Here is a 106,979-nt window from a genome sequence, read left to right as displayed (position 1 = left end):
TGAGCATAAATCCAGCTGTTATGTGAAGGACTCAGAGGTTTGTTGCAGGATATTAGTGAACAAAAGCATTGTCAAGACCAAGGAACTCATGAGGCAGGTGGCTGAAGCCTGGATTAGAATTTGATTAGAAAGTAATATCCCAATCCTTCAACATCTCATAGATGACTGCTCAATTCGACATCTGAAAAATCGAGAGTTTGGTAACTGAGCACACATGCAAATCCACTCTGACAAAGCTACTGTCTTCCTGTGCGATTCTCATCTCCCTTCAGCGCTCGGTCTGATTTCTCCCATTGAGCTGGATTTGTCAGGATGAATCTTGTTCAGCTTGGCACTTCTCTCTTTGCAGTGGGGGATGGTTGTTTACAGCACACACAACTTCCGGTAAGCTTCATCGAGCTGCCGCATTACATACATTCTCGCCAAATATTAGAAATTCGGTAAAGTTAGATCCAATTGTTTAAAGCTTCAACAGAGTGCAAGCCTTCAGCTGACAATCTTTTCTCAATAGTGGAGGGTCCAGACCCTCTGCTGAAGCAAAGCATAGAACAAGAGGCTGGTTTTACCAGGTTATGCCACTCATTAAACTGACAGGCCTGGCATGAAGAGTATTAAACATAGAAGAAGCCAAAATCACCATGTTAACTGGAGGAGCTACAGATATCCACAGATCAGGTGGGAGAATCTCTCGACAGGATAATTAATGATTATGGAAGTTTGCAAACATGGCCTTAATGGAAGATTGGTAAAAAGAAAGTCAGTCTTTAAAGAAGCGCAAAAGAAGTCATGAAATTTAATGTGTGTCATGAGCCATGTTGGCAAATACATGCAACCACATTTCTGGCAAGATAAGACCAAAATGTACGCCTCTCGTCTACCTCAGAACTGCACGACATTGAAAAAGCTTGTAATTGTGTTATCAGTTTGGATAGATTTTTTTCTGAACATTTTTTCTCTAAAGTAAACATTGATGGATTTCAAAATTGAACAAGTTAAAGGGAGCTTATATTTTGCTCCCATTGATTAAAGTATTCAAAATTCCTATTTCCAGTACAGTATAATGTGCACAGAACGATTATTTTATGGCTTTTAGCTACATTTTACAGCCAAGTCTCTTTGTGTGAATTGCCTACTCTTAAATAAATTAATAAAGTATGCAATGTCTACAAATTTAGCTTCAGATGACAGATAACTGCATCTGTATTGTTTAAAATACACACATTTCCTTCCAAGGTATAAAGATCACACAGTGGAAAGAAAGAGACTACAGTGAGAATGCCTCTGAATGTTTTCTCCATGATTTGGATCACTGAGCAGCACATAAAGTGTTTAACCTCTCCCCGCTTTGTAAAGCTGAATTAATTTTTCTAGCACTGTGCCTGAATTCAATTTGTGCCAAGTTGCAGAGAGAGATTTATGCATAAAATCCCTCTCAGAGCTTCTTTTCACTCTTTCTTTGCTCTGTAATCCCTCTGCACTGCCACCTTGTGTGATTTAGTTATATCGTTATTGATTTATGACAAGTGGACACTGTTTTGATTAGAGTTTTGTGATTTGCAAAGGATTTGGGCAGAGTGAGTACATGATAAAGTGGCACGTACATTAAAATTTATGTCAGGAGGGGCATTTCTTGATTAAAAATAGTTTTAAAGCTTGAAATCAAAAGGGAGTTTGACATAATTGACCTGGGTGAATATCATTGCTAAGCTTCAACAATAAAACAGCTTTCTTAGCAGAACTCCAAAACCTCCTCTTGCTTTGTAATTCAATTTCTCTGCCTATTGTTTATTTCATGGCTCCCCCATGAAGCATCAAAATCTGATATTCTGTCAGCTTCTAGCTGTCGTGTATGTTTGTCATTCACAGCTCTAGTTAGAGAGGGAGGAGGAGGGGGGAAAAAAATAAAAGAGGGAATCGGACTCTCCCTTTTTCTGCATGTGAGTATTCCCAGAAGTGGAATTATTCTATTTAGATGGAAACTTTTTGTCACTTTCCTGTCCAAATTGGCAGATCTGGCTCTCTCTTCTGAAACTAATAAACTGCAAACCTGGATGTATCTGTCAGTCAAGCTCAAATTGAGTGCAGCATGCCAGATGACAAAGGCATCCCACATATAAATAAATAAATACATAAATACATAATTATGTAAACTTGCTGTATGAAAAGGAGATCTCATTGGCTGTAATCGACACCTGTCTCGGTTTTAACCCGTCAAACATAAAAAAGATGCTTTTCTGTTGAAGGAAATTGAATATTGATCTTTAAAACCAAAAAAAAGTTTGATTTAGCAGAAGATTAAATAGAGAATTTAAAAAAACAAAAAAACAAAATAGTAATCATCTTAATGCACAAGTGTAGAACTCTTGATTCATTGCTTACTTTAGATAAGAAGTTTTAATTTATTTGAAAGAAATGTTTGGTTTTTTTTTACTTTCCTGCTTCATCTAACTATGTCCACATTTCTTTAAAGCCCCAGAGCTAACAGAGATTAATGCTTTACTTCTAAGCTGATTCGCGGTAATTGCATTTATGAGTGGACCCCATTCTACATATTGCTTCTGAAGTAATTGAATCATTAGGTCTAAAAGTTGCACCACATGAAAACTCTTACATTTGGCAGGATCTTAAAAATGTGCATCATGCAAAAGCAAATAAGTATTTTGAAGAAAACATTAGTATAGATTTTTTACACTAAATATTTATTTTTTTTCCAACAAGTAAAACAAAATGTTCCTTTATCTTTTGCACCTTTTGTCACTTTGCAAGATACAGTGATTATACAATGCAAAATATGCACAAGTAATGCTTGGTTAGTAATTGCAAGGAAGATGACTCATTGTTTTTCAAATGTAATGCAAATAAAAATCTGAAAAGTGTGGTGTGCACATGCACAATACTCTGTAGAACCACCTCTAGCTGTAATTTTTGAGTCTCTACCAGCTTCACTCATCCGTAGACCTCTTATGAAATTCATGCCTGCTTTTCTTGCCCACTTAATTGACGTAGGCCTAGACTTCAACTATCCCATTCCAACAACTGAATATGCTTTAATCTCAAAAATTATATTTTAGCTCTGGCTCGCTGTATGATCAGCGTCCTGATGTAAATAAATGTAAAATGTAAAATAAAATTCTGCTCCAGTCTCAAATCTCTGCACTCTGTAACAGGTTATCTCCTAGAAGTGCGATATTTAGCTCCACCATTCTCACAATCAACTCTGACCAGCTTCCCTTTTCTCTGCTTAAGAAAAGTATCTCCACTGCACAACAACACACTCACCATGTTTCACCACAGAGATGATATGCAGTGTGAGTTTTCCATGTGTTAGATGCGCAGTCAGTGTTCTATATGTAGATGAGGAAGTTGTTTTGTTTTGTTTCTTCCCACCAACATGACTTTAGGTAAACGGCAAACAGGACGTCTTGCAGCTTTATTTCAACAACAGCTTTTTTTAAAAATCTACTCTTACTATACTTGTGGAGTTTAGCGTTATCTTTCCACAGCTTCTTCCACCTTAGCCATGGCTCTCTGCCGCGGCTTTAGTGATGCCACGGATATTGTCTGATTTTCTGATAAATGTGTTGCTTGTAAATTGCAGATTAGCCTTGGTACGTTTGGAGTTGTCAATTGCTTCCAAGATGTTTAAATACCAAGTTTAAAATGATTAGTTAAAAATTTACCTACCCTGACCACCTGTAGGTATCTTTTTGAAGCTAACCAGATAAAAAAATGGCTGAATCTCTAATCACATATGTTTAAGTATAGTTTTGGCAGTAATTAGAAGACCCCAGGTATCCTAACTGAGAAGCTCTTCATGCATAACATCAAACCACACCTTTTATCTGACTGCTGACCTTTTGTGCCGCTCCGCACTAACACTGAGAGCTCTTTCTGTGTGATTTATACAGTGATTCTGCAAATACGCCGACTGCAGCTGAATTATAATTTGGTTACTGGTGTGTCAAATGTACAATAAATCCTCAGGATGTTATCATTTGTCCAGACACCCAAAGTAGACGTTGGAAAAGAGAGAGAGAGAGGAGAGAGAATATGAAAATGCATTTCACGTCTTCATATTATCTGAGTGTCATCTGAGCTGCGGTTTGTGAATAGAGGGAATGGATCTGCTGCTTTATGTGCTGTATCTAATTGGATGTGGCAATATATAATATGATTCCTCCAGTATCCATCAATTCCTGTGTTAGACCTGTTTGTATGGCCGTGTCAGAGGGGCAGCCTAGCTTGTTATGATGCCTGAGCAGCAATTATGAGGTAATTTTTGACTCTTGCTGCATGAGGCCATCCAGAGGATACTCGGAGGGAGGTTCCTAATGAGTGAGCATTGATTGATTGGACATAATCGGTGCCCTGATTGACTGAAGGTGAGCGAGGGAAAACCGGAGAGGGGTTTGGATGGAGGGTGCGTTTCCAAATGAACCAAATTAGCAGCTATTAGATCTGTATAGGTGAGCGCCACACCTCTGCCAAAACTGTGCTGGCTCAGCCTTGTGCCAGCCCTCATTTACACTTCACCAGTAAATAATTACCCTAATGGCTATTGTGTGATACATGAAGCAATTAAAAGCCTCGTACAGTGCACCTTGCTCAGTGATCCTGTCAGGTTCCACATACTGTAACAGGCACTGGTGGTCCTGGGCTGATAGTTCCTCGCTACCTGACTGGTCGGTAATGGGGATACCCTCCAAAGCAGACGGAGGAACTCGCTAATCGGCTGGAGCTGTCAGGCAGACCTGTTTGTTTGGGAAATATTCAGAGAACGAGTGAGAAATTCAATGCAGACTGTGGCTAGATAATAGATGGAGAACCATCAACCCCCATCCTTCTATTTTCCCCCTTCTGTAACCCCAGCTTCTCCTGTAGCTTCCCTCCCCCCCCCCCACCCTGCACCTCCGCCTCCACACTCCCAACACCCCAGTCACTGTCAGGCCAAACACATGATGAATTGCCCTGTCAACAGAATTCATTCAGGGACCAATTAATTCAGCAGAAATGAACTAGAGCCATCAGTCGCTGAAAAACTCAGAGCAAAGAGAGCAAAGTAGCTCGCCGCTGCAGAAGGGGAGACAGTGTGAGGGTGAGGAGGAGGAGGAAGAGGAGAGAGACGGGGAGAATGAGGGAGAGGGTGCCAGGGGAGTGCAGTGGAAGTTAGCCTGACAGGAATTGGTCATTTAATGCTTTAGCGCACTGGAGACAGCCCCTGTCATAGAGGAAGCCATGACAGGACTCCCCTGGTACTTTATTTATTAATTATCCAGAGCAGCGAGGGGCATTTAACTGTCTCACTCCAGGCCTGTCAACTTGACTTCTTGTCATTTTCTTTTCCACAAACAGGTCCTTTTAGAAACAATCAAAGCAGAAGGAAATGTAATTATTCACAGAGCAGATAAATATTTTTTCTGCAACAGCTGTTGGAGTCAAATAAACATTCAATTATCTACCTGTGCGTTGTTCAAAACGTGTTACTCTGTTTGACAATGAAACAATTGATTGTCAGTGAGCAACAGTGAAACAATTTTTTTTATTTTTTAACTAAATAACGGTTTCATAAACGTTTGCTGTTTCGAGCATTATTTTAAGTTTTCCCACATTTATTATGTTCTTATTTTTGATGGATTCATCGTAAATCCAGAACTATGGAGTCTTACTAACGGTGGTGGTTGTTGGATGAATTGTGCTGTGGGCAAGCCCTTCCTTTTTTTTTTTTTGCCAAACCATTCTAAAGCAAACAGTCACATTTACAGTCAAAATATGCTCAGATCATAAAACAAGACACTAAATAATACTGAGTTCATGAGAATGAAGCAAAAAAAGAAAAAATACATTTAAAAATACATATTTTTTCCTTAAAATTTTAAGAAGTTTAGATTTAGTTACACAGTAAAGAGATCTGAGGCTAAGGAAAATCTTCCTGTAGACCATATCAACGATATCCAAAAGAAAATGTAGTTTGGGATGCTGAAATACCTTGGCAAAATGCTACTTGACATGCTACTGGTTGGCATTTACCAAACAGCCGATCCAGGAGCACCATTAATTTTCCTTGCTGCTGACTGAGTAGCAGTAAGGAAGACTGTAGATGATAGCACATTTTACATATTAATGTAAAATTGCTTATTAATGCATTATAATGGTATATTTTGCATCTGAAGCTGGTCTCAAGTATTTGCAGATTTTAGCTTTTCGCATTCAGTTTTAGTCCCTAATGTGCTTCAATACTGGGGTCCTCTGTATATTATTTGTCAACGCGTTCTCTGTGCACAAAACAGGGAGGCATCCTCTGTCATTTGCCAATGGAAACCTTGTTCAAGGTGCACATATAATACCCACAGTGGAATGCCACTATGGCCAGTCAGCCAGATCACCCATATCAAAACCAAGAGCTATTACAAAATAAAGAAGAGAAATTTTCTAAAAAAAAAAAAAACTTTAAACACTGCAATTAATTATTAATCAATCCATCAAGTAAGTTTATTGGTGTACCACATTCCAGCAAAAAGGCAGTTCAAAGTACTTTACATCATAAGAACACAAGAATAAGAAGCCATAAAAACAACAGTAATTAACACCAAGCCACCAGCTTTAACAAAAATTATGTTACATAAAAAGAAAAAGAGAAAAGTGAGTTAACTAGAAAAAGAAGAAGTATTTTTACAAAATGTGTGTGTCCTGAATTTCCAAACTGTGGGATGATATAATTCTATTCAATTCTATTCTATTCTAAATATTTTTGAGTCTCAGCTAAATGTTAATGTAAAAATTGTAATGAATAAACTTGTTAATCTAATTGTTACAAAGCACTTCTAACTCACTCAACATGTTGAGGAGTGGCTTTCTGTTTCTACTCTTAAAAAGGTCAACCTGTCAGAAAGTAGCATTTGTAGCAACATCACTCCTGGTTCCAACAAGTGCAATTACCAGAAAGCCATCAAATATATTAAAAAACTAGAAACTCTTGAAAAATAATAAAAGAAAAAAAAAACCTGTTGCAGTTTCTGTAGCACAAGAGCTACTATTGCCAGACTGCTGGTGCAGTTCTGTTTTCTGTGCTTGAAACCCAATAAGTCTGTGGTTGACCGCTGCAGTCAAAGGTTTGATCTCTCCCTATTGTGTTGTGTTGATCAACTTTTAAATATTTGATGAAACCTTTTCTTCAGCTCATCATACGTTCCAGTGTAAGAAGAGGATTAAGTAGCAGCTGGGAAGCTGCTGACGCTATCAGATATTCCTTCATGAGATCAAACAACAACCAAAAGCAAAAACAATGTCAATCTCCCCAAAGGCTATTACGAAGCACTTTAATGATGCAGAAAATGCACAGAAACTTCACGAAGAGACATAATAAATGGTATGCTGAGGGAGTTACAAACCTGAGACACCTATTTCACTGGCCTCACACGAAAGTCCCAGTGCTTACTGAACAGCAACACCCAACTGAGAACTGACGTTCCCTCAAGTTTGAAACAAAGCCGACACAATCCGGAGGAAGCCAAAAGTAAGGCGATGTGCCGCAGAATATAATTAATTAAATGAGACTAATTAGGAACATGAGAGCAGGTGCCAGGCTATGGGCTGACAGCATAGACAGCCAGACAACAGAAAGGGAGGAAGGAAAAAAAACTATGGGTAAGGGGTGTAACGTGACAAGAGGAGGGACAAAGCAACTTTCTGTGTTTTGTCACATGAAACCTCTGAGGAATATATGTGACAGAAATTGTAGACCCAGACACCATGGGGGTCTCTTCCTTTGTTTAAGACAGGTTTTCATTTCACCAAATTGAGGTTGATGCAAGCAGGAGATTTTCCTCCTCATTATGCCTGCATGTTGGTTTTAAAAAAATGGAACCAAATCACTGGCACATGAAGAAGTGCGGAAGCTTACAAGAAACAGCACTGAAATGTCACATTTTGACAAATGCTGGTGAATGCTCTGTTTAGACTATCGTAGAATAAGCACATTTCGGGTTAGTTCAAGGCATCTACAGAAAAAGATACATAGGCATTCAATAGATCTTTTTCTGAAGGATTTTGAGCTTTAACCATAATCTTCAACAGTATCTTCTTGCAAAGAAAAAGACTGGAAACTGATGGTTCACTTCATTGTGAGGCATTCACTTCTTTCGTAAGAATGTGATTTCATAAACACAAATACCGATGGCCTAAAATGTCAGTTTTTTGTTTGTTTGTTTGTTTTATTAAAACTTGCACTCACAAAGCCGAACCTTTTATTTTAAACCAGTACATCAAAACATAAAAATCTTTACATATATGTATGGCAATAAATCTTAAGATTCTTGTAGGACTCTTTATATATTTAGTCGATTTGACATGCCATGTTTGATTGTCATAGTTTCTCTGCAACACTTAAATTAACCCCTCTGCCCTGACCAATATGTTTTCTAAAGTTATAAGGACATCAGGTGATGTGATTAGCTCTGAAGACATGTTCCTCCAACTATATTTGGCATATTTTAACTAACGAGCCACTTTGCCAACTGAAGGATGCAATGATGCATCCAGGTCATGAGAGAAACAAATACATTTACCTTAATATGCATTAATATGCACAGTGAAAACCTTCTTAGCACTAGCGTAGAAGCTAACATCTGTGGTCTTTCATATCTTCATATCTTGGTGGTACGGCCAATCAGAACCAAGGAAAATAAATAGTGCTCCTGGATTGTGTAGAGTATCATTTCATATTTCAGCTTTCAAAGATACATTTTTTTCAATCATTTTAAAAATGCTATATGAAAAAGTCTGCAAATAGATTTTCTACAAATTATTTAGAGTTACGTTCCACAGAGAAATCCATAAGTAGGTGAAACCGGGAACGCTGAACCGCACATGGGTGCTAGTATATTGTAGAATGGTTGGTTTGACTAGAAAGGTGCTATATAAATTCAGTCCATTTACCATTTAAAAATAATGAAGTTTTCTTCAACATTATTGTATCTAAGAACTGTCAGCTTGTTAGCCAAGTATTTCCAGCTTTCTGGCTTCTGCTGGAATCTCTCCATAGTTGCTATGCCATTTGTTAAACAAAAAGTAGATGATATTAAAAAAAAAAGAAATCTGAATTTCTCCAACGAAAGAACCCTTCTCCTTTTTCTCCTAAACAAACATTATAGAAAGTCCAGCTTGATCAGCCTGAGAAGCTCAAAGGGGGCATCGGTCTATTTTATCACAATTTGCTCGCTAAGCAGTTACAAATGTGGCATGTGATGACAATAATGAGGCTTGATGTCACTTAGCCTTTGGGTTGTGTGCACAGAATAGTAAAGCAGAAAGCTGCGTCGCTGCAGGTTCTTCACTCCAACACCGAAAGGCCTTCTGCAAGCGAGGTGACAGACACCTCGGTTAGAGTCTGAGCTGCCTCTCTAACAGCATTATAAATTACTGTAGATCCTATTTGTGTCAGTGGAGGCAAGTGAGGGGAAAATTCAGCATCAGCCTATTTATTCATTTACTTATTCCCTGGCTCGATCAGGCTCACCATCTCAGAGGAAGAGCTCTGCAGAGCCATTCTGCCTGAGAACAAATGTAACATGTTTACTGGGGGATTTATGGGCATATCATTTTAAAACCCCAGTAATGTTGGAGGCACTAAGGCCAGAGAGGGAAAAGCTTTGAAGTACAACTGCATTTTAATACTCGATGCTACATTTTTAAACCCCTGCTAGTTTAAGTTTAGAGAGATACTTTTAAGGTTAAAAAAGAGAAAAGGTTTACATCCATTTGGTATGTTAACCATGTGAGCCATTAGGAGCCATAGATTTTGAAGTGGTAGGAGTTATGAACATACTGTTGGAAAATGTTAATGAAATGATGGATTTAGCTTTATGAAAAAATGAAAATAAAATTAGATGAAAGAACTTCAGGGCTGCACAGTGGTGCAGTTGGTAGAGCTGTTGCCTTGCAGCAAGAAGGTCCTGGGTTCGATTCCCGGCCCGGGGTCTTTCTGCATGGAGTTTGCATGTTCTCCCTGTGCATGCGTGGGTTCTCTCCGGGTTCTCCGGCTTCCTCCCACAGTCCAAAAACATGACTGTCAGGTTAATTGCTCTCTCTAAATTCTCCCTAGGTGTGAGTGTGTGTGTGAATGGTTGTGTGTCCTGTATGTCTCTGTGTTGCCCTGCGACAGACTGGCGACCTGTCCAGGGTGACCCCGCCTCTTGCCTGGAACGTTAGCTGGAGATAGGCACCTGCAACCCTCCTGACCCCATTAGGGACAAGGGTGTTAGAAAATGGATGGATGGATGGATGGATGGAAGTTACAGCCATGTTAATCAAAATCCAAATGACATACGCAGCATTTTATGAATATAATAATATACATGGACATAATGAAGGAGTTCCATTTCTGACTTTTGGGAATATAAAACAGGTGCTAGAGAAGGGTTCTAAAACAATAAGTCTTGATTTGAAAAGACAAATGACTGCAGCTCCATCTTTCTCTATGCAGATTTGTTAATTTATACAACAGGCATACAAAAAACCAAGCACAGAGAAAGACACGTAACTTTAGTTTAATTATCAAGGGATGGCTTGGACTGTGCATCATCATTAGTTTGACTAAATAGCACTGGTCAGTGATTCAAGTGGTGGTAAATGGCACAATTAGCATGCTGAGCAAGGAGAGGTATATTCAATTTGAAAGCCTTCTTTCTTAATCCATCTCCTGTGATCATGAGAACTGCTGAGCTATGGGGTTTTATGCTCGGTGACATTAATCAGGTTAATTCCAAGTAAAATGTCAACATTGTAATCAAGAATTAACACACTCCAGCAAAACATAAATGCCTGTGGATGCTACATTTAAACGCTCAAGAGTTTTAATCTTCTCAGATTGATTTTAGCATACATTTCCTTGTTAAAGTATTCATAACTTTTTTGTACATCTTATGTTGCCATAACATTTTTAAACATTTTTGTTTGCAAAGAGAAATTGGAAATCTGTGGCATGCCCCATTTACTCTCTAAATAAAATAAAATCTAAATAAAATCCAGTGCAACTAACTCTTTTAAAAAATTTGTATTTTATTTATTTACAATTTAATTGATGGAGAAGATTAGTGTGAAAATCACCATGACAACAGTGAAACAAGGTGATGGCAGGATGATACTATGGGCCTGGGACATTTGATAGATGAACCTCTTAAGGAGCTGCTCTACAAATATGAATTTATTTGTTTTATGGCTTAAAATTCCAAATAAAACACATTCACAATTCTGGTAAAACATGAACATGTGAAAAAGTCCTCTGGACCTTTACCACATTCAATCTGTTTGCAAATTTTCTCTTTGGCTGGACATATTTGATTAAAAGCTTAAATAGGATGTGGTTAGGTTACGTTTGAAAACCTTCGTTACCAGTGTTAGCAGTGAATGACTTAGGCACAGTTGCCCACTGGGGAGGTGTTGACATGCTTCTTTAACATGGAGCTGTTGTTCCTTGTTCTACTTTTCCCAGTGCCCCGGTGCCCTGGTGCTTAATCCCCTTGGTGCACTTGCTCTGTAGCCCCAGCAGGTGCATTGAGAATCCATAAACACAGCTGGTCCGTCTCAACATTCAAAAATCCTCAGATGTACCCTCACCTCATCCTTCACCCCACCAAAGAGAGAGTGGGGAAAAAAACTCAATTTACCCCAAATACCAGACATTGCATAACCTTAGGATATTAGCCAATTCCTTTCTCCAGACCGAAGTGCAGGCAAGGCTTGGTGTTACTAAATAATGAATATTGTGTTTGAGTATTGAGTAAAATGCAGAGCAACATAGTTTGATTAGATGTTCTGTTTTGTAATTTGAAAATACATCATATAAAATAGTGTTGTCAGATGAGATTTGACTTAGTAACAGTAAAGTTTCATGCAGAAGTAAATCTCAAAGTCTCCAGAGAAAGTGCTCAGATTTGTTGTCGCAAATTTGGAGTCAAATTACATTAAAATCTTTACATTCTGTTTGGCATTATAGTCTGCAGCATGCTTGATTTTAGTAGAAAATGCTTCTGGTCAGAGTTGATGATGCTGAACACAGCTGCGCAACAAATGTGAAAGTGAACAATGTGGTTGTAATCCAATTACATTTAACATATTTCATGCTTGTTAAAGGAAATCACATTTAAAAAGATCCAACTCATGAGAAAATTAAAAAAAATGTTTGCACTAAAATATATAACATGTCTGTTTTGTGTAAAATAATTTAAAAAAATGGTATCTTATTTACCCTGCGACAGACGGGCGACCTGTCCAGGGTGAACCCCGCCTCTCGCCCAGAATGTAGCTGGAGAAGGGCACCAGCAACCCTCCCGACCCCACTAAGGGACAAGGGTGAACAGAAAATGGATGGATGGATGGTGTCTTATTTGCACTGATTTAAAACTCTACTTGGCTTTGCATATGTGTTTGTTAAAAGGTGGTAGTCTGCGCCTGCCAGGAAACGTTAGTCCTGATTGCTTTGGAAATTCACTGCTGCCATCCTGTGATGAAAGTGGACAGAGGTTAAAACAGCTCAATGGAAGAGATAACCAGTCTTTGATCCAAACAGCCATGCAGAACCTACAGGCAATTGCATCAAAAAGTGTACTGTCAGGAATTTTGGATTTTAAATTACACCTAGTTAACCTGAAGTGAAGAGGAGGGAGAGTTTGTTGGGTTTGGACAGCAGTCACGTGTTCATGATACCTGTCAGGTTTCATAAAGTCTGCAGGAAAGCTCAAAGCCTGGGGACAAACTTGCTGAACATCACTTACCAAATACAACTGTAAAAGCTCTTATTTAGGATGGGTTTTATTTCATGCACCTGTCATTCACTTTCATCTTCTGAGCTGCAGGAGTGTGAAAACAGCCTTTCCTGATCAAGATCAGTGAACAGTCTCATGGCTGCAGATGTTTGCTATGTCTACAATACACATCAGACTGCTGCCTGGAGACGTGCTTTTACAACAAAGTTTGGACACATTTGGTTATAAGACATACTGTAAGTAGAATGTGCATACAGTTTAGTTTACTCTTTCTAAAGCCTCTAGAAAAGCTTTGATTCATAAATTTTTCTGGCAAATAATCAGAGTAGGACTAAATATCAGGAAACCCAGTTTCTGGCTAACTTTAATATATGTAGTCTGTTAGCAAGTCCCAAGCATCCCATTTGAGACCACCTGATCCAAATGAATAAAAAATTTTGGTTTTGTCTCTGTGATTACATCTATTGACATGACATGACATGACGTTAATCTTCTTAATTAAATCAGTTGTTGTTTTTTTATTAAATCATATTTTCGATTATTTATTGAAAACAGTAAATTGATTCTAGATATTGTTTCAAATCCCTCAGCTCTTAAAACATTCATAAGGGTCAGCTAAGAAGAGCATGATCAAACAGAGTTGCCACCCTTTCATAGGCTGACACTGCCTCTCAAAACACCTAAGGGGGGGAAATTACTTCCTCATTGCCAGGCTAATGGTATTCATTTCTGTTAATCTATAGCCCAGTGTTTTCCAATTTGGAGGGAGTATCCCCTCCACTGTCTATTATGCTCCAGGGCCATAGCGGCTACTTTCTCCCCCATCTTGTGGCACTTGAATTAAATAGAAGCAAGTTGATAGCTGAGAAGCACGGACGCTAAGTGAAAGCAATTAGGACACTCCAATTCTTTGCCAGAAGATGGAGACGCAACGGCTCAGGAGAGAATTAATTTGTGTATAATGAAAGCCTTTTTTATTCACGTTTTGTTTCATGGCTCTTCTGGGCTCCTTTGTGTGAAAAGAGCTCTCCTCCTTTTAGGATGTCAGTGGGATGAAAACAAATCTGTGCTTAATAGGTCCACTGAGGAGAGAAGAGCTCTATTATGGGGACGGATGTGAAGGCTGGCTAAAGAGAGCATAAGAAAAGATTTGGAACTTGAGCAAAGAATGGTCACTTCATTCCTTGTCTCCGCGGAGGTTCTAGTACTGTAATTAGAAATTAAATGTTATAATAGTTCTGATCATTACCAATTGTTTATGTAGATGGTCACTCCTTAAATGATCAGTTTATCCATGCAGGCTCATCTAACATTTTAAGACATAGGGAATGAAAAGGAAAAGGTTGGTATTTGGTTTCTGATGCCAGAACTACTTAACATGAGACACTGCAGTTTGTTTTAGTATGCAGTAGTAATTTTTTTCTTTTTGCTTACATAAAATCAATTATTTAACCAACCCAGACTGGAAGATCAACGTCCTATAAAGAGAGTGAGAGTCACAATTTTGAAAATTTGCACTTTTGTCTATTTTGTGTACAATATTTTCCAGTACAAAATATAGCTCGGGATGTCTTGTATTAGCCTCCTTGTAAATTAATATATTTTGGTTTTCTATCTGTGGTGTTAAATAGTAGGGAAAAAGATAATTGCAACCTCACAATGACCTTACTTTGACTAACCTTATAGACCAGTATTTTGTGAAAACAAGTATAAGGTCTGATGGGAACCAGCAGATCCATCAACATAGAACCAGAACAAATATGATTTGAAGGCACTTGAATATGACACAGCACAAACAGAAGCTTTTAAGTATATTAGATAATACAAAAAAAGCCCATGTTGATATCAAACGGACCTTAATCTAAAAATAAAACCAGGTCTCCCAATTTAATCGCCACTCCAAGCAATCAGTATTTTGAAATAAATTAACCTCCATTAGTGTAAAGTGTCTACATAGCATGGCATGAGATTAAATATGGCATGTCAGTAAAACACAAAACGTCCATGGTCATGGTACAGTTGTATGGGCTCTCTTCAGTTATGAAGTATTGGTATTTTTGAGATGTTCAAAAGTATCAGTATGGCTTGGCTTGAGATTACATCTTGTATTTGATAGTATCATAGAAATCATAGAGCATTAATACTGAAGCATTATTTGCTTAAAACCACGTGTCTACTTAAGGCGTTAAATGAGATGATGGAAAACTAGACAAAGGTAAAATTGGTAAAATGTTCAAAGTGCTGCAAATGACATCATATTTGTGATGTAGAGACCACAGGAGTAACAATGTTTGCTTTTCGATCATTTGGGTTTGCCTTTTAGATGTAATGCTTTATTTTATCATTCTTACTATGCACACAAGGCTGTAACTGGAGTATTGTTCAATGAGGGGAAAAAGAAGTGGAAGAGTGGTGATCATTTTCTAATCACAAGTGTGATGGCTTTTAGACACTAAATGTTTGAGAGCAAACAATTTTCTCTCCAGCTGGTCTCTTTATAGATCATGAAAATATACTACTTAAATCAATGGGAGACATCCCACACACAATGGCAGCCCTGCTGTTCAATGATGGCTTTTGTACTGGGGATAATCTACAAAGGTCATCAATCATGTGATACGTCCTCCTCAAAACACACACACACACACATTGCTATGTACTGGATGAAAATAAGATGAGTTGCTGCTTCTTCACAAAAACGAAAATGGGAGGGACCTTTTGAGATATATGTCAGAAAAAAAGAGCACGCTATCAAAACACTAAGGGAATACACCAGTCTAAGCTCCAAGGGAGTCAATAAGGCAAATTGTTCCAAATTCATTGTCGGGCATGTGGTGAGACAGGCATTTTCACAGCAAAAAAACTCCCTGTTTGAGCTGGAAATGTACAATTGACCCTGTCTGCCTTTTCAAAATGGTGCAACATTATAACCTGGGGGAATGTGTTGTCATCCAAATGAGATAAGTTTATTTTCTGCAGTGTAGCATTTGTTCCATCAGGCAGGGAGGCTATAAAGCTAGAAGGATCAGTGGGGAGTCGAACTCGGCACATGTGGCGCGAACGAGGAGCCCGTTGAAAAGGTTTGGCCACCGCCCAAATCTCTCCTTCTGCCTTCTGTGCGGGCCCAGCCTTGGAAAGCAGGAGGCCACAATATTGTGAAACAAATTTCCTCTAATCTGAACGTGCTGGTCCAGGGACTCCGGTGGGAAAGCTGCTCTCATGTGCCCTTCGCCGCCTGTCCCACAGATCGGACTGGTTTATCCTTCGCTGTGCCAACACACGGCATGACGAATGAGATGTCGGCAGGAGGGGGTGGTTGGAGCGGTTGGGATCTCAGCCTCAGTCCTCGCATAGGCCGCTCATGTGTGTTCTCAGCAGGCTAGCGCTTTGCCCCGAGGAAGGGCTGGCACAAGATTGTCCAGATCCCACCTGCATTCTCTCCGTCAACACTGATACAACTTTAATAACTTTTATTCTCTTCATTAGCACAAGAGCAGATCAAGCTACACTAAACACTTATATTCCTCCTTGTAAAATGCTTGAGTTATAGCAAAATGGCTACAGATTTTATTAACCGATCAAACAGATTTCCACTGCTGGCCATGTCTCCTTGCACTCCTGGTAAAAATTTGTTCTCTTTCATTTTGGAAACAGAATCAGCTCATGAAAATTTTAGAAACTATTCCACCCTCGAAAGAGAACACTTTCATAGTATGGATAAAAATTAATACTGATTTTTATTCAAAGCAGTGATTGTAAGAACAGAATACTGGAAGAGTTGATGAGTCTTGCTCTACCAGATTATTATTTATGGTAACTATTCTTTAAAACTTCTCCTATTTCAGTAAGTTCCTGTTTGAACATAAACTTTGCTTCTGAAGCAAGTTTTTCTTGAAGGCTTTGAGAACCAATAAACATTGGGATTGAGAACTTCTTTCTAGAGAATACTTTGTGTAAATTTAAAGTACTGATGATTCTAATAACACCCATTAAGCAGAACTTGCTTAAGAACTCTCCAAACAACTAAAGGTACAAGGATACAAAATGGAAAATGTGAAAGCTGCTTGAAAAGTCACATGTACATGTTTTGACCATGTTGGATTTCCATACCACCAATCCACAAGACAATAACTAAAGCTGGCTGTTCTGAGAACTTCCTGCTGGTTCAAACTACTTTCTCACCAAACAAAAACCTGAGCCACCATATTGGCTAGTGGCTATATTAACCTTTAAGAATTTCTTTACTTTTGTTTTCTTTTTCTGTTTTACAAGTTAGAAACACTTTGAAGTACATCTCCGTCTCTACCCGGCTTTCAGGAAAGCCGTGTTCTCTCTGAAAAAGTCAACATGAGCACTGTTCAACACAAAAATGCACCCTAAGAAATTTTCCACTTACAGCAAAGCTAGTTTGAAACAAGGCGGAACAACAGAAAAGTTGACTTGTTAACACAGAGGGAAGGAGGAGGACTTGTATGGTTTCAAATGAGCAGTCTGGGGCATTTTCATGCACATTCGCGGGTGGACAGGCCCAGAGGAGGAGGTGGGGGAAGAGGGGTGATTTCCATAGTAACAGTCAAGTCCCCAGCTGTCATGTTTGGGCTGAGATAGGTGCTGTGAGCATAGGGACCACTTAACCCCAGCCACACTTCAACTTAGGAAGTTAAAATGCTGCTGGGTGTCTGTGCTGGGCCTCACTTAAAATGCAAACTCTATACCCCTGGGAAGACAAGGGAATGTTTCTGAATTAACCCGGGGAAACAAGGGCTATGCAGAAAGCCTCCTCAGAAATAATTAACCATCAATGTTTTGGATGTCACCTAGAGATTTGTGTTTAGAACAAAAACCAGAACAAAGAAAAACAGACAGGCAGTATTTCTAACCAGGCACAAAAGTGAAAATTTTCATTTCACCAATGTTTTAAATGCTTAAAATATGTTCACTGGAACTGAAGAAAGTAATCTGCCAAATAAATAGTCCTATGTGTAAAACAAAATGGTTTTACATATATAAAACTCAAAATGTGCAAAGAACATAAAGTATGAAAGACGTCTGTCATTAAGAGAAAAATTATATTTAAAAAAAAAGATAATTGTTTATATTATTGGTTTGACTATTTGTGTAATAATTATTACAGAACATATCTTCAAAGTTACAATAATTTAAAAGTTATTTAGTCAGAGTTATAGTCAAATAAAAATCTGAGATGTTTTGTTTAGCAAAATAGTTTAAGTCAGATTTGCTTTAAAGAGTATGTGACATGCAATTTTCAAGTCTTGCAATATCTTTTAATTAATAAAATATATTTTTTTGACTAACTAGGCCCTTGAACCTCAGTCTATGCTTTGGATTTCCAGAGCTTCTCCAGATGGATGGGTCTCGGGGCTGCTTCTCTGATTAATCGTCTTCTTCTCTGCTATGTCAGTTTAGTTGAATGTCCATTGGAGTTGTACTCTTTCCTTTCCTGGATGACTGATTGACAGAGGTCTGGAATAGTCAAAGGTTAGGATACTGCTTTATAACCTAACTCTGCTTTAAACATCTCCACAACAGCATCCCTGACTTGCTTGCTGTGCTCCTTGGTCTCCATGATGCTGTTTGCTCACTAATGTTCTCTAAAAAAATACCTCTTAGGCCTTCACAGAAGCACTGGATTTATACTGAGGATAAATGACACACAGATAGACTATTTACTAATTAAGGGATTTCTGAAGGCAACTTGTTGCAATGCATTTCATTTTAAAGTGTCAGAGTAAATGGAGCCAAATTCAAATATATGTTAAGCTTTTCAGATTTTTTTTTCTCTAAAGCAAATCACCAAGTCAAGTTTTTCCAACTGCTTTGCAAGAATAGTTGCAAAATACTGGAACAGGAACAGGATGTGGAACATGTTTTGATGTACTTTGTGGGAGTTCTGTCTATTAAGCTTAACATCACAACTTTTCTCAAAAATACACATTTCCGTTAAGTTGTGAAATTTGTGAAAGTCCTCCAAATCCAGAGGAAATTATCTTTGTGTTTAAACAGAAGTGACTGAGCTCTTTCAAGCAGCTTTCCTCAGCATAACAAATATTTCTTGCGACAGGCCAGATAAAATGTCCCAGTTGTTCTGCGAGGGAAAATGTAGCATTGTCCCCTTCTGGGTGTGAATGGCCATCTAATCAAGCTCTCCCTTTCACTGCAGCTGGTTTACAGCGAGCAGCGCGCTGACCTCTGAGGGGCCCACCTCCCTCCCTCCCCGTCCTCTGGGACCCTTCAACAAGCTTTAGAGGCCAAATGAGGTGTAAGTCTATTAAAAGGGAGTTTGTGTGTAGATCACAGTCCCTCTGGGGATAGGAGCCTTTTGCCTTGTCATTCAGGTGCAGCTAATTTCCTTCTGCTCCACACGTAGACATGAGGTCCGCCCGTGGTCCTCATCGCAGTCAGACAAGATCTGCTGCTAGAATTTCAAATGACTGCTGCTTGCGAAGGCACCGGGTGATTTATTGAAATAGAGCAGTGAAACAAAGAGAGAACGCTTTCTCGTCGTAGATTTTACTGCTAATAAAATTCTGCACGACAGTTCTGTGTTGGAAATCCATTGTGCTGTGAATTTCTACAATAGGGAAAGCTGACTTTTTTTTTTGGACATATTCAGAATAAGTTTGAATGAAATTTTTTGCTGACGCAGTCTAAACATATATGTTTGATATTGTTCATTTCTTCTAATGGAATTACCTCTGAAGTAGGTTGGCAGCGGACCAAAAGGAAAAAGAAAAATAAGGCCACAGGTGACGTCTAAACCAATCTGATTTAGGAATTGTGGCATAATTTAATTCTAGCCTAGGCTTGTAACAGAACATCATGTTCTACCATTCGGGATGCTGTAGAGAGATTCTTTTATTTATAATTTTATTCATGGAGAGTCACTGAGGAAGGCCCAGTCACATCACAGTTCAAATGTAAGTCACTGATTATGTCTGTTTTATTAAACAATTAGAGCTTGTCTTATGTGTAATCTTTTTCAAGGTCATGTTGGAGCAAAATACTTTTCATCTTATCTGACTTTGGAATGGCTCCACTAGCCCAGACATTGAAGAAATAATTATCTTACTCTGGTACTCAATTAAATCTGTGGAATAGGCATGTCAAAGGATTGTTTGCCTTGCAATAGTATTCATTCCTCCTTGAACTTTTTCACATTTGTTATGTTACAGTTAAAAGTGTCAATGTATTTTTTTATTTTTTGGCTTTAATATGAATTACAAACACAAAGCAGGGCTTAACTGTGAAACAGAATAACAGTGCTACTGTTTAATTTTCTGCAAAATAGTCTGAAAAGTGTGTCCCTAAAACAGACACTGAACACACCATACCCACTGTGAAACACGGTGACTCTAAAACACGCACAGCAGAAAATTTAAATTCCTTAGATCATGGACTCTCCATGTTTTAGGATGGCATAGTTAAAGTCCAGACCTAAATTCATCTGAGAATTGGCGGCAAGATTGATGTTCACAGATGTTCTCCTTCCACTCTGACTGAAGTAAAGCTATTTTACAAAGATGAATGGACAAAAACCTTAGTCTCTAGATGTGCAAAGCTGGTAGAAACATACCCCAAATCAGTGGCACGTGAAACTGCAGCTAAACCCAAGATGATACCTGCCTAATTTTTCCAATTTATATAAAGTTTAAAAACCATGTATCCTTTTTCTTGGGCTTAACAATTCTGCATTAGTTTGTGTTTTTTTAAGTCAGCCATTGACAGCGCTCATGGCGGGGGCTTGGGGTCAGCTGAGCAGCATTAACCTCTGGAAGAGCATCTCAGTGAAAGGCATTAGTCATGTAGAGAAGGAGGAGGGATGTCCTTTAATAGATTATTGACCAGTAGGCAGCAGCCTGCTTCTCGCCATGTGGTCCTCGCCAGCTCCTGACCTCTTCATCAGTGATGAAGCAGCCCACCTGCAGTCCAAAAAAAATACCCACATAAATATACAGTATCCCTACAAACTAATAATATTCAAAAGGTATTAACCATTTAGTTGCAAAGCAGCTTGCAGGTAAAGGGACCTGAAGCTTTGTTCATTCACAGAGATGAAACTGGAGTCTGGGGTTTATCAAATTGAACGTGTTAGGGGAAACAACAATTGTTTCCATGAACTTGGACTATCTAATTAAAGGCAGGTTTCTCTCAGAGAGTCACGCTCGGGATCTTTAATTGAAACTAGAATGAAAACAGCAGGAACACAGGATGGAGTGGGAACAGAAATTTCCCCTCATCACAGATCTTGCTGTCATTTTAACCATTTTTAAAATTATTTTCTGAGAAACAACTTTTGAAATCAACTTTTTTTTTTTTTTTTTTTTACCCCTTTTACATCAGCAGACACAACAGATCTATATAACCCAGAAAACAGACTTCCCTTCCAACAATTGTTGCCAGTATCATCTGTGCTCTGTTTCCCTTTGGCTCTGCCTCACTTTTTTTTTAATTGTTTGATAATTCATCTCCAAGCTCTAATTTACCCCCCGTTGTCAGCCCTGTATGTTCGACCATCGTGTGAGACGTTCAGCTGAATTTCAAATGAGCTTGTAGCGTACGAAGTCCTTCTTGCAGGGAGAGCACCTATTTATGGACGTGTTTGTTTGCTTTTCATCAACATTAACCCTTTAGGCAAGCAATGTCCGTATGCCATCTTTTCCAGAGCACTCCCAGGAACGTCCTTGGGCAGCAAGTCCCACTGTTTTAGTCTGGATTCTTGCTGACTTCTGGTAGAACTCACAAGATAAGATTTGTTTCTCTAACGGCAGTGTGTGTCACTTTTGGGGTAGTTTGTTGCTCTTAAATCTTTATCCACACATTCAGAGAATAATCTGCAATGTAGTATATGGTGTAAAATCATTATATTTTACAATATTTCCTTAGAGTTTCAAGGATTCCCTGTAGTTTTTAAAATTCTATTTATTTTGATTCCTATTGTAATTTTATTAATCTAATGTATTTTTCTGTCTCTGATCCTACTAGTACTACATAAATGTGGGTATTATTCTGCAACATGAGAAGGCAAGTTTTTTGTAGAACACAATCGATACATACAGTTTTTCAAAATGCTTCACAAGAAAACAAAATAACAGATTTAAGATACTTAAACAAAAATTCAATACACCTTTTTTCAATTCTACAAACACATTTCAAAGGCAGTATCCTGCTCCCACTGATGATGTTTTAAGCACAAAAGCAAATGCAAGGCGAATGCTAGAATGTTAGCTCTTTATTTTTATATATTTAGTTGATTTATTTTATTTTTTTTTAACAGAAGCAGTTGTCTTAAAGAGTGAACGGAGTATATATTTTTTTTGCAGCGGTTAAAGTTGTTTTGTGTCAGTGACACAAAAGTGTTTTCAGTGATCTGCTCTTCTTCCCTGTTGATCCCTGACTGCTGTTCTTGAAGATGCTTCCACATCTAGTCTCAGTTTGTCACTTGATTTTTTTCACCTTAATAGTTTTCAGATAAAATAATCCCCGAGACTGTGGCCAAACCATCCAAAGACAGCACAATTCACTCCTTTAACTCCGAGTTGGCTCCTTGAAAACCATGAAATATTTTTGTACAAACTTCAAATTAAAAGCAGTCGAATATGATGAAAAACTTTTGACGTATTCCTACAACATTCATCCCTCTAAAACACCGTAAATGTTTTATTTTACTGAATTCTCAGCAGCAAACATAAACGTCCACGTGAACAAACACCCACACACTCACGCGGGACTGGGAATATGAGGCCATCAGAGCTCCCCACATTACATTGACTGGTGGAGGTCTTCACTGTTTAAGTGGAGCTGCCTGCTGAGGTTTTCCTCGCCGGCAGCAGGCCTATAAGAGTGGTAAGTGGCGGTGATGAGACACTGTCCCCTGTGCCTCCTTCAGCTGCCATTCCCCTTAAATTGAAACAGAGTCCTGCAAATAAATGCGACATTCTGAGCAGGGAGAATGCCTGAAAGTTGCATTTTATATAAGCACCCGTTGGGGAATTGGCCCCCAGCACGGTCTGCTTTATTCATCCTCCTTTTTTGTTATTTATATGATGAAGGAACAGGGCCACATCAGGGTCATTCAGTGTTCATTTATCTTTTTATGTTGTTTTGTTGGGCTGGCGACTAGAGACAGGCGACCTATAGCTGTGAATCTGCACAACACAACTCCCCTCCCATGGCTCTGAGCATTACAGACAATCTGACGTTTTCACCTCTTGATATCAATATGCATTAGTTTTACCCCCTGTTCATTAGCTTCAAATGGTATCTCTTTTTAAGATTAATTGTGGCTGGGATAAAAGACGATGGCTCCCAAGAGCGGGTTACTGTTTGTTATTCATGTTGCCCCGAAAACGGCAACAGTAAATCCTCCAAGTTGTTGTTAAGCTGGCTGTATTACCATATGTGTGCCATTTCCATGAAGTGACAGACCCCCCCACACCTCCTTTCACCCCTCTGGATCAAATGGGGACTATTGATCCTGCAGCACTCCATTTCAAGTTAATTGTGCTTGAAATGAGGTGCACACGCTCAAGCATACCTGCATTGGGAAGGCTTTATTTATTTATATTCGTGAGGGAACACGTGTCAGATGAACAGCAAATATTCAATTCGCGTCTGATTCAATTTTGCTCAAAAAGCTGCTCTCTGCTGAAGTATGCTTTGACAGGGGTTGAACCAGATTCAAACAGACTTCTGCTACTTTTTTAGTTTGCAGGGAAGCATGTTTTGCCAAAGCAATGCAAAGATATCAGCAGTGATTTCACCTCATTGCTAAAAGAAACCTGTCACTAATGTCTGACAACTCCTCCACTTTCAACTCAAGCCCTGCCAAATTTAGAGGCTCGTTTTTTTTTTCAGATTGGAGACACATCTAAACCTGGCTGAAATATTTCAGCAGGGGTCAGGTGAAATCTGGCCTCTCCCTGACCCATATTCCCTCTGATACTAACAAAGCAGGCTCCGAGCTAACCAGGCATAAAAAACATAGCAGGAGTAAAAGAGGCAGGAGTAGCTTAACAGACAACAGGCTCAACTTTAAATGTGGCTGACTGCCAGATTATGAATATGAGTTCACATTGCAGCGTAAAAATCACATTTCTAGACAAGAGAGGATTGTTTCTCAGTGGTCCAAAGTCCTTATCTCAAATGAAAGTAAAGTTTGCATTTCATTTGGAAATCAAGGTCCCAGAGTCTGAGTGGGAAGATTCCACACTCAAAGATCATTTTGAAAGCCATGTGACGGCTGATGTTGGTCCAAAGTCACACTGCCAAAAGTACCATTAGCTGCTTTAGTGGCCATGATATCCCTGTTGTTTATTGAGTACCAAACTGGCCCAACCAATGTTTCTCTGAGAATCTATTGATGTAGTCTCAAGAAGATGCTACGAGACATTCAGAGAAGAGCTGAAGGCTGCTAATAAAACAATTTTTCTTAACACCTCATGTCACGTTGCCTTGATACAATAATTCCTCCAAAACACAAACTCCAGCCAAGTATGAGTAATGGAAAGCATATGCCATATTGTATATTGTATATGGACATACTTTTCCATAGATTGGAATTTTTGTAAAGTTGTTTCTTAATGGTTTGATGTACTACTCAAAATTTTTTGACATAAACAACTCAATTAATAGAAATCAACATTTTAAGTGTATCATACTGTTTGATGAGTCTATATCATATCTTCGTTTATCTTTCTGTACTGAATTACTGAAATAAAATACGTTTTCCATAATATTCTAATTCACTTAGATGAGCTCACTCAAAGCAGCGCAGGCTTGAACAAAAAGTAAAAACAAACTAATGCTTAAATTAGACTGATCCTTCACAGTTTATAGTAGTTTTTGGTGTAATTTCTTATTTCTTACTCCAGTGGCAGGTCCAGGGATTCAGAGGGAAATAGCTCAGCACCATTTATAGAGCAAACCCCTCCCTCACTTTGTTTATAAGCTTACTCCCTTATATTAGTATATATAAATAAGCGAAACTGTGTAATGGATAACATTAAACAGGCAGGCATATTGAGGCAGGATTTAATTTGCATGCCAGATTAGCCTGCTATTGGCTGGGGCAGTGCCGTAGGGCAGCCTTTTCATTAATAGGATCTAGTCTCTTTTAATCCATTAAGTCAATTGAACTCATACATAATCTGATTTCAGTGGCACCATGTTAATGCTGGAGCTGGTTTGCTTGTCTTAGGGCTCGTCTTGGCTGGCACTCACTTAAATACGGTGCTGTGTTAGTATTTGCAGCGCCATCAGTCCGGAGATCTTTAATCTAAATTCTCCCACATGACAAAGGGGGTGGATTCTGTATCCACGGACAGAAAGTAGATCTGCCAGTAAATCTCTTTTTGGTTCTGTCTGTGACTGAAAGAGAGCAACCTTAATGTTAGCAAACAGCTTTTCTTGAACAGGAAGAGTTAATAAAACCATTTGTTTTGTTTTTCAAACACATACACTGTCTGTGATTATTTGCAGAGTGTATAGCAAAAATGACACATTTGCTTTATGGTTGTTCCTTCCAAAAAAAAAATATTCATACCGCTCTTTCACACGTTGGGCTTTGCTGTGATAGCCCTACATACATTTGCGCATTATTGTCAAGTGGAAGGAATTCCACTTTAAATTTTAGTACAAATACAGCTGCTTTGTGAAAGACCCTGAGACTTGTTAGAGAATTTTATTGAAGAAACAGAATCAGGAAGACCAAGACACACAGCAGATGAGAGAAGGAGAAAGTAGGATTAGGTTTTAAAACAATAAACCAGGTTTTGAATTTCCCACTGTACTCTATTCAGTTTAAAGAGCATAGCACAACTGCAAACTTACTAAAACATTGTAGTTCACCTAAACTAACAGGCCAGGCAATGAAGGGATTATTCAGAGAAATAATCAAGAGAAGATGAAAACTTGCTGGAGCCATGTTCTGTTGTTAAAAGGGAGTTTTTCCTCTCCACTGTCACTACATGCATTCTCAGTGTGAGGGATCATTGCAACTCACTGACTTGATGCTTTCTTCTGGGTTTTGTTAGATGAAAACATTTTAAACCAATTTTAATAATAAACTGAACTTGATGCAGCGTTTGATAACTGGGATTAATTGGTGCGAACTGAAGTGAATCAAATTGAACAAAAGTTGCAGAGATCCTTTGTTCAGATGGGTGAATACTGCAGGACAACCAGCCTCAAAAATAGTGAATCTTACAAACAGTGCTAAATATGTATACATATATGTAAATATAAATATGATTGTAACATGGAGACATTACATTTTAAAGCATTCAAGGGGTACTTCTACTACAAATCATCAGAAGCAGTGACTCTCAGCCACAGTTTTGAACTCGCTGGCAATGCAGAGGGGTGGGGAAGGAGGGCAGGGGAACTGAGATGGCCTAAATCCTTGTTTGTGAGGCTCGTCGGTCAGATCTGAAGCAGGAAGCGCTGCTGGAGGCATTCACAAGACAAGGGATGACATAGTCCAGGTCATGCCTGAACAACCCAACTAGCCCCAGATTTACACACTGTACACACCCCGGCATCTGGGCCAACAGGGAGCCACAGACTTGCACGCCCAAACACACATGTGCCCTCGCACACGCACGCTGTACATGTGTAGAGAGGACTGGGACTCACCATTGGGAAATCTATACAGTTTATAATTGGGAAAAGGAAGAAGAGAACCATAACAAATCTACACAAGGGTGCATGAGGCTAAATAGAGCTGAATGTCTTAGAGAAGACAGAAATTTTTACTTTAAGGTGTAGGATTTTAAATATAAAGGGGAGAAACAAATATTATAAAGAAATTTGAATGTTCCAAATTTCCCATTTATTTTGATACACAGCTTTACATTTCATAATACTGTTTTTCTTTGTGTTTTCACAAATTCTACTTCTTTTTTAATGTGAAGCTGTATTCTAGTCTGGAAAACTAGGCTACTAGACTTAAAACAACAGTAATTGGATGTTTACAAGTAAATGCTTTAAATTTGACTTTATAATCATTTAAAGGCATCAGTGTGGTCTTTGTGTCCAAGGATTTGTCACTGCTCCTGTGAGGTCCTTCTGCTGTTGCAAAAAAATAAAACACAATGGGGGGAAAAAATTAAATCCCTGGAGGAGGATTTGGACACTTATATAACTCCCCCAATTATAAGTTTTTTCCTCAAGAAGCCTCAGTGGCCTCCCTTCTGTTTATATGACTCACAAATATCTAATACTGAAGTGTGTATAATGCCGGCATGCCCACATGACTGCAGAGAGGGCTCCTTTTGCTTTCTGCCCGACTGAGTCAGGCATAATGGGAGGTTCGAAAAGCTGCGAGCTTAAACCAGCACACTCTTGACAAAGCCTTGGTGGCTTGCTGGGAGAGTGTGCATTCAAGGAAGTTGCCAAAAAACTAATTTTCAAGAGCACTCAGCATGCTCTTAAATCTGTGTGATGGAACCACACCCATAGGCCAGTGGACATTAAATACCTCATGCCTGTGAGGGATGCTTTTTGACAGTGGCTGTTAACATTTCCTGGGGCAGGGGTGGGTGCTGAGCGGGTGGACAAAAGCAAATCAAATTTTGTCTTGATCAAAAACAAAATATTTACCAGCACTATCAAAACATCAGACACACTTTTCTAGGCCAAAAAAGATACCCATGAGCAAGAGTTACTTCAGCTAGCCAAAGCAACTTAAATTTTTCTTTTATGAATGCATAAAAGAAACATTATGCATATACCCACCCTAAAATTGATGGGTGGGGAAGGACACATCTTCAAGGGCTTTCCCACATAAAGAGTTTATCTTTAATCCCCAATAATCCTTTAATTTATAGCTTTTTATTTGTCTTTTTTGTTTTCTTTGATTTTTGCATATGGCTGCTTCAAACATATAGAATTTGAGAATGTTGTGCATTTTGGCATCAACCTGCTTCCCTCTGTTGAGACACTACAATTCAAAATGCTTACTGTTGCAATTTAATTAGGTTTGAGTTTTTATACTATTTGTTTGTATTGAAATACCTTCAAAAATGTAATGTTTTCTCATCTTGCACTGGGTGAAGAAAGAACCGGCACTTCTTTCTTAATCATGATGTCGTCACATATTTCAAAGAAAAAAATTACATTTATTGTACTTAATAGAATTCATACTAAGCTATATTCCTGAACAAAATAACAGAAAGGGATTAACACTAACTTTACAAATGATTCCAATAAGGAAAACTTTTCTGAATACAAATTGAAAGTTGAAAATATTATTATATTAATTTAAGTAATTAATTATTATTATTATTAATAAAGCCCAACTTTTATTCAAAGTTTACAAGTCTTTCTCTGAAGTTTAAGTGAAAAACAATTTGTGGCCTAATTTTGAATTATAATACATAAAGTTACTGTGGGGTTTAAAGTTTGATGGTTTAAGGGAAAGTAATTCAAAGGAGAAACCTGAGCATGTTTGCTTCAAAACAGAGATAGAACTGAGAATAGTACTTTACGGTGGGTGAGACAATCCTGTTCACTTTGGCCTCAGAACTGACTTATTAATAGCACGTTCTGGATAAACTAAAGCTTGTTCTCCCACTTAAGTGGGAGAGTAAAAATGTTTTGCAAGAATTTATAGTGTAAGACAAACAGGTGTGGAAATCTGTTGATAGGACAAGTAATAGTCACACACTACGATGCTGCAGTTATGGAAAAGCGGTGGAAAAGTGACACTGCACACAAAGATGGTGGCAGAATCATGTTTCTTCATAGCGACAAGGAAACTGGTTAGAGATGATGGAAATATAAATGGTGATAAATAAAGGTGGCTTGTTAGAGGAGACAAAATACTTGAAATTAGAGTGGAGGTTCACCTTCCAGCAGAACAACAACCCTAAATGTGAAAGGCCCAAACAAAGTCCAATTCTCTTGCACCTACCTGACTGCATATACTGCATGTGTGTGTGAATGAAGGCAAAACGACAAAGCAAATTAGTTAAGTCAATATAACCAAGTCATGATTAACATTATGTTTTCACTTGACATTCGAAGTTAGTACATCAATAGGTAAAAAATGTGTAACTCACACAAAGTTTAGGGATGAAGAAAAGTACTAAAATGACAAATCTTCCTATAAAAATATTAAATGTAAGCTAAAGTCATTTGAATTCAGATATGTTGGAAAAATAACACATTCCTTTTCTTCTTACTTTATTTGTGGACACACATTTTGTTGAACCACGCTGACGGCCTGTGAGATTCCCACTCCTACCTGAACCCCCACCCAGCAGTGGGTCTCAGACCTCTTCTCTTTCTTCTTATGTTTCACCCCACCTTGATATTTACCTGTCTGTGGGTGGTCCGGCAGGTACTAAAATCAAATCCCCTACCCTCCAAACAGGCATATTGAGAAATGGAGTGCGTGTTTATCCGATTTCGCAGCTAAAGCTTCCTACTTCTTTTGCAGTTTATGTCTTTTGTATTATGGTGAAGGGAAAAGATAAAGGGTTGGCTACATGGAAGCAATAGATCATTCAGGGAAACAGCCCCTCATCCAGGCCTCAGGACCACCTAACCTGTGGCTTTGATTCCTGACCTCATAATGTGTGTGTAGGAGGAGGTGGGGTATTACCTTTTTTGCCGACAGCGCTTCCCCATATTCCCTGACCCCACAAAGAAATTACAGTGGGCAAACATAAAGCGGCGCTTCATGAAGCCCGAGCTTATCTGCGCCCTGAAAGTATGTGAGACATGCCTGGGAACAAAAAGCCGTCTCTCAGCCTGGGAGTGGGGCCAAGGAGATCTCTTTCAGCAGCCACAGATTGCCCTGTGTTTTCTTAATTGACAGACCCCGGCCACATTTGATAGAAATGACATGCAGCTGGCGGGGAGCCCCGGCCTTCCAGGTAGACCACCTGTCAGCAAGAAAATTGTCTTCAATCTAGTTCATAAAAAAACATTCTCAGGTCTCTCAGACTGCGTCACATACTGAGCCGCCGTGGATTCACCTTTCTCTGGGTTACACCTGTGTGGGAAAAGTTGGTCATCCCAGAAAGTGGGAGTAACTTTCTCTCTCCATCATCCATGGCAAAATAAAAAAAAACATTAAATGTTTTCTGTAAAAAACAAGGAACTTTGACAGGTAGGGTATTATATTCAAATGCAGTAAACCTTCCTACCATTTATTCTTTCAACTGAACTTTTTCAAGCCACATCAAGACTTGTTCAACTATTTAAGTTCAAGGTATTATTTCAGCTCTATCAGGTACCTGCACTAACATTGAAACATTTCTTGATGCATTTTTATTACCTATTTTTCAACTTTCTTTAAATAAGCATGGTACAATAATTACATTTTAACATTGATATCTATTGTTGTATTGTGACAAATTGTTACAAAAGTTTAAAGGCATTGACACTTCTGCAAAACACTGTATGTCTCTTTTGCATTGTGAGGAAAGCATGTCCTCCACTGGCCAAATAAAGTAGTGCACCCAGCGCGAGTTGATGGGTGGACTACAGAGAGGGAGAGAGTAAGAAAGAAAGAAAAAACTAGAATGACAAGATATTATTTTCTATACACACGTGCTATTACCCACAACAGACATATTCACATTCATTTCTTATTTTATTGTTACTTCCTAGACACTGAAAATTATTTATCTGAATGAACTAATATGAGCACCATTTGAGAAGAAATTAGCATTGCTCAAAGCAAAAATACTTATCTGTGCACTTCTAACTATTTTCTGTTTATATGTTTAATTTTTTGTTTTATGAGTTTTTTCCCTCCCAACCCCACTACTGTGTACAGAAAATGGATCACTGAATGGATGGACTTTTTTATTATTTTGGTGCCAATTAAAAGCAAGAATAATTAGTACTGAACATTTAAAAGTATTTCTCAATACATATATCACATTGGTCTATTGGCATTGGCAAATTCACACAAGATGCCTGTAAATACATAAATAATAAACACACTCAAAAAAATCAAAACAAATTGCCAGGGATTACTGTAGTAGTGTGTTTTTCACAATAACAACACTCACTCGCCACACAAGACTCCACTGTTAAAGAAGATTTTCAGGAGTGCTGCAAAACAATGGGAGAAGCCAATAAAAACCTTGGTGGATATAGGTTGGGCCACAACAAAGCAAACTTAAACTTTTTGGATGTCATTGGACACAAAGTGTTTGAATACAGATTAACACTGCACATCACCCTTAAGAAACACCATGCAGTGTGAGGTCTGCATTATGGTGTGGGGCTCTTTTCAGCATATACTCATGGCAGATTCTTACTTGTACACTTACTGAGGCATGCCAGTCAGACAAGTCTGAAGCAAAGTTGGATTCTTCAGCAAAACACACAGCTAGGGAACCTCTCAACAACACTGCTAGTATCACCAATTCAATCACTTAATCATCTGAAAATCTGTGGAAAGTACTGAAAATCCCAAAGATCATAGTGCAAAAATAAGGGGAACAACATTATATATATATACATATATATATAAAGTCATATTACCAAAGAACATATAGTTTTTTTCTCATCTTCCTATAACATTTATAACATCTTTAACAATACAAAAATGTTCTGCAATATTTCACATTATAGAAAACAACTTGAAAATTCTCTGCCCTTGCTAAAAACTGCAACTGAATCAAAGTGATATGTCTGTAATGACAAATAACATGAAATACCAAAATGCATCTGTCAAAGAGGCGCATGTGCATTTAGAGGCCAAGAATCCCAAAGGCACCAACTCCACAGAGAATACAAAATAGGCCATATGGCATCCACGTCTCAGGCCCCCATCCACGATTCCACCCAAGCTGACTTCCCCATGCGGTGAAGAAAAAACTGATTTCAGGGTGCCAAACAGTGCCGGTCTCCTGAGGATATTAGCGGGGCATAAAAGATAAGGAACAACCCATCCCAGACAGCCAGTTTCAACAGATAAGTGCACAGAACCCCCAAACCCCCATACATGATATGAATCTCTACATGTCTACTGCAGGCTTGGGATCTCACATCCCTTTATGAAGCAGCCACTGTGTTAACATATTTATGTTTTCATTCATTTCAGATTATTTCCTGTTTTTTTTTTTTTTTTATTTATGAACAAAAGACTAATACAAACCTAAATTTGGATTTTACATAACAGCTCAACACGGTACAGTGTATGCAACCTTTTTGCGTTAGTCTTTTGAAGTACCTTTGTCTCTATCAGCTTTTTATGACTGATATTTCCAAATCCAAACAAATTGCAAAAAGAGGGCTTGTGTACATCAGCTTTCAAATCTTGTCTCAGATTATCAACTGGATTTAGGTCTGGGCTTTGACTAGGCCATTTTAAAACAAGAATATGTTTTCATCTAAATCCACTGTTATTAGCTCTGGCTGTATTAAGGTCATTGTCTTGTTTGCAACTGTGCCACAGTTTCTATTTTTGGAAACAGTGAGAGGTTTCTAGCTTGTGGTGGTTCAAGACTAACCCTGTCTAATGTGTTTCTTTGTTTTCATGTTGTTTGTTCACTAATGCTATCTTATAGCCCTCAGAGGCATTCACAGAACAGCTGTATTTACACTTGAAACAGGCAGAGTTGACCTCTATTTACTAATTGGCTGACTTATGAAGGCAATCGATTAAACCTGTCTTCATCCAGGGGTATTCAAGTATAAAAGGGGTTGAACAAAAATGCACATTTTCACTTCTAGAATTAATTGTAAGCCATGCATCATTCTCCAATGCACTACTTTATGATTAATCAAACAATCTCTCATTTAAGAACACTTTGAAGTTTGTGGATGTTACATGATGAAACGTGAAAAAGTTTAATAGGTGTGACTACTGTTTCGACACACTGTACAATTACTCCGTGAGACGTTAAAGTTTAAAACACACTTCTATTTGTATCATTGCTCACTTTAACAGTGATATAGTTTGACACTGAAGGACACTGGGGAGATGATCCTGTGTTGTAAGTGATTTATACCGTGGTCTATGAGGTATTGTTTTTTGTGTCAGCAGTCTGCATCAGTATCATTTTACTGAAAGCTTACACATCAGTAAAACGACTCCGGCCTCAACTGAACAAGTGTTAGCTCCTTTACAAACCTCAGCATCAGCAGAAACCAGATTTAAGAATACCAGACATTTATGTATTTCATTTATGTTTGGTTTTATTACAACAGAAATAAGTACAATTCAAAATTTCCATCAGCATAGATACTATTTTGTTTACTTCTTTTGGAAATAATCAACAACAATGCTAATTGCACATAAATCGGTCAAAAGGGATCTGTCATTAAAGTGTGTACATTCACAATTAACAACTGGTGAATATATATGTAGTACAACAAGTTTATGTTATATTTTAAATAGTTAGCAGCATGAAAATCTATTTTTGTTGCAGAGGAGAGTTAGTCAGTAATGTTCAAATCCTAGAGATCCCTGGTCTTTATGACATTATTTAAAGGTTTTTGGATAAGAACTGTCACAAGTTCAGATTTTAATCACTTTTCATACATTTAAATGTAACACAGTGCCTTAAAATGATAGGAATGAAGGAACAAGGAGACACTTAACACTTCAAAATTCCCTCAGAAAAGGTCAAACCAGGTAAAATATTTAGTATTATAACTATAAATTGTATTGTCACTACCTAGATTTTCAACTGTATGTTGACCACTGGTTTTAAAGAAAGTGAGGTACGCAGAGCTTTATGTTCTGGATTCTTTCGTGACTTTCTGGATAATGTGTCGGCGCAAACTTGGAATAACTTGGTATGACTGGGAAGATCCACCACTGCTCCATGTTTTTTAAAAATTTGTAGAAAATTATTCTTCTTGTGGTGTGTGGGAGTCTCAAAGTTGTACACATGCCTTTGTAACCCTTTTTTGACTGAGATGTTAATGTCTTTCTGGTCTTTATTTAGATCTAAGAGTGAGTAGCAAAGTTAAACCCAGCTTTTCAAAAAACCACAGTTAATCACAGTTTAATAAGGATTGTAATTACTAATAAGTCACCACTTTTAACTATGGACATTTCTGGCTTAAAAGAAAAATGAAATACTATATGTATCACACTGATATTTGTATTTAATCACACATTCCTTTGAACATTGTTTTAAACCCTGAGGATCTTTCCACACATTTGTTACTAATTGGTCTTTCTACTTTATGGGCTGGGATTTTGAAAATGCTTTAAAAAAAGGAACAGACAAATAAAAATCCTAGCTCCACCACATTGGCATTATACTCAAGGTTATTTCACAATCAAGATTCACAGCAACGTGAAATTCCTTGTGCCCTTTCACTGCTCCTCTCCCAGCTCTCCTTTCTCCCACATGCCTAATAAAGGCATTTCTGGCCAAAACATTGGTCACAACTCCCCCTTCCTCTGCTCTATAGATGCTGGTCGGTTAATGAAGTAACAACAAATTGGGCCGCAGACTAATTTGGAGTGGCGTTTCTTGGCCCCTCTTGGCCCGTAGAGATGTGTTTCATTTTCTCTTATCAGCGATTCAGTCATGTGGATTTACGCATGGACGCCTCTGTCTCCCCTGATCGTTGTGCTAATGGAAACTTCGTTAATGTCATTAATCTGTGGGCTGAGACTTGTAGCAAACACATATTTTGCTGTTTGTGCTCCATTTGTTAGATAACACTGAGAGCTTCCTTTATGCGAGTCTTTATAGAGAATAGTAAATATGAGACGGCATGATTAGAACATGTAGAAGTTGAAATTGTGTTCCAGACTGTGTGGGTTGACAAGCATAACTTCTAATATACAGCACAGAAATCTAAATCTATGCAGATGGTCTGTCATTATAGATATAAATGGTAGAAATAAAGTTCAAGCACCTAACTACTCAGGAGGGAAATCTCGCCTCCTCTTAATTGTGATTTTTGTCTCCATCCAAAGTAAAATATGAGACATCCGTGCATCTTAAAGCATCCACCAAGCATAACAAGATGTGATCTGTAATTAAACCAGAACACTGAACTCTGATCTCTGTTGCCTGGACGACACAGATTCAACACAGTTACTCGTAGTTTAGCAGCCCAGATTAGTAAGAGGGCAAAATGCTCCTGCCAAGATGAATCCTCATCATATTTATACTAAATACATATTCTCTATTAGAATATTGGTGTGTTTATATAAGGTAGGTGCTCAGAGTCAGGCTCAGATAGGTGTGGGAGGATGAAGGTCACTCGCTTTAAGATTGGGACTAAAATACAAGGCAGGGTCTACGTTTAACACCTGAAGCCCTCGTAAATGTTCTGATATGGAGGAGATATGGATGCTTTGCATGACAAAATATGTTCTTAGTATTTGTGAGTACAGATTGGCTATCACCCAGCGAAGTAATCAAATGTTTTAAAATCTTTACAACATAACTTTTTGGCACTTTTATCAAATTATTATGATACTGATTAATTTGTAGACTTCATAATGTAATGTTTATTCTCACTTTTTATGCAACCTCTTGTTTATTCTATATTCATGATGTTTAGCCGTGTCCCTTTTTTTGTTCTTCAAAAAACAGCCATTCGTTTGTTCTCTTTGAAGCCTTGCGCATGTGCTGTTAGAAATCCAACTGAGTGGCATGTTGAGACAAACACAATCCAGCCATGAGGAGCAGGAAAGCGGGTCTCATTTTAAGAGGTTCTCGTGTCATGAGTGCTCATTACTTTCAAGAAAATATGCTTCCATCTACTATATAAAGCAAGAAAAGGTTTACATTAAATTAATAAACATTCTAACAATGATACCAATAAAGTTTCCTTAGATCAGGTTTTGGTGGATGAACACAGTAGCGCCCTCACAAGTTGAAACTAGCTTTGTTTTCCTGGCTCTGTATTAATTTAGGACAAATGTCACAAAAGTCTCAAATGTCACAAATGTCACAATGATTAACACTTTCATTGTTTTTATATTCTCTCTGGTTATTTGTGTCATTGTGTTTATTTATTTAATCTTTTTTTTATGGACAGCATTGTCATTTCTCTTTATTATTGTTAATTTCTTTATTCATCTATTAATATTATTGCTTGTTTATTTATTAATGTATTATTATTATTATTATTATTATTATTATTATTATTATTATTATTATTATTATTATTATTATTATTATTATTATTATTAAGTTAATCTCAGCACATGCTTCCTGTACCATGCTCTGGAGCTCGTAATTACAAAATGTTGCTGAAACTTCCAGGTATTTTGCATCGTCAGTCTCTCCGCTCTGAGGTTATGCCTGACTTTAAGTATAGGCCCGGGCAATTAAGAAAATCTGTTAAACCCTTACATCAGTGACAACCATAAAAACCTTTAAGAGGTCCATTATCTTCCACAAGAAGTATATCTCCACCTCCAAAATCTGTCTAAATTGAGCCTCACAGATTTTTAAACATCCATGTTTAATCATGCAGATTTTTTTTTTTAAATCCAACATTATTTCTTGCTTGGTTGATCGACACTTTGATGCCTGCGCTCACAAAGGCACTGTAATGTTGCCATTAGTTATGCTTCTCTGGTGGCTAAAAGATGGATCCTTAAGTCCCGGGATCCAATAAGTTTGTATGTGAATGGTTGGAGGAGATAAACTACATCACATAAATGAAATAACTGATGGAAGACGAAGGGGGGAAAGCCTCTTAATTAAAAATATGAAAATGAACAAAATCTCTGACTCAAATTTTAGGCCCACCTGAACAGCTACAGTAATTCTCTCTTCGCCTTAAATAAAGTTCATTTCAAAAACAGAGGAGACAGTGAGCTGAGAAAAAAAATCCATTTATTCAATTTCTGATTATTGTCCCTAAGCAAGACTTTACAGATGCTGCCTGAGTCCTCTAAGAAATTCAAATGATAGGTTTCTCTGATTTTACTTTTTTTATCAACTACTGACAACATGTCTCAGAAATTCCAAGCAAAAAGTTTATATTTATTAGCAGAAAATGAAAACTGGTCAAAATAACAAAAAAGATGCAGCGCTTTCAGACCTCAAATAATGCAAAGAAAACAAGCTCATATTTATTTAGAAACAACAATACTAATGGAATAACCATGAGGTTTTCAATGGGGTCGAGTGCAGTGGTCTAATTTCTTCCAGAGCTGTATATATAAATAAAGAGTTCTCATCTTGTAGTCCATCCTTGTTTGTGTAAAAGAAGAAATTAAATGCCACAAAGTCGTTGGTTTTATTCTCAGTTTAATAGTGTCTCCCCTATGCTACAGAGCGCAATAGGCCAGGTGCAAACAGAAAGGTTGATTGTATAAGAAAATCACCCCACTCGCCCCATTTCCCCCTCCAAAAAATAAAATCTAACATACAATGCACTCATGCAATCATTGTACCTGTTGTCAGAACATTCAATCTTTTCTATTTCATTCAAATGAAATTAATAAAATAGAAACTTTTCATTTACAATTTCTGTTTCTATTACCCTGAATGCAACTTTCTTCATCTCTCCATCAGATTTGACCAGCTTCCCAATCCCTGCTGAAGAGAAAACATCTCCCCAGCATGACACTGCCCTTCTCATGTTTCACCTTTGCAGTAATATATTCAGTAGTTAGTTTTCTACTCCACAAAATGCTTTGCTAGTAAGTCAAAAGCTGCTAACAGGGCTTTTTTTTTCCCCTCAGAGTTTTATTGCCAAGAAATATCAGACTCCCACGTATCATTTTGATTTCAATTATAATTATGCACCATACTTTGTTGGTCATTGAGTTGTCATTATAATTTGATGAGGTGTAAAAGAAATAAATTAAGTTTGCATCATTTTTCAAGAGCATATACCTGAAATTGATTTCCTCATCCTGTTGAATCCAAATAAAAATGACTCAAACATACAGAATTACCAAAGAATCAAAACATTGATAATCTTATTAGTATTTTCTAATATGAACAGAATGATGAAAGTCTTCTTTTATTCTTGTTATGTGACTCAGCAACAACAAGAATCATAAACATACCCTCCAGATCTCTGGACATCTTCAGTGTCAGTAAGGACTTTATATGCAGTCAGAGAATAAACTTAGATTTAGTCATTGCTTTAATGAGTACCATATATTACACAGTGCCTGGAGCTAAAACTGCTTCATGAACGGAATGGACCAACTTCATTGCTGAGCCTTCGTATAAAATGATCAGCTGCTATTGATCAATAATTTAGACAAGTGCCAGATTATTGACAGGAAGACAAAATATGTTTGCCTGGCTGTGTTTGAGAAATCCCCCCCATACACTCAATCACTGGAACAGAAATTGCTCCATGGAATATCATATTGCGGCAATGTTTCTTTTCCCTCCTGCAGATCAATGCTAATTGAGGTCCTAGATGATGAATGTAGCCTGAAATGTTTTTTTTAACCCACCGAGCGCTGCTCAGCAACAAAAACTGGGGCCTTTTGGGTCGCTACAGAGTGACTTTTAGAGGCACAGAGGTTGCATAAAAGAGAATCAAAAAATTTTTTCTATATATTGATTGAAAAATATTAAATAAGTATGACTAAGTTGATTTGGATATCCTTAAATGTGTATATTAAAAGCAACCAGCAACTGAACAGGCTAAAATTTTATGTTTTCTAACTAAGAGCACCATACACCCTCCTCTGAGGGACAGTAGTAAATTATGAAGATCAACACAGCCAACAGAAGGATGCTGCTCGATCCCTGAAGCCCTACAAACACAACCAACGCGGACAGCACGCAGCAGATGGGGTAAACCATGCCATCATGTGGAAAATAGACCTGTTGTGTTGTCGCAGAGACTAGACTCGGCATAGTCTGCCAAGTGGACCACCAGAGGAAACTGCAAGAAGCTGTGACAACAAGGGGAAAGCTTTAATTCTTGTTGTGCATTCGCTCCGTCAGACAATAACAAGGCCTTTAAAGCTGATGTTAGTTGTCACAGCCCGCTAAACAAGTCAGTTACAAGATTTTTGCTTCCAAATCCCTGAAAAGTGCAACATTTTATGAACTATTGGTGATGTATCTGTGCTATAAAACTGTAATATTTCTGTCATCAATTGGAGTTTGAACAAGTGGAGGCTCTCAAACAGAACTAAAGACAAATATCCTGACTCGTTGCTGCCATCTTGTGTCTCTGTATGTTTTAAAAAAGAACTCTTGAGAAAGTTGAGGAAATAATGTATTGTAGTTTTTGCATTCTTTTCAGGTCAACATGCCTGACATCTTTAGCTTCAAATTTAATTAAATTCAACTGAAAGCACTTAATTTACAAAATTTACAAAGGAATGCCCTTTCAAGGTACTATGAAATAAACAGAGCCAGTTTATATTCAGAAACATATAAACAAATCAAGAGAGGGCAGTTAAATCATGTAGAGTTGTAGTACACTGCAGTCAGTTCATATTTTAATTTAAGAAAATTGCTAAATTTTTTGAAACATTTTAATAAATTATGTCCAAAATCAAATGTGGCACCACTAATGGTATTCACAAGTCAGTAAATCAACAAATGCACTCAATTTGTATTGGATTTGATCTCAGTAAACAGTTGATCTGTGAAGGCCTCAAAGATTTGTTAGGTAACATCAGTGAACAAACAATTAGGGTTTGGATGTAAAACAATACTCCAAGGTTTTTATATCTAACAGAGCATTGTTCAAACCATTATTTGAAAATAATAATAAAAAAAAAACAGAACACCCTCAGATATACCAATACATTGCTGTCCACTGAATGAGAATTTGATACAGAATTTTCACTATTTTCATCTGGAACAAGGAATGGAGAAGTAGGTAATTTTCTTTGCAGTTTTACACTTCAACATTAAGAGATTAGATTACTAAAGAAAAAAAAAATCACCCCAAAAAAGGCAATACAAATTTTAAATTACCGGTAATTGGCATTTTATTGCATGAAATACATATTTGATTACCTACCAACCAGGAACCTATTTGAACTCCTCACCTGTACAACAAACACCTGTCCACTAGTGACAGCAAGACAAGGCTTTGAAGCACTGAAACTTTCTTTCCAATTGGTCCATTCATGAGCCAAAGCTTCATAATGCTTCATTTGCTCCACTATGCCACCAAGTGGACAATAAATGTAAAACATGGCTATTACAGTGATTTTACTTCAGTGTTTGAAGCTTTAAATTGGACTGACAAATGTGTGTGATGTCAACACATTAATTCTGAATATGGTGTGAACATGGTCTCAATCTGTCTTTATGATACAATGTCTGGATCAAAAGGGAAAGTGGAAACAAGTAGAGGAGGATCCCTTCAAAAATTAAAAAACAGTCATTCCCACAGTTTTTAGACTACTGATTTAAAAAAAAAAAAAAAAAAAAAAAAAAAAAAAAAAGGCAGCATACATAAAAAAGTTTTGCTTTACAAATTACAGCAAATTAATACACAATTTTTTGGGTGGTATTTCCCCATTTAACTGCTTACATAATTCATGTGCCGTGTCACAAGAACAATAGCTGCTTAACAAGTTCTTATAAAATCTACTCAGACTTAATGGGGGGAAAGTCTGAATAAATTCTTGCGTTTTAAACCAGTGCTGAGGCTGTATATTTACAACAATATAATTTTAAGGGTCACTCCAATAACATCACAACATATACTGATTCAGTTATTTCTAAATGCTTCTGGTCTGGCAAAGTGTGAAACAGCAGATAAAACCTAAGCTTTTTAAGAAAACATGTCAGTGGGAATACAAACACGGCATTCACCACAGTAGAGATATTAAATCTTAAATAAATTAAAACAAATATCTAGTTTTGCAGTGACAGCTTTGGGAATGCGTTTGTGTGCCCTGGATGTAATGACCCTTCCTGCAAGTAAACTCAAGCGAATCAAAATGTTTAATTAAACTCAAACATTGTAAATGTTTCTAAATGAAACATAAAACTATTTGTAGCTTTGCATTTTGTTTGGAACAAACAACAAAAAAATACATTATGCTTTTGGTTAGGAATGAAATCTTGCAACATTAAGTGAAAAAAAAGTGCAGTAATCTATTTTGAACAAGAGGCAGCAAGGCTAAAAACATACATGGCTTTCTTCTTTGAATGTTAAATTCAAACTTATTTTCAGTTAAATTCTAACTTTGCAGCGTTGACCACATTCCAGTGAGGTTCTCTTTTTGTTTTTTTATTCCATATCCATACTTTTCTGAAAAGTCGAATCATTTCTCCATCACGTGATATGGGTTTAAGTGACAGCTGTCAGTCGCCTGCAACAAAAGCAAGAGGAGTCTGTAAACCACCATGTCAATGTAACTGGCGAAAAAAGCTCAACAACTGCTGTTCTTACCTCACTTTGCGAACTCGTTCTTAAGTTTCTCCCTGTGGCTAGATCTGCAGATTGATAAAGGGAGCAAAACCCAGCATATCCTGAAGAAGCACCAGAGCCCGCGGTAAAGGCGGCTCAACATCAATCACTACGTTGCGCTTTCGAAGAGGATCGAGGCTCGACTCGGTCACGTTGTGACAGTGATTCACCCTCAGGGACTGCAGCTTTGGGCAATACTCTGCTAGAGTTCTTTGGGGCACAGGAGTAACAGGGAAACTTATGAACGGATGATCAAATCAGACGCTTTAAAAAAAAAACTTTTTATATGTATAGCTGTATATGAAATTAATGCAATAAACAATAATGTTGTTTTGAGACCACTTTCAAGTAATATATTGATAATCAGCTACGTTCACCTTATTAAAAACTAATAAACTTTCATTTTGTAAAGAACACTTTACACTGGAACTGGGAGATATCTTAAATATTCAAAATAAAACACAATAACCGAAACAATAAATAAAATGGAAATTAAAAAAAACACACACAACTAAAACCAAAAATCAAATGATAAAAGACAAAAATATGATCGGAAATGAAAATTATCGAGCTCATTTTAATCATGTAATTAACTGCTTACTGTTAATTACATAGTAATTCACAATTACTATGTATTAACCATAATATAACAAAACTTGGAAAATCCTCAAGGAGTATGAAAACTTTTGAAAGGCACTATAACTAGGCATGTTCTATTGTTCAAACTACTGCCCTGTCAAAGGGCTAATTTGGACTAAAATGTCAAACATTGTTGCCTGGAGGAAGGTTAAATGTGTTGTCTTTTCTCTATTCATCTGTATGTCTGCATAAAAGGCATACACTTTTATCCAAAGTGACTTACAAATGAGGATATAACAATGCAGTTTGCATCAACGCTAACAATAAGCTGCTTATGTCATTGTTTCCTCTTGTAGAATCAATACATTACAAACCTGATGGACTGGTTCCGGACTCGCAGACAACCTGTCAGATCCAGCTGTTCCAGACCCCTGCAGTTCTTGGCCACCTCTTCCACCGACTCGTCTGTAATGTTGGCATTGACCGCCAACGACAGTGTCTTCAGCTCAGAACACTTTTTGGCCAGGTAGCAGATGGCGTCATCCTTCAGCTGGCGGCAGGCGGTGAGATCGATCGACCGAAGCCCTCCACAGTGGTCAGCCAGGCTGCGCAGAGACAGGCAGTCCACCCAGTCGCAGTGAGCCAGGCCGAGATGCTGGAGATGCGTGCAGCTCAAGGACACGGCCACCAAGGAGTGGCGGGTAAGGGAGGCACAACCACTCATGTCTACCCTGTGCAGATGCTGGTTCTGGCCGATAACAGGAAGCAACTCCTTGTCTGTGACCCAGTCTGAACAGTTTTGAAGGGACAGGTTCTGGAGAACTTTATTGTCTTTTAACATTGTGCAAAATGCTTCCTTGGGGATGCATGGTCCAATCTGCAAATATTAAAACGGAACATGGAGCTGAAATATTTTGCTAACCAATACACTCCCCCTTGATTATTTAACCTACAATGTTAATACATTTTTATATATTACAATGCAAATCTATGTGACAGATCAACACAGAGTAGTGCAAATAGAAGAACAATGATAAATATATTTTGATAAAAAATATTTTTTAAATAGAAGTCTGAATGGAGAGACAAGGAATTGTATTCCCGTAAACTTGACTAAAAGTTTCCCCGATATTCTGTGAAAAGTAGATGGGGTTGTAATCAGGATGATGTAGTGATTTGCAAAAAATCTATTGGCTCTCCTGCAACTAAAGCACTTTCTTCCACTTGTTTACTGTGTCATCAACACAGCTTGTGGCCAAAAGTAAACAGGGCTTCTTATGGCTTTATTCAACAACTGACTTTCTCCTAGTCAGTCTTCAATAAAAGAGAACACAACTTATAGTAGTTACATATAAAGATCCCCCCCCCTGTAGGCTGTTGATCTCTGCATCTCCTCCAGAGTAACCACTAGCCTCTTAACTTGGACCGGTCATGTCTTGTTTGGTCACTAATGATCTCTAAGAAAGCTTTACAATGCTTAGAATCTGTATTTATACTGAGATAAGGTTACACAGAGACGACTATATGAACTAATTAGGTTTCATCTGGTGGGCTGCACAGTGGCGCAGTTGGTAGAGCTGTTGCCTTGCAGCAAGAAGGTCCTGGGTTCGATTCCCGGCCGGGGATCTTTCTGCATGGAGTTTGCATGTTCTCCCTGTGCATGCGTGGGTTCTCTCCGGGTTCTCCGGCTTCCTCCCACAGTCCAAAAACATGACTGTCAGGTTAATTGGTTTCTCTAAATTCTCCCTAGGTGTGAGTGTGTGTGTGCATGGTTGTTTGTCTTGTATGTCTTTGTGTTGCCCTGCGACAGACTGGCGACCTGTCCAGGGTGAACCCCGCCTCTCGCCCGGGACGCAGCTGGAGATAGACACCAGCAACCCTCCCGACCCCATTTAGGGAAGAAGGGTGTAAAGAAAATGGATGGATGGATGGATGGATGGAGGTTTCATCTGAAGGCAACTGGTTGCACTTGGTTTTATTTAGGCCATTGGTCTGCTAGTGGCTCTTTGAATCTTTCACAATCATTTTTAATGACTTTGGCTAAAAATTATTAACCAACTGATGTTTTTAAATGAGGGTTTTAGCAATACATTATTGCTTACATAATTTTCCACAAATATCAACATCCCAAAATTTTATCTATTCTGTTTTTGCTATTATGTTTTTTGTTTAGCCTATTCTAATTTCTGAAAATGTACATAAAATGCTGTTTCTTTAAAAATTACAATGCATTTCTTATAGGAGACATTTATTAGGAATTATGTTGTTTATTTTCAAAATATAATGGAACAGTTTAGCCTCTATATGACCTGGACTGAGGGCAAAAATGGTTCTTTGGATTCCAAATTCAATTCAGTTTATTTGTATAGCAAAGTCATCTCAAGGCACTTTACAAGAAAAAGTCATTTCAATTTAATGAAATATTCGTTCCAGTTAATTCTAATTGTCAAACATAGCAAGTTGCAATTTGGGAATGTCAGAGTGAAGGGGGATGAACACATCTGCACCTTTAAGAATTCTACTTGGTACAACTTTGAAAAACATGTATTCATTTCCCTCACATTTACAAACTACTAGAATGCACTGCTCCTTATTAAAAAATATGTACTTTATCATTACTTACGGTGGAAAAATTAAAAGTCCTGCAGTTGGTCAGGTATATCTGGACGAGGCTGTGGAACTGCTTGCTCACCCTCTGCAAGCTGACAATGTGCTGCAACGGCAAGTAGGACAAAATGTGTGGAACGAGAACATCCTCCCAAGGCAGGTCCAGGAGATGACACCTGCAGGAAAACAAACTGTGTTACAGCTGAACTTTGACTCTGCAAACGCTTAAACAAAAACTAACAAACGAATACGAGTAAACACACAATGGGGTAATTTAATGCATTAGCAGTGAGTTCTGTTACGTTTGCCCTGGCGCTGCTGTATACAGTTCCAATTAATTCCAGCTATAAATAAATGGCACGAGCTGCATTTCAGTGACTGTTAGTTAATATTCGTACGCTTCCGATGTTAGCCGAAGAGCTAGTCTGCCGGGGCCACCAACTCAGCAGTTTTTAAGAGATATAAATTCGTTTTAAAAGCCACTTACGTCTGCCATTTGCCTTCTTCATCCATTGTGAGCCAGCTGATGAATGAGCTGTTTTTCAGGACGAGCTGTTCTTTACATTGTCACCTAAGGAGCGTATTTTGCCTTAGCATCTTGGAAAGCGTTTGAGGCGTAACCTAAACCAGAAGCTGCATTCACTGACTGTCGGAACAATTATTGTCAACAAAGAAAAATACGCAAATCGTCTCACAGAAGATTACGGAACTTTGTAAAATTGTCAGATTGCATACTGCCACTAAAAAACACAACATACTGGGTACCTGATTAGACTGAGTTGCAATTTAGTTAGTAAATCATGTAGCCAGAAAAGCAAATGCACCTAAATTCTACACTTTTCCAAAAATAACGTGCTAAACCTTTCTGATGGAGTAATTTTTAAATTTATTTATAGTCAAATGCAGATAATTTTTTTGTTGTGTTTTAAAATAGTAACCCGGGAAATACATCACTGGTCATAACATTTACGATGAACACTTGAATGCGTCATGACTGATTTTTTGTGTTTTAGTAATGAGGGGATTATAAATAGACAGATTTGTTACAGCTGTCTTTAAAAAAAAAAAGCCACCTGATATTATGCTCATTTCCCAAATCAGAATGTTAAATATTATTTCTTCCTTTTAAAATCCCCCCAAACATATTTTATTCTACCCATCAAAATTAGGTGTTTCCAGAGAAACTTATATGTCCCTTTAGTGCTTTGAACATCAACAACTCAAACACAACTGGCACAAAGAAGCATCTTAAAAAGCACACACACACAATTATAGAAAGAAAAACAGCTAGAATGTGTTTTATAAAAAAAATAGTAAAAACTAAATTTGAGTTCTTTACACAATATCTTCAAAAGCAAGTAGTTATTTACATTTTTTAGTAATGTGAAAGCATAGGCACTGACTATGTAACTACAATAAAATTATGCATTTTTCAATGTACCCACATTTGTTGATAATAACTAAATATTTTTGAATCTCATATAACTCAAAATCACAATTCAAATAATATGTCAAAATATAGCAAAAGAAATAACTGTTCTCTTGATCCCCCAGTTGCAAAGAGCTGTTTAAGTTCAACAATTAGCTACTCAACCAGCTCACCTCTGTCCAGAGGAACAATGAAGTCAATCATGCAGAACAACTGCTGACCCAGAAGTTATGTTTCAGTGAATGAGAGCAGCCAGCAGAGTAGCTGAGTGAATGCTCACTCCTCAGTAAACATAGTCCATAAACAAGCAATAGAACAAGAATGGCGTACAAGTCGATATATGATTTTTCCGCAGAGACATTGGAAGGAGAGGAAGTCCCACTGAGCATTTACAAAGGAAAGGTGCTGCTCATTGTCAACGTTGCCACCTTCTGAGGGTCAACGATTGAGGAGGTGATTCTTCAAGAACATTGACTGCATAATGTTCTACATATTGTACCTATGTAGCCTTACTGAAACCATTATTTTCCATGTTCTCTCAGTACCACCGAATGAATGCACTAATGGAAATGTTTGGCAACCTGAATTTCACTGTGTTAGGTTTCCCCTGCAACCAGTTTGGTCTTCAGTCACCTGGTAAGTTTATTTTCTTATTTAATAAAGCTAATATTGCTTTCTTTATATCTTATTATATTCACCAGGCAAAGATCAATGGACTTATAGGGAAAAGTTATTTGCTTGCATTGTGTGTATACTGAACAACTGTTTTACTGATAGGTCCCTCATGATAATAAAAAGCCCTTGTTCAAAAGTAGACTGAAAGTATATAAAAGGTGATTTATTATCTAATTATTTTGTCTTTTGAAGTGATATATTGAAATTGTACGTCTTGATGATTAAACAGCATGCAATTTTTAGAACTAATAAAGAAAGAGAATCAAATGCATAGGTGTAAATTTATCAGTTATTCTCTAATTTACACAAGTTTTAAATTAAATCAGATATTTAATTAAAGGCAGAGTCTTAGGAAGCAAACCAACCAATTTAAATTAACTCTACTAATTCAAAGGTTCATTAAACATCTAGCCAGGACCTCCCTGACAACTGCAAAGTGTGGCTTCTCTGCATTTTGTTATGGGGAAATTAATCAAATTTTAGTGGGTGCATATGTATTTATTTGAACCTGCATATAAGATTTATAACCTTAGTGGATCAGAGAAAATTGAATTCAAACTTGTGAATCCATTTTAGATTTTAAAAATGTGTTGAAGTTGTTTGTGGTATTATTGTTACACTCTGTAAAAAGAACAATTCAAATGCAACTATAAAAGCCCTAAAAGTAACATAACATTTATGAGAATGAGAAGTGAATGGAAACTTCTGACTGGAACAAACATTTTAAGTGCATTTCCTGAGAGACAGTTGACTTCTTCCAAATGTAACACTCAGCACTTTTTGTAAGTCTATGATTAATGCCACTTAAAAAGAGTTTTTATTTGTGACATGTGCTAACATAGAAATAAACAAAATGCATACTTAATTTTACATGCATCTGTTTTTAGAGGTGAATGAAGAAATGCTCAATGTACTGAAGTATGTGAGACCTGGTGGTGGGTTTGTACCAAAGTTTCCTGTCTTTGCCAAGATTGAGGTGAATGGGTTGAATGAAGAACCTCTTTTTACATATCTAAAGGTATACCGCATTCTACAAAGATTTAAGATGTAAACATTCAAAATTGTACCTGTTAGCACAGCTGTACCGTCTCTTCTTGTTCTTCACAGGACTCTCTGCCATTTGTTAATCCTCTTATTGGAGATATAAAGAAGCTCTACTGGTCCCCAATATGTGTCAATGACATTAGATGGAATTTTGAGAAGTTTCTTATTAATTCAGATGGCAACCCTTTCAAAAGGTAAAGATCACATCCAAAACCTTCAGGTAATTTAAGGCTGTTTTTTCTGTTACATGCTTTCTTCCTTGTTGTGCAGGTATGAACTTCACTGCCCCATTGAAATGGTGGAGAAAGACATAGCAGACCTTCTCTGATGGACATTGGGGAATCACTCCCTGATGGCAGAGTGATGATCACTCAGTAAATGCATGTGTGCACCTGAGCTGAATCTGATTGGAAGAGGAACATGTGTAGGAGCTTCAGTGCATTCTCTCTGAGAACAAGTTCCCTTTCAGCCACTCAAGGAGTTTCCATGTCACTGTCATGCTTCTTGGAAATGGACTTGGAACTGCCAGTCAGAATCTAAATTAAAATAAAACATGAGATTTAGAATCGTGTTTTTATTGACATTATTGATTAACCCTAGCTTAAGACCTAGCTAGGGCTAAATTTTCCCTTAAAACATAGCTTATCATTATATAAATTTGAATTGAAAGAAAAATCAAAAATGGGTTTGAAAGTTTAAATAAAATTCTTAAAGTGTAGTTTGTATTTAGTCCCATGAGTCAGTTTTTTATACAAGACCGCGCCTCTCTGGCTGCAATGCGCACTCCCGACACAGGGGGAACAAATTTTCACAGGGGAACAGAATTTCGCACAAGACCTTTTTCCTTTATGGAGCAAACCGAATAAAGCAAATACAAGCTTGCTCTCTAGCGAGAGAAACGAATACTGCAGGGTGAACCATGTTAACGCATCCGAATCCAAAATATCCCAAAGATTTGTATCTAACAGGTTTCGTCGAGTTCATATCTTATGATTCTTTAATTTTCTAATGTATTTTTTCCAGCTGCTTTTTGTGTTGTGTTCCGTAAACATGTTACCAGACATAAAAAAAACATCTTTAGATGTACAAAGCATCAGATTTCAGAGCTATATTAGAGAGAAAACATTACTATCTAAAAACATTTCTTGAAATGAGACAAATTTCTTCTTGTTCTAAATCTTTATTGAAATTCAAAACAAAAGAAGGTACACATTGTACAACAGCTGAAAATCAGCAGAATTTAACTTACACAATAACATACGAAATTAATAACTGCTTGTTTTGTGGTTATGTCCAGCGCAGTCATCAATTTAGGTGAAGTCAATTATTGTATGAAAAAAAATTATGTGATATAACTCATAAGAGATAGCGACACAAACTGAGCAGTAGCCCACTTTGGTTTGTTTTGGAGCAAGACAGGGGGTGAGAAAGCGGAAGCTATAGTTCTGTTTTTGCGCATGCGTACTTCTCATTCTGTCAGACCAGCCAGTAAACATGGCTGGTGTTGGCTTCCATCGTTTGGTCAAGGCTCTCGCTAAGGGTAAAGGCTCTGGCCTCTCAGTCCTTGTATCGGGATGTAGAGCAGGTAAGTCGTGTTTTAATCTAGTAGTATGAAAGCTTTCTTTACACATATTTGTCAAGGTTTTTAGTTTGAAGCTTCTCATGGACGTAACCTTGACTAGCGAACATTAGCTCGAGCTAGCAGAGAGTCAGTGGCTGTTCTGAATCAGTGGAGCGAGTCTTTTAAGTTGGGTTGTGTATACGTTTATTATTGCTTTCAGAAATGCATTTTATTGCTGTTTCAGCGTCTGGTGCGACAAAGGGCACTCTGCCTGGTCCATTCCCAAAGACCCCAGAGGAGAGAGCTGCTGCTGCAAAGAAATACAATATGAGGGTTGAGGACTATGAGCCGTATCCGGATAAAGGAGAGGGGTGAGCCTCTTTTCGAATACCTTTTAGCTTATCTCGCATTCCGGTATAATTTTATAGGCATTCCTCATTTAGAAGGAGTCAAATGAATGAACAATCATGGACATTCGGAACTAACACTTTAATTTTATTGTTTCCATAGCTTCGGTGATTACCCAAAACTACCAGACAGGTCCCAACACGAGAGAGACCCCTGGTACCAATGGGACCACCCTGACTTGAGGAGGAACTGGGGAGAGCCGGTAAGACAAGAATGAAATTCCCTTCTAAAAGCCATTATTTTATTGTATATATATTATTATTTCTTATTAATTGAGATACATACTGGCAATTTAAGGCTTTTGTTATTTATGTGTTTTAGTTTCTTTAAAAAAATACAAAGTCCAATACTATACAATTTTACAGTTCGTATGGTTGGACATCCATGAAGAAGTATTCATACGTTGACAACTTTGTACTTTCTTTTTTTCACCTTATAATAACCAGCGTCAGTGTTTTTATTATAGGAATGAACTACACAAAATAATGTTTAACTGAAGTGGAAGTTAAAAGATATTCTTAAAACTGAACTTTGTTGTTTTGCAGTGTGGTAATTTTCTCCTTGCACTTTCTTCTTATGGAACATTTCTTACTCTGTTGTTTTTAGAACATTTTGGATCAAATAACTTGGATTTTTTTTTTCTTGTTCAAATATCACAATGGCTTTTAAATTAGTTTAAACAGAGCTGCATATTAATGTTACAATGGCACTGTCAAAATACAAAACTAAATCCATTTAGCATTCTTTGGGAAGACATGAACACCAATGCTCTCCACATAATGTAACATTGGTTGAGCTACTTTGCAAAGAAGAATTGTGACCAAAAATTTCTGTCTTTATGCAAATGAATGCTTAAAACATATCTAGAGTCATCAGATTAATAGGTTGTTCTGTTGTGTCGATATTCTAGATGCACTGGGATTTTGACATGTACATCAGAAACCGAGTGGACACATCTCCAACCCCTGTGCAGTGGTCATCGATGCGTAAACAACTGTTTGGTTTCATCGGGTTCATGTTGATCATGTTCTACATAGGGGAGAAATTACCATCCTATCAACCTGCTGTAAGTACACACCCAATTTCAGTGCATAAAATTACAGTAGATGGACTCAAGTAATGTGTATTCTTTTATGCCATTCTATGGGCTTTTCTATGTTTAGTAATGCTTCACAATACTTTACTGATGGAATTGCAGTAAGGATTGGACACATACTGTAGTGATGGTTGCTTTAAAAAGAGATTATACATCTCAAAATGCTGGTATACAATTTGACTAAATCAAACCAATTTGGTACATATGCAGAGCTGATAGGAAAAGCTAACCTGTAAGAAATTCCCCACAGCTTATCAGAGACGAGGTTAAAGCACAATCATCTAAAATGAAATTCCCTGACTGCTCTCTTCCCCAATGTGATTTTAAGACCTGGTTTGAATATCTCATTGTGAGATGTGGATTAAGAATCATTAATGCACATCTCATTTTGGCATTATAAGATGGCAAAATCACCAAAACAAGCTTTCTTTGAAGACTGTTTTGGTGCCTCTTCCATAAATGATAAGCTCCTGGCCTGTAATCCTTAAGATAACCCAAGGCACATACTGCAGACAACTCATTTTGGCACATTGCATTACCCTGCAGTGAGCATCGGCCGATTTGAGATTATCAAGTTATGAAAACCCTTGGTTAAAATATTGTAGCTTCACTGTGTCACAGTAATAAAGGTTAAAAAATTTGCTAAAGTTTTCAATTGTATAAATTGAATGGAGTACATTTGTGGTATCACAGATTCTCGTTTAGGTATTTTCTTTGACAAGGGAATTCTAACACACACACATATCTTTCATCTTTTAATATGGTCCATAATAACTGAGCTTTGGGCCACTTAGTCTGTTCTCTGATAAATACTCTTATTCCCTGGCTAGTAGAAATACAAATGTTAAATAACGTTAATAATTGTATAGTATGTTATTATGTTGTAAACACTTTTGTGTTCTGTTTTTATGGAATTTTTTCACCTTAGTTTGAGTATTCATGCTTGAATTTACTTTGAACTTTCTGATAGTACACTCAAACCTTCCCACTCTGCAACAATAAAGAAAATTTCTATTCTAGTATAATTTATATAAGTGTGTACCTTTGAGTCAGCTATGGGATTATTTTCATTATTATAAATGTTTCTTTTTAATTGTTGATTGTCTGTTAATTTGTTGATAGATAAATTAGATCACTTGAAGAGAAATAAAAGATCATTCTTTTTGCGCTTCACAACAAACACTGGGGTGGTGGGGGGGGAAACATATTTCTTGAAGTGTTAAAGATCTGGTCTATACAAAAGTATGTAGCAGCCTTGTACAATAATCATTTTCCATATTTTCTTTGATCAAACAGCAGAGTAGGTTGCACTGGTTTATTTTGCTGTGTCACTATTTAGTAGCCAACTGAGCTGATTAACATTTTCTTGTGTTAATTTGTACCACAGTAGAGCAGAGTGTGGTGTGATTTGGAAATTTACAGCAAGGATGCAAATGAGTATGCTTTATAATTACATATTTGTAGTATCGATTATTTAGCTATATTCATTATTTTGACAACCATAGTAAATGGACTTAAACATGGTTATGGTTACAGGATGTTAAGACGAGACATACACACCCTTATAACTTTGGGTACTTTTCCTTTTTCTGCTTCGGATTGCCTTATTTTTGCATTTATATTTTTAGTAATACACTCATTTATTTCTCTTGTTTCAGGCCCCAAAGCAATATCCCTACAACAACCTGTACTTGGAGAAAGGAGGAGATCCTACAAAGGCACCAGAAGAAGTTAAAAATTATAAAATCTAAACCTAAAATACAATTTTGCTCTTGTATATATCTCTGGCAAAAATAAAGACTTATGTTAATGTCTAAAATATCTGTGTGGAATTGTATTTTGTTCTATGTAAAGACTAGATTTGTTTCATGAAATAAAAACAGCACTTGATGTTTTTAAATATTCAGATGAAAATTATTTCTGACAATTGTACTATCCAAGATATGGTTCCGATGAATTCAGGGCGTTAGTTCAGCTGAAATTTGAGGCTATATGTAAAATGTCCCTGTGGGCGATCCGTAGCTTAGTGACAACACGGCAGTAGCACTTTGGTCTGGGCTGCTAGCTTCGCTGATAAGTAGCACTGGAGCGCGTAGACGCAAATTGTCAAGCTGTGTAACACAGTTTACGTAAGTTGCTCTTAAGAAACACATTTCACTAACCAGGAGATTTAAATGGAGTCTTTTTATCCTATGTTTTATTTGCATTTGATGAACTGCAATTGGGGTGGTGGCTAACGGCTAGCTAGCTAGCAACAGCAGCATCGGCTGGGAGTATAAAATGGAAAACTTAAGATATGGGGTTTTCATAGATTGGTTGAATATATAACATTTTAACCCTAACGCTAAATAGTTAATAATAGATTTTGTTTGCAATGTGAAATTTAATGAAGGCTACGTTCGAGGTGTGCTTGCGAAATGCTAACTCGCTAGCTACCTGGGAGAAAAACAGAAAAATCTAATTTGGTAGTAGTCTGGCAACTTGACGATTATAGTATTATTATAATGAGCTATAATTATTGTGTGATAATTTTTGTTATTCCATTTACTGCTGTGTGAAGTAGGTTGAATTTAAAGGCATTTCATATGGCAGGTAACAGTCAGAAATAATCTGAACGGATGTTGCTGTTCTTCAGCAACATGGGAAAGAAGGAATATAACCAAATCGCCTGCTACAGATGATTTGGGGAGCGCTGTCGTCTTCTGGTGTGGGTCCAATGTCCACCCATCCATTTTCTGTACACCCTTCTCGCTAGAGGAGTCGGTAGGGGTGCTGGTGTCTATCTCCACCGAACGTTTCGGGCGAGAGGCGAGGAACACCCTCGACAGGTTGCCAGTCTGTCGCAGGGCAACACAGAGACAGACAAGACAGACAACCATGTATACACACACGCACACACACACACACTCACTCCTAGGGAGAATTTAGAGAGACCATTTAACTTGACAGTCATGTTTTTTGACTGTGGGAGTACCCGGAGAGAACCCACATGCACAGGGAGAACATGCAAACTGTCGGTCCAATGTGTTTTATCAAATCCAGAATCAGAAAATCTTGTCGATGTATGCATTTATTTTTCTACTAAGAACATCATATTCTATTCATCTGTATTAGTTATGTTAACCTGTGCAGGAAAAAATGCATATAATAAAATAATATAGTGGTGGTCTCACCTTCCTAGGCTTTGAAACTTGAACCTCTGTAGGGGAAGATGAGGCTGAAGGAAATTCAGAGGACTGCCCACCAGGCATGGAGTCCTGCTGGACACCATCCGATCTACCTGGCCTTAGGAACATCAGCACAACAGCTTGATGCTTCTTTCAACACCACAGCTGCCATAGAGATATTTGAGATGGATTTTGCTGACCCCTCTCTGGAGATGGAGCTCAAGGGTTCATTACCCACCACAAACAGGTACTCTATCATACATTTACACATTTTAATGTGCAAATCCTGCAGTCTCCATCAGTCAGTACATAGAACTCGCATTGTTTTTCAAGTTTTGATTTTGCTTTCCACTTTGGTGGATGATGCTGCATTTTTATCACAGGCCAGAGCTGTTTACTATTGTTGTAAATGGTGTATATTTTTGAATTATTTTATTTGAGAAATTGCAACTATAGTGCATTGTAAAACTATTCACACCCTTGGAACATTTTTACACTTTTGTCACAAGCTTTGATGTATTTTGCTAGCATTTTATGCGCTAAACTGACACAAAGTAGCACATAATTTTCAAGTGGAGTGAAATATTGGGTGTATTACGTTTTTGTTTTATTTACAAGCAAACTGAAATGGTAGTGTGCAATTGTTTTTAGGAATGTCTTAATCTTCTTTGCACATGAAGAGGCTGACCTTTTAGTTTTTACAAGCTTTGGGGGTAATACAGTAATGCCTGTTTTGCTCTCATAGGTTGCACAGCATTGTATGGGTAAATTTCGGGACGGCGGAATATGGAATTGGAGGGAGACTCGTTGGCGGAAGCGAAAATGGCACATTGACTGTATATAACCCAGAGGCTATCATAAGTTCTGGAGCAGAGGCAGTTGTTGGGGAGTCTGACAAACACACAGGACCAGTCCGTGCACTTGATTTCAACCCGTTCCAGGTAAATACATTGAGATTATAGACAGTCTATCCAAAGGCACATCTCATATAATTCATAATTTTCTATCTGTGATCTTTTCTTATGCAGAGTAATCTTCTTGCCTCTGGAGCGAATGACTCTGAGATCTACATCTGGGATCTAAATAACTTCAGCAGTCCAATGACTCCAGGAGCAAAAACACAGGTAAGTACTGGATTTAGAAAAGTCACAGATTTTATGTACATATAAACGTATTTACAGCTGAAACCACAGTCACTTTCAAATAAAATTTTCTATTTTTGTAGTTTGAAACCTGAGTAAGAGTGGAACCTCTTTTGTTTGTAGTGTCTGCTTTGCTCTATTTGCAAAACTTGCCTGCTTTTTTCAGGAGTTGTCAAAGTGCTCTATAACAGTCTGACATTAATCATCTGATTTGTATTTGACAAGCAGCTGTGTTCTCTTGTTTCAGCCCGTTGAAGACATCAGTGTTGTGTCGTGGAACAGGCAGGTTCAGCACATCCTGGCTTCTGCTAACCCCAGTGGGAAAGCAGTTGTTTGGGACTTGAGGAAGAATGAGCCCATCATAAAGATCAGTGATCACAGCAACAGGGTTGGTTGTTTTTTTTTCTTTTTTCTATTTATAATAGATAATACAGATTTGCCTGTTGTCCATCAGGGCAAGTAATAAAGGCTCCCTTACTAATTTATTTTAAGCAATTTTTTGTCCATTTGTAATACATTTTAAATAATATAATGTCTGGTAACTGTTTCTTCTAGTACATAGAAATCAGATTATACTGTTCCCTAACTTTCTCAAGTATATCCATGTAATTTAAAATATAATCAAAAAGGCAATAGTATTTCACTTAAGAAAAGGCTTTATGTTTTTATTTATTTAACTTTTTTACTTGAACAACTGAAATAAAGTCCTTTATTAAGTTTAATTTTATTCAGATCTGAAATTTATTTGAAATAAAAGGTGCAGCCCTGTAAATAAAAATATAATTGAAAAGACTTTGATGGTAAATTGGTCTTGTTATTTTTTGAATTCTACCTTATTATGTGACTGAAGATGCACTGTTCGGGAATGCTGTGGCACCCTGATGTGGCCACCCAGCTGGTGTTGGCCTCAGAAGATGACCGACAGCCAGTCATCCAGATTTGGGATCTTCGCTTTGCTACGTCACCCCTTAAAGTGCTGGAAAATCACAAACGGTACAGTTTTATTGATTTATCTCTCATTAGCATAAATTCGATGGAATATTTATTAGATTGTTCTGAATTTTGTTCCGCTTGTGTCTTCCAGAGGAATTCTGTCCATTTCATGGAGCCAGGCTGATTCAGAGCTCCTCCTGAGTAGCGCTAAAGACAATAGGATCCTCTGCTGGAATCCAAACACTGGAGAGGTATTTCAGATTTTTATTTACCTGTATGTAGTTCTGAAATTAGCTCTCTTGGCAACATTGATCTTCAGTGGTGTCTTGTTTTGTATTTTAGGTCATTTATGAGCTTCCAACTACAAACCAGTGGTGCTTTGATGTCCAGTGGTGCCCCAGGAATCCGGCCCTTCTTTCAGCAGCGTCGTTTGATGGGAGAATCACAGTTTATTCTGTGATGGGAGGGAGCTTGAAGGCTCAGCAACAAAGCACAGCTGACATGGTGAATACTAGTTCAAAGTTTAGATGTTAAAAGTTTTGAACATTTAGTTGTCTGTCCACAAGATGGTGCTCTTGTAAAGAAAATCACACTGACTAATAACTAAATTTGAAAGAGGAAACAAAGACTTCCTAGAGAACTGGTGTTTCTCCTGACAAACATCCATAGCAACAGTTTATTATGAGGGAAGTACTAAAAAGAAAGAGTTGATGCAAATATTTAAACATATGAAAGTTTTTCTGTGTTTGTATTTTTTTGGAAATGAAAAAGAGATATTCTGTTCTACAAATAACTGAATTAATTTAGCATGCAGTTAATTAAACAAATCATGTTCTTTATAATTTACCAGATATCCTCTTCATTTGATACCATGGATCCCTTTGGTACGGGGCAAGTGCTGCCTCCTCTACAAGTTCCTCAGCCCAGTGTGCAGGAAACTATTATTCCTCCTCTGAAGAAGCCACCTAAATGGGTGCGCAGGCCAGTGGGAGCTTCCTTTGGGGTAAGTGTGATATTAGAATATTTTATGCTGTGTTTGGTTGCCTTGGATTTTATTTAAGAGTATCCAAACAAAGGGGTTTGATTACATATGCACGTCTGGCTTTATAGTTTCTTTTATTTATTTATTTTTATTATTATTTTAAGTTTGAAAACCAAACCATATATTTTTTACCTTCCTTTCCATCATTATGAACTACTGTGATCCCAGTAAAATACATTTAAATTTGTGGTTGCAAAAACTTTTTTTTTTAAAAAGTGAAAATATTCATGGCAGATGAATTCTTTTTGGATTTAGATACACACCATGTTTTTTCATAGTATTGAACTTGTTTTTCTTCTGGGTTTTTTTTTTTCAGTTTGGTGGAAAGCTGATAACCTTTGAGAACACAAAGCTTCCTCCGGTGCAAAGCCCCCAGCCTGTCCCCAGACAAGTGTTTATGAGCCAGGTTACCACGGAGACAGAGTTCCTCCAGCGCTCCAGGGAACTTCAGGCGGCGCTGCAGTCGGGTTCTTTCAACAACTACTGCCAGGCCAAGATTCAGAACGCCAAGTCAGATGCAGAACAGGACATATGGAAATTCCTTCTGGTATGAGTCTCCTCATGTTTAGACCCAAGCTAAATCTCTCACTCAGTCTGGGTTTATGATGTGTCACATTCCTCGGTTTACAGGTCAACTTTGAGGACGAGGCCCGTATTAAATTCCTTAAACTTTTGGGTTTTAGCAAAGATGAATTGGAGAGAAAGGTATTTAGCTTTTTTAAAATAGTTTCTTACCTTTTCTTTGAGTCATGCCATGTCTTAGCTGTAAAAACATTATCTTGATATAGATTTCAAAATGTCTGGGGAAGAATTTTCAATCCAACGGCCATGGAGTTGATGCCAAAGATCTTGCAGAGAAGATGCAACGTCTGACAACTGAGGTCAGAAGTTCTCCACAGTTGTGCGTTTTGAAATCATAACTACTGGAAGAATTAAATCTCCTTTTTTTTCTCTCCAGAGATCAGATGAAGCTGCAGCTGATGCTAGAACCTCAGGGTCCATTTCACCAGCAGACTTCTTCAGTCATACTCCAAAGGACAATTCCACCTTCCAAATCCCTGTATCATGTGGTAAAAACCTTTCTTTAATAAATACAACAAGAATAACTTTCATCTCATTGCTGTTTGTTTTTACTGTAATCAAGGCAGTTTCTGTTAGTCATCTGATTCACAATGCCAATCATTTCTGCAGACACTGACGGTTTGATAAGCCAGGCGCTGCTAGTTGGAAACTTTGAGGGAGCCGTGGATTTGTGTCTCAATGATGGTCGCTATGCTGAGGCCATTTTGCTATCCATCAGCGGTGGAGAGGATCTTCTCAAGAAGACACAGCAGAAATACCTAAGCAAGCAAAAAAGCAGCATATCAATGGTAAGATTGTGATGCAGATGTATCTCAGTAAACTGGAATATCATTGACAAGTTAAATCATTTCATCAGTTCAAGTCAAAAAGTTGAACTTGCACCTTATATGGATTCATTACATCCAGTGTGTTATATATATATATATATATTATATATATATATATATTAAGAGGTTATTTTTGCTGATGATCGTGGGATACTGCAAAAAAAAAACAAAAAAAAACTTTTTCAGAAAATTTGAATCTTACAGATGAACCTAAGGATTTTCAATAGAAATGTTATACTGGATAATAAGGTAATACATATTCTCTATTACACCTATTTGTTCCTCTCAACTTTTCTTTAGTGTGCAATGGATACAGTACTCTGTGAACAGCCAATTTCTGTAGCAGTGACTATTTAAATATATATGCATGAAGTAGCCTGTATATATCTGTGTGTAATCAGCCTATATAACTTTATATAACATAATGTTTTGCTAACTCATAATTTATTTCCCACAAACTCCAGCTTATATCATCAGTGGTGACCCAGAACTGGAGGGACATCGTGCAGAACTGTGAGCTGGACAACTGGAAGGAAGCTCTTGCTGCTCTGCTGACTTACGCTCACCCTGAAGACTTTGCTAGTTTTTGTGGTAAGTTAAACATTTATTGGCATGCAACTCAAATCCTGACATGTCTTGCTTCTGGGGGAATTGTAAAATTGCAGTTCAGTGTTTGACTTTCTCACTAACACCAGCCTAGGCTTGCTCCACTTCCAGTCGTTCTTCTATCTTTAATATTTGGGAGTTTTGCCTTTTGTCCCGCCAGATACCCTGGGAAATCGGCTAGAGCACGAGGGCACAGAGAAGCGCTGCCTGCAGGCCTGTTTGTGTTACATCTGCTCTGGGAACATTGAAAAGCTGGTGGAGTGTTGGGCCTTGCACAGAGACTGCTCTTCCCCTCTTGGGCTAGAGGTACAGTCTCAGTATGGATGTGTGCATCGGTATAAAAGCAACTTTAAAATTTCTCTAGATCTTTAAGAAATTACCAAAATGTTAAAAATATATTTTATTATTTATTATGTTTATTTTCCTCATAAGAAGTAGTTTTTCTAGTTGATTGTTTTTGGAGTTAATCTGTGATGGTACAGATTCATACACTCATAAAAACTACGTAAAAAAAAAAAAAAGTTATTTAATCTGGTGTGATGGCAAGCAAAACTTTGAACTTCTGTTCTTATGAATTTGTACAAACTAAATGTCGGTTTCACAAAACAAAAAGTGGGTTGTGCTTTGTTTTAAAACGGAGTGATCCAGCTCAGAAGTGTTTTAGTCTTTGAAATGGATTTAATCCGTGTTGGTCCAGTTTGGAACGAAAATTCATTTTCTGACTATTTGTTAGAAATCTGAGACTTTAAAAGAAAGGAGTAGGAAGCCTGTGTTAAACTATGCATGGATTTATGTCTTGTTTTTTTTTGTTTTTTTGTAGGATCTGGTTGAAAAAGTAATGATGCTACGGAAGTCGATTGAGCGCCTCCGCAACAGTGAGGTGGCCGTGCAGAGCCCTGTGCTGGCTGAGAAGCTGACCTGCTATGCTGGCATCCTGGCTGCAGAGGGCAGTCTAGCTACTGCCATGGCATACCTGCCTGACAGCTCAGACCAAGTAAAAAATAAAAAAAAGAGCTTATTTTAAAGCCTCTAGTTTGACTTTTTGTAAATTTTCACAAGTACAAACTTCAGTGTATTTGAGTGTGAATTAACCAAATATTGGTTTTCGTACAACCTTTTTCTCATCAGCCTGGAATCAGGATGCTGAGAGACCGGCTGTACCATGCTCAGGGAGAGGCTGCTGCCCAACAGCAACCTCCAAACTCCTTCAACAGGGTCGGCGTGCCAACAGCTAATCCCACTCCTGCAGCTCAGCCTCCTGCACCAAAAGCACCAATCATGGTAAAGATGGCTTAGCCATAATTTCAGTCATAATACCTCAAAGCATTTTGTTTAAATTGCTCAACAACCTCTTTTTTGTTTTCTTTTAACCTTAGAGTCAGTTCCAGCCATCTGCTCCACCACAGGTTCCATCACAACAGCAGGCTCCAATGCCATCAATATTTACTCCTCAAGCTCCGCTTCCCAACCCAGGCCCAGGTCTGCCATCATCCACTCATACACATCCGCCCAGTTCCACCCGCCCAGTTGTAAGGCCTTCCTATCCGCAACATCCTGCTCCAGCTCCAGGTTTGGCAGCTTGAAAATTAGCTTAGCTTAAAGAATCTGTCTTGCAAAATTTATGATATCTTCCTGTGAATTTTATTATATTTCTTCACGTAATAACCACAGACTTCAGTGTATTTGAGTGGAACGTCTTGGGATAAGCTTGCAAAAATTGGCATATAATTGAGAAATGAAAAGGGCAAATAGTAAAAAAAAAAAAAAAAAAAAAAAACTAAAAAGTTTGGCATTTAGTGCCTTTTGATCCGATTCTCTGAAATTAAATCCAGTGCAATCAGTTTCCTTCAGAAGCCACGCAGTTAGCATCATGAAGGCAAAGAAAAGACAGCAGACAAAGTTGTGGAGAATTTTAAATCAAGGTGAGATTATAAAGCAATATACCCCATTGCCCAAACATCTCCCAAATCGCAGCTACAGTGCTACCAGCACATGTCTGCACACTTAAATAAACCTATTGAAGGCCATTGAGGCCTCACTGCGTGAATGTAGAAAAAATTGTTTTTGTCTGAGAAGACAAAAATTGACCTTTGTGGTTTACAGACAAAACTTTTGTGAAGTGAAACTAACACGCCACCCCCACTGTGCAAAACGGTTGCAGCATCTAGCTGTGAGGGAGCGTTTCATCAGCACAACAACAGAGTGGATGGGGAGATGGATTGATCCTGAAAGTGTAAAAGATTCCCACCTGAATGCTTGCATACACACTCACATTCACTCTCTCATACACGTGCTCATAAGCATAAAATAAAAATTCATTTATCAGTAGCATAACAGTCGCCTTGTTCTTTCAGCAAGGTCATACAAACTTGCTCTTACTTGGGCAAAGAGTTGATAAGGGTGGTGGTTTTTTTTGGTGTTTGTTTGTGGGAATTCTTTTTCTCTTTCTGAAAACTCTGATGTTCGTCAAAGCTTTTTCTTTTTAAATCTTCAGGACCACACTTCTTTTGAGAAGCATGCTACTTGTAAACTCATTAAAAGAGAATTAATTTGCTCCTAAATCACCGCTCAGAGACGGATGCATTAAATTCTTAGCTTGGGTTTTATGCAGTGTTTGATTGACTGTGCTGCATCTGCTCTTTAGCAGACATTATGAGAATAGAGCTAAAAATATGATTTAGTTAATACTATGCACTTATTGTTTTTTTTTAATTTAATATAAATTCATAAACATGGGACCGATAGATTAATGTATAAACCCAGGCCAGAACATTATGAAGTTAAAGTTTACCTGTTCCTTCTGGCCATCTTAGCGTTTTGGAGGGTTTTGTTAAATGTGCAACACTTGGCAACATTCTCTTTGACTTAAAAGTCAAGCTCCTACTAGAGCATGTTAAAAAAATAAAGTTTATTCATATGTTACAATGATCATTTTCTAGACTTTGTATTTTAAGTAAATGTTTCCTATTTCTGTCCATTTCCAGCTTTCTCTTCTCATCAGCCATTCCAGCCTCAGCCCGTTTCCAGTGGTGGTCCCTTCTCTCCCACTGGCCCATCAATGCCAGCTGCAAGCCTAGCAGGGCCTCCACTGCCACCATCCTCCTCCACCCCTGGAGGAATGCCCCCCTCTCCCAGCCCTGGGGTGCCTCCTATGGGATTTGTACTGTCTACCTCTTTACCCTCAGGCATGACGCCGCCCAGCTCGCAACCAGGAGCACCAGGTCCAATATACCCTGGCAGCTTCCACAGCCAAGGCCCAGCACCCCCCATGGCATCTAGTTCCTTCCCTCCTATTGGAGCTGGATATCCCCAAGGAGGCCCTGGAGCTCCTGCAGCAAAGCCCTTCCCAGCCCCTGTAGTTGCTCCTCCTCCTACAGGTACACATGGGATCAATTATGTTCCAGTCAGAAGTGAAATTCCTTTAATCTGGTTACATTTTTATTTTTATTTTTTTTTACCAAATAAGGACATTATCTACAGGGTGATACTGATGAGAAAACACCTGTATTCAGATGTCACACCGTTTTTAATTTGCAGGAAATTTTCCCTGGCTGAATTTCGAGTGTGATCATCAAGGTGACGCATCGAGTGCTTGATATAGAAAATAGAACAGCGTGAACAGAAAAGCAGAAACATGTAGACTAAGATGCACCTGCATAGCTGAAACAAGTTTCCTTTCTGCTTTTGAATTGCTTCTGCTTGCCTGTTGCTTGTATCACCCAAAATCTGAAGATTTCAAAGATTTTGATGATTGAAATTAGTTATTATATTTTAAAACAATCTAACTAAAATGTATTTCTTATCAAGTTAGAAGTATTCAATGATCCTAATTTTGTGGTCGATTTCTAGCTTTTATACACCACTGACTTAGCCTATTTCTATTTATTTTCAAAAATACAGCATATAACAGCAATATTCAGAACATTGTTCACTTTTTAAGCCATCATTAGCACCTTGTCTTAGTGATTAGCATAGTTAGCATTGCTAACAAAGCACTCTTAGAGAACGTAGATGTTTACCTTAACTATCTCTGTGACAGAACTATAAGTTCAAAAAGATAAAAGATAGGAGCTGTGCTATATCCCCTCAAGCTTTCTTGTTATTTCCTGAAAGTCCTGATCGTACAAACATCTCCTGGTGTCATAGAATACACCTCTGTGCTTTCTCTGACTGATACTGAAAGTAGGTCACGTTGGCTCGTCTGTCTGTAACAGTGCTGTTGTTACTGATCGTGCTTAGATATTATGCAATCACCTGTCAGAAAAAAAAAATAATTGACTTTATTTGGTTTCTGCCAATCACCATTCAAAACCTGCTCAATATGATTTATTATTAAATAAAAGTGTAGGTGTTATATGTCACCACATTTTTTTCTAGCTATTTATTAACCTAAACTGAATGTATTTCTTGTAGTTTTACTTGTTATTTATGAGAACTTCATATAGAAAGCTTCCCATATATTTTGGCTCATTTAGCTGTTTGAATTTGCTCAAACCCTTAAAAGTGGTTGAAAAAATGTTTTAACTTGCAGTTTGTTGCTATGCAGACTAACAGAGAACATTTCTGCCATGCTAAAATTCAGGAGTTGATATGCCAGCTACAGTACCTTTGAAAATGTATTCATACCCCTTGACTTTTTCCTCATGTAGTCACATTACAGCTACAAGTTTCCAGAGCTGGGAGTTATAAGTCAGCATGGTGATGGCAGCATCATGCTGTGGGGATTTGTTGCTTTGGCAAGAACAGGGAGGCTTGGTGGGGAGTTGAGTGGATCTCAATCCAGATGAGTCCTGGAAGAAAACCACACACCAATGTAGACTGCACTTTTTGTAATTACTTGGAAAAACTTTCGGAAGCCGTGAATCACTTTCTTCCTGTGCACAATTACGTGCGTGATTTGTGTTGGTCTGTCACATAAAACCTGATAATGTACGTTAACTTGACAATTTTGGAAAAATTCAAGGGATGTAATAGCTTTGCAAAACACTGCATGAGTTTTGCACCTCAGCAGCAGACGGATCTGTGGCCAAGCAGTGAGCTGCACAAGTAAACACAAGTCTCGTCTGACTGGTTTTGTCTGCAGTGATCTCATAACACTGTTTGTACATGTTATCAATAGCATGTATGAAAGCAGCTTTCTACTTCCATTCTTGGTCATCTGTTGGCTTTTTTTTTTTTTTTACGTTAAAACTAACTATAATATTTTTTATGTAGGACCACATGACGGCTGGAATGATCCACCAGCAGTACGCACTGGACCCAGGAAGAAGAAGGTATCTATTCATTCATTGCTTGATGATGGAAAAAAAGAAGTTAACCATTTAAGGTTAATGTTTATAGTAGGGATGCATATTAGCATCAGCATTGGCCAATGTAGTCACTTTTTAACATACGAGTATGTTAGAAAACACTACTGTGGCTCCTAAGGCCAAATCTTATTAAATAAATGACATAAAGTGTCAGTTTGGTTTTTCTGTGGTAGTATTTACTGTGAATCTAAAATGAGTAAATACTCCTGTTAAAATGTCATGTTTCAATACGACAAAATAAAAAACATGATGAACAGTTTCAAAGCTTTTCTGATGTTTTTACTAAAAAACATACGAATGTGTTAGTTTTCAGTTTTCTTTTCAGTTTTTCTTTTGTTTTCTTGTCTTTCTTTCATCGTATTATGTTTTGAGATATTTTTTATCCATCCTGTCCTGCAAAAATTCTTCTATTCCATCAGATGTCTGGACACCGCTTGTTCATGTCCTACTTCAGGAAACTCCTGAGATCTTGATTTTTGACACTTTAATTCATTCAAAGTGATACTGAAAAAATGAAATCCCTATTCATCTTCAGTTTCTCAGTGGATTCCTGAAGGTTTTGTGTCAACACTGATTGTAACAGTTCACATTTTTCCTACTGAACAGAAACCTTCAGCTCCATCTGAAGTTAAGGCTTCATGTTAAGAAAACAGTAGTGCAGCAACTCAGAAGTTCATAAGACCTTTTATCTTCTACCAGCTTCTTTTTAACAAATTGTGTTCAATTGGCGTGCCTATTTCTTATTTTTTTCAGTTTTTCATTCTTCATAGTCTGTTCAAAGTAAATAAATAAATACTCTGAGGAAAAACCAGCCCCACTACCAGTTTTACATTTCACTTTTTGCAGCTGAGGAAAATAAATTAAAAGGTATCAAATGTATCAAATTTAAACGTTGACCTTGTGCCTTGCTCAACAACCATGTTGAAACTTTCTGTGTGCACAGTTCCCTGATAACTACACTCCACCAGCCCCCATCACTGCTCCTGTGATGGGTTTCCCAGTGGAGGCCCCACAGCCACACAACCACGCCCAAGTCCCACCTGGAGCCCCTCAGGAGCCAAACGTACAGGTTTGTTTCCAACGAAGCGGCGGTTACTCGAATCCTCAGCAGTGATGCGCTCATCAGAAATGGCATCAGCTTTTTTTTTTTTTTTTTCCACTTGTGCGTGTTTGTTGCTCAGCTCCTCCAGCAGCTGCCAGCAGAGAGAGTGGAGCAGAAAGAAATCCCAGCGGAGCACATGGTCCTCAAAACCACCTTTGACAGTTTGGTGCAGCGTTGCCAGCTCGCCGCAGGAGATCCTGTAAGTCCACATGTTTTCATTCTACTGTGGGTTTTGTTGCCATTTCACAGCCTGTTTCATCTGCAGAGGAAAGTATGTGGTTAGATAAAACATGTAAATCTTTTTCAGCAAACAAAAAGGAAGCTTGATGATGCTGGAAAGCGTTTGGGACACTTGTATGACAAGCTGAGAGAGCAGTCGGTAAGGATTGTTTTGTGTTCAAGCAGAATAATTCATGTCTTGAGTCAAACAGGAGCAGGGAGGGTTTGTTTTGGTAGCAGCAGACGTCTCATAGTCAGCATGCAGGCTGCGTGGTGATCAATATGTTCTCAGAGTCGTGATGTCAACTAACTGAAGCTGATTAAAGTGTCTCCATGACGACAGTGCTAAATAAAAACGTCAGAGGTTTCTTGTCTACAGCATGTTTGTTTTTGTTTTTTTTACTGATACTCTAACTTGTAGATCAGAACCCAGAACTTTTTTTTCTGGTAACAAAAACGTAATGAAAATAAATTGGGGAAAAAATTAATTTTCATAAGCAGTTCAAGAAAGTCTTAGAGTTATACTCTTAAAAAATAAAAAACATGAACGGTAAAGCAAATTGATTGTAATTGATTTATTGGCTTAAACCCAAAAATATGTGATGTTCCTTCCAGTAGACCGGGGATTTTAGGGGTTAAACTTAAGATTAAGTTCCCTGCTTATTTGAGAGAAACATACAAGAATTGAATAATCTGGAAAACATAACTATGGCATAACAACTTATCAAAGGCTGCTTCTTTGATTTTTATTTTTTTTTTAGCTTTCTCACAACATCCTGAGTGGACTCCATGAGATCAGCCGCTGCGTGGCGAGCCAGAACTACCAGCGGGGCCTGGAGATCCACACTCAGGTGGTCAGCAGCAGCAACTTCAGCGAGATCTCTGCCTTCATGCCCATCCTCAAAGTGCTCATGACCATCGCCAACAAGCTGGGCGTCTAACACCCCGAAGACAACAGCGACCACTCTTCAGTGTTACCATGTTGTTGTATACATATTTATTTCCTTAAAGAGCTGATGATGTGTCACCGATGCGAATAATGGCTTATAGCGTTACGGAACCCGCTTCCTCCCAGAGGACGCCGCGGCTGTTTGAGCCAATGAGGTGGAGTTTTTGTAGATGTCTGTTGATGTTGCTGTGCTAATTTTTACAAAAAGATGAATGTATTCAGAAAGTGGCTGAGTATATGAATTGAAAATAGTGATGTAATACATAAAACCGGTTGATGCAAAGCAGGTGTATTTCTATAAAACGCGTTACATCGTACTGCAGTGTGTATTTTTCCTTTATGGCGCTCGTGAATTTTGGGGCGGGAGGAAAAGTGTAATAAAATGCATGCAGCACTCCAGCTGCCAAAACAACACATCCAGGGCTCACACTTTCATAAATCATGAGAATAAAATCTGGGTCATCCTTACAATCCACTCCCGTCTGTGTACTCTGTGTGAGGGAGGCACAGACGGACACAACTGTGTGAACCATTTTGTAAAAACAAACGGCATCGAAAGCATTCGAACAAGCACTTCTGATTGTTCCAAGGATTTATTTCTTGCTATGACGGTGTGGGGGGTCTTTGGACCAAAGCACTGAAGAAGAATGTTCCGTCAAATGTTTTATTTTCTATTACATTGAACCTTGATAGCTTGTGTGAATGATTTAACCCCTTTTTACTTCCATATTTGCATTAATGTGCATGCTTTCCTCTATTTATCCTAAGATGAATTCAAACAGTAGCTTTTGGAACAAAACTTAAAATAATTTCTGTTGAACCATAAAGAAATTAGTCACTCTCTGTTTAAGGTCCACCTTTCATTCAGACAGCAGTGTTCTATTTTGTAACATCTGTTTTAAAAATGGTCTTGGATGTAATGATCAAGTATTAACAAATTGGTAGATTACAGATGATCATAGTTTTGTAGCTACTTATCATAAATAAATAAAAAACCTGGGTTTGTTTTGAGGCGGCGGAGGGCAGGAAAGTGCCTCACTGTGCCTGTTTTGGTTGCACAGGTATTTATACAATCCATGTTGCTTACTTTACTCATTTCGGTATCTTTTTGAAATAAAGTTCCACTTACAATATTTGAAGTCTTCAAACATAAAATGGCTCTTTGATTCACTGAGTGCAAGAGCCCCTTTTAGCCACAGGTTGCATTTATCCGTGAGAATCAGACTTTGTTTTTTTTTTTCAATTGATTAAGACCCATCAAACTCCCCAAATGCAATTTGGGTAAAATAATTTCCCCAGCTGCATTTACCTTTTTGAGGATACTAAATATCAGATAATGGTGAGGGACACATTTGTATGCATAAATGGTGATAGTCTAGCAAAGCATTGTCTAGTGTAATTTAGAAAGGGACATATGTTTGTAGATTTGAGTAATATCAAGTAAAAGTCTTCAAGCAAGAATTAAGGATTTTGACATTTTCAGTGAAGCATTCAGATGTCTTAACAGCATTACTCAAGAAAATATGGACCAACTCTTTATTAAGACCAACTGTAACAAAACAAGCACCAGTCTTTCTGTATCTGTTTAGTACATTTTAAAGAATCTTTAAAATGTTTGCGTTGGGAAAACTCTCTCTGTTGAACTAGACATTTTTGGAAATTTTTCAGCACATTGCGATTACAGACATAATTTCGCACATCACATCAAGTTTTAAATAAACTTGGACAGGTAATCTCTCTGTATGCTTTCAATGGAGGTCTGCCACAGCAACCGCTCATTTCAGTTCCTACCCTGAGTCAGGGCACATGAATGCACCAGACTAATTCAGGAACCTTCCACGGCCTCATGTTAATTGTTAAAGTAATTAATCCCTCGCCCCGTGGGCCACTAATGTTCCTAATAAATTTTAAGTCATTCCAGCTGTTTCTCACGCCCTGCTTCGATTGGTCCAGGGGAATCAGAAGTGGCAACCTGAGTGCTGATTGGCCGCTTTCAGTCGCATGCCGCGAGCTGCGAGCTGCGATTATGTCCACGTGATGGGTTTTTTTGGGGGGGAGGTTGAACTTTAGTGAACTTTGTCGCCTCTTTAGAGGCTCATAGAAAGCTGATGAAACATCTCCACACATCACACCACGATGCGTTCCGGATCGTGCCAATCAGGGATCAGGGTTGACTCGGTTTATCATGTGGGAGAAATGTGCTGACGGGACTGAACAAATCTCTGCAGTTCTGGTAAGTTTGTGGAGTCATGGTCCTGCGAAATCACTCAGCTGGGACAACTGTGGACATGCAGGGCACCTTTATTCATAGAAAGATTTTTTTATATATTTGCATAATACAATTAAGTTAAAAAAAAGTTTTAAAAAAATCCATCTTTACTTTTAAAGAGTACCGAGTAACTGATCAAATCATTTAATATTTAAAAATCCCATCATCAGAGGGATCAAGAATAAAAAGTTAAATGGAAATGTTGGTTTTTTTAAGAACGAAAAATAACATTAATTTATATGAGAAACAAAAAATAACAAAATCAAACAAAATAATTTCTTTATAAATCAGTTTGTTTCAATATAAAACTTGTGAAACTTTAACAAAACCTGTAGTTGTGTCTCTTTGGTGAATTTTTAGTTAAAACATGTTTGTTTTGCATTCAGTGAAGTCTTACTTGAGTAAGATTTTACTCTTACTTGAGTAAAATCCAGAAATTTTACTCAAGTAAGAGTAGCGATACTTCATGAAAACCAACTCAAGTAAAAGTAAACAGCGTAGTAAAAATACTACTGAAAGTACATTTCAGAAAAGTTTCTCAAGTAATTGAGTAAATATAACTTGTTACTTCTCAGCTTTGCTCATGGTCAATTCCACATCATGCTTACTGCTGCTGAGTTATATAGAGATGCTTAATGTGGCGCTAACTCATACTGTGAAACATACACCTCCTCTTTTTTTAGTTTTGTGACTTCAACATCTATATCAAATTACAGTTTTGAAAAATGTTTTGGAAGAAGGGATATAATAAACCTGATGGCTGCACATGTCAGTTAAGATATTCTTACAATATAATGTAATATAATGTAGTTATTGTGCAATGTTTACTTTAATATTTGCACAATAACTCAATGATGAAAAAAAATACAAAAAGCTGCAAAAAAAAAGGAAATCACATCTTTAGCATAAATTTAGTCAAATCAAGTTTATTTGCGTAGCCCATTTCAGCAGTTTGAAGTGCTTAACATCATAAAAACACGACACACGTAGCAAAACACGTAGCAGGAAATTATAACAGCTAAAAATAAATGATTTAACTTTTATGACGGGAAACCAAAGTAGTCCTGGCCTGGCAACCTGATGTGAACTGGTCTCACACCAGCATGCTGGTCTTGCATTCCTTCCCGTTCTGTGTGAAGCCAGCCAGTCCGTTTTAAACAGCAAGGTTTTATTTCACAGGGACTTGAAATAAAACCTTGCTGTTTCTCCTGTGGATCATTGGGCGAATTCTTAACCACAAAATCGTCTTACAGAACCAAAAATCCTGTACAGGACTCCAGATTAACGTCACATAAACATTAGTGGCATATATGAGTATTATTAACCTCCAAAATGCAAGTTACAAATGCAACATGGATGGTTGTTATCAAAGTCTGACCTATTTCCCTTACTACTCTTCCCTGGTTTTCTGCAATTTTTCACAAAGGTCCTCCACTTGGCTTCTGGTGGTACTTTCTAAAACTTTCTTCTTGGCAATTTTGAATAAAGGTCAAATTTGTGCAAATCGTAACTAATAATTATCCTTTCAAAAGATTGGTTGTCCTGGATTTTATTTGTGGGTTTAAGAGGCTGAGCGTAAGTTTTGTATTTTTTCATAATAATGCAGTCCTCTGTGTTAGTCTTTACCTTCTGGGTGTCTGATCAGACCAGTAGAGCTGAATTCAAGAAGTATATATAATATATATATATATATATATATATATATATATATTATAATAAATATAATAACTGTTGAAATTACTACTTTTGTCCTTGCAGGGCAAAACCAAACTGTTTTATTTTTGACATTTATACTGCTAAACTAAAAATATTCTACTTGAACCAGGTGAAGATAAAGGAGGCCAATCTGGAGTGAAGCGTTTATAATACAATAGAAACACGCACAAAAAGAAGCAACAACCAACATATTAGATTCGAAGTGTATTGAAAATATTGTAATTTTTATTTCAGAATAGGAAACAGTTGAAATCTGACAAACTGGAAACCCTTTCAATCCCTCCTGAAGCTATGAAAACGCTTACTTTTGTACTTTTGGAGAACTGCACGGCTGAGTGACACTATTGGCTTGTGATGACATTTCTCAAGACAACATGACGTCTCTGCTCCTGTCCTCTACCAGGACCCTTATTTTACAAGTTAAAACTCCCGAATTAACATTTGCACCAGTGAAAGTTTTTTCCAACATAAAAGCTACCTTTCACTTGCCAGTTGTCATCCAAAGAGTTGTCAAATGGAAGTAAAACTGTCTTGCCTTGTATTTCAACCTGCAAGCTATTTTCTTTTAGTATTTGAACCTCGGAGCTGCTGGAATGTGAAGTAATGGATTCATGTCATGAGGCATTAGGAGGCACAGTACCTTGAAAAATATTAATATGCCAAGAAATTTCACAATTTGTCACGTTTCAAGCCTGAACTCTTTTTATTATTATTATTTTATTTTATTAGGATGTTAATTTCTCCAAAATATCATTTTGAAGTAAAAGGAAAATAGAACACTATCTCAAAAGTGTGGTGTACATCTACGCTCTGGAGGAACAGCTGAAATCCAGGATTTAGATCAAATTAAAATGCGTGTCTACGTCACAATTTGAGTTCACTTTAGCTGGTTTCTAAAGAAAACATAAAATTAAAATAACTGGCAGAGGGCCACTGATTTATGGCAGTTAATATTACCACAAAGTATCAGGTTTCTTCTACTTTGTAATTATGTAAAGCTTTGTGCTGGTTTATCTCAAAATCCCAATAAGATTCACAAACTTTTGTAACTGTAACATCACAAAATAGCAAAAGGAAGTTGTGAATATTTTTGCACGGTAGTGAAGTCTGACTGCTGGCAAAGAAGAAAAGCCGGTGCTGCAGTTTGATAATATTTCACATATATGAGACAAGACTTGGCCAAATCAAGGAATGCAAAAACCATTAAGTTAAGTTAAGAATATTTCAAGTCAAACAAGGGAGAAATATTTCTCATACATAAATAATTAAAGCATTCCATAGACCAGAATCTGAGATAAACACTAACATTAAAGCATGTACAAATTGAAAATGGCAGTCCCTTTTATCAGACCGTCTCAGAGAATCGCCATGACAATAGAACTGAAGATATAGCGGCAACAAAATGCAGTTCTGCCATGACAGTCACTGACACATCATATCAGCACAACACCTACTGCAGCATATGGCCATACAACAGGAGTGGGATGTTTTTTTTTCCTAATAGATCTGTCACATGACTGGCTGCTGCGCTGACCAATGAGAACCTGGCCTTCACAGTCATGTGATGTGAGAAAGAAACTATAGATTTTACCATTAAAGCAGCTGATTGGAACACTATCTGCAAAATTGTGCAAAACTGAACAGGAAATATTTTGAACTTTATCGAAAACATATTATCACTGTAACTAATTACTGAATAAATGCAGCAAAACTGAACATTTTAATCGAGAACTTCAAGTTTTGCTTTAAATTTGGTTTCGTTTCTCTGCACAAGGCAACTGTAATAAACATCAACGCAAGCTGCACGACTCGGTTTTCAAATTTCAATAAAGTCAACGAGTATCAACTAAAGTTTTTTTTTTAAATCTTAAAAAGTCATAAAGTTAATCTATAGAATCCGTGCTATACACGGAAATAAAGTCAAGCTTCTAATCAGCGTTAAATTAACATTAATGAAACACATAAAAATTATCAGCTACATTGTTGAGTGCTGATGAAGACTGAACAACGGCAAAGAATAGTTCACTTTTAAAACTCAACAAAGAAAAAGCTGAAACAACTGAGCATTGGGTCTGAATCTACATCACAAATCTCAAAATCGGAAAACATTCATTTGAACTTCAACATTTTGTGTTGCTACAGCTACAAAAAACCCCCCACCAAAAAGAAGCAAACTATGGTAAAGGCCCTCATGAAGCTGAATTTTACCCTCAGAAGATGAGCAAATGAGCAGCTGTCAGAGCGCTGTTAGTCATCTTCTCTTGAAATGGACATTGTCTGTTCTGTGTTTTATCCTTCCTATTTTTATTTTTTTAGCCACTGCGGTGGCTTCCGTCTCCAGTGCGCTGTATCCGGGACAGGACCACCTCACGGGACACCCTCTTGCGGTCCTTGGCCAGGCCCAGGAAGCACATAAAGTCGATGAAGCAGGTAGTGAGGTTCAGCTTGCAGCCGTACTCACTGGTGGCGTAGTCGTAAGGGAACGTATGGTGGTAGTTGTGAAATCCCTCGCCTGGATTTAAAACAAGAGTTTGAAAAGGAGGTATTATAACATTTGTATTTCAATGTCGGAACTTCAATAAAATCTTTAAACTGTTTGCACTTATGCAAACTAAAAAATGCTTTCAGTTTTTTTTCTTTTTTGACAGTTTAACCTGGAAGGGATTTTATCAGTGAATTTTGTCAGCTTCCTTTAGGCCTACTTGACTTCCTCTTGTCATTCCAGATTCGGCCACACCCGTCCTGTCAGATTTTTCCACCTCACCATCCTTCTGCTCTTCACTTAATTCAATCCGGATCATTAACTGGCCCGCTTGCCATGTTTGTGCCGCGCTCTATGCACCCCCCACACAGGAAGTCGAAACTGGGCGTCACTTTTGACCTCCTCGCGTATGACGGATGATACGACAGCGCGGGGCAGGGAGAAAAAGAACATGGTTGCCTCAGATTTTTTCCGCTTTGCAACAACAAATCCAGTCACATGTGCATGCCTATGTGAGGAGAGTGGGTGAACAGCGTGGAAACTGGAAATACAAAATAAATCTCATAGGCTTACAGGTTCAGATGTATTGCATTATTAAAACATCCTAGAATGTCAAGAATACAACGTTTAGAAGAAGTTCATGCCTCTTGAAGTGGATGGAAAATAATCCATTACAAAATGTGCTTTACACATAAAATATCTGAAAAGTGTGGCATGCTTTTGTGCTTCAGTGTTGCAGAAGCTTCTTTTGATGCAACTACAGCTGTAAGTCTTTAAGGACTGTCTCTCCTTAGATTAACAGGCTTAGGTTTTTTACCTAAGCCTGTAAGTAAACATCTACAGGCTTAAGTGCTTACCTATTCTTCTGCTAGCATCAATTTTCTAATATTTAGGTTCAATAACTTTTATTCAACACTGAAATACACTTAAACAGGATTAAACTAATCCCTGACTTGGTCTATTAAAGCTGTAACTTGAATTATGTATAAATTAAAGTTAAAACAAGTGTTAGGGGTGTTTTTGTATACCTATGGCACTGAAAGTGACAAATCTGTTCTCCCTCGGGTTGATGTTCTGGTCGTACGGCCGGTTCCCCCACATGTGCGCCGCGCTGTTCACCAGCCAGGTGGCGTTCAGCACCAAGGTGTACCTCAGCAGAGCAGGGACGAAGTACGCCACCCACAGGGACTCGTCCCAGAAGTACCAAGGCACGAATGTCGGGATAAAGAAGCACATCAGCAGCACCGAGAGGTTGTAGTGCCTGGTGGAGAGACAAACAGGAAGCAGAAACCAGCAAATTAAGAAATACAGATAAGTATTCCGTTCTCTTCAAGACACTTTTAGTTGAACTTTAAGTTACTCTGCAGGTCTTGAACCATATTTTGCTCTCTACAGCACCTCTTCAAAATATTCATAACCCTTCATTTTTTTTGGAGTTTTTCATGGAAAATTTTCTATGTATTTTAATTGGACTTTATTTGTTAGAGCAGCATAAAGTAATGTGTGATTGTATGCGGAAGGAAAAAAGGATACAAGATTTGACAAATAAAAATCTGAAAAGGAGGTATGCACGCATCCATTTTTCTCTGATGCCCCTTAAATCAACCTTGAGCAACTCGTCGGGGTCAATTTGATATCTGTACGAAAGCCTCACAGGTATATGGATATTTTTAAAGAAAGAAAAAAAGCTGCAGGAGGTTCTGGATGCTCTACACTGTCTGCACTCAAGAATGCTAAAAACAAACCCTTCCACTTCATAATTATGGGCAAATTTATGTTGAGCTAACACACAAAATTCAGATACAATGCATTAAGGTTCATAGCTGTGCCATGACCAAATGTGAGGATGAATACTTTTAATAGGGATCATATTTGACCTCCTTCTTCAAGACTCAACACAAACATATTTATGTAAATTAGCTTACCTCCTCTGAAACATTACAACTTTGTCGCCTAGAAGGTCGCTCAGCTCCAGCTTGCCCCCCTTCTCGATGACATCGGGATGTTTGCGCACCAGCAGCCAGCCGATGTGAGAGAAGAAGAAGCCCCTTTTGGCATTGTGGGGGTCTGCGTCTGTCTCCGAGTATTTGTGATGAACCCGGTGGTCTCGAGCCCATTCGAATATATCGTTCTAGGGGTTTGAGTTGAAACAATGTTTGCACCAACTGAGATATTAACCACAGGGTGTAACTTTTTTTATTTTTTACACACCTGAAAAGCCATGGAATTACTAACAGCGAGGAAGATCCTCAGAGGTACTGAAGCTTTGTAGGACCTGTGGCTCCACAAGCGGTGAGCCCCTGCAGTGATTCCTAAAGCACTTAGCAGAAAGCAGGTCAAAGCTGTGGAGAGACAAAACAAATACACAGGGAAAGAAATAAAGCTAAAATATGAGAAGGTCTTAAGGCTAGATTTGATTATAGACTTATCAGAAAATAGCCCAGGGATATTTACTTGCACATACCCTTGAGTTTGAGATTGTAAACAAAACAAGACAAGTTGGTGCCGGATGTTGGAATACACAAAGACACACAGTCATCTTCCCTTAATGCACTCAAACTTTCACCTAAATGGCAATTGTTTATATGAAACTACTTTCTGTTCCTCAAGCAACGCTGTGATGTACAAATCAACCAATAAACCAAATGCATGTTTAGAAGCCCATAAACACAGATGTTTGTGTATAAACATCTGCCATGTTTTTTTAGTTGCACAAAAGCACACCATTTGAATCAATGAAATGCAGTGGGGTTACTTTTGTTTCTTTGTGGCACCAAAAGTTACATAACCTTGTGATCAAACTCACCCCGCCATTACTGATAATGGAAAAGGGATTTAATTATTTAATGTGAATATAATAATATGTATTTTTCCAACTAGCCTACATTTATTTGCTTTCACATTATGATGTTACTTGATTAAAGATCTAACACTGTGAATCTTTAAAGAGTATTTACTTTCTTTCCTGGCACTCGTCCATCTCAGCTATAAACATACACTGCCTTGAAGAAGTACTCATACCCCATAAACTTTTATTTTTTATGACAGGAAACTTTAACATATTTCACAGGGATTTTATATTATAGGCCAATACAAGGCAGCAACTAATTGTGAACTTTGACTGGGCCGTTCTCACATAGCTGATATAAACTATGCTGTTGTAATGTTGGCTTTACATTTAAGGGTGCCAGCCCTGATAGAGATCAACTTCAACCTCAGTCCCAGATCCTGTGCTCCAACCATCTTTTATTCAACTCTGTAAAGTATCCGCATCTCTATCCGCTAAAGAAAAACATCCCCAAAGTTGCCACCGTGCTTCACTGGATGTTGTATTCAGGGTGATGTCGTGTCATTTTTCCATAAAACATAGTGCTCTTTATCTACATGTACATGAAATTATTGTATATTAGTCCTAACTGACCAGAGCACATTCTTCCACATTCCAGATTTTAGGTGTAAAACATTTCAAAAGCCATTTATCCGTTTCCTTCCACTTCACAGGTGTCCACTAATATATGTTGACATATTACATCAAATAAAATGAGTGTTGTGGTTGTAAGAATGTGAACAAGTTCGAGGGGAATGAATACTTTTTCATAGCTTTGTTAACAGCATAAGGAGAAGATTCTCTGGGAGAAACTGAGTCAAAATGCTACTTTAACAGCTGATAATTTGGTGTAATATGATCCTCAATAAAAAAAACAAACTATGTGCAAACATGCTCTGACATGTAGGTTTTCTCACCAGTTCCTTTAGTTTGATTTTACTTACACCAAAGCAACGTAGAAGGAGACGCAGAAGGGATGAGGAATAAGCCGTAAACTGCTCCTAAATGCAACACAGTCATGAGGATGATATTTCTCCAGACAAGGATCTTAGACGGTTTCGGGCCTTCCTTCTCCTCGTAGGTGTGATCAAACGCATCATCTCCGGCTGCCTCTGAGCAAACGTTCCCGTTGACCGACTTATGTTGTTGCTGCTTTTCAAACGGCTCTGTCCCCGTCATGTTGGCTTCGGATGAGTGATGCTCTAAAGGAAACAATTATATATATACAAAACGAAGCAGCGACACAGAAGGTTTAAAAAATGCTGCGTACTGAGAACATGCTAATTACTGTTTTAGCTAACAAGACTGCCAAGTTGCTAGTTGGAGCTGGTGAAGAAAAAAACGAATTGTCATGTAACGAAAATGCGCGCAATGGCAAAGTTACGTAACACTGGCTTAATATTTAATAGCAATAAATTATAAACATAACTCACAACTCACCAAGTAAAGAAAGGTAAATGGAATATTTCTTGGGCTATAAAAGGAGTCAAAATCGAAGTCTGACCTAAAATTACAGTAACCCAGAAAGAGAGTGGTAGTCAGCTCTGCGGCGAGCATCAATGAGAGACTCAGCCTCCGATGGGCTCGACCAATCAGAGCTCTGATGCCGCCTCACATTTGATGCTGATTGGTTGTCTCTTTATCTGCTGTTCACCTTTTATTCATTCGATGACCAGCCGATGTATGTTAACCTCCCACCGTAGAGCAGCTGCTGTGGTACCTTTCCGCTGCTGTCTAGACTTGTATTGAATTAAAGTGCACTCGTATTTCCACTACCCGGATTATAAAACGGGTCACGGAAAAAACCTGCAACTGTTTTTGATAAATTGGTTTTATATATAAAAAACGACGTAAACAACTAGTTAATGTGCTGCGTTGAACTTTAACGGCCGTTAACTATTTTTAATGGCGCGTGAACCAAAATGAACGCGGATGTGTCGAATCGAATTTCCCCTTCGAGATGTTTCTCCGCCAGCTGTGCGCGCGCATTTACTACACTTTACGGTCAACTCGTAACTCCGTGGTGCATTTTAAAGAAGTAGTATTCTAAATTATGTATGAAAAATATCACAAAACAAAACATTTTTTTTGTATAAAAACATATTTAATTGTAATAACTTTTTAATATGTTTGTAGCATAACCATTTTCTACAATAAGTCTTTCATAGTCTTTCTTTGTGATTTGCAAATATAGAGACATATTTCCCATCTTTTCCCAGGAAGATAGCTCAAGCCCACACATATTTAACTCAGAGAGTCTGTGATGAGCAGTTTGACATATTTTTATTAAATAGTGATCACTTCAATTTCTGGTTTAATATTAATTACTACTTATCATAATTTTAATTTTACTTTCTTTTTATTATCTTCTTGTTGTTTTTAACTTGTTTTGCACAAGCACTTTGAATTGTCCTTGGCTGAAAGGTGCTATATAAATAAAGTTGCCTTGCCTTGCCCTATCAGCACATAAATAACAAAAATAAAATATTATAGTTAGGGATACTTTGCCACAAAAACATCCATTGAACTGTGTAGCATAATTAGTGTGGGGTCTCCCTTGGATGTGCTGTTGCCTATGGGCAGTTTAAACTTTGATGTTATTCATTTGTAACATTTAAAATAATGACTAATTTATTAGGGCAAAATACAAGAGTAAAACCAAGTGAAAACAATCAAGTATTTTCTACGGGAGTAATTGACTAATACTACTAATCATCAGAATAACTCTAACTAAAATAACATCACTGTTGCACAACGTCTCCCACTCCATACATGAAGTTGTTGATGAATTAGAGTTCTTTCACCGTCAGACTGCTGCATCTTAAGTGCACAAAGTAGTGTTATCAAACATCCTTCTTCCCAGAACCTGTTAGACTGTAACCATCATTGCTCCACAACAAACTGAGAAAATGTCTACATCCCTGCTGATGTTTGCACTGTTATTTGCACAGTTTTACTAATTTCAAATACAATTTCTGCTTGTATTTGCACAGTTTTATACTGTGAATTGCCTACTGTTTTAATGCACAAATACACATGTGCATGTCACGTATATTTTCATTATTTTCATTTTATATATTCTAATGCCTTTATCTTCAATACTTTTGGTTTTGTGTGAATATAATTGCCCTGATGTCCTTTTATGTTGCTGCTGTTAATTCTGAAATTCCCCCAACCTTGGACAAACAGGTCTATTCTATTCTATTCTATTCTATTCTATTCTATTCTATTCTATTCTATTCTATTCTATTCTATAACAATAAATAATTTCAGATCCATTTCAGAACAAATTGTCAAATGTGCCTATTGTACTTGAATACATCATTGGGTTATCATAAAATGACCGTAAGCCAATGTGTAGTTGCGCAAAAGTGTAAAATGAAACTTGACTCTGTGTAACTCCCGGTCATCACAGTTTTGCGTTTCTTCCTGGCTGACCTACATTTGGAAAACTGGAGACTTTGTCGCCATCTAGGGGAGATTTGAAGTATAGCACCGATGATGCCACCTTAATCATTTTTATTAAACAAACTGGACAAGCCTGGGCACCGGCAGTAAAACATTGCTCATATGCTAATAAGTAAATATTTTCATAACTGAATGACTTTTGTCTATTTACAGTGTATTCGCATTTTAATTAGGTAGCGGATGTATTTATAGTCATTGTCGTTGCCGCTGCTGCTGCCGCTGCTGCTGCAATGGAAGTAAACAAGGACGAGGCGGAGCGCTGCATTGACATTGCTGCCGCAGCTTTAAAGATTCACCAGCCTGAAAAGGCGCTGAGGTTCTTGGAGAAGGCACAGAGACTCTTCCCAACAGAGAAAGCTCAAGGTAAGCAAGAGTTATGATGGTGGTGCGTGATGAGGACTCTGTAGTTGCAGCATCATCACCTGCAGCAGCACTTCCATCCCAGAGGAGCTGCGCATACAGCCAGGGCCTGTAATAGCGTTACTAGCTGACTCCGTTACTATTAAACTGTAATGTTAAGCTTGACAATACGCAAAGCTGGTGTTCATTTTCATTCCTCTTTTGGCTTTAAATGTGTCAGTAAATATTAATAGAAAAATAAACCTAGAGATCCGGTCAACAACAGGGCAGGGGAGGGACCTAGATTACCAGCATCCTTAAATAGCAGTTTCCTTTGCATGCACTACAATTATTTTCCCCACACTTTTTGTCACATTACAATCACAAAGCTTCATGTTTTATGTAAATTATATGTGATAATAAGGCAGTACAAAATTACAAAATGTGTGTGTGTGTATATATATATATATATATATATATATATATATATATATATATATATATATATATATATCGGTGTGGAAGTTCACCTTCCAGCTGAACAACAATCCTAAACATACAGCCTAAGCCACAGTAGGATAATTCATGATGGTTCACATCAAATACTACACTTTCATCTAACTAAGAATCCTAGAGGAAGACTTAAAAATTTATTATCATGGACATTCTCCAGCTAATCTGACCACACTTAAGGTATTTTACAAAGAAGAATCGTCCAGAGTCTGCCCAAATCTGCAAAGCTGGTTCAGACATTGCCTTACAGATTTGTAGCTGTAACTGAAACAAAAGCTGGCTGAAAAATTTAGACACAACAAACAGTAAAAGGTATTTTTAGAAAAAGCTACTAGAAAATGACCTTATGTAATTCCTAAAGTATAATAAACATGATTAGATAATCTGTAAAACAAGGGTTTGTGTGATTTTAGGTGCTGTCTTAGTGCTTCAGTTAATAACCATTTGTCACTGTATGATTGTCAGCACTGCTGGACCTTATTGCAAGAAATGGCTTTACTCCCAGACATGGCGGCCACTCAGACTTCCGCGATGATTCTGGGCCTCGACATCGACAGGCCCCACATGAAGACACGAAGCCAGAAGAAAAACCTTCAGACCATCTTAGATCTTACACGGCAGAGCAGCAGGAGGCCGTGAGAAGGTAAATGGAGGTTCTGTTGATGTAATTACATTTTTTTCTTTATCTGCCCTTCACATTCCTAACCAAGTTTTTTGCACACAGCATAAAACAATGCAAAGACTTCTACGAAATCCTTGGGCTCCAGAAAGATTTCTCTGAGGACGAGCTCAAGAGGTCGTACAGAAAACTGGCTCTGAAATTCCACCCTGACAAGAATCATGCGCCGGGCGCGACAGAAGCATTTAAAGGTGATACGGTTGATTGTCATGTTGACAATCAACAATTCGTAGTCGATTGTCAACATGAATCAACATGAACGTGATTCATGTTGACAATCAGAAAAGTCGAACATGAGACAGATGCCAACTGAACTTGTAGAAAGTATAACAATTGTTCATTTCTCAGATGCCAACTGAACTTGTAGAAAGTATAACAATTGTTCATTTCTCACAGCTATCGGAAATGCCTATGCTGTTCTAAGTAATGCAAACAAAAGAAGACAGTATGATCAGTGGGGAGAAGAGGGAAGGCATCCAGCAAGTAGCAGCCCAGGAAATGGAAATTTTGAGTCAGATATCTCACCTGAAGATCTCTTCAACATGTTCTTTGGAGGAGGTTATCCATCAAGTAAGTGTCACCTCTCTTTGTCTTTCAACAGCCATCTATGTGAGAGGAAATTGATAAACTATACTTTATTATTCTAGGTAATGGTCATGTATATACTAATGGGCGGATGCGTAACCAGAGACGGGAGAGAAGAGAGCGACCAAGAGATGTAAGTTTATTGTTATTACATTATTTATTTATTCTTCTGATCGTTTTGTTTTTATTTATTTATTTTAATTTCATCTGTTTTTGTTCTTAGATTACTTCACAACAACCTATTTTTTCACCATTTATGTATCTATTGTTCATGGAGTACAGCAGCTTAAACAAAAATAGATTACAAGTTTTGTATTTTATGTGTAGCATACTTACCATGAGTCCTTCTTCCTCTACATTACTATTATCATTATTACTATTTTCAATATTATGTTTTACTATGGTTGTTGTTCTACAAATTACCTTTATTTATGTATTACTGTATCAGTTGTTGATTACATTTTTACTCCATTAATTAATTACTTTAATTAACAGTTTTCTTCTATATTATTATGTCTTCACATGGTTTTCTTTATTTTGACTATTTAATTCCATTAGTTATGCTTTAACACATTTAGTTCCTTCATTTTCTTTCTTGTATTCTGAACAAGCAATGGCTAATATTAGAGTTGACTAAGAGTTGAAAATATGTGTTGAATTTTGACTCTTAGAGCACACTCGATACCAAGTTGTACAGTCAATAGTATGTGCTGTGTCTGTGTTGTGTTTTTGATTTTTGTTTGCTGTAATTACAGCTCTAAATGCAGCATAAAGATAATGTGGTGTCGCATAATCGCCAGCAGGGGGTAGCATTTAGTTGCTCGCCATTTTACAAGGTTGAGAAGACGTTTCTCTTAAGAGATGTTTTTCTGTCACATCCTCAGGGAGGTCTGGCTGTCTTCGTGCAGGTCATGCCCATCCTCATTCTGGTGATTGTGTCGGCTCTCAGTCAGATAATGGTCAACAGCCCCTCCTACAGTCTCAGCTTCAGGCCGTGAGTGTGACCTCCTGTTCTAAAATGGTGCACAAGAGTGTTAAATGACACAGTGAACGGTTGTTCTGCCTGACCGAAAAGGAGTTGAGCAAGATATCATCTTTAAGTAAAATTTTCCAACCCAGCTTAATTTAGCTGTGAACTCTAGAACCTTTTCACAGTGTCTCACGTTACAGCCACAAATGTCAGTATGGTTTATTGAAAATGGTTTGCAAATAAAGATCTGAAGGGCGTGAGGCTCATTTGTTTTCAGACATGCTTACTCTGATATCCTTAAATAAAATCCAGGGTATACATCTGCCTAAAAAGTCATCTAATTATTAAATAGATTTCAATTTATGATGGATAGACAAAAAAAAAGATTGTTAAAGGGACCAGAAAAGACATACTACAACCCTATGGTACAGTTATAGGGTACGGGAAAAGGTACACCTTCCAGTAAGATAATGATGGTAAATACCTAGAGCTACAATAGATTAAAATGTTTACAATAGACCAGTGCAGGTTTAGAGCTAAATCCAATTGAAAACATGTTGCAAGGCTTGGAAATTAATATTCCATTCAATCTGACCAAAACTGGGCTTTTTTGCAAGGGAAAACCTGACACAATTTTCATATATGTCATTTTTTTCCTTCCAAATTCCCCATTATACTCTATTTTATCTTAGTTTACCCCATCCTCCACCCAAAAAAATGCATTGGGATTTATAATTTAAATATGAAAAACATTTGATTTTCACAAGGCATGGTAAAGTCATTGCTCTAAGGAGCATATAAGTTGCATGAAAAAAAATGTTTAATTTTATTTTCAGAAACAGATGGTTTTAAAGATTTTTTTTTTTGTTGTTTCGTTTGTCTTATGAAAACTCTTGCTTTTGCAATCTGAAATGTCCTTTGAATTGAGCCGAGTTGATTCAGGGCCCAGTGGGTCATTGCTGCGCTGCCTGCTGTCATATGATATGACTCCCACACGCTGTCTTATCTCCTCTCAGGTCAGCTGGCTTCACGCAGAAGAGGCTGACTGAGAACCTGAAGGTGCCATATTATGTGGGGGAGCAGTTCTCCAAAGAGTTCACGGGCATGAATCTGAAAAATCTGGAGCGGAGCGTGGAGGACGACTACATTTCAAACCTCCGCAACAACTGCTGGAAAGAGAAGCAGCAAAGTAGGGCTTCTCCTTGCATCCGGCCAGGCTGAATCTTTTGCAACGCTTGATGAGGTTTTGCAGCCCTCCTCGTATGTCTCACATGATTTGTTTGTGTGGTCTGTTGCAGAGGAAGGAATGCTCTACAGGGCTCGCTATTTTGGAGACAGTGAGCTGTACCAGAGAGCACAGCGGGCTCGAACTCCAAGCTGCGCCAAGCTCTCGGAGATCACGGCCTCCTTACATTAAAACATTGCTAATCTTACATTAGTTCTCCAGAATAGGATTAGTTCTGATTATCTTTCCTCTTGTTGCCTTCAGGTTTCTAGAATCATCCCAAAACATGACTAACACAAAGGCTGTAAATACATAAGCTTCAACATCCTCAAGGCCTTACGTAGCTAAAGACACATGAGTAAAACACTTCCCTCTTCTCTCTTTTTCTAAGTTCATGTGATTGATATAGAATTCTTCGTATATATATTGCCATGAATTAAAACAAAGCCATTTATCACATCTTGACAAGGGAACAAGATGTAGATTTGATGAGAAGCCTGAAAGAACAGAAGCCATGAAGATGAAAAAGATTGCTTCACCTTTGTACGACTGAGAAGCCAGTGTCGAACCAGAGACAAAGTTTAGCTATAAATAGAAATGCGGATGTTAATTTACACAGCAGTTTAAAAAATACCATGTTGAATGCTTCCTCTTGTTTGTTTTTCTTTCTGAAGTCAGAGGAGAAGCTGCCTCCTCTGACTCCAAATGCACATTCTAACTATGCAGGGAAATTAGTGTAGCCTCTGAGTAACATGCACTCACAGTTTGGGCGTAGTTAGACACAGTCTTTTGTTCTAATGTACTTGAGAGGCAAGAGTTAGGAGATAATCCTGTCACTTTTTGTCCTTTGATTAAATGAAGGACGGCCATATGGTGTTACCTCACTTCACTTTGGATGCAAGGCCTTGAAAAAGTATTTACATCCCCCAAGGTTTTTCACATTACGTGAAATAAAATTGGGATTTATTGTGATAGACCAACAAAAAGCATCTCAGAAGTTTTTTACAGCCACCAACCGTTCCTTATATTTTTGTATTTAGCTGAACACAAATGCATGCATTGATTTATAAAAATAAAATGTGTTTTGACAATGTTCCCCAGCTGTTCTTAAGAAAAGCATCTCACAGTTGGGATGATGCGATCAGGTCAACGCTTCGTACTCGTCGTCCTTCACACATCGCATGTAATCCGAAAAGTTCAATCTTGGTTTCATCTGACCATCATCTTGTTTTTCTTCTACCTCTGGATTGATAGGGCCATGGATCTGTGCAGCTCCTACAGAGCTATATGAATAATGATTTCCTTCCTTCTCTTATCACTATTAGGGCACTTCTGAAGGTTTGCACTGGATTTTATTGAGGGGTACCAGTACAATTTCAGCTCACACTTGTCACTATAAAATTGTTGAAAGCCTTGTATTCTCTTCCTTTGCCTATTCCTGTAATGCTTTACTTTGTGTTGGTATGTCACATAAAATCTCAAAAAAATGCATATGTAAAGTGTCAACATATGAGACGGTTCAAGGGGTGTGAATACTTTCGGAAGGTACTGTGCCAAAAGGATGAAACGTGTGCTTATACCCACCAGGTGGGATTACAGCAGGACGAAGGTTTTTGCTGTGTATTGTCTCTGATACATCTCATATTTAGTTCGGAATATGACCTTTATTCTTTGTACCTTATTTATTACATACATCTTCAAACTAAGAGAAAAGTAGAATATTGCCTCACTTTTTTGTCCCCCACTGTGTTTCTACTCCCAGACTAAAATAAAGACGGATGCCTGAACGTGTTGATTGTGACTCATTGCTGCGAGCAGAACAAGCACGGAGGAGAAAAGAGAGAGGGGGAAAAAAATAAAAAATAAATAAAACAAAAGCCCTGTCAGCATATTTAGTACAAACTGTGCCGGGAGGCTGACTAAGGCTGGGAAGTGGACACATGGCAGTGCTCACGTTCACACTTTTGAGAGTGAGACGTGCAGCCTGTCCTGAGCAGCAGAGAGTGCAGCGTCACATTCTTCCTCTATAAATAAATTCAGCTGTTTTCGGCAGATGTTGCAACTTTTTCTCAGTGACTTTTTTTTTTTTCTCGCTTGAGTCATGAATTGGTTTCATCTTCAAGTTCTGCTTGTACTTGTGACAGCTGGTTTAAACTGTCAAATTTGTGGGTAAGAACTTAAGAAAGAATTTGATGCCTTGACCCACAAACCTCTTGAAAGCCATGGTGGCTCGATTATGCTGACTTAGTGTGTGACTACTTGTTACATTCAACAATGACATCAATGCAGATGAGTACAAAAGTTTTCAGGTCAAGAGGTCAAGAACAGAGGAACATTTTCATTCATCTGTTCGAAGAAGTCAGAACTCCTCTCTCTAGCAGATAAAACTTTAACTTAGCATAAAAACAAACTTCAGTCAGAGAGCTTCTTTCTGATCGATGTCCCTGTTCTGGGTCAACCTTCATTATGTAACCTGGAGTTTGTTGCATCTGAGTTTTGATTCAACAAAACTAATGTTATCCATTTTGTTGCATAAACTCAGCAACACTATATCCACTACATTGGAATAAATTATATCATCCAAAAGCCAATTTATTTCAGTAATTCTGTTCAAAATATAAAATGTATAAAAAATAAGATTTTAAGATTACATAAAACTAAGAAATAGAAGGACATTTTACTGAGAATAGATATGGAGAATGCTAACTTGAGAGTCACTGACAAACTCCATAATGCTGAGTTCCATTTGTAGTCAAAACTCGGAAATTCCGACTTTTGAGTCGGAAGAATCGACTGGAATGCTAAACCCAAGCCGAACATCTCGCTTGGGAAGTGGTAGAACTCCAACTAATTCCAGTTAGGATTTCAAGATGGCTGCTGCTCACAACTTTAGTAGTAAACTCTTTTACCTTTACTCTTGATTTTCATTCTTTTACTTCTTTTTTACATCTAATTACTTTTACAAGTGTGTCGTACTTGTGCATGTAGCAAGTAGTAAAACATAGTTTATTTGCATGATGTGTGGTGTGCAGCTCTGGTATTATTGTTAATCCCGTATAACAGTGTACATTACATGGACATACCTTTCAGTAAGTCTGTATTAAAAACCCTCCTTTGAGGTTTTGCAACATTCCATTTTAAGAAGCTAGATTTAAATGTTTAATAGTTGTAACCCATATGAATCTAAATCAATAGAAGTAGAGGATTGAGATACATGTCACTCTTTGTATTATAGATCTTTTTAAAATATGAGTTTTACATCTTATTTTTTGAAATTACTGAGATTAACTTTTCTAGAATAGTCAGAGATGAAAGTTGTGTACACCTGTAACACATAGGAGGCTAATTGAGGCCTGCCACAATTGTGATTGCCTGTAATTTCATATATATATTTTTTAGATTATAGATTTACACCTTGTCCCATTACAATTTCCACAAAATAAATGGTCAATGAGTAAAGAAATACTGCAGCGTTAAAACGTTTCACATTATGATTTGATTATCCTCATTATTTTGTAACACTACTGCTGTGAAGGCATGTATCATACTTTGGGGATATTTAAGCATTTACAATTTAAATCAATGTTGAGTTCCAAACTTCCTGCATTTCTTTTTAGCGCAAATTTAGCCCTATGGGTTTGATAATGGGTCTACAAACACCGAGTACATAAAATTTACAAATACAAGTTTTCTCTAAGAGCTTTACAGCCAAATTATTGTTTTTTTTTATGCAGGCTATAATATAAACTGCAATATTATGTTATTAAGCCTTGTTAGACTAATAATTTATACAATTATATTATTAAAATTGGGCATCTCCTCCTCATTTTCATGAGTCACCTTAAATCTCCCTCTAAAATGAACCACAAATACAAGAAATGCAAGAACATTTCAAAACACATCAAGGATTGTTATAAAAAAACAATAATTTATTTGTGATCATGAAAGTACAAAAACAGTGCAACATTATGAAAATCTGAATATCAAATAAAGTTGAAAGCATGAGGCTCAAACACACAACAGAACACTGAATGAGGTTTGAAACCTTAGCTGTGGCTTGCAAATGTACAAGCACTGGCTGGCTTTAACTCTGGGAGTGTCAAAGATACCCTAAGATAATGGTCTACAGTTCAATTCACTGACATGTTTATAAAAAAACAAAAAATAAATCTACAGAGATTCAAAGAATACAGCTAGCTGCCTGAACAAAGTTTCAATAGAAACTAAGGTTCACACTTTAATACTTGCAAAATGCCCGTTTACCAAGATGAAGCACAATGGTTAGGCTAAAAAAAAAATGTTCCAAGTACCATAAACTTCAGGTCCTTTACAGTAGGAACAAAAGGCTACATTATGACAAAGTTCATCCTTACACTTCAAAAGGCATCACGTATTTGAAGTTCTAAGGCCTTTCTGTGAGTTTTTTTCTATCCACTCAAGACATTCAACATTCCTCTATGAGCAGCCCTTCAGAAGAATACAGTTTCTTTTTGATCACGCGGAACCCAGTGCTAAGTTTTAGAGCTTGTCTGAGAGCTGGAGTGGATGGAGACTTGGAGCTGAATAGTCCCTGGATTTTAGGCCACAGCCCACCCGTCTCTAGCCTCAGCACCAGAGTGAGCTGAAATGTGGGGACGAGATAAGGGTCCACGGATAGCTGTCCTATGCTCTCGCAGGCAGCCCCTTGCTCTACACAGAGGTCGATGAGAGCCCCTCTTAAACCGCAGGGCTCGCTAGCTGCCAGGTGGATGAGCTCCTGTCCGATGTGCTCCAGAAGTTTCTCTGGAATGAGCAGCTTGGTACATCTCAACGCACAGTCTGAGTCTTTGGCCTCCCTTAGGCTCCGTGCAATAAGGTCCACTACTTCTTTCAGGATCGCTTCCTCCATTGGGTCAAAGAAAAGGTCATCATTCACTGGACACAGATCACTGGAGACATCCGAGCCTGCAGAGGATAAGCAGGGTGTGAGCACTTTCAAGCTTTATAAGAAGTACCTCCAATAGGATTTCAACAGATTTGGAAGGAAACACTCACCTGAGTCTGAAAGATCACTCCTGCTGCCATTATTGGACCCTGATTCAATGTTGCTGTCGTTTGTGCTGAAATCAGCCAGTCTTTGGACCAGTTTCCCCCAGGACAGTCTTCGGGGACTGCTGTCCACTGGGGACGGAGGTATACTTCCAGCCTCTATGGGTGCAAAGACTTCAGGCATGTTTGTCCTCTCTTTAGTGTTCAACAGATGCGTGTCAGATTTCAACTGTTTTATTAGGAGAAACAAAGACCACAAATTAACACAATACTTCAACCACTTTTCCAAAAAAATACATAAAAAAAATTTATAAAAGAGATAGAAAATATGCCATCTTAATTACAGTAACGAAATACAGACGTTTAAAGCTAGCAACAGCAATATTTAAATAGCTTAAACTGGTCAAATTAGCTCTCATTTCAGCAAAACTAACAAATATTAATACTTACAGTTTTGAAATAAAACTGTAAAGTGCGTAGTCGTTGTTTTAGTTGAAAAAATGGATAGTTATTGTCTAGAAACTTCCGCCGTCCACTCCCCCTTCCCGTTCTTTCAGCAGCTGCCGAGCTCCGCAGTCTCTTTACCCCCGCAACAATGCTTATATATGCCCTGCACGAGGCCACGCCCATTTTTCCCCAACCACCCAATCAAAAAGAGGGGCACGGCTTGTGAGCTGTATCTTGCCTGGTAACATGCCAGCAGAGAAGAAAGACAAACAGGAGGAGAAAGAGGTTTAGAGGGAGGGGTGGCTTCAACCCCACTGTAGTGGAAATGTACAGCGACTTGTCTGGACTTGCAACCGTCATATAGGGCTTCTTTTGTATAGCATCCTCAATAGACGTCCATATGTTGTTTTTTGCTGTTGTTGCGTGGTGCATTGGCAGCCATTAAAGCAAAGGATAAAGTCCATGCAGACCTGCCAAAGGCTGGTTCAGGGCTGCAGTGTACAGTACATTACGTCACCTGTTTTTCTCTCAAGCATTACATCAGAATTTTTTATCTGACCCGCAGTGATGCAAACATGCAATAAGCTGCATGATACAAATGTGAACATAAATTAAAAGTAACATGTTAAAGAGGCCAGCATTTATTCACTTCATCAGTAAGCATTATATTTATTCTCATACTAAAGTGTTGATGATATTTTGACACATTTGTTTCAGATCTTCAAACCAATAAGACAAAGGGAACCAATGTAAGTATAAAAGGTAGTTTTCAAATTGACTTTAATTATGAAGGGAAAAACTATCCAACCTGGCTCAGTGTCGAAAGGTGATTCTTCTTCTTTCTGAAGTCATAAATTAACTATGATTACCACTAACGCATGATGACCATAACATCTGTATAGTGCAGATATAACTTTTAGATGTTAACAACATGAAGTAGTTTTAAAGGTCTCAAAAAGCAGCATATTATGCCTCGATATGCTGTTAACAAGGCTACCAGTTTGCATCAAAGACTGATTCAGGAGCCGATACAAAAAACCCAAAACATCCAAAGCAAATATCATTTGTGTTAGTAAGTGTTGTTCAACAATAAAAAGAAACTGTGTAAAAATGGCAAGAGTAACAATCAGGGGCTGCTTTGTCGCTTCATTTCTTGGACAGTTCGCCATAATTAAAGGAGCCAGGATACGCCGTAATACAAGAAAGTCCCAAGGGAGAATTTCTATCAGTTTGTGATCTTAATATCGAAAGTACTTGGGATAGAATTCAAAGCACAGCAACAAGCCCACTTCTGAATGAGTCACAAATAACATCAAAATTAAAGTTTTGGCATGCTCTAGTCAATGTGTAAACTTAATTTTATGGAGATGCTGTACCTTTTCTGCACAGGTCATTCATGCTCAAATACATCCTGTTTGAATTAAAACTATTCTGCAAAGAGAATTATACCAAAGTTCTTCCAAAATAGTATAAGACACTTTTCTAAAACTCAGTTGCAACCAGGTTCATGGGACAATTACTTTGTTACAGATGGCTTAATTCCCTTCAGTGGATATCATAATCTCTTAAAAATTACCATTTACTCAGGTTAGCTACGATATTAAATGTTCTTTGACAGTTCTGAACATTTAAGTGCAACAAAAGAAGTGAAAACACATGAAAACTGGAGGCGTGAAACCCCCACAACACTGTAGGACCAATCATAAAAAGCTGAAATGAGAGGAAATGGATGTGGGTGCAGAAATGTGTGCATGAACACATACAAGCAACACAGAATAAGAATTAGATGTTAAAAAGAAGCTGTGCAGCATCAGTGCAAAAACAATTGCGATTGTGTCACTTATGAGTCAGCAAGCTGTACATAGGCAGTACAGTTAGATCATAGAGTACTGGATAACCGCCAGATCCGATATACTGTTTCACGTGCGTAGGCGTGGAATAACGTTTACTTTGCAAGAGAGGAAGTGAAAGTCACATGCAGGCACATGATGTTCTGAAGTAGAAGTTTTGAATTATGCTAATAAAGCCAAAAATTTACACACACAAAAAAAGTTACTTTCATACTTGAATAATGTGAACTGTATAAAAAGACGAAGAAAACTACCCAAACAACAACTGTGAGAGTGCTCTGGATCAAGCTCCTTGTAGATGAAATCTAACCACGAGCTGGAGGCGTGTCCTGCACTGGTCAGGGCCGGGCCAAAGGACAGTATGTTCTGTGCATTCCCGGCCTTCATTTGGATGAAAACAACCGCTTGGAATGATCTGTGTGTGCTTTCTCGCTGTAAACACAGAAAGCTTCACAAAAACAACAGCGGCGATGAACGTCAAACTTTGGCACGTTCTTGAAGCAGGAAATCACAAGGAAATAAGTAACCAGATGAGGTGGAGCTTAAAACTCAGTGAAAAGGACTAAGAACAAACTACACACCACCAAGCCTGTCAAGAATCAGTTTATTATTCTAAATGAGATGAAAGACCTATTATGACTATTAACTAATATTACAAGTTGAGTAGTTATAAGATTAAGCTGAAAGGTATTTTAGTTTGGGTGGTACACATCATTGAATATAGGTTTAAAAAAGGTAAACACAAAATTGTGCAAAATATAAAACAAAAACATTTTACGTTTAACATGTTGAAATAACCTTTAGTTCTATGTTACAGTGTAAACTCTTACAGAAAAAAGTATTACATGTGAGACAGAATAAAACATTTCTGTTTGTCTTCATTCTGTTTGGCTGATTTATTCCACAAAAAGCATCCTAATGCCTTTGTCTAGGACGGTGTGAATCCTAGTAGCTGCTCTATTGGTTTGTAACGCCATTCGTCTGCTTCTAGCTCTTCCACAAGGCTCGCAAGTTTCTCCATTCTAGATGCTTGTTGATCTGAAAGAACAAACAGGTTACTTTATTACCATATCGAGTTTTATTAGGTTAATCTGAAAGAAACCCAAAAGTAATGTGTGAAACCAGTGGAAAATAGTGCTGCTGCCGCATTAGACCAAAGGTTAAGACTTGAAAATTTGATGCCCACTGCATTGACTCATGTTGGTTGAATACAAATATATATCACATTTTTCAAAGTTTTATATGTACAAGAATGTAGAAAAAAAAACAGGTGCAACATTTTCTTCCATTTCATAATTGTGCACACTAGTTTCAGACAGACATAAACAAACAGGAACACAGATGTTCGTGGATTTAAAAAGTCAAAATGCAAAAATATGAAAAAGTTTAAGATGCATGAGCCAGGGCACAGACTTACCTTGTTTAACCTGTTTTAGCGTGGAGGCAACTTGGTAGCTGAACACAGACTCGCATAAAAATCTGTCAGAGCCATCTGAAAAAAGAAATAGCATTAAAAAGGGGCAGCATGATCAAAATTTATATTTTAAGGGCTTTGTGATAAATCAGAATCTAGACTGCAGGCAGTTCAATACTAGCACCATTTTGTTTTTGTGTATATTTTTTACTTTTGTTTATTATTGAAAAATGCAAGGTCATCCATGCAAGCTCTGTAATCTTTAAGGCTGTATAGATTTTCAAAATCTTGATATACTTTCAGCTAGGGCTGTTGTATACAAATATTTTAGTAATTGAGTAATCTATCGATTATTCTTTCGATTAATCGGATAAAACATTTATAAAATAATATATTGGTAAATCTAACATAACAGCAGTGATACTATCGGTTACCAACATCAGTTAATTTTTCATATTTGAGCATCCCTAAAAGTTACTTTTTTGTAGTTTAGAAAATTAACTTGTAACAACAATAGGTCACTTTTATTGCGGGGGCAGGCGAACGAACGAACATAAGATGGAGGTGGAAGGCAGGAAATAGACCAGGGGACAGACGAACGTAAATCTGGGGAGGAAAGACGAATGAACAAACCTAATGTGTGTGTGGGGAGGGGGACACGACCGGTAGGCCAGGGGACGAACAACGGGCTGGAGAGCAATACAGGATACTTACAGCACCTTCGTTCATCACACCCAGAAACTCATCTACCAGCTATGTACCGCCACCCGTTTGTTGAGACCGGGACGATACAAAATTTATTGTGCGGTTCAGGTTCGTCCTTACACTTGCACTGTAAGCATAAACTACTCAGCCGCCGTATTCAGTCTATCCGCTACCCCTGCAGCTCTCTTCCCGCCGTTCGCTGGCAACCGCCAGTCATTTTAAGGATGCTTATTGGCCCCCCAAAACGATGAAAACCCGGGCATTATCATAAATCCATAAAATCCCCACGGGCCAAACTTGAAAACTGGACGTTATGATGGTAACACTTTTCGTCAACAACTCGGAAGTGACTGAAACACGTTGCGCTAAATAATAAAACAGAAATTAATGAAGCTCCGGGGCAGGTAAATTTTCCTCGAGGAATTTCAATAATCGAGGTACTCAAATCACTCGAGGAATCGTTTCAGCCCTACTTTCAGCATCAGTGCTATCATCACAAAACGGTACATAATCTTTGCCCATGGCACTGATGCGATTCTGAAACCCAGAGCTTTGCTTTTGGACGTTTTTCTGATAATGGTTAAGCTGATGTGTTTTGTACTTGGTCCAGAGTAAACTACTGTATGTCCGTTTCTTCAAAAGAATTGTTGATCTGATACAAGGATGTCCTTATTGTACAATTTTCAGTCCAAGAAAAGCTTTGAGAGACTGATAGCTTATCTGGACAGGGTTAATGTAAATCTTTTTGGTTGAATAAACTTTAAAAGTAAATTTGACTTTGCAACCACAAACTAGGTCTCTACCAGGTTTGCATACCTGGAAACAAAATTCTTCTGTTTTGCAAAGAAGAATTTGGTTCATTCTTCTTTGTAAAACAGATGAAACTCAGTCAGAGTGTCTGTAAACATCAATCTTTAAGTCTTGCTACAGATTCTTAGTTGGATTTAGAGTTTTTACCGAGCCGTTCAAGGGGTTGTTCCCTCCACATGGCTTGAGGCAAACTTTCAACAAAACTTCTAGTGGCTTACTTCTTACCACTCCCCTGGATAGGCCAGATTTGTGAGGTGCATGATTAATAGTTGTCCTGTTGACAGATTCTCCCACTTTGCAGCTCTTTCAGGGTTACTACAGGTCTCATTGCTGTTTCTCATATTATTGTGCCCTATCCAATGAGATTTGCAGCTGTGATACACTTTTTTTTAATTTGATGGATTTAATAGTGCTCTCTATAAGAAGCTTATAATTTGCATGGGTTCTTTTAATTGCAAATAAATGAATTCCTGTATCATGTTTCATGTTCATAATAGAGGAATTTCATGTTCACGAATATCACGAATACAGTAGCAACTTTGTGCTGAGGAAATCCCAATTTTGACTTAAAATGTGGAGAAGTGCAAGGGAGTGTTGTTTCAGGGACAGCAAATCGAGCATGTCTTTGTTTATTGGTGTCTATTTATGAATGCAACTTTCTCCTCTGTAAATAATCATTATCATTTGAAAATCATTGAATTGTTATTTTCCCAGTAGAATGAATCTATCTCGCTGATAATATGAAAATATATTTCCAAAAACATCGTTTATTTTCCATCAGGCCCTACTTTCAGCCCATGCTATCAAACAGCTAAAAAAAAACAACATACCTTCCATCATCTCTCCTGCTCCTTTAGGATAAGTGTAGAGAACTTTTCTGGGAGGGATGAGCTCTGAAGCGCTGAATCCAGAGCCCGTTACCGAGCTACCGCTTACACCTCCCGCAGAGGAGGACGATGAAGACGCTGCCATTGCCTTAGGAAGCTACCAAGCACATACCAAAACGTCAGTGAGAACTTTATTCATCACGGCTAATTCTAAAGTCTATACAGAGCAACAGGGAATCTATAACAGAGTAAGCTAAAATCAGTTTAACCATCTTTATCATGTCTATGAGTCTAACCACATCACAAACGTAAAACCGTTTCCTGTTTTAGTTTCAAAAATGTATTCCGATTCAGCTATCAGAACAGCTGGTAGGGAAGCTAACTGTAGCAATGGAGCGAAAGACCATTCGACCTAGATATTTCTCCACACAATACAATCAGCTCAGATATACTAAATAGTAAAATCCTACCGTAATTTTCCAGCTTGTTCGGCTTTATTCATACGCAGTTTAGCCTGGTGTTTGTTTTGCCGTCCGTAATTTACGTCAAAAAGAGGGTTGCCATTTTAAAAGATGCCACAACAATCTGAATGGTTCATTTCTATAATGTTCCAAGGAGCTCGTTCCGCTTACATGTTATGTAGATCTATACACAAGTTACCGTAAATTAACGGAAAGTGTCGTAACGCGATTGACCAACTAGCTTACGTGGATGACTTGCTACTTTGAAGTTGTAAACAAAATTTTAAGGTAATTTTCACGAAATTTTAATTGTCACTTTATCTTGGTATTTTAACAGTTTTAGTTTAGGTTTGGTAGCAATCAATGGATGTTCTACGCCCACCGCTTATCAACATAAACGGCAGAATATATCGAAGAAATATAGTTAAAGAAGAACACTATGAAGAAGAAGAAGAAGATTTCTCGTACATGGGACCATCTGGTTAGTAAGCATTTGACAAGTTTAATTATTTTGTCGTGTTTCACCCACAAACAAACGTGTATTTTATTGGGACTTTATGTGACAGACCACCAGAACCAGAAAGTACTTTTAGATAAGTATTTTAAATATTCTCCAGCTGTAATTGCAGCACAAGTTCCTAAGTATCAACACAGGAATACCAAATACAAATACATGCCTCAGCTTTATTATCTTGAATACTATTTTGTGTTGGTCCCCATATAAATATCCAAAAGGTAGGTGAGTGATTTTAACTACAACAAATGTGAAAAGGTTACCCATATGGTTTTGCAACGAACTTCACATTTCTACTGTTGCTACTAGTTTGTTTTGCAAAAACCAACTCCATGTTTGTATGATTGAAGAGAGTAAAGCTCTGGAAGAGGATGAAACCTGTGACAGCCACTCCATTGAACAAACCGATAAGGGATACCGCTGTGCCATTGATGTCCCAAGTGTTCTTTACAAGTAAGTTGTGAACAAAATGGCTGCTCTTCGTCCCGAAACTTGAAAAGAATACAATTTTTGTGTGAGCATTTGTGTACTGTGCGTATGGTGAGCATGTTTTAATTTTGTTGTTGTTATATAGATATATCATTGGGAAAAAAGGAGAAACTCGAAGACGTCTTGAGTTTGACACCAAAGCCTCAATCAGCATCCCGAAACAAGGAATAGAAGGACAAATCGGTGAGGATAAATATCAAATCGGGTCATTCTGAAACTAATGTACCTACAAAACATCTTCTTTGTATGCATTTCTTTTGCTTTTAGTTATCACTGCTGCCCACAAAGCTGCAGTTTCCTCTGCAGTCACTCGAGTAGAAGTCCTTGTAGAGAGTTTCCGAAAGAAACAGCCCTTCACTCACTTCCTGTCTTTGCCTTTGAATGACTCCAAAGTTCAAGAAGGATTCCAGACATTTAAAGATGAGGTGTTGCAACAATGTTCACAGGTGCTCTTGACAAATGCAAACAACATTGGGGACCAGCTGAAGTAGTTTTAAATTATTGCATTGTGTGATAACGAATAAATCATGTGTCACCTACTTTGCAGGATCATGGAGTGGAGGAAAGCATCTTTCAAAACCCTGCAAAGCTTCATTTGACACTTGGCACTTTGGCTCTGTTAAATGACACAGAAGTGAGAAAAGCATGTGAACACCTCCAAGAATGCCAGAGTTTTATCAGGTAGAGGCTTAAAATGAGGTAGAGGCTTAAAATTCATCACGGTGTCAGGCTTGACACTGTGATGATAATTGTGCACACTGTGATTGTGCTGTAGAAATTTGTATTTTCAAATAATGCTTAAAAATGGACTAACAGACATTGGTTGGTAAGAGCTCTTGGTATGAAAACATTAAAGAAAATGTAAAAACCATAATGCATATAGTGATCTAATTGGCTTTATTGCAACCAGAAAAGCAAGAGTTAAAATTAAATCATACAATATATTGATTATTGTAGCTATATTTGTTGTGTATACATTTATTTCTTGTTATTCTGAGTTTAATACAGATACTTAGGCAAAATATAGTATAAACACCCAGGAAATTCAGTAGTTTTTTTGGTCACTACAACATGTTCTTTGGAATCTAATGAAAAGATCTTTAAAGAGGTAAAATGGTATGACAGAAAATGTAATCTCATTTGAAACTAATATCTTAAAGCTTTTTATAGATGTTGATTTTGAAAACTTTATCAATTCAGTTTTGCATTTCATCAGGGACATCACTGAAGGAAAGCCTCTGCCACTGGAAGTGACGGGTATAGAGTACATGAATGATGATCCAGCCATGGTGGACGTCTTATATGCCAAAGTCAGTGTTAAAGATGGATCTGACAGGTTTGTGTTCGAAAGAAAAAGTGTTGTCAGTGACCTTCTGTTTTTTTTTTTAAAGTTTTGCCTTAACCTTTTCCTCTCTATAGGTTGCAGATGATTGCAGAGCGGCTGGTGGAGCATTTTGTCTCTGTGGGGCTGATGGTCAGGGAGTGGGACAGAGTGAAGCTGCATGGAACTGTCATGAACACACTATTCAGAAAGGACACCACAGGTAAATATTATGAGCACCATCTGGTGACAGCTTGATTCTCTCTTGGTCATACACTGCTCTCCTTGAATAAAACGATTATAGTGTGTAAATGTACAAAAAGGTTTGAAATTCATTCTTCTTTCTGAGCATAACTTTTGCCACCAGTTTGAAATTTGCTATGGTTCAGCTGAGATTATTTTTTTTTGCTTTCTTGTTAAAAGTTTTGTCAGAATCTGTTTGGCATCTGGGAAGTTTGGAAACTTCTTTCTTTCTTTTATCCACATTTTAAACTTCTCTCGTCCACTATATTTTTACCCCAATGTTAGTAAAGTATGTTGGATACATCTGTGTGAGGTGGATTTTAAAGCTCTGAATTTAGCCATAGGACACACCTTGTGAATGTACCCCAAAAATTTCTTAAATTAGTGCGTAGTCAGGTATGTGCACATTTTGTTACCAGACTTTGACCTTCCACTCAACTTTCCAGATATGTTGTTGGATGCGAGTCTCAGAACATCAGGCTTTTGTTTTACAAAGTCTTTCCCAGAATTAGTTATAACATATCCATAACATTCAATTTCTATATTTATAATTATTTTTCTGTTAGTGTCATGTAATATAAAATTTTCTAAGAAACTTAATTTGGGGTATTCATTAGGTGTAAGCATTAATCACCAAAATAGCAGAAACATTTTAAAATAATCAATTTATGTGCAATAAATCTATAAATGAGCTTGACTTGTTGAACTGAATTACTGAAATAAATTAACTTTTTCTTTAAAGATAATCACATTTTTTCAGATGCTCCTGCATGGAGTTTGTTATTTTAGCTTGATGTAAATCTTAATTCATAAAGGCATGTGATTAAAAAAATGTTTGTTCAAGAGTTACTTTTAAGATTTTGGTGTGATTTTTGTTGCCCCAAGTTTTGTGAAAAGCACTGTTTCTTGAGATAATGTCCTCAGGACACAGATCACATTTTCTCTACTTGATAGCAGCTGTGCAGAGGCTTAATAAAATTGATCATGAACAGAACAGTATCTTTTCAATAAGCTCAGATGTGTAGAAATAAAGTGGTATTTTCAGGTCCCACATGAGGTTTTCTATTTTATCAGTTAGTGTTACAGATATATCTAAATAAAATTGTGAGAACATTTTAGAGAACGTGACCTTTGATTCATAAAAAGCATATTTGTGATTCATAAAAAGCATATTTGTGATTCATCTTTTGTCTTAAGAGGCATCGGCTAACCATGAACAGGAAAAAGGAGAACTGCTGGGATCATTATATTCGTTCTTTTTTTCCAGAACATACTTTTCCAATGTTCCCTTATTATCTTTTAACTCAGATCGGAGCTGCAGTGACCACAAAGCTGAGCCTCAAAACAATTAGAACAGCTAAATTGCCCAGAGAGGAATCCGGGAGGTACTTCTCTGTTTGGCCTCAGAGCTGTGTACGTGCACAGAACAGTGTGCTGCTTTCCAGCTACTCTCACAATGCCTTCATTCATTTTGCTGATGGATCCCATCCAGCAACGGTTCTCACATTCGCACCGGACTGACCAACAACAACACCGCACAAGCAAAGTGGTCTGCCACTGCTGATCATGTTTACAACCACAATGTACAAAGCTCAGTGGCTGTGCTCTCCTCAGTCCTCGGTTTCGCAATATCATTTAACAAACGAAGTTACCTTGACATTTGCTGGGTACCATTGGAGCTGCAAGTAAACATGTTTATTGCTTCTCTGAGATAACTTATCAAAGTGTTCTTCCTTTTATTGTGTGTTGGTCTGTGGTGTTTTTCCAGTTGAGAAGAGGTGTGGAGGAGGAAAACCAGCCACAAGTGAAAGAGAGGCTTTTGATGCCAGGAACATATTAAAGGTTAGACCCCTTTTACATCCAGATTAACAGATGCACGTTTGTAATGTAATATCGAATTTTCTCGAAGTTGTACTAAATCATGTGGGTGATTACATAATTTTCTGTTTTATAACCTATAACAACATGAACCAGATATGGATGCTGTATTTCAGCACTTGCAGATGTGTTGTACTTTAATGTATTTGGATTCAAAGCATTAATAGGATTGACATTTTCTCTGCTTTCAGAGTCCCATAAGAGCTAGGTAATGAACAGCTCTGTAAAGCCTGATTTTGTTGTTTTGGCAGAGCAGCTCGTTGTCCTGCCTCACTTCTGTCAACTATTTCAAAATGTTCTCTGATTTAAGGCTCCGAGTGAAATAATACTCCCAGATGTTTGATCGCTTTAAAGGTCACAGTGTACAGTTTATTACCACATATTTTCTTCTTGTACCGTTTTCGATGGTGTGGATTAGTATACAGGCCCCTTTTACTCTGATTCTCCTGGAAAAAAATCAAATTTAATCAAGTTTGTTAGAACATAAATGAACAACGGCATCATGAAGACTAAAGGAGATGACAGACGTGGAAATGTTTAAAGCAGGATTAGATTATAAAACAATAATTCAAGCTTTTAATGGTCTAAAAGAGCGCTGTTCAATTCAGGTTTGTGTCTCTCATATAAAATGTAAATAAATCCATTGTAACACAATGAGCTGTGAAAAAGCTTAAGGAATACTTTTGCTAAGCACTGTAGATGGCAAGAAATATTTTTGTCTGACTGCTAACAAGTCTGTTAAAATAGTTGTTTTAAACTGAAAATGATGATGTTTAAAGTCTGAAAACATGTTTTTTGTGTCTCAGAAATTTGGTAATTACAGTTTTGGAGAGTTTGAGCTGAACACTGTCCAGCTGTCACAGAGGTACTCAACAGACCGTACCGGATACTACTCATCTGCTGGGAGCATAAGCTTCTCTTGACCTTTATCCCAGCTGAGGCGCAATATTCTGAGGTGGGTGAGAACATAGTTCTGGAGCAGCAGAAAATTGCAGTTAGCGGCTCTGACCTCTAGGTGGCAGCATATATTTGCTTTTATTGAGCAAAGCTTTTCAGGCATAAATTTGTCAAACCTATCAAATGTAAAATACTATATTTTTAAATAAAACGCAATCAGAAGAAAACATGTGAAAAGCTTGCATCTACATAAAATATGTACTTTTGTATTAATCATATTTTTTGTCGTGATCTTGAAGATAGAAATGATTTTTTTTTTCAGAATTAGGGTTGTTGACATTAAAGTGATTTTATCTTGAATCTTTGTTGTTTTACAATGTGATACCTTGCCCTAAACAGAATAAAATAAATACTCGAACATTTTGTAGTAAATAAAGGTGACACGCTGAATAGTTTGAAGAAAAATAAACATCCTGAGTCGTGGCAGAAAGCTGTTTATAGTTGTTGAAACAGTCTGACTCAGTATAATGTCATCCTCACACCACTGAATGTCATAACCACTTGTAACACACATCCTTTCACCTAACTGAATGTGTTAATGCTTCACACATGATTTATTACGCTATCCAGCCTTTCTTTTTATACCCCATCTTTCCTTTTAAGGAGCCCTACCACACAAACTGCTGCAACTTTGCTCCCTGTGACTTCTGTCGAATTTGTCATTGAATACAAACGTCAGACAAAGAGCAGGGCTTCTTGCTCGTTCCATTTTTATCTCTCGCCTTCCCCTCAGCTGGTGGTTCTCTCTGTTTAGCATGCAGGAGCGTGATCGCCAAGCGGGCAAAAGTTACACCAGTAAAGTCTGAGAGCTCTCTTTGTTCACTATGCCATCCTGTGCTGTCCATTTTAGCAGTGGCTTGACTAGTTCACCTTCTCCTCTTCTGTTCTTCTGTCCACAGTCATGGTAATTTTTTCTCTTTTTTTGTTTGTTCAGCAGTGTAAAATAAAACATATTTATTCAAACCAACAAAGAGACCTAATTATGCACACTTACTTTCCAGACAGGATGCTTGTTTCTGGTTCAAGAGTGCATATCTAGTGTAGCACCACTTCCAGGAAACTCATTCATGAAGGTTTTTTCACCTAGGCCTGAGTAAATGGAGCTCAGGTGTACACAAAGGGAGAAGAGGAGCGACACATGATTTGTAATTTAATTAAATGTTTGAGGACTGTGTATTGTCTGTTTTGGCAGGAACATGATTAAAGATGAGTTCTACAGATGTCTGCACCAATGTCGCATGAGGCGTTGGGTTGTGCTTATCTAATGAGGCAGGAGATGTTACTATTTTATTAAAAATATCTGTTATGTACGGAATTTCTGTTTACTTTAATTAACATCTCATATTTTACATTATTTATTGGAAAAAAAAACCTGATAACATTCATTACAATTTTGTCTGACATTTTGGAATCTTTATTGCAGAAAGTCTGTCTAATTGGCATGATTTTCTTATTTTTATGTGAGACTACATTCTTCTACATTGTTGTTTGGCATGAGCGAGCTACCAACCCTAAATCATTTTTCCAACTGTTTAAATAAGATTCCAGAAAGGAATCTGGAATGACTGGCATTTTTCTGACTGTTTGGAGTGTAGAGTTTGACAGAGAAGCCACTTTCCCAAGCATTGCTGCTCACTACAGGATAGCTGACCTAAAGAAAGCAACTCTGTTTTTTCTTCAGTTGCAATAAAGTCAAATCTGGGTATTTGAAAAGATTTCCAGTCATGTGAAATACAGAGTGGTCTGTAATCTAAAGGACCACAAAAACGTTTGTAAAAGTACAGTGATCAACCAGCAAGCATCAGCTGACTGCAGGCATTGACAGCCCATTGTATTCTCCACCTGAGCAGATAGCCCAGCTAATTAACAAGCTAATAGAAGCTTGGTAAGCTTGTGCTATTTGATGAAAAGCAGAAAGACAAAAAGAGATAATGCACAAAAAGCATTTGAAAAAAATAAAATAATTTAGTGTCTGGTAATTCTTTTTGCTTTTGTTTATGTATGAAAATCACAATAACCAAAACATTCATTTTGATGCAGTTAGCAACAGTTACATATTTTCTTTTGATTGAAATAAAAGCAGTTAAGTTGAGTACAGTTTTGTCTTAGATTTTTGTGTTAATCATGATGTTTTCACTGAATGGTGTCATACTGTAAGGATCTTAATCTACTATCCTTGAGCAAAAGCTTCAAAGTTTTTCTAACTTCCTGCCTCACCTAGCTGTGCAGTAGTGCTAGCATAAACTTGTACATAGATTTTTCTTACTTTCCCCTTTCATATTAGGGCTACAGTTAACTTTGCATATATTTGATTTTGATTTTTTAAATATGTATATAATTGTCATAATATGGAGTCAGACAGCACTAAACTGTAATTGAAGTAGTAGCCTACTCATTGACCTTCATCTTTGCTGAAGATCAATGAGTACTAAATATGAGTCATTGAATATATATATATTTTTTCTGTTTTATTAAGTAGTTGTACCCACCAGGCACCACAAATGTGTTACTCCCTCTTATTTTTACACTAGTGGTAGTTTCTGTATACAACTCATGTAGGGTATTTGCAGTACTGTAAATAATTAAGGTGCTGTGAGTACATTTCGTTTTACTAATGTACATTTTACAACGGGTGATTATTAAATGGAGAAATGGAAAATTTGGGTTTTCAGATAATGTTGTAATTTTATTTCCTAGATACTTCTTCTTTATTAACTTATTTAGTACACCAACATTTTTTAGGCCTCCAAGTTCATTTTCTCTCATTACTGCAGATATTATTTAGGTGGGATTGTTACCAAAGTGAATGACAGCAATTTAGGGTTTTCAGGAAGTATGGGCCAAATAATTGTTTTGCACCAAATTAGGTCTTGTTTTCGTCCTTGTGAGGATTGTAAGTGAAAACTACTGGTTCCTGTGCATACATTTATACAAGTATGCCCTCAGATGTAATGAGCACCTCCTTAACATGTCATTATTCCTTTATTTGTCACCAGTGCAGATGGTCGTGCCAAGAATATTACAGTGCAGTATGTTAAGCCTCATGTCTGATCTATTACGACAGACACTCACTCAGCAGTGTTGACAACACAAGTCTTGCTGTTTCTGGAAAGCTCTGACTCAGTAAACTGTAACATGTTCTTCACGCTTTTCATGTTTTAATACATTCAGCACACTGATCTGAACTAGTCATTACATATATAATATATTTAATCCTTCGGTGTGATTTCTGTCAAACATGAACAGTGACATCACTTTATCTGTGAGTTTTTGGAATGTTTTGTCTCATCTGCGAATCTGTTAAAATGACTAAATCTTGTCATCGGCATCTGTGTGATTGCGCTTGCTTGTGCATCAGCCAAGATGCGTAATTTCTGTCCCTGACACGTCTCACCCTAATTAGTCAGTTTTGTTCTTCCTGCAGTGTGAAGCTCCACTAAGACCTCCAAAATCTGAGGACAAGCTTGAACAGCTTTCAAAAAGCTGTATAAATTAGATCTGTGTACTGTGCTTGTTCCTTTTGATCTACATCCCTTTTTTCTGAAGTTTTAATGAGGTGGAAGATGTATGTTTTAATAAAATATTTGTGTGGGAATATGTGCAAAAGCTACTGTACAGACTCCTTTTGCTTTTTGAACTTTTCTATTTTTTTCCCTCTCACAGTCACAATGATTTGAAAAATGTAAGTAAAGCAATTTAACAAAATAGGATTACTTAGACTATTTACACTATTCTGCTTATTTTCATAGCTATGCTTTTATATCTGTTATTTTGAGAGGAAACACTGTGTTCTGTTATTAAGGCATGTTTCACATAGGGAGATTATTAGTGGCACACCGCCTCCAACCTTCATTTCCTGTCTAAACATTCATCAGCTTCTGTGTAAATAAAAGAAACTCTGAATGTACTGAAAAAACTGTGCTACATAATTCCCAACCTGGCAAAAATGATTGCAAATCTAAAATTCAAAAACACAAATGTTCATAAACTTAGATGTGATCAGAAAGCTGAAGTTCACTTTGGTCTTGGTTAAATCCTGAAATATCCCTTTCACTGATTCATTGCAACAGAATCAAAGTTTTTCCAATTTGGATGCAACAAAAATACAACAGTGCTGCATTTTTAATAGCTTCCTTTTTTTAGATTTTATTCTCTTGTCATCTTTTTCTACCATTTGAAATTCACGCTAACCGCTGTGTCTGTAACCAGTGTTACAGCCTTGATTGACAGTGAAGGCGAGAGGGGTGAGAGGGCAGGTGATTCATGCAGCAGCTTATCATTCAGAGTGCTGAATCTGAATTTGATGCAGAGGCCTCCTGCAGCTGTCCGCATGTGTTTTATGCTGCAGTCATGTTTACTGGAAAGTGTTCAGTAGCTTTGTTATAATTCATTCTCCACAATAAGAGTCAAAGACAAGGCAGAAAGCAAACTGGTCCCTATCGTAGTTTGTTACTTCTGGATTAAGTGTTTATGCTTTGAAATGTTCGCAGTTCTGAAGATAAATCAGCATTTTGGATCAGTTTTGGTTCAGAATAAAGAAATCTACATTTTCTCCTGCAAACTCTCTGGTCAGACGCTGTCATACACATTTGATTTCCTTTTACATACTTTTTATGTATTTTATCGTGAAAATGTTTCACACAACACCTAAAATCATTCACCATCATTACAATGGTGATAACTGGTATCAGGTGCTGATGCAGAGAACATCCCACTCATCAGTTCTGAACTTGTTTCGGACTGCTGGGAGTGTTCTCCTCTAACGGGAAAGCTATAAAAACACTTCAGTGCAGGAGTTACAGGGCTGTTACTGGAAAAGAAGTGGTGCCTCGTGAGTATTGTCGTTTTTATCCGTCAGTTGAATTTTCTTTTTACTCTTTCTGGCAATATGCTTCAGTGGTGTCCTCAGCTCTGCAGTTCACCATCAAATAGAAACAAAAATGTTGCTCCAGCAGGTATTCCCAGAAGATCAGCAGTTGTGTTTTTACTAAACCACATGGCAAGGGGGCGAAACAATCCAAATATGTTGTTGATTGTTGTTGACGTATTTGTATAATGGTAATTAAGCTCAGGCTTGAAGCACAGTTTTGTTTCTTTGTAATCCTAAAGTAAAAAGTGCTGTGGCTTTGTCACGCATAATGCAAAAGAACATTTCCCAGAGGTGATCATGTTTAGCAGTTCAAGTGTAAGCGAGCTTCTGTTTACTCTGTGTTTAATTGGGGAAACTGCTGCACTTTCTCCCACATTTGCTGCTGTAAGCTGCCTGCAGTGCGAAAAACAGCCGCTTCAGTGCTCAACCAACAGTGGCAAACTGCTGTCACACTGCTCTCAACTAACTTTGCAGTCTTAATAGCTGTGTGACCCAGTTTGAATCCTATTGAATCGAATCCATATGCATTTCTAGCAGCTTCACTTACAGTTCTAAGTCACTTGAGATTACTTATTAAATGCCTGCAGATGTGGCTTATTCACTCCCCTACATTCGAAATAACCTCTGATGGGATTTTGGATTGGGGATTTTCATCTCAGGCTGGTCTGACTTTTTTCATGCAGACTTTTTTGGTGTTTGGGTTCAGTTATCAGAATGCAACTTCCTCAAATTGAGAGAGAAATGAGCACTCAAACTTAGTATGTCGTAATTGAATATGCACCTTCATCCTGCATTCTGCAAAAGTATTCATACCCCTCCTACTTTCATTTCATGACATTATGAAACAACCTTTAATGAATTTCAGTTGATATACCCATAAGGAATCACAATGAAAAACTGAGATTACTTGCAGATTAGTACAAATCAATAGCTTTAAAGTTCAAACGTTGATGATTTCTTTTGTGTTCCAGGTCTTTGCTGGACACAGCTGGACAGAAAATGATGATGACCAAGTCCCAACAGATCCAAGCAACGAATGGAAACATGCAGTCAAACTGTTTCATCCCTGCTTTGCATTCCCTTCTGTAATCATCTGCTGTTTACCAAGAATTCTTGAAGAAATCCTCAGAGCTCCTTCGTTGTGTGACAATATGAGCGGCTGTGATAAGCTGCACAGCTCATCAGGACTCTTTAGACTCATATGTTGTTTACATTTGTAATACGACGGGAATATTTCCAGATAAGAAAGCCTTCGAATTGTGCTGCGTACCGCCTTGTCTGATGTTAATAAAAAAAATATTTTCCCAGCTTCTGCTGCTTCTGTGAAATCTCAATAAGGTGGACTGGGTTTATTAATGTGCATGAGTTTGGGGAGATGAACTGGCATCAAGTCGATCTCTTTATTCTTGAACTCAGTCTGACAAACATGACTCCTGTCTGCAGATGTAAACCATTCAGTGCTTTCATGACTAAAATAAAAAGCAGCCGCAGTTTCTGTTTTGATGGATGTGAGCAAAGTTTTTGGCAAAGATGATCACAGACCAGTTTAAGTCTAACATGACGTTCAGTTGTACATGCACATAAAAATGGTTGAAATCACAGAATTTGGACCATTAAAAAACTGGTGGCTTATCCACACTTATGGCTCAGTTTGATACCCATATTATTACAGAGTAAATCTGATAGCTTCTTTTATTGCACTGATGTGCAATATCAGCAAAGCTGTTC

The 106,979-nt window shown here is 37.7% G+C and overlaps 9 protein-coding genes across 13 annotated transcripts; 5 read left to right on the top strand and 4 right to left on the bottom strand.

Annotated features, from left to right (window-relative positions):
* Window positions 1-39,633: 39,633 nt before the first annotated feature.
* fbxl15 (F-box and leucine-rich repeat protein 15) lies at window positions 39,634-45,146 on the bottom strand. Its single transcript, XM_044102673.1, has 5 exons — window positions 44,761-45,146; window positions 44,290-44,449; window positions 42,041-42,543; window positions 41,070-41,297; window positions 39,634-40,989 (listed from the first exon to the last, which is right to left on the bottom strand). The coding sequence occupies exons 1-4, from the start codon at window positions 44,784-44,786 to the stop codon at window positions 41,108-41,110; spliced, it is 879 nt and encodes a 292-aa protein (XP_043958608.1). The 5' UTR covers window positions 44,787-45,146; the 3' UTR covers window positions 39,634-40,989; window positions 41,070-41,107.
* Window positions 45,147-45,766: 620 nt separating this feature from the next.
* Window positions 45,767-47,973, top strand: gpx9 (glutathione peroxidase 9). The gene is made up of 5 exons (XM_044102078.1): window positions 45,767-46,155; window positions 46,245-46,338; window positions 47,265-47,395; window positions 47,485-47,615; window positions 47,692-47,973. Exons 1-5 carry the CDS (start codon window positions 46,024-46,026, stop codon window positions 47,747-47,749), a joined length of 546 nt encoding a protein of 181 aa, XP_043958013.1. The 5' UTR covers window positions 45,767-46,023; the 3' UTR covers window positions 47,750-47,973.
* Window positions 47,974-48,834: 861 nt separating this feature from the next.
* On the top strand, window positions 48,835-52,305 carry ndufb8 (NADH:ubiquinone oxidoreductase subunit B8). Its single transcript, XM_044102379.1, has 5 exons — window positions 48,835-49,006; window positions 49,227-49,353; window positions 49,493-49,592; window positions 50,301-50,456; window positions 52,145-52,305. Exons 1-5 carry the CDS (start codon window positions 48,916-48,918, stop codon window positions 52,235-52,237), a joined length of 567 nt encoding a protein of 188 aa, XP_043958314.1. The 5' UTR covers window positions 48,835-48,915; the 3' UTR covers window positions 52,238-52,305.
* Window positions 52,306-52,488: 183 nt separating this feature from the next.
* On the top strand, window positions 52,489-66,778 carry sec31b (SEC31 homolog B, COPII coat complex component). The gene is made up of 25 exons (XM_044102795.1): window positions 52,489-52,615; window positions 53,668-53,900; window positions 54,399-54,594; window positions 54,682-54,777; window positions 55,043-55,183; window positions 55,646-55,788; window positions 55,880-55,979; window positions 56,071-56,232; window positions 56,579-56,731; window positions 57,087-57,317; window positions 57,401-57,475; window positions 57,559-57,651; window positions 57,729-57,840; window positions 57,962-58,140; window positions 58,644-58,770; window positions 58,946-59,091; window positions 59,606-59,779; window positions 59,914-60,066; window positions 60,162-60,354; window positions 61,770-62,162; window positions 64,000-64,058; window positions 65,038-65,163; window positions 65,276-65,395; window positions 65,504-65,575; window positions 66,177-66,778. Exons 2-25 carry the CDS (start codon window positions 53,698-53,700, stop codon window positions 66,354-66,356), a joined length of 3,627 nt encoding a protein of 1,208 aa, XP_043958730.1. The 5' UTR covers window positions 52,489-52,615; window positions 53,668-53,697; the 3' UTR covers window positions 66,357-66,778.
* A 3,762-nt stretch (window positions 66,779-70,540) lies between these two features.
* Window positions 70,541-77,536, bottom strand: scd (stearoyl-CoA desaturase (delta-9-desaturase)). 2 transcript variants are annotated; one of them, XM_044102794.1, is made up of 7 exons: window positions 77,313-77,536; window positions 77,099-77,162; window positions 76,603-76,860; window positions 75,043-75,173; window positions 74,757-74,962; window positions 73,860-74,092; window positions 70,541-72,861 (listed from the first exon to the last, which is right to left on the bottom strand). In XM_044102794.1, the coding sequence occupies exons 3-7, from the start codon at window positions 76,835-76,837 to the stop codon at window positions 72,662-72,664; spliced, it is 1,005 nt and encodes a 334-aa protein (XP_043958729.1). In that variant the 5' UTR covers window positions 76,838-76,860; window positions 77,099-77,162; window positions 77,313-77,536; the 3' UTR covers window positions 70,541-72,661. The 2 variants fall into 2 exon arrangements, with proteins under 2 accessions (XP_043958729.1, XP_043958728.1); XM_044102793.1 differs by lacking the exon at window positions 77,313-77,536 and having other exon boundaries at window positions 77,099-77,284.
* A 1,636-nt stretch (window positions 77,537-79,172) lies between these two features.
* Window positions 79,173-85,226, top strand: dnajb12b (DnaJ heat shock protein family (Hsp40) member B12b). The gene is made up of 8 exons (XM_044102792.1): window positions 79,173-79,489; window positions 80,444-80,621; window positions 80,703-80,848; window positions 81,054-81,227; window positions 81,305-81,375; window positions 82,127-82,236; window positions 83,229-83,401; window positions 83,511-85,226. Exons 1-8 carry the CDS (start codon window positions 79,357-79,359, stop codon window positions 83,627-83,629), a joined length of 1,104 nt encoding a protein of 367 aa, XP_043958727.1. The 5' UTR covers window positions 79,173-79,356; the 3' UTR covers window positions 83,630-85,226.
* A 2,117-nt stretch (window positions 85,227-87,343) lies between these two features.
* On the bottom strand, window positions 87,344-89,110 carry ddit4 (DNA-damage-inducible transcript 4). Its single transcript, XM_044102791.1, has 3 exons — window positions 88,916-89,110; window positions 88,472-88,694; window positions 87,344-88,381 (listed from the first exon to the last, which is right to left on the bottom strand). Exons 1-3 carry the CDS (start codon window positions 89,093-89,095, stop codon window positions 87,882-87,884), a joined length of 903 nt encoding a protein of 300 aa, XP_043958726.1. The 5' UTR covers window positions 89,096-89,110; the 3' UTR covers window positions 87,344-87,881.
* A 2,239-nt stretch (window positions 89,111-91,349) lies between these two features.
* Window positions 91,350-95,138, bottom strand: anapc16 (anaphase promoting complex subunit 16). Its single transcript, XM_044101580.1, has 4 exons — window positions 94,989-95,138; window positions 94,522-94,675; window positions 92,180-92,254; window positions 91,350-91,800 (listed from the first exon to the last, which is right to left on the bottom strand). The coding sequence occupies exons 2-4, from the start codon at window positions 94,661-94,663 to the stop codon at window positions 91,691-91,693; spliced, it is 327 nt and encodes a 108-aa protein (XP_043957515.1). The 5' UTR covers window positions 94,664-94,675; window positions 94,989-95,138; the 3' UTR covers window positions 91,350-91,690.
* On the top strand, window positions 94,580-106,561 carry ascc1 (activating signal cointegrator 1 complex subunit 1). Of its 4 annotated transcripts, none has more exons than XM_044101578.1 (11): window positions 94,580-94,696; window positions 95,317-95,460; window positions 95,844-95,946; window positions 96,068-96,165; window positions 96,250-96,428; window positions 96,530-96,663; window positions 97,199-97,318; window positions 97,402-97,526; window positions 99,315-99,388; window positions 100,231-100,379; window positions 106,223-106,561. In XM_044101578.1, exons 2-10 carry the CDS (start codon window positions 95,343-95,345, stop codon window positions 100,345-100,347), a joined length of 1,068 nt encoding a protein of 355 aa, XP_043957513.1. In that variant the 5' UTR covers window positions 94,580-94,696; window positions 95,317-95,342; the 3' UTR covers window positions 100,348-100,379; window positions 106,223-106,561. The 4 variants fall into 4 exon arrangements, 3 of the variants coding, with proteins under 3 accessions (XP_043957513.1, XP_043957512.1, XP_043957514.1); XM_044101577.1 differs by having other exon boundaries at window positions 94,600-94,766; XR_006369214.1 differs by lacking the exons at window positions 94,580-94,696; window positions 106,223-106,561 and adding exons at window positions 101,115-101,285; window positions 101,383-106,216 and having other exon boundaries at window positions 95,203-95,460.
* Window positions 106,562-106,979: the final 418 nt, after the last annotated feature.

This window comes from Gambusia affinis, linkage group LG20, assembly GCF_019740435.1.
Source record: "Gambusia affinis linkage group LG20, SWU_Gaff_1.0, whole genome shotgun sequence".
Lineage (NCBI taxonomy): Eukaryota > Metazoa > Chordata > Actinopteri > Cyprinodontiformes > Poeciliidae > Gambusia > Gambusia affinis.
Note: the sequence above shows the minus strand (reverse complement) of the source record. Positions and strands in the feature narration are given on the sequence as shown.

Bases quoted from the DNA above. Each gene is read 5' to 3' on its own strand.
- sec31b (XM_044102795.1), top strand. From the start codon at position 53,698: ATGAGGCTGAAGGAAATTCAGAGGACTGCCCACCAGGCATGGAGTCCT. The intron at 56,233-56,578 runs GTGAATACTAGT...ATAATTTACCAG, and splicing joins AACAAAGCACAGCTGACATG to ATATCCTCTTCATTTGATAC. The intron at 59,092-59,605 runs GTACAGTCTCAG...GTTTTTTTGTAG, and splicing joins CTTCCCCTCTTGGGCTAGAG to GATCTGGTTGAAAAAGTAAT.
- ndufb8 (XM_044102379.1), top strand. From the start codon at position 48,916: ATGGCTGGTGTTGGCTTCCATCGTTTGGTCAAGGCTCTCGCTAAGGGT. The intron at 49,593-50,300 runs GTAAGACAAGAA...TCGATATTCTAG, and splicing joins GGAGGAACTGGGGAGAGCCG to ATGCACTGGGATTTTGACAT. The intron at 50,457-52,144 runs GTAAGTACACAC...CTCTTGTTTCAG, and splicing joins TACCATCCTATCAACCTGCT to GCCCCAAAGCAATATCCCTA.
- ascc1 (XM_044101578.1), top strand. From the start codon at position 95,343: ATGGATGTTCTACGCCCACCGCTTATCAACATAAACGGCAGAATATAT. The intron at 95,947-96,067 runs GTAAGTTGTGAA...GTTGTTATATAG, and splicing joins GTCCCAAGTGTTCTTTACAA to ATATATCATTGGGAAAAAAG. The intron at 96,429-96,529 runs GTGCTCTTGACA...CCTACTTTGCAG, and splicing joins TGTTGCAACAATGTTCACAG to GATCATGGAGTGGAGGAAAG.
- ddit4 (XM_044102791.1), bottom strand. From the start codon at position 89,095: ATGGGCGTGGCCTCGTGCAGGGCATATATAAGCATTGTTGCGGGGGTA. The intron at 88,695-88,915 runs GTAAGTATTAAT...CTAATAAAACAG, and splicing joins TACAGTTTTATTTCAAAACT to TTGAAATCTGACACGCATCT. The intron at 88,382-88,471 runs GTGAGTGTTTCC...TATCCTCTGCAG, and splicing joins GAGTGATCTTTCAGACTCAG to GCTCGGATGTCTCCAGTGAT.
- scd (XM_044102794.1), bottom strand. From the start codon at position 76,837: ATGACGGGGACAGAGCCGTTTGAAAAGCAGCAACAACATAAGTCGGTC. The intron at 75,174-76,602 runs GTAAGTAAAATC...GTCTCTCCACAG, and splicing joins TCCTTCTACGTTGCTTTGGT to CTTTGACCTGCTTTCTGCTA. The intron at 74,963-75,042 runs GTGTGTAAAAAA...TCAAACCCCTAG, and splicing joins GTAATTCCATGGCTTTTCAG to AACGATATATTCGAATGGGC.
- fbxl15 (XM_044102673.1), bottom strand. From the start codon at position 44,786: ATGGATGAAGAAGGCAAATGGCAGAC. The intron at 44,450-44,760 runs GTAAGTGGCTTT...GTTTTCCTGCAG, and splicing joins GAAGAAGGCAAATGGCAGAC to GTGTCATCTCCTGGACCTGC. The intron at 41,298-42,040 runs GTTTGTAATGTA...TGTGCCCCAAAG, and splicing joins GTCCGGAACCAGTCCATCAG to AACTCTAGCAGAGTATTGCC.
- dnajb12b (XM_044102792.1), top strand. From the start codon at position 79,357: ATGGAAGTAAACAAGGACGAGGCGGAGCGCTGCATTGACATTGCTGCC. The intron at 79,490-80,443 runs GTAAGCAAGAGT...TATGATTGTCAG, and splicing joins CCCAACAGAGAAAGCTCAAG to CACTGCTGGACCTTATTGCA. The intron at 80,622-80,702 runs GTAAATGGAGGT...TTTTGCACACAG, and splicing joins CAGCAGGAGGCCGTGAGAAG to CATAAAACAATGCAAAGACT.
- anapc16 (XM_044101580.1), bottom strand. From the start codon at position 94,663: ATGGCAGCGTCTTCATCGTCCTCCTCTGCGGGAGGTGTAAGCGGTAGC. The intron at 92,255-94,521 runs GTATGTTGTTTT...TTCTTTTTTCAG, and splicing joins AGCAGGAGAGATGATGGAAG to ATGGCTCTGACAGATTTTTA. The intron at 91,801-92,179 runs GTAAGTCTGTGC...TTGTTCTTTCAG, and splicing joins GCTAAAACAGGTTAAACAAG to ATCAACAAGCATCTAGAATG.